The 136,184-nt window shown below is 45.1% G+C and overlaps 2 protein-coding genes across 2 annotated transcripts; both read left to right on the plus strand.

Moving 5' to 3' along the window:
* Positions 1–7,968: 7,968 nt before the first annotated feature.
* Positions 7,969–53,513, plus strand: LOC115480497 (ras-related protein Rab-11B-like). The gene is made up of 5 exons (XM_030219213.1): positions 7,969–8,106; positions 42,641–42,836; positions 49,922–50,115; positions 51,151–51,231; positions 52,965–53,513. Exons 1-5 carry the CDS (start codon positions 8,067–8,069, stop codon positions 53,108–53,110), a joined length of 657 nt encoding a protein of 218 aa, XP_030075073.1. The 5' UTR covers positions 7,969–8,066; the 3' UTR covers positions 53,111–53,513.
* A 21,578-nt stretch (positions 53,514–75,091) lies between these two features.
* LOC115480958 (E3 ubiquitin-protein ligase MARCH2-like) lies at positions 75,092–121,352 on the plus strand. Its single transcript, XM_030219942.1, has 3 exons — positions 75,092–75,146; positions 114,357–114,589; positions 121,067–121,352. The coding sequence occupies exons 2-3, from the start codon at positions 114,387–114,389 to the stop codon at positions 121,350–121,352; spliced, it is 489 nt and encodes a 162-aa protein (XP_030075802.1). The 5' UTR covers positions 75,092–75,146; positions 114,357–114,386.
* Positions 121,353–136,184: the final 14,832 nt, after the last annotated feature.

The following is a 136,184-nucleotide window of genomic DNA, read 5'->3' on the forward strand; positions in this document are numbered from 1 at the left end:
GCCAGCAGTGCTAAATCCCCATTTTAATTACTGATTTCCCATAGAAAATAATGGGGAAATCAATAATTAAAATAAAAACCCAACTAAACAACTTCCAATATACCCCAAAATTCCCATCCCCAATAACACTTTTATTCCCTAACTAGCAGTAATTTCAAAATTTAAATTTAACCCTTTCTAAACCATACCACACTATTTTCCCCCAAATCCCCTTTTAAAAATCCCCAAAAAATTCCAAAAAATATCCCAAAAATTCAAACTCCCCCCTCTAAACCTACCCCGTCGAATAAAAAAAATTAACCCTTTCAGAACCCCTTTTAACAGCACCCTATCAAAAACTCCCACTTAAAATATGCAAATTCAAAATCTAACCCGCCACAAAAATCCCCAAAAATTCCCCGACCCCGAAACTGAAAACCAAATTTAAAAAACTCAAAACCCCAATTTTTTAAAAATAAAAAACGCTATTTCCACATTTTAAAATTCAAAAAATTAAAATTTCGGATCAAACGACCCCTTACCTGAAAGAAGAATTTCCTCTTTCGCGAAGACCCCCGCTGGTTCCGGTCCCGGTGATCCCTCTTCCAAAACGGAGGAAAAACAAAAAAACCTCCGTGGCCGGGCCCAAAATTTAGCCCCCGGCTTCGGCCTACACGGAGTTTTTTCGCCGATGCGCGTCGCCGATTCGTGCATGAGGCGCGCTGCCGCATGCACGAACTCCTTGGCTCCTCCCGCCTCTCCTCTTCATTCCGGCCCTGTAAAACAGGCCTCGCCGGCTTCTTCGGCGCTACTGCGCCCACTGCCAACCCGACGTCATTTCTTCTGGTCCGGGGACATCCGCAATTGTCCCCGGACATGGAATGGCGTTCCAACAGAAGATACTCAGTGTAAGGAAGAGAGGAAGGAGGAGAATGCAGATATGGATACCTTGGGTCAGGCTGAAGAGTTGCAGGAGGAACTGTACGTAACAAATGTGGAACAGAACAAAATGAATCTTGACTTCCAAAAAATAAAAGAAGCAGGTCCCTCTGAAGTAACTGAGGAGAAATCTGGGTTGATGGCTGCTGTAAGTGAAGTATATTCTGGGGAAGTGAAAGAAGAGAAAGCAGATGTGCTCCAAATATCGAGTCCCAGTGAGAGAAAAGTATTGAAAGTGGAAAGAAGTGATATAAATTTTATGGCAGAAAATAAAATGTGTGAAGTCGAGTGTGAAAAAGCTGGTGAGGATGGAGCGGGGTCTGAAAAATTGGTAAAGTTAGTACAAGTGTTGAATACTAATGGAATAAGGAAGAAAATTCCTTGGAACAAAGGGAAGAAGCAGATCAGAAGCGACTACTACAGGTCAAAAACAAGGTCAGAAGTAATGTACGACCAGATAAGAGAAGTGAGAGTAAAGAATGCATTTTCTCTGAGGGGAACGTCTATAGGAAGGGTAATAAAATTGCTGAAAAGAGAATTGGATCGGTGTGGTTGGAATTTTAAGAAAAGAAAGAAGGAACCAGCAGATGGTACAGAAGCCAGTTACCCACAACATTTACCACAATTGGCTATGAGAGATGAAGCTCTCAACTGAAGAAAAAATAAAGAATTAAGACTGCTGTTTACCAAGGAAAAAAAAGGGTTTCATTCCAGATGGGAAGTGGGTCATCTGGAGGTGAGTTTGGTTCCCTTTGCTTTTCTTTGAGACAAATGTATTAAAAAAAAAAAATTTGAAATGGAAAATACGAGGAGAAAACAGCTCACAGGAGCCTGGTGAAAAAAATATAATCTGGAAGTGGGGGGACCTGAAATGACATCTACTCAGGGAAAGAATATTACAAAAAAATGTTGAATTATCGGTTCCTGAAAAGGAAACTGACAGTGTGTTCTCAATCAAGGGAATACTGTTTGAAAAAAAATGATGATTACTGTTTTGTTGTAAAGTTAAAAGTTGTTTATGAAGTGAAAAGTTTAGTTAAAATATATTTAAAGTGGCCCTGTTAGCTGGTTTGGGGGGTGATTGTATGAGAATAATAAAAAGGGTTTGTTTTTCTTTGGGAGAGTTGGAAGTTAAAGGGGTTGTGTAAGCTAAATGGGGGTTGTATGTTTTTTTTTAAGAAGTGGATGTGAATGATTGGGATGTGCATGAATAAAGGAGGGGAGTTGTTGTTTGGAATTCATGATTGTTGGAATGTTAGAGAGAATATTGGGGACAATATTCATTTTCAGCATGGGTGAATGTAACCTAAGGGTTAATGGAAAAAAATAAATAAATACTTACCTGGGTTTTCTGGGGTGTGTCTGGGCCCCAGAAGATGATGAACTGGCAGTGCTGGGTAGTTGTGGCTGATTCTGGCCATTCAGAAGGAGTCCTGCGGGTTAGGGAAGCAGGACAGGCTGGGGCAGGTATTAATAATAGGGATTTAGTAGGGCTGACCAACATTCCGTTGGTCAGCAGGAAGGTTTGGAATTCTGAAAAAGGCTTGGGATTGTCTGGGGAGTGCTCGGAATGGCAAGCCAAGACTGGGTTTCCTAGGAAACGGGTGTTAGTGGCAGTTTAGAGGAGTTTGCTGCTTTGATGGGGAAAGGTGATGTCTGATTGAGCTCTGAGTGCTGGTGAAAAACTGAGGATAAATTGAGGGTAAAAATAGGATTTTCAGAACTGAGGTGTGTGAATGAGTATGGTAAAGGTGTGGTAATAAGGGAAAGTGCAGGAGAATCTGTTTGAGGTAAAGTAAAGGGAGTTGATGGTTGACAGAGAATGAAAGCCAAATGGTGATTGGGTTTGAGTGAGCAGAAGGGGGGATTGAATGAGGTTGGATGTGAAAAGGGAGAAAACCATTTATTTAAAATTTGAAAAGGAGTAAAATGGTTTGAGGGTTTTTTGTATCCAATGTACCAAGAGAGCGGAATAGAATGTTCACTGCCTGAATGAAAATAGAACCTGGAGTAGAGTGAGTGGCAACCAAAGCAGTGCAGCGCCTCAGATTAGGGAGCTTCAGTACAGTAGAGGTGTTTAGAAGGGAATACTTAATTAAATTTATTTTAATTAGAAAAGCTGACCACAGTATTTGAGTCCTGATTAAAATTCCCATTGAGGTTGCTGAGAACTGATAGGAAGATAAGGTTTTGCTTCCAGTTATTTTTTTTTAAAGAGTGTGAGGTTTAGGAAGAAGAATACGGAAGGGAAGGAGAATATTACAGCGATCGTCTGGGCCCCCACGCAAGAAAGCAATTGCTCCATCTGAAGCTTGCCGTGCAGCTAAGTGACTGAAAAAGGAAGAGAACCCCCCCCCCCCCCACAAAGAATCATTTTCTTCCAGGGTGATTTTACATGTTATAGTTTGAAAAAGGGAAGGAAAGGGAGATTTGAATATTTTAAGTGTTTTAATGATATATGTACTTATCTGATAGGCGTCTAGCTGGTTGTAGGTGGGACACAGTTCTGTAATGAAGTAAAATCATACAAGTGTTCACATGGTTATGTATAGTTGAAATATTTTGCAAAGAAAAGAAATTGTATGCAGAGTGATAGTACTTAAATGGTTATTTTAATACATGCAAATAAATGCTGCATTTGTTAAACCAAAGATTTGAATTTGTGCTTACTAAAACAGGAAAAATCTAACTTTAGTTTATTTTCCCCACACACTCTTTGAGAGTAGGTGGCGAGGTTAGTGATTTGTAAGTCCCTCCGGTTTCAGTGGTGAGCCTGAATATTGGTCACGACTACTCACAACAGATATTCTGATGCATCACCTTTGCTGAAACTCAGGGGGGGTCTTTTACATTATGCATACAATTTGGCAACAATAGATCTCGGGAACTTTGCTGAGGGTGTAGGCCTGGAAGATACTTGGTGTGCTCTCTTAATTTCCAGTGAGAGAGAGAGAGCTGAAGATCAAGCAGTTCAGGAAGCCAGTCCATCAGAAAAACAATGGGGTCTGATCCCTCCGAGGACTCAGGTATCCCGAGGATCCTTATGTTACATCTCCAGTTTCTGTTGGACAAGTCCTCCAGGTCCTTTTGTAACATCTGAATGTCTTGTTCATGCTTTGTAATGCAAGCCAGCTTTTCAGTAAAGGACTGAGATTCTGTTTCCAAAGAATCTAGGCGATTGTGCACTTATGCAGATTGAGCATTAAAAGATTCAATTTCAGAGCGGACAGCTTTAGTTACTGCAACTTGCTCAGACATTAAATGAACGCATTTCCTTCAGCAGATCTAGTTGAGACTCCAAGGCAAGTGCACCCCTGGGCTCTGACAGCACCAGCATTGGTGGTGGGGGGGGGGGGGGGAGCAGATTGGGCTCCATTGCGAGCTCTCTTCTATGTACGAGGCAGCGGTAGCGATTCCCACACTCTGCCTGCCGCTAACCTGGAGTCCTCCTCTCTGCCACATCTCGCCCACCTCTTGTGCCTGAGTGGGATGCGGCAGAGGAAAATCTTCTGGGTTAGTGGCAGGCAGCGTGTGGGAATCGCTGACGCTGTCGTGGACCCATTGAAGAGAGGGCAGAGATGCTGCAGGTGATGGAGGAAGAAAGAGAGAGGGAGAGTTTTGTGTTGGGTGAGAGAGGGGCGAGAGATACTGCATGGCAGGGGGGGTGAGAGGGGCAAGAGATGCTGCATGGGGGAGAGGGGTCGAAAGATGTTGCATGAGGGGGAGAGGGGCAAGAGAGGGAGAAACCTTGTATATGGAGGTGGAGAGGAGGGAGAAATGCTGCATGGAAGGGGAGGGGTATAGGGACAAGAGATATGGGGGTGGATGGGTAAGAAGAAATACTGCATGGAGGGGGAGAGGCAAGAGAAAGAGAAATGTTGGACATAGAGGTGAAGGGGAGGGAGGGAGAGAGAGAGTGCATGGGGGTGGAGGGGAGGAAGGGAAAGATGCAGCAAAGTGTATATGGGGATGGAGGGGAGGGAGAGAAGGTGAAATGTTGGACCTGGGGCACAAGAGAGGGGAAGAGAGAGGGTGGAAGTGGGAGAAAGGCAGAAATGTTGGACATGGCAGAGTAAGAGAGAGAATGCTGCATGGAAGGGAGAGGGAAGAGAGATGTTGGATCTGGGGTACAAGGGATGGGAAGAGAGAGGTGGTGGACAATGGGAGAGAAGGGGAGATGTAGGATATGGGGTTGGATGAGAGGCAGGGAAAGATGCACAGGAGGTGGAGAGGGGAGAGAGGGAGATGTTGAATCCAGGAGCAAATGGGCTTGACGGAGAGAAGCTGGATAATGAGAGTGAAGGAAGAGAGAGGGAGAAATGCTGGACCATTGGAGACAGGGCAGGAGGGAAGAAAGAAATAAGGGACAGGGAGATGTCAGGCTACGAGGGAGAGGAGGGAAAAAAAGAGAAAGCAGATACTGGGCTAGAAGGGTGGAGGGATAAAGACGCTGGGAATGGTGGAACCATGTGGGAGAGGCCAGGAGGAGGGTGGCAAGGAAATGGATGAGAGGATAGTGATTACAGAGGATAGAAATATGGTAATGGGGAATAGATTAAAGATGAAACGGAATGGTTGGGGAAGGAGTGAGTTGGGGAATGAGATAGCTAGTGAGTGAGAGAAGAAGGTGGAAATTTGATAAACAGCTGTAAAGAAAAAAATGAGATGGGCGAGAAAGAGGGTGAAATTTGCGTGAACAGAGACACAGAAAAGAAAAAAAGAGAGGAAAGAGCTAAAAAGGAATGATCAATATGTCAGAGGTAGGTGTAGTGAGGGAATAGACAGCAGAGAGGAGAAAAGACAAACGGACAGCAGTTGCTTGAAGGAGAATTAGTAGACGACAGGTAGGAAATTGGAACCAATATAAGAGAAAAATAAAATGTCCAGGCAACAAAGTTAGAAAAAAGCATTTTATTTTGAATATTTTAAATGGAATATGTTAGCTTTGGGAAATGTGCATAGCATATTCTTTGCATTGTGTTCAGTAGAAAAGGAAATGTATTTCTATTTTTATTTCTCCAGTGTTGTAGTACATGTTAAATTTAACTTCTTGGGATTCTTAATTCAATTTTTGTGTAAATATTTTTATTTCTAATTTGTGATCCCTTGTTCTGTATTTGGTGAGGGACTGTCTGTGTGATAGTAATGGCAGGTGGGGAAATCGGAGAGGGTGCCCTCCTTTATTTTCTAACCTGGGCCTTATCATGTCTAACACTGGCCCTGACCCCTGCTATATAGCTGCTGGAGATCCCCAAGCATTCCCAGCTGAAGACCTCTTCCAAAGGCAGCCAGAACTCCCTTCTACCAAGCTCTGCAGTCGACAACAAAGCATGCAGGAGTGCTGGCATCAATCGCTTAGAGACGTTGCTGCTGCAGGCCAAACTTGGTAAAAGGGTGTTCTGGCCACCTTTGGAGGAAGTCTTCAGCTGACAGAGCTCGAGGATCCTCATTAGGTAAAGTATTTATATTTTGTGACCGAGCTTAAGGATCTTCATTAGGTAAAGTATTTATATTTTGAGGTGGAGATAGGGCGGGGCAGAGAAAATTTTGTGCCCACCTACTTTGGGCTCAGGTCCACCCAAAATTGGCAGTCTGGCTATGCCACAGCTCCGAGGTCTTTCATGCCATTTTTTTATGGTGTGCTAGGCTCTGGTTTAGGCCTCCTTCCACTTGGACAAGGTGAGACAGGCAGTTCCTGCCAGTGGCGTAGCCACAGGTGGGCCTGGGTGGGCCCTAGGGCTAACGCCCTGGCCCACCCGGTAGCATACGTTTAGTGGTAGCTGGTGGGTATCCCAAGCTCCACCAGTTGAAGCTGATGGTAATGAAAACACTACTCTCCATGATACTGGCACCTGCGCATGCTCAGTTTTCAGCGCATGCCTGCTGCATACTGCCAAGGTGGAAAGAAGTGTTTTCCTGCCAGCTGAGATATTTTTTTTTTGGTGGTGGTGGGGGAACACTTGGTGCCCACCCACTTCTTGCCTAGGCGGCCCACCCAAAATCTGTTGTCTGGCTACGCCCCTGGTTCCTGCTTCACGTTTTTGCTTGTAACCATGGAAATAGTGGAAAGAAGTTGATCAGGAAGGTGTAGCATCAAAAATCTGAAGATGGTAATGATTTCCTCATGAAATATTGGCTCTGATTAGAGAAGCACAAGCCCCATGTGCCTGCACTACAGAACGCTGGCCAAGCTCTGCCCCCTAGTGCACTTTCTTGTAATTGAGAGAGATTTGTCTAAGGCTTCCAACTGGATCCAGATTTGCAGGACAGGATTCAATCCTGGGTTTACCATATTGCATACAGGGACTTGTAGTTCTAATTTCCCTATTGCATTCCCTAAGAAAAGCAAGACTACAAGTCCCAGCATGCACTGGAGTAAACCCAGGACTGTATCAACTCTGGCCTGAGAATCTGGATCCAGTTGGCAGCCTTAATTATCCCTAGTGTAGTGATCTTCATTCCCAGCCCCTAGGGCTGCCAACAGGTCAGGTCAAGTTTTTCAAAAATGAATAGTTATATGTAACTAGTAGGTATGCAAATCTTTTAATTTGTATATTTATTAGCGATATCCTGAAAACCAACCCGATTCCTTGGAGGCCCTCAAAGCACTGGCAGCGAGGAGGATCATAGCTCTATAGCACTAGTTCTCAACCCAGTCCTCCGGACACACTTAACTAATCAAACGGTTTTCAGACTACCCACAATGAATAAGCCTGCGGTAGAAGGAATGAGTTGAGAACCACTGCCCCAATGATCAAGTCTGCAGGATATTCCTAATAATACTGAGATTTTCAAGCCAGCAACCTCCAACTCTCCAGACCCCTAAGCCACAGACAGGACTTGACTTGCTACTATACTCCCTCCGCCTCCCTCCCAGACCAGACCGTTACTCCGAGAGAGACCGCCTCATCTCCTCCTTTTTACAAACGTAATTGGTCCATAGCCCTATCAATCGCCCCCAACGCCCTTTTGCAATTCGCTCTCTTCACCTTCCTCATTCAACCGCCTCTGATTGGCCGCCGAACTCGCCCCAAAGCCTGAGTGCTCCGCCCACGACGGCCGAGACCAGTTTGCCGCCGACTTTGCTGCGGCCGTTGTTTCTGTTTTAGGCTCGTTGACGAGGCAGGGAGCGAAGCTGCGCCGCCACCATGGGCACACGGGACGACGAGTACGACTATCTATTTAAAGGTAAGGTCACATGAGTGAGGTGGCGTGTAGGGCCTGGCTGTTGCCTTACCCGATTGTACTCCCTAGGGCCTGGTCGATGAGCCTTGCCCTTTCCCTTCCTCTGCTTACCTGGTTTGTCGATGTGATGTCATAAGCGCCGCGATGACGTCACAGATAATGCTGGGCGTCCGTAGAAGAGGAAGCTCGTGTTATAGGTGTTTCCCAATGCTATCAAACAGTAGATCGATTATATCCTGAGATCAGAGCTGGTAGCAGTCTGATGATACTCTTTTATTATTCTCTAAACCATGGATAAAGTAGTATGGTAGTCTTGTTAGTCCATGTTACTACTACTACTACTTAACATTTCTAAAGCGCTGCTAGGGTTACGCAGCGCTGTACAGTTTAACATAAAAGGACAGGCCCTGCTCAAAGAGCTTACAATCTAAAGGATGTATTAAATTAAAAAGGAAAAATAAACAAATTCGGGTGTCAGCACTAATCGGTCATTTCTTAGCTAGTAACTGAAAAAACAGTTATTCAAATTTTTCTTGCATAATGCTGGCGTATTTAAAATAAAAAAAAACTTCGTATGATTTCAGGGCTAGGGTGCTTTAACTTTAGCTCATGCCTGTCTCCCAGTGGTTCAAGGTAACTTTCATGCAACTATAGTGGGTATTTTCCTGTCCCCAGTGGGCTTAAAGAAAACGTTTGTATTTAAAGCAATGGAAGGTGTGAAGGGTAGTTCTGTAGGTGCATGCATTTATGTGCCCTTGGGCACCAAGTTGTATTCTGTATAAGTGTGTAACTTACATAGTGCATAAATGCAAGAAAGCATATACATGGGCAGTTCAGGGGCAGAGCTCACAGTTACTTACATACAGAATACTGTACGCTATACATGACCCTGCCACATTTATGTACCTGCAGTTATGCCAGGTCTATGGGTGGAGTAACAGGTAGAGGTATATGTTAAGAACACCAGTATCTGGTTATGCTAGTGTTCATGTGCCCAGGTTTTGGTAGGCTCTTACAGCACATCCTCAGTGCCTTTAGTGAATTGCCAAAGATCATGGGGAGCGTTGGGATTTGGACCCTGGCCTTTCCTGGTTCTCAGATGTTACTACTCTATTGTTAATAAGGATAATTTTGTCTTGAACATTCTTGTATTTAGCCAGCATAGTAGCCAAATGTGTTAAAATCAATGACATTTCAAGCAGCAGACTTAACTACAGGCCACAGATCAGTCTTATAGTGGCTGTTTTGGGGGGAAACACTTTAGGTAGTTCCTTTTTGTACACGGGGGACATCAGTCATACATACACCACATGATTAATGTGTTAGTAGTGTTAATCATGAACTGTATTTACTACAGTTATGTTTGTCATTTTTTTTTTTACAGTATGCTCGCCACACAGGTAATTGCGAGATTGCCACGTTTAGGTACTAATAACTTTATGAATTGACATTTTTGAGTTGACATTTTATAGAAATAGTGCATTGCAAAAAAATCTTAATACCCTTGTATGTTTTTTCCCATTTTGTTGTCTAAAAATACAATTCAGATGCATTTAAGTAGGAATTTTGTTTCACTGATCTACACGATACACTTTCAAAAGAACAATTTAGTAGCCAAAAAGAATGGGAAATCGGAATCTTGATTGTATTGTATAAGTCATCATAACCTTGCTTCAGTACATTGTGGATTCCCTTTTTGTGGTGATAACATCCATGAGTTACTTATGATAAGCACTTGTCAACTTTGTATAGCAGGATGGTGTAGGTTTTGCCTATACTGAGCAAAATAGTTTGTGGATTGCAGTCAAGTTTTACGACAAGTTTTTCTATTGGCTTCAGGTCTGGGCTTTGACTGAACCACTTGTACAATCAGATTTTTCCTGCTGAACCATTCAATTGTTTTTTTTGCTTTCTGCTTACTAACCTTTTTTGCAGGAAAATGAGCCTTTTTTTTTCTTCCAGATCTGTGGTAGACTGGAATAGGGTGGTGTGTTTTTTTTTTTCCCAGGATCTGCCTGTACTTTACACCATCCATCTTTCTGTCAGTATGCAGCAGCTTGAACACTATCTCCACAACATAATTCTGCAACTACTGTGCTTTACTGTAGGAATAATATTGGCAAAGTGATGTGCTGTGTTTTACACCACACATGACATGGGGGTCATTCTCTATAGATTGCCTAAAGATAGATGCTGAGATGTTGTGCGCTAAGTGCAAATTCTGTAACGGCAGTTTGTGTGGACAACTGCCATTACAGAATATTCTAACTTAAGTGCTTACACTAGCTCACTGATTGGTATGAATGTTTGCACCTAATTGTAGGCAGTTTGGCGCATAAATTCTAGTATTCTGTAACCCGTGTGCATAACTGCTTGACACACCCCTGACCTGCTCATGTTCATCCTAGGTCCTCACCTCCTAGTGGAGTCATGCACTCTGGAATTTGAGCTAGAAACATGACTGCAGATAAAGGCCACATGGCCCATTGAGTCTGCCCATCCTCACCATCTACTATCTCTTCCTCTCCCTAAGAGATCCCAGATGCTTGTCCCACATGTTCTTGAATTCAGATAGTCTGTCTTCACCACCTCCACTGGGAGGCCATTCCACATTCTGTAAAATGGTGTAATTGCCAATTAGTGCCAGTTAACATCAATTATAGTTAATTGGCTGCAGTCAATTAGCTGATAATTAAGTTACATATGCAACTGACCTCTTATTTTGTAAGTTTCATGTGCAAATTTGCCCACTAATTGGAAGCTTAGGTGCTCAGCTTTCTAGATAGAATTAGGGGCCCTAGTAGCGCTCTAGAAATGTTAAGTAGTAGTAGTAGATCAGAAAGTTCAACTTTTGTCTTGTAACCTACAAAACCACCTCATGTGTGTGCAATGTCCCTTGATGAGTGTTTTTACAAAACTGAGGCACATCATGTGGCTTTTCTTCAGCAGTGGTTTCCTTTTTGCCAACTTCACATACAAGGTCACATTTTTGAAATAGTTTTAAGTCAGCACTTTTCCAGTCTCATTAAGACCTTAGAGGTTTCTGTAATTCACAGCTTCTGACTTTGGAGGGATGACCTGATCAAGGCAGTGTCTTGATGTCAAAGCTATTTCCACCTTAGAATGATGGACTTGGCAGTGTTTTTCAAGCAGGTCACCCTAAGCAGCAACATTTTCAGAATATCCACAATATTATTATTATTTGTTGCATTTGTATCCCACATTTTCCCACCTATTTGCAGGCTCAATGTGGCTCTGCCTCTCCTGCATGCAAATCTTTCCTGCATATTTGTTGTGGATATCCTGAAAACTAGACTAGCTAATGGATACTGAAGGACAGTTTCCCAAGTCAGTCCTGGAGTACTCCCTTGCCAGGCAGGTTTTCAGGATATCCACAACGAATATACATGAGATTAATTTGCATACACTGCCTCCATTGTATATAAATCTTTCATGCATATTCATTGTGGATATCCTTAAAACCTGACTGGGGGGGAACACCATGACTGACTTAGGAAACACTGCCCTAGGGGAGATTCAGACACATTGAAATTTTGGATGATTTTATCTATCCAGAATTCTTTGGACAGCTATATGGTCAGCACATTTAAACTTTGTTTTTGATTCACTCATACAGCAAGAACAGCTTAATTCTTCATTCAGCAGTACTCTAGTCATCTCAGCAATCGTGACTGGATACAGGGAGGCTTATTTGGATCTAAAAATTGAGGCTAATTACCTGTCATGTGGAAAGAAACTGAAATGTGTATGGTTTTTGCAGATTGTGGACAGCAGAAGGGTAGGTGGTAGTATGATTTGTTTGGAGTAGTTATTAGGAATGTCATGCTCGTTTGTGAGTTACAATTTGTACACAGTTTTATTTGAGTTTTTGTTGTTATGAATTTAGTTTCAGTATAATCTGCTTTGTACTTGCTCACTGGCCATGTGGACTATTAATTCTAAGTTAGATTTGAGCCTCGTTAAGACAGTTAGGAAACCTGATGTTAATTTGGGTTTGCTGTGACACTGAAAACATGCAATCAAAACTTTTTGGTTTCTTAATTACTTTTTAATATTTGTATAATTGTTCTTTCAAATTGAAAGTGTAAAGTATGTTTTATAGATAAGTGAAACAAGCTCTTCAGTGCATTTTGAATTCTTTTTTAGACAACAGATTGTGAAAATTAAACAAGGATATGAAGACTTTCGCAAGGCACTGTAGCTAATCATTACCTGTATTCTCCAAGGACAAGCAGGCTGCTTGTTCTCACATGTGAGTCGACGTCTGCGTCGGCCCAGGAATCGGCATTTTGCAAGCAAAATATTTTTTAAAAAAACGTTTTACCAGCACCTTCTGGCGCATGTGCAGCACACACCGCGCATGCGTGGACTGATTTCCCGCCCATCACATGAGCACCTTCCCTCATTTTTCTTTTTTCCGCGTTGAGGTGTGGTAGGTTTTGATCTCTGCTCCTTTCAGGCCCAGGAAGAGTCTTCTTAATTATTTATTTATTTTCTTTTACATTTGTCGGTTAAAAAAAAAAAGTTCCCTTAGAGGCATATTTTCAAAGCACATAGCCTTCCAAAGTTCCATAGGTTTCTTTGAAAATATGCTTCTTAGTGTCTTTTACATTTGTTCACCTTTTTAAGTTTCCTTTGTATTTTTGACGTGGCCAGGTTATCCTCTTCATTTTTTTTTTTTTTTTTTGTGCTTTTTTCGGTTAACAGGCACAATTGCATCTTTTGATTTCTCAGAAGCCGTTTTTCTTTCCATGTTATCAAAGACACCCAGGAGCTTCAAACGTTGTACTCGGTACAACCAGACCATCTCAGGTACTGATACCCACACCTGGTGTATCCAGTGCCTTGGGCCCGACCATAGCCCAGCCGCTTGTAGTCTGTGTCTTCGTATGAAGAAACGGACCCAAGCGTCTCGAGAAGCCAACGAGAAAAGCTTTTTGGGGCTCGGTCCTGTCCTTTGACATCGAGGGAAGCATCGATGTCTGGAGCGGAGGTAATGGCTGCTGAAAGACTAGTTCTCGCTGGGAGCAGTGAGGCATCGAGTGGGTCTCCACCTGCCTTGAGGCCTCTTGTTATGCAGGTCCCCCGGTACCGACCTTCGTCAGACCTGGCCCCGAGGAGGCGTGAATATTCCACGTCCTCGGTACCGAGGAGTCTTGACGGGCGTCGAGTGAAGGTGAAGAAGCACCATCATCGTTCTCCTTTGACACACGGTGCCGGGAGCTCCAAGGCATCGAGGAAATCGGAACCCGAGAAGCGTTGGCGCTGAGAGGATCGCTCCCCGTCTATTCAGGAGGTGCCAATGCGTCGATCTTCTGGCAGCCCGGTGCCTGCTCCCGAGCTTAGACAGATTCTGCCACCAGCAGCCTTGTCCAACGGCGGCTCTTGACAAGCGCATCAGGGCCCTGCTTCTGGAAGGATTGCTGCACCAGTCTGCTTCGGTGTCGAGGGTGCTTGTGCCTTCCGTACTGTCTGCTGCAGCGGCATCTGGCCCTTCACTTGTGGTGAGTCTCCGACTTCGGTGCCGCCTGCAGCATCGGTGTCAGCTGCCACCCAGGTCGACTCCCATTCGATGTCGGTGGAAGATGCTTCACCACAGTCCAGGCGGGCGTCGACTTCTCGGCTCTGCCATCGTGGACGTTGCTTCTCGGCGTCGAGGCAGGCTCAGTTTCGAACTGCTCTGAGAGATGTCTTGTCCGATACTGAAGATGAGCATTCGTGGGAGGAAGAGGAAGATCCCAGGTAGTTTTCTTCTGACGAGTCCTATGGGATGCCTTCTGAACCTTCCCCTCCACCAGAAAGGAGACTTTCTCCACCGGAGTGTCTGTCCTTTACCTCCTTTGTCCAGGAAATGGCTGTGGCTATTCCCTATGGAGGTTGAGGATGAGCCCAGGGCTGAGATGCTCGAGGTCCTGGATTATCCTTCTCTGCCTAGAGAGGCTACAACGACTCCTTTGCATAATGTACTGAAGGAAGTCCATGGTGGTGGACTCCTCCCTCAAAATAGCCAAGAGCACTAGGGACTATGCCTCAGCGCCCCCCAGGCAGAGAATCTAGAACCTTGGACTCTTTTGGGAGGAAGACACATCAGGCCGCTATGCTCGCTGCCAAGATCCAGACATACCAGCTCTTCATGAGCGTCCACTTGTGGAACTCGGTGAGGCAACTGTCCAGCTTGGTTGATGCACTCCCGGAGCAGGCCGAGCCTTTTTGCCAGGTGATAAGGCAGCAGAAGGCGTGCCGAAAATTTCTGGCCAGGGGTACGTTCGACACTTTTGATGTAGCATCCAGGATCGCTGCCGAACGTATAGTGATGCACAGACTCTCATGGCTGTGTCTCTGACCTGGATCATTCGGTCCAGCAGCAGATGGCGGATGTTCCTTGCCGGGGGGTAACCTTTTTGGTGAGAAAGTAGAGGAACTAGTTGACCAGATCAAGAAGCACATTGATGTCTTCTGCTACTACCTCCTCATCTAGGAGGTTTTTTGTAGAGAAGAGGAGTGCTCCCTATTCCTATGCTAGGCGTAGGTACACTCCTGCTTCTCGGCAGCCTGCCCAGGCTCAGTCCCAGAGTACTCTTCTCGTCAACAGCGTGCACCTAAGGCCATTGCGGCTCCCCAGCAAAAGCAAGGGACGGGCTTTTGACTGGCTCCAGTTCAGCATAGCCTCAGTAAACGTGTCCGTACCGGACGACTTGCCGGTTGGGGAGAGGTTAATGCTTTTTCACCAAAGGTGGCCTCTTAACAACCTCCGACCGGTGGGTTCTTCAAATTGTTCGTTTAGGATACACCCTCAGTCTGGAATCCAAGCCTCCAAATTGCCCACCGGGAGCTCAGTCCTACAGCTCCCAGCACAAGCAGGTACTTGCAGAGGAACTCTCCACCCTTCTACAGGCCCAAGCGGTCGAACCCGTTCCACCAGGGGAAGAGGGGCTGGGATTCTCTTCCAGGTACTTCCTTGTGCAAAAGAAAACGGGGCGATGGGTCCCTGAACAAATTTCTTATCCAAGAAAAGTTCAGGATGGTTTCCCTAGGCACCCTTCTTCCCATGATTCAGAAAAACGATTGGCTATGCTTTCTGGAATTAAAGGATGCTTACACATACATTTCGATACTCCCAGCTCACAGGAAGTATCTTCGATTTCGGCTGGGAACACAGTACTTTCAGTACCATGTACTGCCTTTTGGCCTGGCATCTGCGCCCAGAGTGTTTACAAAATGCTTAGCTGTAGTCGCAGCGTTGCTACGCAGACTGGGAGTGCCATGTGTTTCCTTATCTCGACAATTGGCTAATGAAGAGCACCTCGAAGGAAGGTGCTCTGGAGTCCATGCGAATGATTATTCAGGTGCTGGAGCTACTGGGGTTCGTCATAAATTATCCCAAATCCCATCTCACCCCAGTCCAAAAACTGGAATTCATTGGAGCTCTGCTGAACACTCAGACAACTCGAGCTTATCTCCCCGAGGCAAGGGCAGACAACCTTCTGTTCGTGGTGTCCATGGTTCAAGTGTCTCAGCAGGTCACGGCTTGGCAGATGTTGAGACTTCTGGGGCACATGGCCTCCACAGTTCATGTAACGCCCATGGCACATCTACATGAGATCAGCTCAATGGACCCTAGCTTCCCAGTGGTTTCAAGCTGCGGGGGATCTAGAGGATGTAATCCAACTGTCCACTGACTTTCAGAATTCTCTTCAGTGGTGGACGATTTGATCCAATTTGACCATGGGGCGACCATTCCAAGTTCCTTAGCCACAAAAAGTGCTGACGACGGATGCATCTCTCCTGGGGTGGGGAGCTCATGTAGATGGGCTCCACACTCAAGGAGCCTGGTCCTTTCAGGAAACAGGTCTGCAGATCAATCTCCTGGAATTAAGAGTGATCTGGAACTCTCTAAAGGCTTTCGGAGATCGGCTGACCAACCAAGTAATCTTAATTCAGACAGCCGATCAGGTTGCCATGTTTTACACCAACAAGCAGGGGGGCACCGGATTTTGCCCTCTGTGGCTTTGGGCTCACCGTCACAGCATGTTTCTCCAAGCCACTTACCTGGCAGGCGTAAACAACAGTCTTGCCGACAGGTTGAGCAGGATAATGCAACCTCACGAGTGGTCACTGAACGTGGGTGTAATTCGCAAGATCTTCCGAGCGTGGGGCACCCCCTCGGTGGATCTTTTTGCCACTCAGATCAATCACAAGGTCCCTCAGTTCTGTTCCAGGCTTCAGGCCCACAACAGACTAGCGTCAGATGCCTTTCTCCTACATTGGGGGACAGGCCTTCTGTATGTGTATCCTCCCATACCTCTAGTAGGGAAGACTTTGCTGAAACTCAAGCAAGACTGAGGAACCATGATCCTGATTTCACCCTTCTGGCTGCGTCAGATTTGGTTCCCTCTTCTTCTGGAGTTGTCCTCCGAAGAACCGTGGAGATTGGAGTGCTTTCCAACCTTCATCACTCAGAACAAGGGGTCGCTTCTACATCCCAACCTCCAGTCTCTGGCTCTCACGGCCTGGATGTTGAGAGCTTAGAATTCACCTCCTTGGGTCTTTCAGAGGGTGTCTCCCGAGTCTTGCTTGCTTCCAGAAAAGATTAAACGAAAGGTGTTATTCTTTCAAAAGGAGGAGGTTTGCCGTCTGGTGTGACAGCAAGGTCCTAGATCCTCTTTTCTTGTCCTACACAGACTCTGCTTGAATATCTTCTTCACTTGTCAGAGTCTGGTCTCAGGACCAACTCCATAAGAGTTCACCTTAGTGCGATTAGTGCTTATCATCAACGTGTAGAGGGTAAGCCTATCTCTGGACAGCCTTTAGTTGTTTGCTTCATGAGAGGTTTGCTTTTGTCAAAGCCCCCGGTCAAACTTCCACCAGTGTCATGGGATCTCAACGTCGTTCTCACCCAGCTGATGAAAGCTCCTTTTGAACCACTGAATTCCTGCCATCTGAAGTACTTGACTTGGAAGGTCGTTTTCTTGATGGCTGTTACTTCAGCTCGTAGAGTCAGTGAGCTTCAGGCCTTGGTAGTGCGTGTACCTTATATCAAGTTTCATCACAACAGAGTAGTCCTCCGCACGCACCCTAAGTTCCTGCCAAAGGTGGTGTCGGAGTTTTGTCTGAACCAGTCAATCGTCTTGCCAACATTTTTTCCACGTCCTCATACTCGACCTGGCGAAAGCAGTTTGCATACCTTGGACTGCAAGAGAGCATTGGCCTTTATATGGAGAGGACAAAGGCCTTCAGACAGTCCACCCAGTTGTTTGTTTGTTTCGATCCCAACAGGAGGGGAATTGGCGATGGAAGCATTTCTGTTGATCTGCCAAAAGTGTGGCTCGCCGGTAATGGATCTGATGGCAACCAAATCCAATGCCAAAGTTCCCAAGTTCTTCAGCAGAAGAAAGGAGGTCGGCTCTGCAGGCCTAGACGCTCTGTTACAGCCTTGACCGGAAGCACGTCGTCGTTATGTCTTCCCGCTATGGCCTTTAATCAGGTGTCTTCTACGTCGGATCAGATTTCATCGTGGTCCGGTGGTTTTGGTAGCCCCAAATTGGCCATGTCGTCTGTGGTATACGGACTTAGTTCATCTTCTGTTGGAGCCTCTGTTTCGGCTGTCAGTTCTTTTCGGACTTCTCCATCAAGGCCCAGTTCAGATGGAGGATCTCTCCCGCTTTGGTCTTACGGCTTGGCTCTTGAGAGGGCAAGATTGAGGAAGAAGGGTTATGCTGACTCACTCATTGCTACTTTACTTCGCGCTCGGAAGCATTCCACTACTACAGCTTATGCCAGAGTGTGGCGCATGTTTGACGCTTGGTATGCAGAGCGGGGTTGGTCTCCCCTTAAGTCTTCTATTTCTCAGATTTTGGCATTTTTACAGGAAGGGTTGCAGAAGGGTTTGGCTTATAATTCCCTTCGGATTCAAGTCGCAGCTCTTGCCTGTTTCCGTGGTCGAGTGTCCGGCTCTTCTCTGGCGGCTCACGCTGATGTTAATCGTTTTTTGAAAGGAGCTCTTCACCTTAGGCCTCCGATACGACATCCGTGTTCTGCCTAGAAGTGGAATCTTGTGCTCAGTGCATTGCAGGGCCTGCCGTTTGAACCCTTGCGTTTGGCCTATGATAAAGATATCACTCTAAAGACAGTGTATTTGGTGGCCAGTGCGTCGAATTTATGAACTGCAGGCACTGTCCTGTAGGGAACATTTTCTGCAATGTTTTTCTGAGGACTGTTCCATCTTTTTTGCCTTAAGTTGTGTCAGCTTTCTATTTGAATCAGCCACTTTTTCTTCCTTCTGGAGGTCAGAATTTCCGCAGAATTTTTCTCTTCTAAGACTGTTGGATGTTCGTCGTGTCCTCCTCCGGTATCTTCAGATGGCGAATGACTTTTGGTGTTCGGATCATCTTTTCGTCAGGCCTTAGACGAGGTTTTCCTGCTTCCAAACCGACCATTTAAATGGTCAGATTCCTCCGGACGCCTTGCGTGCCCATTCGACTCATGCTCAGGCTACTTCTTGGGCTGAAACGGGGGTCCTTTCTCCGGATGACATTTGTTGGGCGGCAACTTGGGCTTCTCACCATTCTTTATTAAGCACTGCAGATTTCACGTTGCAGCGCGGGAAGATGCGCTTTTTGGGGCTGCGGCTTCCCATCCTAATTATGGGATTTCTTTGTTACATCCCACCAGTTCCTGGATTCATCTGCTGCTAAGGAAGGTAAAATTAGGTCTTACCTGATCATTTTCTTTCCTTTAGTCACAGCAGATGAATACAGGATCCCTACCCTGTATTCAAGCCGCACATTTTTTTCTTCAGATAGGAAATCTGATTTTGGAGATTAAGATAACAACATAAAGGGGAAGAAAGAAAAAGAGTTACTGGAATTGTTATTTTTCTGTCGTTCAAGTTATGTGTTCGGCTGTTGCCACATAGTTGTGAGGAGTGTTCTTGTTTCAATACTTTATCCTTATCCTCTGCTCTGGGGATGCAACCTATACTGAGGTGATAAGGAGCTGGGCGTCCAGGGTCACTGCTGTCTCTTCAGTGTTCTCTATCTCCACCTGCTGGTAGGCGGATACAACCCACCAGTTCCTGGATTTTTTTTAAAGTAAGTTGTGCTGTTATGTTGTAAGTATCATATGCTGTATTTAATAATTTTAAGTTTTCACAATACTTAACAGTTGAACCTTTGAGTTTATTGAAATAAGGAGGGAGCAAAGCAGGCAATTTCTAGATACGTTCTTTGCTCTTGGAAAGAAGGCTTTTGTAGGAAAATAGTCTGGTGTCATAGCCAATTTTTGCTGGCTGTATCTCAATTAGAATAGGAATTACTGCTTATAAATGAGATATTGGGACTTGTTTGTTAGAGATGGAAATGGATGATAGTATCATAATACCAAATAGTATATGGGTGTGAATTTTATTCCTGTATCTAAAATGGAGTGAATAAATGTGCATATTCATTAGTATCCCTCTAGACGAGTGGTTCTTGTGTCACCAAAAAATTGGCTTAAACAGAAAGCTTGTGCCTTCATTAATCATCTATGCCTTCAAGTCAGGATCACAGAGAAGAAAAAATTATTTATTACATTTGTATCCCACGTTTTCCCGCATAGCAGTAGGCTCAATGTGGCTTACAGGTTCCGGAGAGGACAGTACCAACTCCGGGAATATATACAGAGTGGAAAATGAATCAGGAAACCACCAAAGTGGTCACTGTTTATGCTTCTCCACTACTCCCAATGATGACTACTACCACCAACCCCAGCAGGAAATATTGCAGGTCGGCAGTCCATTGGTTGCTACATAGTTTGAGAAGTACATTTGTAAGATTTCATGTTACTTCACAGTATCTGGCCATGAAGGGATTTTTTTTTTGGTTGCTGTTACTGAGATAACACCAGAATTTGAATATATATTGGTTTTATATGACAAGCTGTAGGGGTTTAACGTCCTAGCTCATTGCTCCTTATAAACTCAAAAATGAGTAAATGTTTGATGTTGACATGAAGGTTTAGTGTGATATTTGCCTACCATCCAACCTGAAATTGAAAGTGTTTTCTTAGCATCTGGGCTGTACCATCCTGAACAGCAGATGAAGGTAGAGAAACTGATCTTATCTAGTGGGACATCACAGTTATAAGGAGGGCTGGTGCTCATTGGGAAAACTCCAGTAATTTCTCTACTTTCAGCAGATAGTAGGGGTTGCACAGGCTGGTGCCAGGGGTCATGGAGGGTCCAGATTCCTAGTGGCTTATGGTTTGGCCCTTGAGAGGCAGCATGTACAAAGGAAAGGATTTACACCCACAGTGACTCCACCCTACTCAAAGCCTGCAAGTTTTCCACTTCCCAGGCAACCATCCCTAGCAAAGTTTAAGGTTGACCTTAAAACCTATCTGCTTTCTTCTGACATTTATTACATCCAGGGTATTCACTGATCTTACAGAGCATCCCCTCCTTTTGTGTCTCTATGATCTTGCCTATCATTATTGTAGTTCTACCCCAATATCTCTACCTCAACTCTGTCATTAGTCTAATGTCTATTCTGTTTTACTCTTTCTATGTATTGGATTTTAAACCGCTCTGAAGGCTGCCATAGGGTGGGGTAGAAAATTTTAAATAAACTTGGATGTCCAGGTTTGGAAGGTTTTCAAGAGCTGGTGTGGTCAGCTCTCCCTTTCGCCATAGAAAGCCCTTTCTTGTTTCTGGGGTAAAATCCTAGTTCTTTCCCTATGATGCTCATGGGGGCATCACCAGATTTTTGAAGGAGGGTCACTCATTTGCATCATCCTGCCTATCTGTCTGTCTTCCCTCTTTGGATCTGAATTTAGTACTGAATCTCCTGTTGAGTGCCCCTGAAGTTGGCCTTGATTAAGGACTTCACACTGAAAACGGTCTTCCTGTTGGCTATTTTGTCAGTCTAGAAGGTTTCAGAGCTGCAGGCCCTGTCTTGTTGGAATCCCTGTCTCCTCGGAGGATTCAGTGTTAATTCACATGGTTTTTCTTCCTGAGGTGGTTTCCTTTTTCTCCGAGGACAAGCAGGGTGCTTGTTCTCACTGATGGGTGATGTCCACGGCAGCCCCCTCCAATCGGAAACTTCACTAGCAAAGGCCTTTGCTAGCTCTCGCGCGCCCATGCGCACTGCGCATGCGCGGCCGTCTTCCCGCCCGAACTGGCTCGTGTTCGTCAGTCTTCTTTTGTCCGCGCTCGGGACGGTCGTGTTTTGCCGCTGTTTCGTGCCCCTCAAGTTGACCCTCACGCGTCTTCGCGATTTCGCAAAAAAAAAAAAAAGAGAGACCTTTGGTCTTTGTCCCTTCCCGTGTGTCCAGCTTTTCCCCCAGCGTAAGTTTCCTTTCGCTTTCGGGATAGGCCTTTTTGGCCTCGGTACGGGTTTTCTCTCCCTTATTTTTGTGCCTTTCGTCATCATCGCGAATTTTGATTTCGCCGGCGTGATTTTTCCGCCCATGTCATCGAAGTCTCCCAGCGGCTTCAAGAAGTGCGCCCGGGTAATCTCGCTCACTGATAGGCTCGCTTCGTGTCTTCAGTGTCTGGGGGCTGGGCACCGCCCTTAGGCCTGCAGTCTTTGTGCTCTTTTACAAAAGAGGACTCAGGTAGCGAGATTGGCCCAGTGGAAAGTGTTGTTCTCGGGCTGTTCGTCGACAACAGCACAGGACGCATCGACATCGACAGCATCACAGTCTTCGACCTCGGCATCGACGGCATCAAGGCTTCGACCCTCTGCATCGTCGGTACCGAGACATCGGAAGGCTGTGTCGACGTCGGTAGTACCGGGACCTCCGCAGTTGCTGATGTCGTCGGACGGTGGTGCTTCGACTGGAGTGCAGGTGAGGGCTGTCCATTCCCCTGCTGGTGGCGGTGAGCCTTCGGGTGGGTCTCCTCCTGCCCTGAGGGCTCCTGCGGTACAGCCCCTCCCCCCCCCCCCCCCCCCCCCCCCCCCCCCCGAGACCGACCTTCTTCGGCCTCGAGAAAGAGACGGTTGGATTCTACGTCCTCCTCGTCGGTACCGGGAAGCTCCGGTGACATGCTTCGTTTGAAGAAATCAAAGAAGCATCGACACCGGTCTCCTTCCCGCCTCGGTACCGAGAGCTCTGGGTCGCCGAGGGAGTCGGCACCCAGTAGGCATCGGCACCAGGAGGATCGCTCACCCTCTGTTCAGGAGGTGTCGATGCGCTCCACCTTGGACAGCCCGGAACCGCTTCCACGCCCGGAACAGACTCTGACCTTGATGCCTGCATCGGCTTCCCAGTCTTTCTCCACAGCCGCTCTGCACGAGAGTCTCCGGGCCGTTCTTCCAGAGATTCTGGGAGAGCTGTTGCGGCCTTCTCCTCCGGTACCGGGGGTGCTTGCGCCACCGGTACCGTCGAGCGAGGCGACAGCTAGCCCTTTGCCCGGGGTGAGGTCTCCGACATCCGGCTGCGGCCGCCTCCCAGGAAGACTCCCTGACGACGTCAGTGGAGGGAGCTTCGCCGGTGCTGGCGAGGGAGTCTACCTCTCAGCGCTCCCACCGTGGCCGTGTTTCCACGGAGTCGAGTCGGGCACGGCTTCAGACGCAGGTTCATGAACTTGTGTCTGATACCGATGGTGAGGCCTCGTGGGAGGAGGAGGAGGACATCAGATATTTCTCTGACGAGGAGCCTGATGGCCTTCCTTCTGATCCCACTCCCTCCCCTGAAAGGCAGCTTTCTCCTCCCGAGAGTCTGTCTTTCGCGGCCTTTGTCCGGGAGATGTCTACGGCCATCCCCTTCCTGGTGGTTGTGGAGGATGAGCCCAGGGCTGAGATGTTTGAGCTCTTGGACTATCCTTCTCCACCTAAGGAAGCGTCCACAGTACCCATGCATTATGTCCTAAAAAAGACATTGCTGGCGAACTGGACCAAGCCTCTAACTAATCCCCACATTCCCAAGAAGATCGAATCCCAGTACCGGATCCATGGGGACCCAGAGCTGATGCGCACTCAGTTGCCTCACGACTCTGGTGTGGTGGATCTGGCCCTAAAGAAGGCTAAGAGTTCTAGGGAGCATGCTTCGGCGCCCCCGGGCAAGGACTCTAGAACCAGACTCCTTTGGGAGGAAGGCCTACCATTCTTCTATGCTCGTGGCCAAGATTCAGTCTTACCAGCTCTACACGAGCATCCACATGCGGAACAATGTGCGGCAGTTGGCGGGCTTGGTGGACAAGCTCCCTTCTGAGCAAGCCAAGCCGTTTCAGGAGGTGGTCAGGCAGCTGAAGGCGTGCAGAAAATTCCTGGCCAGAGGGGTATATGATACCTTTGATGTTGCGTCCAGGGCCGCTGCTCAAGGTGTGGTGATGCGCAGACTCTCATGGCTGCGTGCCTCCGACCTGGAGAATAGAATCCAGCAGCGGATTGCGGACTTTTGAGAAGGGGCTGACAGTATTCGTAGACTTCTCATAGGCTAGCTTAATTTATTTAGCTGAAGGTCAGCCTTCAGGTTTTAGAAAAACAGATGGAGCCTGATGACTTCATTCCATTTCATGTTTACTCCACATACAATATCCCCCCCCCCCCCCCCACACACACACACACACATACTCGCTGCCCAAGATTCTAAAGCAGATGGCACCTCAGTAGGGATACTTTTTTTCTAATTAAAGTTTTATTTCTAAAAGATGAGGGAATAGTGGGAATAGTTTTGACAATTCAGTTTCATCTAACATAATGATATAACCTCTTGTGTTAAGGCAATAGCCATCTGTAGTTTCTTAAGTTGAGTAGAATTTTTTTTTTCAGACTCCTCAGGTAGGATGATTGCGGTGTATTTATTCAAGAGCTGTAATAGACTGGTGCCGTCTCTAGAAAGCATCCTGCCAATCTTTCCTCACAGCCAGATGCATGAATCCTTCCTACCAGTTTTTGCAGAGTTTGTTATGGAAGTACTGTGCAGCTGCAGCATTGGCTATCTTCTACCCCCCTCCCCCCACACTGCTTCTCCAGTAGTTTGCTACAGATGACAAACTGCATTCAGGAGGGGGGTTCCCATGAGTAGAATTTCCACTGGATCTGCTGTGTTGTGCCAGTCATTTTCCAGTGGCATGGTACATTGCCATTCTTGAGAGAGTTCACTGAGTTCAGGAGATTTCCTGCACAGCACAAAGAGCAAGACTTCAAGTGGAGGAAAAGTCCATAGTTTGCTATTGAGACGGACATGGGGAGGCAGCTGCTTGCCCCAGGATTGGTGGCATGGAATGTTGCTAATAAATGGGTTTCTGCCAGGTTGGCCACTGTTTGGAAATGGGATTCTGGGCTAGATGGACCATTGGTCTGAACCAGTATGGCTACTCTTATGTTTTTATGGGTGAATGGATGTACAGTGGGATGAAGGTTTGTTCATCGTGCTGAGATCACTTAAACGATAGGTTCTATCCACTTGTAGTTGAGTAATCACTAAGAGCTACTGTAAATTAGCAGGATTTGTTCCACTTTTCTATTCCATGTGCTGCCACTAGCACATGTGCTGGAGGTGGTGTGGTCCGAGTGATGTTGGACACTGCCATGGCGATGGCATACATAAACAAATAGGACTGTGCCAAGAGTCAGTGGCCCTGGATGCAGCGTGTCTGTCAGTGGACAGAGACTCATCCGCAGGCCCCATTTAGCAGTCCACATTGTGGACAAACACAGGGTACAGGTAGAAGTTCAGTCACTCTGTTCTGGATCTGTGAGGGTAGGAGCTAGGGGAGTAGGCCTTTTTTTAGCATTGGCTCCATTGTTCTGAACCAATGTGCGTTATCCCTTCCTGTCAGCAGGTGGAGGTAGCGATGATGAAGCAGATAAGTGGAGATTCCACAGTAAATTGTGTTACAGTGGTCAATTCAATTGTATATTAATGGAACGTATACAATGAATCTAATAGAAACCTTTTTTAATAACCTGAGACACTTGACATTCAAAAGACAATTTAGAATCGATGAGTATACTGAGGCAGCGGAATAAGTTGACAGGAGAAATTTGAATATCAAATGGAGGAAGCAGTAAGGAGAGGATGGAGAGTGAATCAGTGACCCAACAAGCCACAGTTTGGGATGGATTCAGGGCTATTTTATGAAAAATGAGCCCATTTCAAAAGGGATTGGAGACGAGCTTGTGGTGGTGCAAAGTGAGGGATGAGAGGTAAGAGTGGGTAGATCAATAAAATGTCATCTGCGTAAAAGAAGAATTTTATATTAGTCTTGAATGAGAAAGGCTAGTGGACTAAGAAAGATGTTGAACAAAAGGGAAGAAAATATGGAGCCCTGGGGGACATCACAAGTCAGATAGTGGACAAAGTTGTGGATGAAGTGAAGACTGAAAGATCTATCGGACAGAAAGGAACAGTTTTTAGAACAGATTCCGCCAGCCCCAATAGATTGGAGACGAGCAAGAGGAAGAGTGGTCAGCAAGATTGAATGCAGCAGAGAGATCAAGAGACGACAACAACAATACCACAATCAAGAAAAGAATGTAATTCACTAACAAGAGCAGTAATAGTTTCAGTACTGTGAGTGGCATAAAAACCACTTTGTTGGGGGGGGTGCAAAATATGTTGGTTATCGGCGAAGTGAAGAAGCTGGTCAGAGACTCTGCCTTATGTTCGGTGATCTTAGAGATGAAATGCAAAGGGGGGGGGGGCTAAATAACAGTGAGTAGGTTGACAGGTTATGGTAAGAGAAAAAGGTTGGTTAAGTAAAGATGACACTCTAGAGAAAGGTCGAATAAGGGGAACAGTAAGCACAGCTGTGATAGTGATCAGTCCAGGGGAGATACTGGTAGGGTGGCAGAACATGCCAGTCTGGACTGGTCTAGCAGTAATCAAGGAAAAGATATTAGCATGTAAGAACAACTTTCACTATACCGTTGGCAAAGTTTATCCATTTAATTCTCTGAGTTCCCCAACTCTATTCCTCTAATCTGTTGACCTTCAGATGCTGTAGTAAACGCTCTAAAAATGAAAGGAATAGGAGGGAGAAAGAGAGCAACCCTGCCTTGTGCTTCTAACAAAAATCTGTAGGTACCCCATTCTTTAGCATCCAGCTGCACTATTCTGAACAAGTGAGTTGTATGACTAAATTTCACCTTTACCATGTCTGCAGCCCTAGCATCCAGCTGCACTATTCTGAACAAGTGAGTTGTATGACTAAATTTCACCTTTACCATGTCTGCAGCCCTGGGGAGCAGCATATAATCCTCAGTGTTTGCGAAACAACCCCCTTCCTGACCTATTCATTCTATGCTTCTGATTAACCCAAATAAAAAGCATGAATCTGTGATCAAATGTCACAACTGATTGCTTGTGCATGGATATTACGCCATCCACAATATTATCCATCCACATAGATATTACTCTATCCTTTAAAAGCCTACTTGCTGTTTTGCTATAAATTTTGGGTAAAGTTTGCCAGTCTGTCAGTCAGCACTTTCACCAGTTTTCACATTTAGGCCCAAATCTGAATAGTTCAGGCATTTTATACAGATTGGTAGCTTTTATCACAGCTTGACTTAATCCACTGCAATGGGTACCTTTAATTACTTATAAATATTTCTGGGTCAGCCAAGGTAATGACATGATTTCTAAAAATTCTGTCCTCCAGCTTTGGAGATTGAGACGCTTAAAGGGTAATACAAAATTCAGACAATCTTCTTGCTATCTCTTCTGTTGACAACATAGTCCATAAGATTAGATCAAGAGGATATGAACTTGGGCAGCTAGGGTTGTGAGGTTAATTAGTCTCATTGTGTGTGTTAAAGGCATGAATAAATTTTTTTTCTTGGCTCTTAAACCTGTGGGCATTACATAAGTTTTTTCCAAATTGTTAAAGTATACCTTGGAAATTAAGAGGCTTCTATGTAAAGTAAAAATAGTTGGAAAAACACAAATCTTTTCTGCTTTATTTTTTTTTTTAATTTTATTTATAACAACTTAATTTTACAAGCACTAAAATAACTTGCCAGAAATACAGAGAAAATAACACACAAGAATTATTTCAATCAGGTAATTCTGACCACAAAATAGGGAGAGTGAAACAAGACAAGGAGATCAATTAAACAACAGTAAACAAAGAAAATGTGGTATTAACCTGATTATCCCCAGTTTATTATTTATCTGAGTCATTATTCCACATTGATCATCTGGTTGGCTTCTTCAAACCCAAAACGGTGTATAGTCGTCAATTTATTTCGTTGGAAACATACTTATTGTCCAATATTATTGGAAATAATATACCTGATTTCATTTTTTTTCTCTTTTAAAACCAGAAATTATTTAACAATACAAACACTTGAGTCTCTAATCCAATTCCCACTGATTAAGGCAATCCCAGTTTCACAGGCTTCACTCCTTTTGAATTAATTTACTAAGAGGAATCATTTCAGAGGAGAAAACTTTAGGAGTCATACCCGGAACTCTAGGAAAACAACAATCTTGATATTAATCCTCTGTAATAATATTCATTTTGTTCAAATTTTTCTGGTCTATTATCATTTTCAAAATCTTAACCGTTTCCTACTCCTGTAGAACTTCATTTGCTGTATCAATTTTTCATTCTCAAAGGATTCGATTAGATTATCCATGTGGCTCACTAATAAGATTATATCTGAAGCAAAATTATTTACTACCACCGTTAGGTCCTGGAGTGCCTTCCAGGTGATATTCAATGAAACCTCCACGGGAGCCAAAAACTCCAAGCTGATAGCTCTTATGGGTTTAGGAGTGGCACCGCCGACACGGGTTCAGCTGTAAACGACTTCCGTTTCAGCATACACTCCTAACTCACTCCTCCACACCTTTGGACATGGTGGTTAAATGATTCGGGAGCGATGAAATTGTTTCCAGGTCCAAGACACTCCTTTGCCGGCGCTAATCAAAGGACTCACCAACCCAGTCATCTGTGAGCAGCTCGTTGCACAGTGGTCCCACACTTGCTGCACGGGACAAAACGCTGGCCATCGGTGGCTGACCCCATTGTCCCCTTCCTCTTAGTTAAGGTAACTGCAAATGCAGAGAGGAAATGTCAAGTAAACAAAGACAGAACTTCAGAGGACAGCTGGGCTGTTGAGCGTACGAGCTTCAGGTTGCCATCTTTCCACTCTCCCTAGTTTGGGACACTCTTTGTCTGGTTTCTCCTCAGAGACCAGTCTGATATGGAAAACCCTTCAGCATAGCCCTCTTGAGTCATTGAAACACAGAAGCCCCTCCACCACTACAAGGTGGTGTCCCTTCGGAGGGGAATCTTTTCTGCTTTAAAGATACTCTTCCATATCATCATGCTGATCAATCCATAGACTGGTGGGTTGTGTCCATCTACCAGCAGGTGGAGATAGAGAGCAATCCTTTTGCCTCCCTATATGTGGTCATGTGCTGCCGGAAACTCCTCAGTATGTTCTCTATCTCAGCAGGTGGTGGTCACACACAGCAGCAGCTCTGGCTAGGCCTCCAAGCCTAATTTTTAGGTTTTGTTGAGTGCCTGGGGTTGAGGGCTCTTCTTGAGCAAGTGCAAACCTGGTGGTGCCAGGTCCCTCCTTTTCTCCCCCCTCCCGCTGGCTCCGTTTGAAAAAAAAAAAATAATAAATTTTGGACGTCCTTAAGGGCGTTTATTTCGACGTTTATTTAAACGTTTATTGCAGCTACTCACTGGGACACCAGGTCGTTACAGCTCGGAGCGGAAATCAGGTAATTTTACCTTTTTGTAGCGGGCAGGGGGTTCCCCGATTGATCTCCACGTGGCTGATGGCGTCGGAGGGCGAGGGCGCAAAGAATCGCTCCCCGGACCGCGTGTGCGCGTCTAGCGGGGATGCGGGGGTTTTAAAGTCTGATTCGCCCTTGTTGGGTGTCAGTTTGGAGGCCGGTCAGTGTCCCGGTTCTTCCTCCGGTGCGGCGGTTTTTCCCGCCATAAACGCCCATCCCCCGCTGCTCGCCTCCGCCATCTTGGCTGGCCACGCTGCTCGGACGGCTTCTTCTTGGGCCGCCCTTGAGGTGGGAGACGTTAATGCCATGGCCGCCCTTCTTTTGGGCGACGGCAGAAAAGCGGCTAAAGTTAAGCGCCGTTCTTCCCGCGCGGCTCCTTCGCGGAGTGTCGCGCCTGACGCCATCTTGGATGCGCAGCATGTTTCTCCCCCGCTCTTGCGAGCGCCGGTTGAGGGTGCGTCTAGGGCTGTGGCCCAGGCTGCTGAAGTGCACAGTCTGGGGGGTTTCTCCCCCGAGTTTATTTTGCTGCTGCATCAGGCCTTCCTTAAGCAAACTCTGCCCCTGCTCCCTTGTCCGATAAAGGGATTGAGGCCCCTGGAAGTAAACGCCCTCGGGTGGATTTCCAGGCCTTAGAGGACTCTGTCTCCTCTGATGTAGATGAGGGCAGCGTATCTGAGTTCTCCCAACGGTCCTTTGGGGATTCCTTGGAGGAGACGGATTCCCGCTCGGATGGAGCGGATGACCCCTCTGCAGCGCGGATCTTTCGCTCAGAGGACTTGCCCAACCTGTTAATGCAGGCCATGAGCATTTTGAAGATTTCCTCTCCAGAGGACGTCTCTCCCTCAGCCCCTGTTGGCTCCGCCATTATGCTGGGGACGAAGCGCCCGCCTAGAACCTTCCACGTGCATGATGCCATGCGCACCTTGATTTCGGCTCAATGGGATGTCCCGGAAGCGAGCCTCAAAGTGGCTAGGGCTATGTCCCGCCTCTATCCTTTGCCTGAAAGTGAACGGGAGACCTTTCTATGGCCTACCGTGGATTCTTTAATCACTGCGGTGACTAAGAAAACGGCGTTGCCGGTGGAAGGTGGCACGGCCCTAAAGGACGCCCAAGACAGAAGATTGGAGGCGGCCTTAAGGTCGTCCTTCGAGGCGGCTGCTTTAAGTTTGCAGGCCTCAGTTTGTGGCCAGGGCGTGCCAGTATGTGGCCAGGGCGTGCCTGACGATTGTGCAGCGGGCTTCCCCCTCGGATCCTTCCTTGAGGGCTGACTGGCCGGCCCTGGAAGCGGGCCTGGCTTATTTGGCAGACTTACTGTATGATGTCTTGAGAGCCTCGGCTAAAGGTATGGCTCAGACAGTCTCTGCGCGGCGGTGGCTTTGGCTGAAGCATTGGTCTGCTGACCACGCATCAAAGTCCCGCCTGGCTAAGTTGCCTTTTAAAGGCAAGCTGCTCTTTGGGGTCGAGCTGGACAAAATTGTGACCGATCTCGGCACGTCTAAGGGCAAGAGGTTACCAGAGGTCAGGGCTCGGGCCAGTGGTGCTCGCCCTGGTAACTCCAGAGGACGGTTTCAGGAAGCCCGTCGGTACCGCCCGGGCAAGTCGGGCTCCTCTGCCCCCTCTTCCTTCAAAAGGAACTTCTCCCCCAAGCAGCATTCCTTTCGCAGAGACCGCCTTCCCGGAGGTGCGCCCTCCGGTCCTCCCCCAGGGTCTCGTACCCAATGACGGGGCCCTGGTCCATGGCCCAGTGCAGATTGGAGGACGCCTGTCCTCGTTTCTGGGCGAGTGGACCAGGGTAACTTCAGACGCTTGGGTTCTGGAAGTCATCAGAGACGGCTACAAGCTAGAGTTCTGCCGACCCTTAAGAGACGGGTTTGTACTCTCTCCCTGCAAGTCTCCGGTCAAAGCTGTGGCAGTGCAGCAGACCTAGGACAACCTGATACGCCTGGGTGCGGTCGTTCCGGTGCCAGAAAATCAGCTTGGCAAGGGACGTTACTCCATTTACTTTGTGGTACCAAAGAAAGGAGGTTCTGTCCGGCCTATCCTCGACCTCAAGGGGTCAATCGGGCCTTGAAAGTGCGGCACTTTCGCATGGAGACTCTCCGCTCTGTTATAGCGGCAGTGAAGGCAGGGGAGTTCTTGGCTTCCTTGGACATCAAGGAAGCGTACCTGCATATTCCCATCTGGCCTCCTCATCAACGCTTTCTGCGTTTTGCAGTCCTGGGCCGACACTTCCAGTTCAGAGCCCTCCCTTTCGGGTTGGCTACGGCTCCGCGGTCCTTCTCCAAAGTAATGGTGGTCATCGTGGCCTTCCTGCGAAAGGAAGGAGTACAAGTCCATCCTTATCTGGACGACTGGTTGATCCGAGCCCCCTCTTATGCAGAGTGCGGCAAAGCTGTGGACCGGGTGATTGCTCTTTTGAGCTCCCTGGGGTGGATCATCAACTGGGAGAAGAGCCAGCTGCGCCCGACTCAGTCCCTGGACTATCTGGGAGTTCGATTCGACACCCAAGTGGGCAGAGTGTTCCTGCCAGACAATCGGATTGTCGAACTTCAGGCTCAGGTGGACCAGTTCCTAGTAGCCTCTCCTCTTCGGGCTTGGGACTATGTGCAGCTGTTGGGCTCTATGACGGCCACGATGGAAGTAGTGCCCTGGGCCAGGGCTCATATGAGACTACTACAACACTCTCTGCTGCAGCGCTGGACTCCGGTGTCGGAGGATTATGCTGTGCGCCTTCCCTTGGACCCAGCAGTGCGCAAGGCGCTGAGCTGGTGGCTGCAGACAGACAAGTTGTCTGCAGGAATGCCTCTGGTGACCCCGGAGTGGATTGTCGTCACGACGGACGCCTCTTTGTCGGGCTGGGGAGCCCACTGCTTGGGAAGGACAGCGCAGGGGCTCTGGTCTCCTGCAGAGGCAAAGTGGTCTATCAACCTCCTGGAACTCAGAGCCATTCGGTTGGCGCTTTTGGAGTTCATCCCGGTACTGATGTTGAAGCCAGTACGGGTCCTGTCGGACAATGCCACGGCTGTGGCCTATGTCAACCGCCAGGGAGGTACCAAGAGCGCCCCTCTAGCCAAGGAGGCCATGAATCTATGCCAGTGGGCGGAAGCGAACCTGGAACAGCTGTCAGCGGCCCACATTGCCGGAGTCATGAATGTCAAGGCGGACTTTCTCAGTCGCCATACCTTGGATACCGGAGAGTGGCAGCTATCTGCTCAGGCGTTCTTGGACATCACGAAGCGCTGGGGCCAGCCGAGCCTAGATCTGATGGCGTCATCGGCCAATTGCCAAGTGCCGCGCTTTTTCAGCAGAGGACGGGACCCTCGATCCCTGGGAGTAGATGCTCTTCTCCAACAGTGGCCGACACAGGAGCTTCTCTATGTGTTCCCGCCCTGGCCCATGTTGGGCAGGTTGCTAGACCGGGTGGCAAAGCATCCGGGCCGGATAATCCTGGTGGGTCCGGACTGGCCCAGACGTCCCTGGTATGCGGACTTGATCAGGCTCTCAGTGGACAATCTTCTGCGGCTGCCAGTGGAGCAGGGCCTGTTGCATCAGGGTCCCGTGGTGATGGAGGATCCCTCCCCCTTTGGTCTTACGGCCTGGCTATTGAGCGGCAGCGTCTGAGAAAGAAGGGCTTCTCAGACAAGGTCATCGCCACTATGCTGAGAGCGAGGAAGCGCTCTACTTCTACTGCTTACGCCAGGGTTTGGCGTACCTTTGCAGCGTGGTGTGAAGCAGGCTCACTTTCTCCCTTCACTGCTCCAATTTCTTCAGTGTTGGCGTTCCTGCAAGAAGGTCTGGAGAAAGGCCTGTCGCTCAGTTCCCTTAAAGTCCAGGTAGCGGCTCTGGCTTGCTTCAGGGGCCGCCTGAAGGGTGCTTCCCTGGCTTCGCAGCCAGATGTGGTGCGCTTTCTCAAGGGAGTTAATCACCTGCGCCCTCCTCTGCACTCAGTGGTGCCTGCGTGGAATCTCAACCTGGTGCTAAGAGCCTTGCAGAAGCCGCCTTTTGAACCCTTGTCGAGGGCATCTCTGAAAGACCTGATGTTGAAAGCAGTCTTTTTGGTGGCTATCACTTCAGCCAGAAGAGTTTCCGAGCTCCAGGCACTCTCATGTCGAGAGCCCTTTCTGCAGTTCACTGAGGCAGGAGTGTCTATTCGCACAGTGCCTTCCTTCCTGCCCAAGATTGTTTCTCGCTTCCATGTGAATCAGCAGCTCTGTCTCCCTTCCTTTCGTAGGGAGGACTACCCAGAGGAATACTCTGCTCTCAAATATCTGGATGTGAGACGAGTCATCATCAGATACTTGGAAGTGACCAATGATTTCCGGAAGTCGGATCATCTGTTTGTCCTGTTTGCAGGTCCTCGTAAGGGTCTGCAGGCTGCTAAGCCTACAGTGGCAAGATGGGTCAAGGAAGCCATTGCAGCGGCTTATGTGGCCGCGGGGAAGGTGCCGCCTATCCAGCTGAAGGCTCACTCCACTAGAGCTCAGGTGGCCTCGATGGCAGAGGCCGGGTCCGTCTCCTTGGAAGAGATTTGCAAGGCGGCAACTTGGGCATCGGCCCATACCGCTTGACTGTGGCTGCTCGGGCGGAGGCCCGGTTTGGAGCTTCAGTGTTGCGGTCAGGGATTTCTATGTCCCGCCCTGGGTGAGTACTGCTTCGGTACATCCCACCAGTCTATGGATTGATCAGCATGATGATATGGAAGGTAAAATTATGTATCATACCTGATAATTTTCTTTCCATTAATCATAGCTGATCAATCCATAGCCCCTCCCAGATATCTGTATTGTTTATATTCTGGTTGCATTTCAGGTTCAAGTTTAGTCTTCAGTTTCTGTTCAGGAGGACTTCGTGTTCAAGTTTTTCAATGGATTCTTCAAGAGTTGAGACGAATTTGTGTTACAGTGAGCTGCTGCATTCCTCTCCCCTCCGTTTTACGGGGCTGGATTGAGACTTAAATTCTGCCGGCGCTCCCTCCCGCTTCGTGCGGCAGTTGGGCAGCGTTGTACCCCTCCCGCTTCGGCGGTGTTAGGGTCAGTCAGCTCCTGTTGCGGTTGCAGGATAAGCCAGATCCCCCCGCATCGGCGGGTGTGGTGTCCCTCCCCCGCTCCGCGGGGATGAGCTGGACGGATTCCCCTCCCCCACTTGTGTGGGGATGAGCTGGGTTAATTCCCCTCCCCCGTTTCGGCGGTGGTGAGCTGGGCAGAGTGTCCCTTTGTGGGTGTAATTCTCTAAGTGCTGAGTCCTGCGGATGGAGCTTGGATATCGACATACTGAGGAGTTTCCGGCAGCACATGACCACATATAGGGAGGCAAAAGGATTGCTCTCTATCTCCACCTGCAGGTAGATGGACACAACCCACCAGTCTATGGATTGATCAGCTATGATTAATGGAAAGAAAATTATCAGGTATGATACATAATTTTACCTTCCGAGATACACTACAAAGTAATTTACAATAATATTTATAAACAGGAACAAGATAAATATAACAAATATAATTATACAATATCTAAACCACTAGACTTATTGTTTATAAATGTTTCTAACCCAGGCCTTGCCAAATTTTTATTAAATCTAAGAGCCAGCGATTGAGACCTCTTTTCTTTCCTCACCCCTCCAATATGTCCATGATGAATTTCAGTGGGGGGAGGGGAGAGAGAGTCTGGGAATCGCCTCCTAGATCAGCAGTAGCTCTTTCAGTAACTGATTTTCTCTTTTCCTATTTTGTGTCTGCAGGCAAAGAAACTGGTAAATTAATCCCTAAAAGTGCTTTTGCAAATTACTGGCAGAAGGTGGCAGTCTCCCTTCCCAAAGCATGCTGTCAGCTGTGTGACAGCATCACCTTGATAACATGACACAAAAATGCAGCCACTGCTTTGATTCACATATGCCTATGGACGGGTCATCTCCACCAGATTGTCTCTCTCACTCATACTGCCCCCCCCCCCCCTCGCACACACACCAGCGCTCATCCAGTCTTTCATACTTCCTCCCCCCCCCCCCCCCCCCCCACAGCCTTCACCCAGTCTGTGTCTCTCATATACAGTATCCTTTGATTAAACTTTGTTGTAGTATTTTTATCTTTACCTGGGATTGGTGGGGAATATGACTGGAGCCCTGGTGAGAGGAAGAGTCAAATGGCCACGTGAATAGGCTGCTGAGCTGAACCTGGAAATGTGGTGACCTATGAGTGAGCTTGTGAAGAGTAGTGTTTTAAGACTAGGTAGAGCTAGCTATGTCTTCATCAAAGGAGATCCTAGGCCTGAAGCCTGACTGAACCAGTGACGTGAGAGCAGGAGATGTACACACACGGAAAAAGACCTAAGCAGGGTTATGAGTGTGGGACTGGGAGTGAATAGTGGGAGCAGTTCTGGCCAGGTTTAGAGCAAGTGCATATGTGATCATTACCACTACTTATTTTTATAGCACTAACTAGACATAGGCAGTGTCGTACATAAAACACGTAAGGGACAGTCCCTCCTGACAGAGCTTACAATCTACTCAAGAAAGACAAAAAAGAACAAATTAGGGATTAGGAAGTTATTTATTATGGGATTACTGAATAGGTGGATAAGGGGTTGAATTAGCCCACCTTTTTTTAGGCTGCTTTTAGCCAAGATTTGAATAAGACCAGAGACAGGACATGGTGTACCAACTCAGGAAGTCCATTTCAGCCATACCACACAGCAAGATGAAAAGAATGGAGTCTGGCATTGGTGGTGGTGTGTTTGAACCCTCTTGGGTCAAGGGCAGTGCTGATGTCGGGATCAGTGTGTGCATGTTGGGAAAGTGACTCCAGGTTGTGCTTGAGTGTGTGAGTAAATGCTGAATAGTTTGGGCTGTCAGGACAAGGGCAAGTTCCCTGGAGGCAATGGGATATGACTGCACAGGTGGCCTGAGATGTCACAATGTTTGTTCAGGACACGTGTGCCTGGAAGGGAGATATTTAAAAAAAACAGCGGCTGATTCAGAAGACAAAATATTAGTGTGTGTGGTGGCAGAAACAAGTATATATGACTAGTGTGTGGACTAAAGAAATATAAAGTTTTATGTTGCAAAGAAAAAGCATGCAGCAGTGGAATGGATCAGTCACTGCAAGCTCCTAATTGGCTGCACTGACTTGAAACTGCAAGACTTCCTGAATTTCTGCAGTGCACAGCTTGAGCTTAAACTGAATTGGTGCTGTGAAGGAACTACATAAACATATATGAATGAGTGTGTGTATCTCTTACCTCCAGTGACACTTTCTGCTACTTGGAAAGCTGGAAGTCAAGTGCTATTCCCTTTGTTCCCCAGATTTCATCTGTCCTTTGTTTTTACCTTTTCATTTTATGCCAGCTTCAAACTGTTACATTTCTTCAGCAACAACTCCTTTCATTCTCTCACTTTCCCTTCTTATTTCTAGACTGGATTACTGCAATATTATTTACTCTGACTCTTCTCAATCAAACTTAAACTACAAACTCTACTGCCATGTGCCTCCTTTGTCATGCCTCTATTGAAACAGCATCACTGGCTTCTGGTGGAGTATAGGATTATGTATGAAATGTTGGTGTTCGCCTTCAAAGTATTTTGGATGGGAGTGTCGCCTTAGTTAACATCTCCTCACTATTCCATAAACCCTTGCCCATATCCTTTGTTCCCTGAATGATCAACTGGGCCTACCAGGGTCTCGGTCAGTCCAGCACAAATCTTCAGGCATTCTGCTTCCTTCACGGGGCTGGTGGTTGGGAGACGGGGATAATGCTGGGCAGACTTATACGGTCTGTGCCAGAGCCGGTGGTGGGAGGCGGGGCTGGTGGTTGGGAGGCGGGGATAGTGCTGGGCAGACTTATACGGTCTGCGCTGAAGAGGACAGGTACAAATCAAGGTAGCACATGTGAGCGTATCATGTTGGGCAGACTGGATGGACCGTGAAGGTCTTTTTCTGCCGTCATCTACTATGTTCACTGCACCCTTTACTTGGAATAACCTCCCATTAAATATTTGTAGGGAACTTTATTTATGTTAGTGCAGCGCTGCGTATGCCTTGTAGCGCTATAGAAATGCTAAATAGTAGTAGTAGTAGTTATTACATTTGTACCCCGCTCTTTCCCACATACAGCAGGTCCAGTGCGGCTTACATAGTAAAAGAAAGCATCTTACATGGTAAAGAATACAGTAAAAACAAGGAAATGTAGGAACAGTATTATAAATTTAAACAATTAAAAATAGCTATTAAAACTTGGCTTTTTCCAATGGGTTTATGATGAAGCAGGGACGTCTTCCCCACCTGACCCTGTGTAGAGTATGGCCTTTGTGTGCTTGTGCTTTCCTATTTTAATTTGTTGTAACTCCTTTCCTTTTTTTTTTTTTTATTACATTTGTACCCCGCGCTTTCCCACTCATGGCAGGCTCAATGCGGCTTACATATTATATACAGGTACTTATTTGTACCTGGGGCAATGGAGGGTTAAGTGACTTGCCCAGAGTCACAAGGAGCTGCCTGTGCCTGCAGTGGGAATAAAACCCAGTTCCCCAGGACCAGAGTCCACCACTCTAACCACTAGGCCACTCCTCCACTCCACTTTTCATTCTTTTAGTCTGTTCCCTGCATTGTTATTATTATTATTATTTATTGCATTTGTATCCCACATTTTCCCACCTTTTTGCGGGCTCAGTGTGGTTTACAATACATTATGAATAGTGGAAATACAATTTGTTACAATTCAGGTTATGGATTACATTGTGAAGAGTTGACGAGATGAAATCAAAATCATTAAGGAATCAATCAATTGAGAAGAACAATGAGACAGTGGAAGGAGAGAACAGGAAATTAGAGGCGCTATATGAAGTATGTGGTGTACATTTTTCTGTGAGTGGAGGTATGAGTGTGGTGGGATTAAGGGTTGAGAGTTCATAAATGGATGTATTAATGTATTAATGTATGAGTGTGAGCTTTGTGTTTTGGTTCTTTCCGTAAATTTTCTCAAAAAGATGTGTCTTCAATGACTTGCGGAAGTTGGTTTGTTCATAGATAGTTTTCAGGTTCCGCGGCAGTTTGTTCCAGTACTGCGTGCTCATGTATGAAAAGGTCGTTGCGTGTAACGTCTTGTATTTCAGGCCCTTGCAGTTAGGGAAGTGGAGGTTGAGGAACGTTCGGGATGATCTTTTAGCGTTTCTGGGTGGCAAGTCTTATTAATTCAGACATGTAGGCTGGGGCTTCGCCGTGAATGATTTTGTGGACTAATGTGCATACTTTGAAAGTAATGCGTTCTTTGAGTGGGAGCCAGTGTAGCTTCTTTCGCAAGGGTTTTGCACTTTCATATTTTGGTAGTCCGAAGATAAGTCTGGCTGCTGTATTCTGGGCTGTTTGAAGTTTCCTCAGGATTTGCTCTTTGCAGCCTGCGTATAGTGAGTTGCAGTAATCCAGATGGCTGAGTACTAGGGATTGTACTAGGCTGCGGAAGACGGATCTTGGGAAGAATTGTCTTATTCTTTTCAGTTTCCACATGCAGTAGAACATCTTTTTGGTTGTGTTTGCATGGGTTTCGAGTGTTAGGTGGCGGTCTATGGTAATTCCAAGGATTTTTAGCGTTTCTGAGATTGGAAGGTTTAGGTTAGGTGTATTTAAAGCGGTGAATTCATTCGTGTTGTATTGGGAGGTAAGTATCAGGCATTGAGTTTTCTCTGCGTTTAGTTTCAAACGGAATGTATCTGCCCAGATGTTCATGATACGTAGACTTTGGTTGATTTCATTGAAGATTTCTTTGGTGTCTTGTTTGAAAGGGATGTATATTGTTACATCGTCGGCGTAGATGTATGGGTTGAGGTTATGGTTTGATAGGAGTTTTGCCAAGGGGGTCATCATTAGGTTGAAGATGGTTGGTGAGAGAGGCGATCCTTGTGGTACTCCACATTCAGGTGTCCATGCAGCAGACGTGGCTGAGTTTGATGTGACTTGGTATGAACGTTGGGTTAAGAACCCCTTGAACCAGTTTAGGACATTTCCTCCCATGCCAAAATATTCAAGTATGTGTAATAGGATTCCGTGGTCTACCATGTCGAAGGCACTAGACATGTCAAATTGTAGGAGGAGTATATTGTTACCTGTTGCAATCATTTGTTTGAATTTAGACATGAGGGTGATTAATACTGTTTCTGTGCTGTGATTCGATCGGAATCCTGATTGGGCATCATGCATTATTGAGTATTTGTTTAAATAGTTAGTGAGTTGTTTAGTTACCACTCCTTCGGTTATTTTGGTTATTAGTGGTACAGTGGGGGAAATAAGTATTTGATCCCTTGCTGATTTTGTAAGTTTGCCCACTGACAAAGACATGAGCAGCCCATAATTGAAGGGTAGGTTATTGGTAACAGTGAGAGATAGCACATCACAAATTAAATCCGGAAAATCACATTGTGGAAAGTATATGAATTTATTTGCATTCTGCAGAGGGAAATAAGTATTTGATCCCCCACCAACCAGTAAGAGATCTGGCCCCTACAGACCAGGTAGATGCTCCAAATCAACTCGTTACCTGCATGACAGACAGCTGTCGGCAATGGTCACCTGTATGAAAGACACCTGTCCACAGACTCAGTGAATCAGTCAGACTCTAACCTCTACAAAATGGCCAAGAGCAAGGAGCTGTCTAAGGATGTCAGGGACAAGATCATACACCTGCACAAGGCTGGAATGGGCTACAAAACCATCAGTAAGACGCTGGGCGAGAAGGAGACAACTGTTGGTGCCATAGTAAGAAAATGGAAGAAGTACAAAATGACTGTCAATCGACAAAGATCTGGGGCTCCACGCAAAATCTCACCTCGTGGGGTATCCTTGATCATGAGGAAGGTTAGAAATCAGCCTACAACTACAAGGGGGGAACTTGTCAATGATCTCAAGGCAGCTGGGACCACTGTCACCACGAAAACCATTGGTAACACATTACGACATAACGGATTGCAATCCTGCAGTGCCCGCAAGGTCCCCCTGCTCCGGAAGGCACATGTGACGGCCCGTCTGAAGTTTGCCAGTGAACACCTGGATGATGCCGAGAGTGATTGGGAGAAGGTGCTGTGGTCAGATGAGACAAAAATTGAGCTCTTTGGTATGAACTCAACTCGCCGTGTTTGGAGGAAGAGAAATGCTGCCTATGACCCAAAGAACACCATCCCCACTGTCAAGCATGGAGGTGGAAATGTTATGTTTTGGGGGTGTTTCTCTGCTAAGGGCACAGGACTACTTCACCGCATCAATGGGAGAATGGATGGGGCCATGTACCGTACAATTCTGAGTGACAACCTCCTTCCCTCCGCCAGGGCCTTAAAAATGGGTCGTGGCTGGGTCTTCTAGCACGACAATGACCCAAAACATACAGCCAAGGCAACAAAGGAGTGGCTCAGGAAAAAGCACATTAGGGTCATGGAGTGGCCTAGCCAGTCACCAGACCTTAATCCCATTGAAAACTTATGGAGGGAGCTGAAGCTGCGAGTTGCCAAGCGACAGCCCAGAACTCTTAATGATTTAGAGATGATCTGCAAAGAGGAGTGGACCAAAATTCCTCCTGACATGTGTGCAAACCTCATCATCAACTACAGAAGACGTCTGACCGCTGTGCTTGCCAACAAGGGTTTTGCAACCAAGTATTAGGTCTTGTTTGCCAGAGGGATTAAATACTTATTTCCCTCTGCAGAATGCAAATAAATTCATATACTTTCCACAATGTGATTTTCCGGATTTAATTTGTGATGTGCTATCTCTCACTGTTACCAATAACCTACCCTTCAATTATGGGCTGCTCATGTCTTTGTCAGTGGGCAAACTTACAAAATCAGCAAGGGATCAAATACTTATTTCCCCCACTGTATGGATGCTACTGGTCTGTAGTTGGTTATTTCCCTTGCGCTTTTCTTTGTGTCTTTGGGTATAGGGGTGAGTAGAATTTTTCCTTTTTCTTTTGGGAAAAGTCCGTTTTGTAGCATGAAGTTTACGTGGTTTGTTAGGTCTATTATGAATTGTTGAGGAGCTGATTTCATGAGGTTACTTGGGCATGTGTCTAGTTTGCAGTGGGATTTGGCGTATCTTCTAAGTGTTTCAGAGATACGGTCTTCTGATAGTAGTTCGAATTCGGTCCATGTTCTGTCTGCTGGGTATATTCCGTCTTCTGGGTCTAGACAATCTAGGAGTGTAGCGTATTCAATAGGGCTGGCAGGTATTTGGAGTCTTAATTGTATAATTTTCTCCTTGAAGTATTTCGCAAGGTTGTCAACGTCAGGTATATCTTTGTTGTTGTTTGTGACTGGAGTGGTGTCTAGCAGTTTGTTCACGAGGTGGAAGAGTTTGTGTGTATCTTTGTAGTTTGGTCCTATTATTGTCTTGTAATGTAGTCTTCTGGTCTGTTTTATTGTATATTTGTATTTCCTCCGAAGTAATTTCCAGGCATTTAGTGTTTGTTCGTCTCTTTTTTTGTTCCATGCATGTTCCATGTTCTGTTTGTCAGCTAAATAGGTACAGTAAGCATCATGTAAACACTAAATCTAGAGGATAAACACACCTAATCTCAGATCCCAAACCCCCTTTATCTACTTATTTACTGATAAGAAATACAAACCATCAGGAGTGTAGAAGATAATGGTTTATTTACTGAGCAAAATAGATAAGTGCAAGCAGCAGCAAAGATTCTTATACTTCCTTTATAATGCGTAATAATAATAATAATACATGGCTAACAAACTAAGCATGGTGCCCTTGATTTAACACACATTTCAATTTTGGATAAAAAACAACTACTGGAAACTAAACCAAGGTATAAATGTGGTTACAGAATTTAAATACACAACCTGCAGATGGCAGTGCAGTCTTCTCTTGATGGTGACAGGATGAAGACAGGTCTATTCGCAAGAGATGAAACTGATTGGCCGAGTCCCTCCATGGCCTTGCATAAGAACATAAGAATAGCCATACTGGGTCAGACCAATGGTCCATCTAGCACAGTATAGTGCTTCCAGCAGTGGCCAATTCAGGTCACAAGTACCTGGCAGAAACCCAAACAGCAGCCTCGTATACAGTCTTGTTATCAGTCATGTCCTTCAAGTCATGATATCGTAGAAGATGGTAACTGGACAAGTGGGATCTGGGATCTGTTGATGATATTCACCCAATCATAGGGATGCTTTCCACATCATCTCCAGATGTCCAGAAATATAAAGTGCAACACCCCTTCCTCGAAGTTGTCTTAAATCATCCAGGCTGCATATTAGCAGAATCACTTGCGCAGTCTGTTTCTGGATCAGGGCCATGATATTTATCCTTGTCTGATGACATACAGTGAAAGTCTTTCTTAGAAAATCCACGTGATGACACAGGCCTTCCTTTCTAGCTTGGTCAGATTTAGGTCTGTGGTGCATGTTAAATTGTGATGGGCTATACCCTTTACAGTGTGAATGTGGGAGATGCACTGTTTGTGAGGCAGCTCTGCAAAATAACATTCAGGGGTATGAAATCATGGATGCCAGCATTGGCATCCAGGATTTGTTGAGCTCTACTCCAACCTTTCCTCCTTCACCCAGCTATTGTGGTATAGTAGCATACTTCCTTATAGTATGGAGTAGCCAAGAGAATCAAGGGCAGTTTTCAAGAGGCTGCTGCCATCTTGCAAGTGAATACATGGTATTCATTGTCTGTCTGTCTGTCTGTCTGATTCCTTAGGCTTTTCAAGTGGAAATTGGATTTAGGTTTTTCTTCATGCTTGTGATTGTAATAAGTATGCCAGTATTTTCTGATTGTGATTCTAATTGAACAGTAATCTGTGGGGGGGTTTTTCTTTTTTTTTTTTCCTTGTTTCTCAGTGGTGTTGATTGGTGATTCAGGTGTTGGGAAGAGTAATCTCTTGTCACGCTTTACACGCAATGAATTTAATCTGGAGAGTAAAAGCACCATTGGAGTCGAATTTGCCACCAGAAGCATTCAAGTGGATGGGAAGACTATTAAAGCCCAAATTTGGGACACAGCAGGGCAGGAGCGGTACCGAGCCATCACTTCTGCGTAAGTACTGCTGTGTGTATGTGCTTTAAATTACAAAATAAAATAAAGATACAGTGTGACCTTAGGACTGTTACAATAGTACCTCAAAAACTTCAGCTGTACACAAAAGTGTAGGCACCTCTAGTCAAACTGTATGCTGCAATGACTCTGTAAGTGTGCAAAAAGCTGACAGTCTTTGCATGTTTCTACATCTACAATTTATGCGTGTGAAAGCTAAAATGTACTTCCTTAGTGTCTGGGCTGTACCATCTTGAACAAGAGGGTGTTGTCCCTGCCAGCAGAGGGAAGTGGGAGAAACTCATCTTTTTCAGTGACATCTCTGGTATAACCTGCTGTGGTGCTCAGTGGAAAGTTCCAGTATTATTCAGAGGGTAAGTTGTTCAGATTCATGCTCCTGGTCCCTGGCCGAGCTCCCAGCAGTTAGGCCTTAGGATCACGCAAACGACCAGCTCCCAGGTTTCCAGATCCATGGATGGATATGCTCGAGCACGAAGCTGGTCTCCACCGCCCCCAGTCATCTCCTGCGGGAGACCCCTGGTGGAGGGGGGGGGGAGAAGATGCATAAAAACATAAGAATAGCCATACTGGGTAAGACCAACAGACCATCCAGCCCAATATCCTGCTCTCAGCAGTGGCCAATCCAGGTTACAAGTACCTGGCAGAAACCCAGTTAGTAGCACCATTCCATGCTACTATTCCCAAGGCAAACAGTGGTTTCCTCCATATCGTCTCAATAACAGACTATGGACTTTTCCTCTACTAGGAACTTGCCAAAACCTTTTTTTTTTAACCCAGATAGGCTAACCGCTGTTACCACATCCTCCGGCGTACAACTTACCGGGCCAGCAACGTGAGTTTTTGATTGATTCAAGCTGGTTTAGAGAGCAAATAAACCAGCGATGAAAGCATTAATGGGCTCTACAGGCTTTTTACTGTTTGTGGCAGCAGACACCGTGAATCGTAAGCTGATGTATGTAAATGAGCTGTTCAGTATTCAAATGTGATAGAAAATTAACGGGAGGTCTGGGGCAGCCATAGCATGACAGTAGCTTCTCGGCGGAGCAGTCTGCTGTGTTTGCACGTAGGTTTCCTCCACCTTTGAACTAGATTTCAATTTAACAAAAAAATATATCTATATTGTAGAACAGCAATAGGCAAGACTGAAAGGAGCTATATTAAAGGCAACTAACCTTTATGTTAGAAAATTACATAAAAGTAAGAGGAAAAGAAGGCCTCTCTGGTACTCGAATGTAGTAGCTGAAAAGATAAGAGTAAGGAGGCTAGCTTTTGCAAGTTATAAGACGACTCAGAAAGATGAAGACAGGAGAATACCTAAATAAGCGAAGAGAAGCTGGAAAAGCTATCAGGAAAGCAAAGCGGCAAATGGAGGAAAAGATAGCTAATACGGTAAAATTGGGGGAAAAGACCTTTTTCAGATATGTAAGTGACAAGAGGAAGTGCCATAAGAGTATTGTGAGGCTCAAAGCTGAGGGCGAGAAATATGTGGAAGATAAGGACAAAGCTGAACTGCTTAACAATTATTTTAGCTCTGTGTTCACGAATGAAAGACCAGGGGTAGGGCTGCAGAATACAAAGGCTAAAGGGGATGGATGTATGGTAGACCAAGACCCGTTTACGGAGGACTGTGTTCGTGAGGAGCTTGCCAAACTAAAAGACAGAACGATGGGGTCTGATGGGGTCCGAGGGTGAGGGTGCTTAAGGAACTCGGAGAAGTTCTGTCGGCTCCGCTGACAGACCTCTTCAATGCTTCCTTAGAAATTGGAGTGGTCCCGGTGGACAAGAGTGGAAGTAAGGAGGAGGTTGGGAATTACAGACCTGTCAGTCTGACCTCGGTGGTGAGTAAGCTAATGGAAACGCTTCTAAAGAGGAGGATTGTGAGATTTCTTGAACTACATGGAATGTGGGACCCTAGGCAGCATGGCTTCATTAGTGGCAGGTCATGTCAGACGAATCTGACTGTCTTCTTCGACTGGGTGACCAAACAGTTGGATGTGGGAGGGGCCCTTGATGTGGTATACTTGGATTTCAGCAAAGCCTTTGACACGGTTCCGCACAGGCGACTGATGAATAAATTGAGTGTCCTCGGTGTGGGACCTAGAGTAACTGAGTGGGTAAAAAATTGGTTGAATGGTAGGAGGCAGAGGGTAGTGGTAAATGGAGCTTGCTCTGAAGAAATGGATGTCGTCAGTGGAGTACCGCAGGGATCAGTCCTAGGGCCGGCTCTTTTTAACGTCGTGAGCGATATTGCTGAAGGGCTGTCTGGTAAGGTTTGTCTCTTTGCGGATGATACTAAACTCTGCAACAGGGTGGACACCCTGGAGGGTGTGAATGACATGAGGAAGGACCTAGCGAAGCTGGAGGAATGGACCAATATTTGGCAACTAAGGTTTAATCCCAAAAAATGCAGTGTCATGCACTTGGGGCGCAAAAATGTGAGGGAACGGCACAGCATAGGGGGTGAAGTGCTTCAGTGTACGAAGGAAGAGCGAGACTTGGGGGTGAATTGTGTCTGATGACCATAAAGCTTCCAAACAGGTAGAAAAAGTGACGGTCAAAGCCAGAAGGATGCTTGGGTACATAAAGAGAGGCATGACCAGCAGAAAAAAGGAGGTGATAGTGCCGTTGTATAAGTCTTTAGTGAGGCCCCATTTGGAGTACTGCATGCAGTTCTGGAGACTGCACCTACGGAAAGATATAAACAGGATGGAGTCGGTCCAGAGGGCGGCTACGAAATTAGTAAGCGGTCTTGAATGCAAAAATTATAGGGACAGGCTTATGAACCTCAACATGTATACGCTGGGAGAGAAGACATGATAGAAATGTTTAAATATCTCAAGGGCATTTATGTACAGGAAGAGAGCCTTTTTCAAATGAAGGAGAGCTCTGGAATGAGGTGGCATATGACAAAGATAAGAGGGAATAGGCTTAGGAGTAACCTAAGGAAGTATTATTTCACAGAAAGGGTGGTGGAGGTGTGGAATGGCCTCCCGGTGGAGGTGGTGGAGTCGAGGACTGTTCCAGAATTTAAAAAGGCATGGGATAAGCATGTGGGATCGCTTAGGAACAGGAAGAATTAGGGGTTACAGAGGATGGGCAGACTGGATGGGTCATATGGCCTTTATCTGCCATCATGTTTCTATGTTTCTATATTCACATGACCCTGGATACGGGACAGTAAGATTTGACTCCTCTGCCCAAGAGAGAGGGAGCCTTCTGTGCAGCTTTGACTCTTGCCCGTTTAGCCTCTGTCCTAAAAGTCCAGACCTGTGCTGCCAGGACCTGACCAATAATATCCCACTTGCAGCACAGAGAACTTTTCAGGAGCCAGGGGAGAGGTTAAAACCGGTACAAACAGTAGCTTTTTCTGAAGTACTACCTACTTTTGGAAAGGGAGAGAAAAGATTATTTCAGTAGCTGGCTCAAAGCCTGGTGTCACCAAGAAGGTTTTAGGTACATAGGAGGATGGGGCAATACATGGAAAAACAAAAGACTACATTGTAACAATGGGCTGTATCTCACTGTGGCAGGAAAAAAATCCTTGGGGAGAAATTTAGACAATATGTTTCTAGCCATTTAAACTAAAAGGCAGGGGTGGCATATGGAGGCAGCTCACTTCCTGTGGCCACCCCCCAGATAAAGCTAAAGACAAGATGTGACAGTAGAAGAGAAAGCAATGAAATCAACAATGTTAGCAAAGCACTTCTTACCAATACAGCAGGAAGTGAGACTAAACAGAATACGAAAATGCTACTGAAATGTAGATGGAAAGCGATGACCACAAATGCTCACAGTGTAAGCAACAGAGTTCATGATCTGCAAGCCCTGATGTTAGAGACAAACTTAGATATTGTTGCAATCACGGAGACATGGTTCAATGATTCCCATGAATGGGATGCAAACATACCCGGCTATAATCTATTTAGGAAGGCTAGAGGTGGTCGTAAAGGTGGAGGAGTAGCTTTGTATGTAAGGAACGATATCACAGCGACTGAAATGACAGAGACCTGGGGAAAGGAAGAAGTGATATGGATCACCTTAAAAAGAGATGATGGAACCTCTGACCACATGGGTGTTGTCTACAGACCTCCGACGTAATCACAGAAACTAAATAAAGATCTGGTTACAGATATCCAAAAGTTGGGAAAGAAAAAAGAGGTTCTTTTGCTGGGAGATTTGAACCTGCCGGATTCAGATTGGAAAGTTCCATCTGTGGAATCGGATGGAAATTGGAAAGAAGTAGAGAAATTGTGGATGCTTTTCAAAGTGCTCTGCTCAGACAAATGGTGAAGGAACCCATGAGAGAGGGAGTGATGCTGGATTTGGTGCTCACAAATGGGTAAAATGTATCTGTCAGAGTGGGTGCCCACCTGGGCAGCAGTGACCATTAAACAGTTTGGCTTTCATATAACAGCTTGAAGTGGAGGACAGCCACTCAAAATTCAAAGTCCTGGATTTCAAATATGTTGACTTTAGTAAAATGGGGGAATACCTGAAGAAAGAGCTGATGGGCTGGGAAGACATATGAAAAGTGGTAAGGCAGTGGTCCAGGCTGAAAGAAGCTATAAATATGGCTACAAACTTTTATGTAAGGAGAGTAAATAAAAGCAAGAGAAAAAGGAAACCAATATGGTTCTCCAAGCAGTGGCTGAGAAAATAAAGGCTAAGGAGTTGGTGTATATGAAATACAGAAAAGGCTAAAGAGTTGGCATTTATGAAATGCAGAAAAATTCAGGAAGAGGAACACAGAGGAATACCGGATGAAACTGAAAGAAGCTAAGAGAGAGATACGTATGGCGAAAGCGGAAGAACAAATGGCTAGAAATGTAATGAGGGGCGACAAAACTTTTTTCAGGTATATTACTGAAAGGAGGAAGACTAAAAATGGAATTGTGAGACTGAAAGATGCTGTGAACTGCTATGTGGAGAATGATGAAGAAAAAGCAAATGTGCTAAACAAATACGTCTGTTCTGTTTTCATGGAAGAAAATCCTAGAGAAGGAGCACGATTGGCAAAAGTACATATGAGAATGGAGCGGATATAGCACTGTTTATAGAAGAGAGTGTTTATGAACAACTTAAATGTAAAGGTGGACAAAACCATAGGACCAGACGGGATCCATCCCAGGATATTGAGGGAGTTCAGAGAGGTTCTGGCGGGTCCTCTTAAAAATTTGTTTAATACATCCTGGGAGAGGGGAGAGATTCCATGTGATTGGAGAAGAGCGGATGTGGTGTCTTTTCAGAAAAGTGGTGACAGAGAAGAAGCTGGAAACTATAGACCGGTAAGCTTCAGTTCGGTTACTGGAAAAGTAATGGAAGCGATGCTGAAGGAAAGGATAGTGAATTTCCTGGAATCCAATAAGTTGCAAGATCCAAGGCTATATGGTTTTATCAAAGGTAAATCATGCCAAACAAATCTCATAGAATTCTTTGACTGGGTGACCAGAGAATTGGATGAGGACGTGCGATAGATGTAATCTACTTAGATTTCAGCAAAGCCTTTGACACAGTTCATTGGAGGCTCTTGAATAAACTTGACAGGCTAAAGATAAGACCTGAAGTGGTGAACTGGACAAGGAACTGGTTGGCGGACAGACGCCAGAGAATGGTGGTAATGGGAAAGGTGAGTAGTGGAGTGTCTCAAGGATTGGTGCTGGGGCCGATTCTGTTCAATATTTGTGAGTGACATTGTTGAAGGGTTAGAAGGTAAAGTTTGCATTTTTGCAGATGATACCAAGATTTGTAACAGAATGGACACCCTGGAAAGGAGAAACAGGGGTGATATGATACAGACATTCAAATAGTTGAAAGGTATTAATCTGTAAACAAACCTTTTCCGGAGACAGGAAGGCGGTAGAACTAGAGGACACGAATTGAGGTTGAAGAGGGGTAGTCTCAGGAAAAAATGTCAGGAACTATTTCTTCATGGAGAGGGTGGTGGATACTTGGAATGCCCTCTCGCGGGAGGTGGTGGAGATGAAAACGGTAACAGAATTCAAAAATGCGTGGGATGAACACAAAGGAATTCTGTTCAGAAGGAATGGATCCACAGAAGCTTAGTGGAGATTGGGTGGCAACACCGGTAATTGGGAGGCAATGCTAGTGCTGGGCAGACTTTGGTCTGTGCCCTGAAAATGGCAAGGACAATTCAAGGTAAGGTATACATATAAAGTAGGACATACAATGAGTTTATCTTGTTGGGCAGACTAGATGGACCGTGCAGGTTGTTATCTGTCGTTATCTACTATGTTACTATAACCTTCAGCGGCAGTCTTTGCAGTCATTTTGATGGCAAGGGCAGGACCAGAACCAGAACTAACTGGGGATCGCTCCTGCCCTGACTAAGCTGGTAGGGCTGGGGAGAACCTAGGAGGAATGGTAGGGTAGTTATTTTCTTTTTTTCTTTTTTTTGGGGGGGGGGGGGGGGGGGGCAGACAGAACGGGCATCAACTTTTGCACTTGCATTTTCTGCTGAAACTAAAACCTGGCCAGATCTGAACTTTGGGCCGATTTTGGTGCAAAACCAGAATTTGTCAGCTTCTAGTTCAGGGGGCTGACTTAATCCTGAAGTCTCAGGAAAGAGAGGTAGTAGAGAAGATTCATGAGCAAGAACTGAACTCAGGCAAGGAGAGCATTCCTCTGTGATCTTCTTTAAGCTTATTAGACCCACTCAAGAGGATGGAATTGGGAGTGACTGTAATAGAATGATGTTTTGTAAGTTTTTCCTGGTCTCTTATCTATATTTCTGGGAATGGAGGTTTAGGTGATCATTGTGTTTTGACTTTTATGGCAGAATTCTATACCTGGTCTTTGCTGGTGGTCTCCTATCCAAGTATTAGGCTGATTCTGCTTTATTGCCATGTTCTAACACATTCAGGTTCCCTCACACCAGTGTTACTGGGGGTATTGGGTAAGTAATTCTCTAATGTTGGGTGCATTTATTGCAGGTGTTATTGCAGATGTTTTTATTCTTGGGCCTACCTCCCCCCCTCCCCAACACACACACACACACGCGCCAATTTTCCAAGCTTTTCTTATTTGGACACTTTTTAATTTGGTTGCAGGTATTATCGTGGTGCTGTGGGGGCCCTTCTGGTTTATGATATTGCCAAACACCTGACATACGAGAATGTGGAGCGCTGGCTGAAGGAGCTTCGCGATCATGCAGACAACAATATAGTAATAATGTTGGTTGGCAATAAGAGCGACCTGCGGCACCTGAGAGCTGTACCCACAGATGAGGCCCGGGCATTTGCAGGCGAGTGGCACAAGGAGTCTGTAAGCATGATCAATGCTGAATGGTGTCGATAATAGTTAGAGCAGTCTCTGCTGTTTGAAGGAACAGCAAAGCAACGCTGCTGGCTGCTTTCCACTACAGACATCAAACATTTATGTTCCCTTTGATAGCTGGAAGTGGTTCAACACGTTTTCCAAGACTGTTGTAACAAAATAGAATAATTTCAAAATAAATTATGTAACAGCAAGCATTCTGGTAAAAGTAAGTTGCTGGTGGGGGGGACAGAGACCTGACCATGTTCTAGGGGTTGCTGCTGGGTAGCTGTATTTTTCCATTAGTTCAGCTGTAGACCAGCAGTATGGCCCCCAATTGTGGAATGAATTCAACTTACAGAGTAGAAAAGCATCTTAACTATTTGTAATTTTAAAAGCTTTTGACATCGTAGCTGTGGAGAGGCAGTGATGACTGGTGGGTTGATTTTAAAATTGTAATTGTGTGTTTGTAACTTTTATTGTAAGCCTTTTTTCTGGTTTTCTGAAAAGCAGGGTATCGGGTTGTGATAACCTGTTCCTCAAACTGATAATCATATGAGCTGCAGACTAGACCTTCAGTTTGGTGCCATATCTTCTTGAAGACGTTTATTTTGGAGTTCCTTTTGATTTTATGATTATTTTACTTTCCAAACTGGTTAGACCTTTTGTAGACCAGGCAGTTTGTTAAATGTTGATAAACTGTAAAGTGTAATGCTAAACTCTGCCTGCTCCCACAGTTTTGTGAAATGTCTTGTGTGTGAGGACTTTACTCACAGGCTGGGTTGAAAGGAGACCAAAGTCCTCCATGTTTAGCCTTTTACATTTGCTTCTCTGAAACCCTCTAGTAGTGGTGGTTACAGGGGCAGGTAGAATAAATTTAGCAGGACTGTGTCCATTGGAGAAATTGCCTTCATGATGAAACAGTTGGTTCTGAAGGCACAGAAGGAAGCTAGTAGATTTTTTTAAAAAAAAGTGAAGCTTCTGTTACGTCCTGTCAACAGTGTTTATGCATCTTCTTTTGCAGAAAAGAACAACTTATCATTCATCGAAACATCTGCCTTGGATTCAACTAATGTAGAGGAAGCATTCAAAAATATTCTGACAGGTAAAGTTTCCTCATCTGAGAATTAAAGTTCTCGCCCCCAAGGTCACATATTAAGAGGTAAAATCCACCCACAGTCACATTCTGTCAGTGAAGGTCATGAAGGAAAATGTAATGTATAAGATGAGCCTTCTGCTTCATGGGCTTACTGCAAGCATCTCTCCAGTGGGATAGAAAGCCCTGAAGAGCTCCAGGAACGTGGATGGAGTCCCAGCATGGTTTTCTGTTTACCAAAGCATCTACCAGTGAACACGTAAGAGCATGTTAGGCTTATTTTCTCTGAGGCTTTGTGTGTGAGATGGGGGTGGGGGTTTGCTCTGTGCTGTGTTTAGTTAGCCTACTCCATGTTTGAAATGCTAGAACTCCCGATTAGGTCCTAAGTCTCTCAAATTTGGGTGCTAGAGGCCACTAGCACCCATGTTTACCAGCACACACATGATCAGAGGGATCTGGCATTGCAAACAGCGCCTGCGCCAGGAAATACCACAAGTCTCATTTAAATGAGCTCTGCAGTATTTCACCTATATGATCAGAGCACAGCACTCTGATCGTACAGGTGGAATAGCGCCTTAACCCTTCGGCAGCTCGTAGCTGGTGCTAGGTTAAAACTCCTCCCCCGCCCAAGCCAGCAGCTCGGGCTGTCAGGGTGTAAACCTCCTCCCCACTGAACAAGTTTCCCTGGTGGCCCAGTGACCTTCTGTTCTCCCCCCCCCCCCCCCCCCCGACACAAAAAATGTCCCTGGTGGCCCAGTGGCCAACTCTACCCCCACCCCGTACCCTTTGAAGTGAGGAGGGAGTAGCATCGCCCTACTCTGCCCAGTGCATCCTGGGATGCACTACATGCCCAGGCACAGTCTTCCCACAGAAGTCCCCTGATGATCAAAATTAATAGCGTGCATAAATTTGCATGCTATTAGTTTTGATCATGAGGTTCTTTAATTCCCCGTGCTGTTCCGGTGCTAATTATCCAGCACTGTTCAGAACAGCATGGGGGATTTCATCATCGGGGCCTTAGCCCTTCTGTCTTGCTTAGAGTTTGGGTGGGGAAGGGACCGGACTGGACAACTACATTATAAGTTCGGAAGCATAGTGCTCACTGCATACACATACAGGTCAGCCTAGGAAGAAATGTCAGGATCAGCAGTAAAGAGTTGCTCATGAAAAGGCAGCATGTTAGGAAGGCAGGTCTCTAGCCCATGTGGGGAGAGCCTGGGAGGAGATGATAAAGGGCAAAAGGAACTTGGAGCAGGATAAAGTTAAAAAGCGCAGATACTAAGCAGACTCCTTCCCACCCCCATTCCCTGTTAGCAGCTGCCTCCTTTTTAGCTCCCTTTGAGCTAATGCTTTTCACTTCTTCCCTCCAAGTATACATGAAGTGGTAGAGCACCAGTCTCGACATCCAGAGGTGGCCGGTTCAAATCCTGCTTCTGCTCCTTGTGATCTTGGCCAAGTCACTTAACCCTCCATTTCCTCAGGTACAAAATTAGATTGTGAGCCCTCCAGGGACAGAGAAATACCCAGTGTACCTGAACGTAACTCACCTTGAGTACTGAAAAAGGTGTGAGCAAAATCCAAATAATTTCCTCACTAGCATGTAGAATGCACTAACTGCTGCTCTGAGCATCCACTTTCATTCTATTGTGACCCATACTTCTGGCCAGCAGGAAATGTATTTTTAGAGTTGGGAGGGAGTAATTATAAAACCAGGGTTTTACCAATGTATTTTCTAATTTCAGAGATTTATCGAATAGTTTCACAAAAGCAGATTGCAGATCGCTTCGCCCATGATGAATCTCCTGGTAACAATGTGGTGGACATCAGTGTGCCTCCCACAACAGATGGACAGAAATCCAGTAAACTGCAGTGCTGCCAGAACCTGTGACTCTGTGGTATCCCATACCTTCTTTACTCTGCTTCTCATAATCTTCTCTGCCAGTGCTGGAATAACATTGCAGTGCTGCCAAAACCTGTGGTTGATTGGCATCAACATCCATCCCCCACCGAGTCTCATTACATCAGTCAGTTTGGGATTAATGCTGCAGTGTTTGCCTTCAAGTGCTTTGTCTAGATACTCAGACGAGCTTCTTTCCACTGTATATATTACTTACCAACTCGCTCACCACTATCACTGTAGGGATGACATGCCCTTCTGAAAAAAATCCCTCTGTGCCATGACCTGAGACTTGGTTGGGAGCATTTGGTTGATCTTGATGCAGTGGCTGGGTGGAATTTTCCAGCCTTGACTACAGGGTTTGTCCATTCCAATGGGCAAAATCACGAGAATTCAATCCAATTCAATTCTCTAACCCCCTCCCCTTTTCCTCATGTAGCCAGACTTAATTTAATCTTCAGTCGAATGTGTGTGATCATGGAGACTGCATTGGAAGCAGAAATGGAAAAGGACCAAATGTAACATTCTGTATCCTGGTGATCCATCTCTTTAGTCTGTTTCCTCATGCATAGTTGTGCAAGCTCATCGGGTTTCTAGCATCTTTCTGTTTGAACTCTTTGTCCTGGCTGAGAGATCTCTCTACTTTATCCTGCTTGGGGAGCACAAAGCAGTCAGCCGCTGCAGGAGGAATTGTGCATGCATGACTTGATTCCTTGTACTAACCAGATTCACTGATTCTAACTCTGTCCTCCAAGCGGCATTTAAAATGTTAATGGTGTACAGCAAGTGCTGGTGTCAATCCTTGGTAATGGATTAGTGTTAGTGCAGTTCATGTCTTTGCCCTATTTTTTTCTCCACATGTACAGAGGTGGATTGGACTAGTTGCAGCTCCTTTGATCCAGTGTAGCCTTGAGGCTGGAGTAGCACGTTTTTATATGTAGAACTTTACCCATGGTAGGGGAATACACATAGACATTGTGTATTTTATAAAGTTGATGCAAAACAAAAAAAAACTTTTGTAAACTCTTCCATTTGTTTTCAATGTGGAGTGTTGCTGGATTTGACTTTTTTTTTTTTTTAGTAAGCTGTAGATGTTTCTGGTGTAGGTACATAGGTCTATGGTTTATTTCATAGGACGTGTTGATGTATCAGGAAGTATCTGGCCTTTAATGTTGGCATTGTTAGTTTGTGAAGATCACTAAGATCCTTTCTTTATTGACTGTGCAATATCTCAAATGCTCCACATGAAAACAGACCTTGCATGTCTTTTTACTAGTTAATATAGGTCATCAGTAGCTTCTCAGTCATTGTTGTGTAACTTGGGAGAGGATAACAGCTTGTCTTGCATGCATGACATCTTGATTGGTTTTTATTGATTATGATAGCATTGATATTACAGATGCCACATAAAGCCTTTATCAGCTTGATGCCATTGTTAGTCTTGTAAACATGGCTGCCAGCCCTACCAGCGAGAGAGAGAAAGATGCAGGGAAACAGCTATATGGTTAATGAGGCCATGAGTGTGTTTCAAGGGGCTGCTAAGGTAGAAGGGGGGGTGGTAGTTGTTCAGTGTTAGTCTGGGCCAGTATTTATTGTAGCAGCCTCCTGATATGGAAGGGTTAGAAGTACATAAGTATAAGAGAATGAACAGAGGCTAGCTCACTAGTTGGTCTGTAGTGACAAGCAGGAGATCTGTTCTTTTATGACTGTTGTTTGTGCTAGCAGGGGCTTGGACTACTGCTCGGGGCAAGCACTGTTGTGGTTAGGGATGTGCACAAAGAAATCTCTTGTTTTTTTGTATTTGTTTTCTTTCCCTGGGTGGAAACAAATGTCATTAAGTGTGAACTATGTGCACATTCTTTTCTTAAAGATTGTATACTATTTGTACATAGTACACTCTTTCCCTGATGGTATGAGCATGTACAAACCAGTACACACATTTGAGTGCATGCTCATACTATGAGGGAATGAGTGTGCACTATATGTATATAGTACTCAGTTGCAAATGACATTCATTTGAAACAACTGCCCATCTCCAGTTTTGGCTAGTCAGAATGACATTTGTAGTTGAGTAAGGCACATCCTGCATGCTGAGCCACTGGATGATGATGTGCCTGGAAAATGATAGAAAACACCACAGGGATCCTGTAAATGATTGCTCCCTGGGAGAGCCATACAGAAAGAATGCAATTATTTCCCATTGGAACTTTTTTTTTTTTAAGTAGGTCAAGACTTAATAGGCAGAAAACCACATACCTATGAATGACTTGCATGCCTGTTAGGGCTGATGAATTAAAGGCTTCTTTGTCCACTGTAGACCAGTGGTCCAGGCCACACCTTGAGTTGCTGTTCTGGGATTCTACCTTTTGCTGTAGAGTTTATTGCTGTTTGGTGCTTGTATTTATTTTATAAATCATGGTGGGTAAGAGGTTGTCTCCACTGGCCTATTTTTAGGCTATATAATTTGAAGCATGGCTTGTTCTGAAGCAGAAGAACCCGATAAAGTTTCTTTCAAAGGTGTGCTTTTATTAACAGCAAAAGAACAACAACCTAATTGGATATCCCATAAATTAGCATAGATACATAAGATAATCAGCTGGTTCATGTCCTCTTGCCTAGGTAAACACTCCTGATGCCTACTCACCTCCATGTTTGCAAAGTAGTATCATAGATCCTGTTCGCCTCCTACTTGAGCAACTGTATTTAAAGAGTGTTGGAAAAATCAGGTCCAGAGCATAATGTGGATGAAGCTGTGGCATTTGGAAGCAGGATGTGATAAGGTTTTCCAGCTTCCTAATAGTTCTTACCCAAGAAGGTATTCGATTTCCATGAAATGTGAAACATTTATATTGCTCAAAAGGATGTGAAACTATCTGAGCTGTCTGATAAAGCAAGGTCCCATTCTCTAATTAAAAGTAGAATCTTAAGAACATAATCCTTTGCGCACACCCCCCCCTGTAACTGTGGTTCCAGAACTGCAGGGGCAAGCACGTCCTGCTTTTTTCCTACACTGCTACTTCTACCACAGCCTTTGCGCCTGTGGTTAGTACACTTGTGTTGCTGGTCATTAAGAATGCAAGAAGAGGAGCAGCAGCAGCAAACATGATAAATACTTCACTCTTGGGATCCAGCCATACAGAGCGTGCAGGGGTAGGGCAAAATGGATAAGCCCAGAATTCTCGATAAGGTCAAATTGTTCATATCAGCCTAAAAAGACAACTCTGCGCACTCTTCTATGCTTCTTTTACTAGATCCTTTGCTTGCATGAGATAGCCCCCTACTGATGTTTTTGGGAAGTAAACTTGAATTATTTCCCTACCACAGCAGGGGATCCCTTGGGAAATGGTGGAATGAATGATTACTGTAGCAAAAGAGGATCACTGTAACCTATAGCCTGGTTGACTGGGAGTAATAGAGACACATTTTTCTGAGCTGCACTAAGTAGCTTTGGGGAGTGGCTGTTCATCCTGCCAAAATCCTGAAAACTGGGGTAGAGGGGGAGAACTGAACTCAAGGATTCATCTTAATACTACTGCTGCTGCTGTACAGAAGTGAATATTTGTCATCTCAGTCAATGAACAGCATTGAATCCTTAGGCTTGGAGCCCCTGTACAGCACCTATCAGGTTAGCTGACAGCTTTGATCTGTGGTCTTGCACCTTGGCCTTAAATTTTTTTATCTGCTTTCTCCATGTTTGATACTCAGTTAATTGTGATTAGGTCTGTAGATACATAATATACACGCCTATGTATGCATGTATTTGATTTGTGCATGATTTTTATTCTGTAATATGGATATACAGTAAAACAGTATTCAACACTACTGACTGTATACTGGTGCTTTTCTACAAATTTCCTAAGCTATGTTTGAGTAAATACAAAATGTTGAAGAAGAATGTTTTCTATGATATGAAATATAAAGTAAAGCATGTGTAGAAATCAAATGCCCCAGACCCTGTCTGTCTTCCATTTCACAAAATTGCTCAGCTTAAGCTATACAGAAAAGTGGAAATAAAACTTCAAGAGGAAAATGAGAAAGCAGAGTTTGGTGACAGAAAAAGAAGGGGGGGGGGGGGGATAAAAACAGGAGCTGGAATAAAGCCATTTTAAAGATTGGGTAACACATGAACCCCTCCCCTTAAAAAAAAAAAATCAGGAGGCACTTGCCACACCAGTTCTACAATCAAAATGTAAAACCAGCCAAACTCATGTTTCCAGTAAGGAAATATTCCTTGTCTCCACTAACACTTCTTCAGGGGCTCTGACTCAGTAGCACAGAATGACACGGGGACAAAGATGTTCCTATCCCATCCCTGTGGGTTCTGTCTCCGTCTCTACCCCATCCCCGCAGGTTCTGTCTCTGGTCCCGTCCCTATCTGCAGAAGCCTCAAACAATTATGATTTTATATTTAAATCTTTTTATTAAAGTACAAAAGGAACAATATGCTTTGCAACTATTGTGTATAAATTACAAATAGAAAACAATAATAACAGCAAGCAGCTATAATAACCCTCCTCACCACCACCCTCTATCTACCCTTCCAACCCCAACAGTAGCTGATTTCTACTACCCCAAGGAATCCTAATCCACCCTGTTAAAATGTCCAGGAGTATAAAATACAACCTGTTCTAATTGCCTTAGAGGGGAAAAATATGCCCTATGAAGCACTGTTATGATTTTTTAATCTGTGGATGAAGAAGAAGTCATAAACAATCTTGGGATTCAGTCTAGCTCTCCTGTCTTCCACAGTCCTTCCTGCAATAGAAGATGCCTTCTTAGAAGAAGTGCTGGTAGGAGGATGTACAGGATCCCTCATGCAAATTTTGCTAGATGTGGCCAACACGTTTGCTTGTTTTTCCAAAAAATCAAAATATCGTCTGCATCACTCAAACATAACAGTCCAGTTCATTAACAGGCATCAAAGTAGAAAATGACATGGGGACAACGTTTGTCTCCATCTCCACCCTGTCCCCATGTCATTCTCTACTCAATAGTTAACATATATAGTTCATGAATATTTAAAATTCATGTATAGCATAGGACTAAGTTTTAAACATTTAATTTTTCAATAAGAACAAACATTTGAGAGATGTTGATATAGAAATAGAATATATATTAGAAATTCTAAGATTAACGACAACTCTAGCATATTCAAAAAGGGATCTAAATGAAAGCTGTGCAAGGAACCGTATGAACTGATGTTTGCTCCTTCCCATGTGCAGAATTCTGCAGAAGTGCAAATTCTATAGTTCTGCCGTTCCCCCCAGGAGTAAAATGAGCAGACTGGGGGACCAAATAGAAGCTATCAACAGATTAGACTGTATAATGCTGACTATATAATGCCAGATGGAAGACTTCACAAGCAAAAACAGTTGACAGATTGCTAGGTGGATGAATTATGACTACAACTGAAACGTAAAGAAAGCCCTTGGCAGACGAGGAAGCACCCTAATAAACCTAAAATACATAGAGGGGCATTTTTGCTATGACATCCAAATCTGATTTTGGACAGTTAGCAAAAAAACATGCAAACAGTGCCAATCATGGTAATTTCTGAACCAGAAAAAAATATATACTTTTTTAAAGATGGTTTTGTAATCAGTGCCATTTTTCTTCAAGGGCCATTTTCAAACAAAAAAAGGTCCAAAAGAAAAAATGCCCAAGAACTAGACTGGCCACACAGACATTCAAGTAGAGCAGTGGGGCAGCCTAGGGGGCACTGCAGTGAACATCGCATAAAAGGTCCTAGATACACATCACATCAGTAACCCCTTATATTGTATGGGGAGCCCTCTAGGAATAGCAAAACCCCCTCCCCCCCCCATCACTACACTAGCCCTTATGCCTGCAGGTGTCACCTATATGTGGGATCAGTATGTATTTTGTGGGTTTTGGAGTGCTAACACTTTCCACCACAAGTGTACTAGAGTATGGGCTGGTCCCCTTCTCTACAGTCCACTGCCCAGGGCCCTACTTACTGCTCCGAGGAATGACCATTATATCTGTAGCTGTCAGAGCCTGGTATGAACTGTCATTTTAATCTCTTTGTGGTGTATGAGGGGGTCAGTGACCACTGGGGGATTAAGAGAGAAGGGTCATGCTTTTATCCCTTCAGTGGTCATCTGGTCAGTTTGGGCACTTTTTTGGCACTTGGGATGTTTTTGGCAAGACCTGTTTCAATAATGACTTTTTTTTTGTCCTGGACATTTTTACAATGCTCCATTATTGCAGAAAAACATCCAAATCGTAAGCCCACCCAAAACATGCCTCCATGAGATTTAGATGAACTACATAGAAACCCCCCCCCCCCCCCCCTTTTATTATTAAAGATTTTTTTTCTTTTGTATGTATAATTTCATATTCTTTTAAATGTTATTAAGAACCACTTACAAACAAGAAACCAATGCAACAAGCATGAAATGTGGTACTTTTTCAAATCCCCCCCCCTACCTCCATTTGCCAAGAAAGAGAGATGCAGACCCAAGACACACCATGTTGCTTTTTTCACAGTGGTCTCAGATGCCACCAAGAAATCCCCCCCCTCCCCATGCTTGTAATGTAACAAATTTAACAGATCGCTCTATACAGAAGCCTGTCCCATATCGCCAGCTCTAGGAGAGCCCTGTTTCATATCAAGCCTTTCATTTTTCAGTCACAGAGGGTGAGTGCTGTTGTCTCCAGTTTAAGTATACATTTCCTTGCCAAACGTTTTCTTACTTATTCTTTAATTCTATTATGATAAAATCTTAATTTAAAAAAGTTTTGAAAATAGCAATTTGGAAGTTTTTGTGGAAGAAAAAAAATCCACTCATCTGCTGCTTTGCCGTTTTGGGATGTTTTTCTGTTTTGAAAATGAGACCCACTGGTTTTTGCTACTTTTACTATTATTTTTCTAATAGTAGTAGTAGACAATGTAGTGCCACTGCTGTAACCCCCTCTTTCCTGGACAAGTGAGACATGGTCCACTCTAAAAAAAAGCCCATGGTAATATTTTAATAGTCTAGCCCAGTGATGGCGAACCTTTCAGAGACCGAGTGCCCAAATATCAACCCAAAATCTAATTATTTATCGCAAAGTGCCAACAGGGCAATTTAACCTGAATAACAGAACTTTTAAAACATTTGGCATGCTTTTGAATAATTAATGTGATTTTTGCTGTTGTATGCATGCTGATAACTTGTCTAACCTTGGCTCATACTTTGTAAATTTGAGAGCAACACATGCAGCACTCAGGTCATCTGTTAGTCTGTTTCTGATGTCAGATTTTATATAATTCAAAGTTAAAAACAGCTGCTCACAAGAATATGATGACCCAAACAGAGTAAGTAAAGCAATCCCAAGTGCTTTCATTGACTTAAAATTATTTGGCAAAGAATTCCACACTTTAAGGATTTCATTTTCAGAACTAACTCTGCTGTCATTTGTCATCCCTTCTATTTTCTCAAGTGTTACACGCAGGTCACAGAATTTATTTTTCCAGATAGAGTTTTCTTGAAATTCCAATAGCTCCATTTCCAGATTCCTAAATCTAACCACTGTAAGCAGGAAAGATCAAGTTCTTCAAATTTGGCTCTCTCTGGTGAAGTTAGAAAACACAGGGTTGTCTCCATTTTATGGAACTGTAAAAATCTGTTACTAAAATTCAACTTTGCAGCTTGTACAACGCTAGAAAATTCTGTGTAGATTTCCTGATGGCTTATAGGACTGTCTGCAAATGTTTTAGAATTTTCTAAATGCATTTTTAGATTTGGAAAATATTTTAGCTGCCCACTTTCAAGGTCTCTTTCAAAGAGCTGAAGTTTTCTCTCAAATGTTTTGATATCACAAAACATCCCTTCTGCTGTTTTCCCTACAGCTACACCTTGTAGTTGTTTGTTCAGTACATTGAAGTGTAGTGTAAAATCTGTAAAAAAAAACATGAGGCTGGTAAGCCAGGCCATATCAGTGAGCTGTGGATATTCCTGCCTTTTTTCATTCATAAACAGCCTAATTTCATCCAAGCAAGCTACAAATCTCTCCAGGACTCGTCCTCTGCTCAGCCACCGGACATTATTGTACATAAGTAAACAATTATACTGTGCCTGAACCTCATCAAGAAGTGCTTGAAATTGTCGAAAATTCAGAGCATGAGCTATGATATAATTAACCATCTTTGTGATATCTTTGAGGACATCCTCAAATTTTTTGCTGCTTTCCCTGGCACAGAGAGCTTCTTGACGTATAAAACAATGGAACTGAATGACTTCATGTTTTATTTCTTTAACAAAGAACCTTATGAAACCAGATGATGTGTCCACCATAGAAGGTGCCCCATCACTAGTAATTGAAACCACTTTTTCTGGTCTTATGTCTTGTGACAAAAAAAGCCTCCATCACAGCATTGTAGATATTTATCCCTTGTGTTCTTTGAGGCAAAGACAACAGTTTCACCAGCTCTTCTCTCATGTCACCAACAGAATAACGCAAAATTACTGCTAGTCTTGCGTGATTATTTACATCTGTACTTTCATCCAAGCACATGGAGTAACAGGCTGCCTTTTGTAAGTCAGTGGTGAGCTACTGACTAACATCACTTGCCATGTGCTGGACTCGATCTTTAACAGTATTTCTGCTAAGTGGCATCTCAGAGATGCGTTGAATAATTTTATCCTTGTTTTGCAAATCATGAAAAAGAGAATTACTCGCAGACAACGTGGCTGCTTTGATAATCTCCCCATCAGAGAGGGGTTTACCATGTTTTGCTATGCACAGTGAAATTTGAAAACTGGCATTTGTCAGATGATTTGTTCTAGAAAGATAGTTGGAAAAACTAAGATACTGGGAATTAAATTTCCTCAATTCGCCTTCAATAAACTCTTTTCTTTCAGTTTCACTTAGTTTGGTAACATTTTTGTGGTTGGTGTCAAAGTGCCGTCTGACACTTGATGTGTGACACACAACACTTTCATTACACAGACTACATAACGCTTTTCCATTGCGTTCAATAACTCCAAATGACTCTGTCCAGACCTCTTGGAATGATCTTCCACTATCTGTTTTTGCTTTTTTTGCTGCACTCATTTTTGGGTGTTCAAGACTGAGTCTACAAAAAAATAAAAATAATATGAAACTCCCAGGTATTGCAGAGATCACCCCCACCAACATTAAATACAATTTTTTAAAAATATTTTAAGCTGGGCACTAAGCCCACCCCCCACCCAGAAAGAAACCCACCAGCATTACATAAAACTAAAAAGCCTGGGACTGAACTGAGAGGGCCCAACTTCTTCAGCTGACACTCCAACAGGCACCACAGGCAGCTGTGATCACGCTGCAACACATGTGCACCATCAATAAAATTAGTTCACAACAAAAGCCTTATAAAACTTCATCCCATCAATAAAATGCTTTAAACCAGCTACATTAAGAAAAATGCAATATTCATGAAGTGAGATAAATGGTCAGGAAAGACCATTATCGAGGGAGTTACGATTTAGAACAGGACGAATAGAGGGGAAAAAAACAGCCTTGAAATATGAGAATGAAAGGACAGTTATCCAGGGTAACCCCCAGGGTTCTGGTTGATGGGACATAGGGGAGCCGCCTGATATCCTGAAAGTGCAGGAGGAGCAGCTGTTTTATTGTGCTTGGTTGTGGCCACCCATTCCTCATGTTTTATTCTTTACCGTGTCTAGGAGTTTCTCTGGACCTCGTAAATATATATATATTTTTTTTTTTAAGGGAGAGAAATGAGCTAAGCTTGTGCTTGGTTTCTTACCTAGAAGGCACGTGGGTTAGGAAAAGGTTACATCACTCTTGTGTCAATGCAATAAAGATTGGCTCCCAGAATAGCTTATAATCCTTACTTAAATTTGGCCATGTATTACTATATAGAACAGTGTAGAAAAATGAGCACAAAATTCAGAGTTTACCCACCGCCACCCACAACTTCCACTGCCAATTAAACTCTATTGAACAGTGTAGAAAAATGAGCACAAAATTCAAAGTTTACCCACCCCCCCACCCTCAACTTCCACTGCCAATTAAACTTCAAAGTTTGGGGATATTAGCTGGGCTCTGTCTGCTCCTCCAACTGCAAGTCGATTCTTCTGCCGACGATACCGGTGGCTCGGTGGGGGTGGAGTGCAGCACTGCAGCTGAAGCAGAAGGTGGGAATCGCGGAGCGGCAGCTGCACTGAAGAACAGTGGGCGGGCACACACACTGACGTGCTCGCGCACAGGGTGCTGCAGGGAGAGGAAGACGCGATGCCGTGATGTTTAGTCCAGATGGGCTGGACTGGAGACGGAGCAAACTCGGGAGGAGCCTTACAGTGGAGAACGCAGCGAAAGTGGAAGTTGTGCACCGGCTGCAGAGCTGAACAGCAATGCGATGGCTGCCCGGGCTGCGGTGCCGCGATTGCTTGGGTTTTTTTTTTCCTTTTTGTAGCAGCCACGAAGGATGAAGGGAAAGTGGCTGGGCGCGCGTGCCAACAAATAGGGCTCTGAATGCCCTCCCTGGCACGCGTGCCATAGGTTCACCATCACTGGCCTAGCCCTTGTGTGCAGCTGATATTCAAGAGCGGGCAGGTAGGCTGATTACCACCAGTAATTTATTTGGCCCTGTGTAGACTGAGGCTATGAAATTCTGCTTCCCTCGATGAGATATGAACAAGCAGACATCCCTGAAACTAATCATAGAATGCATTTTTTTCCCCCTGGGCTGTGCCCAGTTATGCTATGGAATCTGTTACTGGAGGACGTGGTCAAGGTGACTAATAGAATGGGAGATGAATGAAAAAGAATGGAGTTCAAAATTGGCTTGGATAGGTTCCTGGAGGGAAAGTCTAGTTTTAAAAAAAAAGTGATCAGTGCTGTAGCCCGGGGAAGCCATTAGTCATCCCTAACAAATGAGCTCTAGGAAGTAGACCTTCAGCTGAATGTTTTGTGCCCTGGCTTGGCTACCTTCAGAGCTGAGATGCTGGGCTTTATGTACCTTATTTTATGCTCTAAATTCCACTCTCCACTCTTATGTTTGCCCTCTGCCTTTCTCCGAGTTGTCACCTATCAATTAACATTCCATGGTTAATTGTGTAGTTCTGATTTTTATTCTTTGAGGCCCCAACACAATCAGAACTACTACTATAGGCACTTTAAGGGAAAAACAAGAACCTGCTCATCTTAGTGAGATGACCTGAGGGCAAGTAACACTGCAGCCAGCATTCTCTGGCTTATGAAGGGTGATTCTACCAACAGCAAGAAAAACATTTTCCTCTCTTTGATACAGAAGTGCAATAATTTTAGTGCTGTTTGTTGTTGACAAGTGGTGAAGCTGATACTCCTCATTATTCACGTAGATGGGCTATTTTAAGGCTTCCCAATCTGCTTCCACATATATGCTGTTCCTACTCTTACAATGCAACTGTTACGTGCTGAAATATATTTTGCCTGTTGAACTGAAAAAAGCTGATGCAGGTTCTATTGACGTTCCCGGAAATAGCTGTTCAGTATTTCCACCTTGCTAAAAATAGTGAGCGATGCTCAAAAAAATAAATTGCATGCAAATGAGCTGCTCGCAAAAACAGCAAACAGCTGCTTAGGGAAAAAGCCAGCACATGTGCAGGACAGCCACTTGCTAAGCGTGACTACCATGCGTTTGCCCAAAGCAGAAGTGGTTATATCATCAGGAAGCTCAAAGGGGTGGGGTGTTGACAGACACATGGGACAGTAAGGAAATAGCAAATTCTACCATCCAGCAGAGCAGGATAGGAAAGCCACTGCTTCACATGGCTTTCATTCACAGGTTTATTGAGCTTGTATGAAACCTGTTTTCTAAACCACACGACACAGCAGGATTGAGGACAAAGCAGGAGTGCACAACATGTAGTCGGTGCTGGGACTAAGCTGGATCATTCTGCCTTTGCAGAGAGAGACCACGCCTTCCCGCCCTCTGGCCAGCTCCATAGCAAGCCAGGGTTGGAGGTGGGGGAGAGCAGACAATGGGGACGGCTGATGCAGCCAGCCTGTAGGGTTGCTTCAGAGTTCCTGGCAGAGGTCTCACAAATTGAGCTGCTGGCTGCGGAGGGTTTCCCTGCAGAATCAGGAGTCTTTGACGCTGCTGGCCTGTGGTGGTACTCCAATTTCCTGCATGGGTCATAAGTGGGCCCGATCTTCTGCCCTACCCCGCTGTCGCAGCCAACTGCTCCAGGAACACAGGAAAGATACTTACCTGTAGCTGGTGTTCTCAGAGGACAGCAGGCTGAATATTTTCAGATGTGGGTGATGTCATCCAGAGGGAGCCTGGTGCGGAAGCTGAATAGCTTACAATGTAGAACTTTATAGCAGTATCCGACTGTGAATGTGCTTCCCGCCCAGCACGGGAGCGCGGGTTCTCCAATGGGATGCAAAGCAAAAAGCCCAAATTAAATACAAGTTCTAGGACAGGTGGGAGGGTATGTACACTAGAGTTGGCATGGGGAAAGAAATCTTACCTGTCCCTACAAGAATTTAATGGTACCTAAAAATAAATTCCAGTTGGCTCTGTGTCTCTGGGTTCGAGGCGCAGCACTGCAGACAAGGAAGAAATGAAATTTTGAAGTTGGAACACGCTGGTGCACATGATAAGGCTCATCTCTGATTCGCTGGCACTATGTACTGAGAGGTCGCCACATACCTGCATCAATAGGTCAGGCGACCTCTGATGCTTATGCCTGTGGTTAGAGCTGATGGCTTTGACTCATGGGTGACAGGGGACCCTATAGCAGGGATAAGCGGTGGTGCTCTCATTCCAGGACTGCACTGGTATACTGTCATATTTATTATGTAAGAAATGACTACAGACTTAAAGATACTATCTTATAATGTTAAAGGTCTGAATATGCCACAGAAGAGACAGAAATTATTTAAGGAACTGCAGCAGTACAATCCCCATGTTGTCCTTGTGCAAGAAACACATTTGTGACGCAAGCATGAGAGGCTTCTTTCCCACCCTAGCTACCCAGTGGCCTACTTCGCTTCTCCTGAGGGCTCAAGGGCATGCGGAGTTGCGATACTGATGCATTCCTCATTGGCTGTGCAAGTACTACAGGTAAAAAAGGACCCGGGGGGGGGGCGCTTTCTATTTATGCATCTTACAATAGATCGGGTGGCGTTCACTATAGCATCAATATACGCCCCAAATGTAGGACAGGTAGACTTTTTTGTAAAAATTAAGAATGCCCTGTCTGCCTTCGTCCGGGGTACCGATTGTGTGTGTGTGTGGGGGGGGGGGGGGGGCACTTCAACGCAGTGGTGAATCCAAGTCTCGACTGATCGGGGCATAGCAATATAGAGAGTAATAGAGATTCTCCGAGGACAAGCAGGCTGCTTGTTCTCACTGATGGGTGACGTCCACGGCAGCCCCTCCAATCGGAAACTTCACTAGCAAAGGCCTTTGCTAGTCCTCGCGCACCGCGCATGCGCGGCCGTCTTCCCGCCCGAACCGGCTCGTGTTCGTCAGTCTTCTTTTGTCCGTGCTCGGGATGGTCGTGTTTTGCCGCCGTTTCGCGCCCCTCAAGTTGACCCTCGCACGTCTTCGCTAAAAAAAAGAAAGACCTCGGTCTTTGTCCCTTCCCGTTTGTCCAGTTTGTTTCCCCGACGTAAGTTTCCTTTCGCTTTCGGGGTAGGCCTTTTTTGTGGCCTCGGTACGGGTTTTTTCTCTCCCTTATTTTTGGTGCCCTTCGTCACCATCGTGAATTTTGATTTCGCCGGCGTGATTTTTCCGCCCATGTCATCGAAGTCTCCCAGCGGCTTCAAGAAGTGCACCCAGTGCGCCTGGGTAATCTCGCTCACTGATAGGCACGCGTCGTGTCTTCAGTGTCTGGGGGCTGGGCACCGCCCGCAAGCCTGCAGTCTTTGTGCTCTTTTACAGAAGAGGACTCAGGTAGCGAGATTGGCCCAGTGGAACGTGTTGTTCTCGGGCTCTTCGTCGACAACAGCACCGGAGGCATCGAGTGCATCGACGTTGACAGCATCAGAGTCTTCGACCTTGGCATCGACTGCATCGATGGCATCAAGGTTTTGACCCTCTGCATCGTCGGTACCGAGACATCGGAAGGCTGCGTCGGTGGTACCGGGACCTCCGCTGTTGCTGATGTCGGACGGTGGTGCTTCGACTGGAGTGCAGGTGAGGGCTGTCCATTCCCCTGCTGGTGGCGGTGAGCCTTCGGGTGGGTCTCCTCCTACCCTGAGGGCTCCTGCGGTACAGCCCCCCCAAGACCGACCTTCTTCGGCCTCGGCCCCGAGGAAGAGACGGCTGGATTCTACGTCCTCCTCGTCGGTACCGGGAAGCTCCAGTGACATGCTTCGTTTGAAGAAATCAAAGAAGCATCGACACCGGTCACCTTCCCGCATCGGTACCGAGAGCTCTGGGACGCCCTTTCCAAATTCCTCAGCCACAAAAAGTGCTGACTACGGATGCGTCTCTCCTGGGGTGGGGAGCTCATGTCGATGGGCTTCACACCCAGGGAAGCTGGTCCCTCCAGGAACGTGATCTGCAGATCAATCTCCTGGAGTTACGAGCGGTCTGGAACGCTCTGAAGGCTTTCAGAGATCGGCTGTCCCATCAAATTATCCAAATTCAGACAGACAACCAGGTTGCAGGTGGCTCTGGGCTCGCCGTTACGGCATGTGGCTCCAAGCCACATATCTGGCAGGCGTAAACAACAGTCTGGCCGACAGGTTGAGCAGGATTATGCAACCTCACGAGTGGTCGCTCAACTCCAGAGTAGTGCGCCAGATCTTCCAGGTGTGGGGCACCCCCTTGGTAGATCTCTTTGCATCTCGAGCCAACCACAAGGTCCCTCAGTTCTGTTCCAGACTTCAGGCCCACGGCAGACTGGCATCGGATGCCTTCCTACTGGATTGGGGGGAAGGCCTGCTATATGCTTATCCTCCCATACCTCTGGTGGGGAAGACTTTGTTGAAACTCAAGCAAGACCGAGGCACCATGATTCTGATTGCTCCGTTTTGGCCGCGTCAGATCTGGTTCCCTCTTCTTCTGGAGTTGTCCTCCGAAGAACCGTGGAGATTGGAGTGTTTTCCGACCCTCATCACACAGGACGAAGGGGCGCTTCTGCATCCCAACCTCCAGTCTCTGGCTCTCACGGCCTGGATGTTGAGAGGGTAGACTTTGCCTCTTTGGGTCTGTCAGAGGGTGTCTCCCGTATCTTGCTTGCTTCCAGAAAAGATTCCACTAAGAGGAGTTACTTCTTTTTATGGAGGAGGTTCGCCGTCTGGTGTGACAGCAAGGCCTTAGATCCTCGCTCTTGTCCTACACAGACCATGCTTGACTACCTTCTGCACTTGTCTGAGTCTGGTCTCAAGACCAACTCTGTAAGGGTTCACCTTAGTGCAATCAGTGCATACCATTACCGTGTGGAAGGTAAGCCGATCTCAGGACAGCCTTTAGTTGTTCGCTTCATGAGAGGTTTGCTTTTGTCAAAGCCCCCCCCCCCCCCCCCCCCCCCCGTCAAACCTCCTACAGTGTCATGGGATCTCAATGTTGTTCTCACCCAGCTGATGAAACCTCCTTTTGAGCCACTGAACTCCTGCCATCTGAAGTACTTGACCTGGAAGGTCATTTTCTTGGTGGCAGTTACTTCAGCTCGTAGAGTCAGTGAGCTTCAGGCCCCTTACACCAGATTTTATCATAATAGAGTAGTCCTCCGCACTCACCCTAAGTTCTTGCCGAAGGTAGTGTCGGAGTTCCATCTGAACCAGTCAATTGTCTTGCCAACATTTTTTCCCCGTCCTCATTCCTGCCCTGCTGAACGTCAGCTGCACACATTGGACTGCAAAAGAGCATTGGCCTTCTATCTGGAGCGGACACAGACCAACAGACAGTCCGCCCAATTGTTTGTTTCTTTTGATCCCAACAGGAGGGGAGTGGCTGTGGGGAAACGCACCATATCCAATTGGCTAGCAGATTGCATTTCCTTCACTTACGCCCAGGCTGGGCTGGCTCTTGAGGGTCATGTCACGGCTCACAATGTCAGAGCCATGGCTGCGTCAGTGGCCCACTTGAAGTCAGCCACTATTGAAGAGATCTGCAAAGCTGCGACGTGGTCATCTGTCCACACATTCACATCTCATTACTGCCTGCAACAGGATACCCGACGCGACAGTCGGTTCAGGCAGTCAGTGCTTCAGAATCTGTTCGGGGTTTAGAATCCAACTCCACCCCCCCTGGCCCATGTTTTATTCTGTTCCAGGCTACACTCTCTGTTAGTTGGATAAGTTTTTAGGTCAATCTCAGTTATGTCCTTGCCGTTGCAAGGCCCAATTGACCATGTTTGTTGTTTTGAGTGAGCCTGGGGGCTAGGGATACCCCAGCAGTGAGAACAAGTAGCCTGCTTGTCCTCGGAGAAAGCGAATGCTACATACCTGTAGAAGGTATTCTCCGAGGACAGCAGGCTGATTGTTCTCACAAACCCGCCCTTCTCCCCTTTGGAGTTGTGTCTTCCCTTGTCTTTGTTTTGCTACATACGGGACTGACGAACACGAGCCGGTTCGGGTGGGAAGAAGGCCGCGCGAGGACTAGCAAAGGCCTTTGCTAGTGAAGTTTCCGATTGGAGGGGCTGCTGTGGACGTCACCCATCAGTGAGAACAATCAGCCTGCTGTCCTCGGAGAATACCTTCTACAGGTATGTAGCATTCGCTGTCACGGGCGTTGGAATCCCTAGCTTATTCGCTGGGAACCCTGGACTTGTGGAGACTGACACAAACGAGGGATAGAGATTATACATACTATTCGTCAGCACACGACTTGTACTCGAGAATTGACTATATTTTCCTAGACACTGCACTGGTGAGTTGGGGCCTGAAGCTGAAATTGGCAGTACGACACTATCCGACCATGCTCCAGTCTGGGTGGTGTTACCAAAACTAAAGACAGAGTTCAAAGACAAGAGGTGGATGCTTAATACTAGTGTGCTGCAGGATGCGGTGGTAGCAGAAGGGTATAGAAAAGTACTAAAGGAATATTTAGAGTTCAATAAGGACTCTGGCCCCGACCTCAATGTGGTATGGGACGCAATGAAAGCGGTAACCAGGGGTTACTTTTTGAAAGTAGCTAGCAAACGCTCTCGTATGTGTAAAGCACAGATAAAACGGTGCTTAGACAGCATACAAAAGCTGGAGGCTCAACATAAGGCTAGTAGACCCCCGCAGATCCTACAAGAACTGAGAGAGCAGAGGCTGCTGCTTGATTCTATATATTCTGAGCAGCTCAGTCATTTACAGAACCGCCAAAGGGTGGGTTCTTATGAATTTGCAAATAAGGCGGGACGTCTCCTGGCTTTAAAGCTGAGGTGGCAGAAGGTTGACCGTACTACCACAGAGGTATGAGATGGTTATGGAAACCTGGAGCGAAATTCAGAACAAATACGGAGGTGTTTCAGGGATTTTTATCAGGGTTTATATGAGCAGGAGATCAGCCCTGCCGAGGAAACTATTGCTGAGTATTTAGCAGAAAGCGACCTGTCTCCGTTGACCCTTCAACAGCAGGCCCAACTGGATAAACCTGTCACTCCATTGGAGATACAGGAGGCTATTGGTAGCTTACCATCCTGTAAATCCCCGGGGTTGGATGGGCTGCCTAATGAATTTTATAAGAAGTTTGCTTCCGTGTTGGCGCCTCTTCTTGCAGACTTATTTAATCATGTGGGGAGAGCGGTAGTACTACCTCCCTCCATGAGAGAGGCCTGGATAGCAGTGTTGCCCAAACCGGATAAAGATCACAAGGAGTGTGGTTCCTATAGGCCCATCTCAGTACTGAATGCAGATGTTAAAATCTTGGCAAAGGTGCTGGCAGGTAGGTTAGCACCGGTACTTCTAGTACTAATACATCCGGAACAAGTGGGCTTTGTAGCACATCGTAAGGCCATGGATAACATAAGGAGGGTACTTGATTTAATGTACATAGCTAAGAGAGGACAAAGGCCAATATGTCTTTTAAGTTTGGACGCAGAAAAGGCCTTTGATAGGGTCCACTGGCCATTCATGTATAAGACTTTGAAAGTTTTGGGGTTTGGGTCTCGGTTCCGGGGATGGATACAGGCATTTTACGAATCACTCAGGGCTTGTGTGAGGGTCAATGGGGGCAACTCGGAGCTTTTTTACATTGCATAGAGGAACTCGGCAGGGCTGCCCACTATCTCCTTTGCCCTTTGCCATGGTGATGGAGCCTTTCGCCTCCAGGATAAGGACACACCCGGGTATCTCAGGATTAAACATAGTGGGCAGGGCACACAAACTGGCCCTTTTTGCGGATGATGTCCTGCTGTTCACTATTCGACCCCTGGTATCGCACAATTGAGGAATATTCAGCAGTGTGAGGGTTCAGAGTAAATATGACAAAATCAGAGGCTTTGAATGTCACGCTACCTGATTGGGAGGTGGACCAACTGAGGACATCCTTACCTTTTCGGTGGGCTTCCAAGTGCATACGGTACCTGGGGGGTCAATCTGACCTCTGATCACTTGGAGCTTTTTAATGCTAACTACAAGGGATTGGGACGGGCCATTGCGGCAGATTTGGAAAGATGGGGGGATATGGCGTTTTCTTGGTTTGGGCGAATAGCTATAATTAAAATGAATGTCTTACCACGGTTACTGTACCTTTTCCAAGTGCTGCCTTTGATGATGCCCAGGCGATTCCTGGCAGCGCTGCAGGATAAAATAACGTGTTTCGTCTGAGCAGGTAAACGTCCACGTCTATCGCGTACCCTACTATACCAAGATAGAAGGAAGTCCCGAACCTCATGTGGTACTATAGAGCGGCTCAAGGAAAGGTGGCAGTTGAATGGTATCAGGATTATCCAGATAGGCAATGGGTGCACTTGGAACAATGGTCACTAGGCCACACACCGCTGGGAGCAATTATGTGGCTCCCAAAGTCTTTTAGGACCCTGGGGGTGGGAGAATGCCCGACCATAAGCCTAACTCTCCATTACTGGGATAGTCTTTTTCCGAAGGGCCAATGTACACTTTCCAGGCTGTCGCCTATAGCATACAACCCACTCTTCTTGCCAGGACTCGAGACAGAGGCATTTACAGGATGGTATGCTAAGGGTTTGAGAAATTGGGGTCAAATGTTTGAGGCAGACCAGTTGTTGTCTTTTCAGAACTTGCAGACACTTTACCCTGTGGAGAGGGGGGGAGACATTTGCCTACTTCCAACTGGCTCACTTCCTCAAAATGGAAGCAGTGCGAGTGGGCATAAAGAGGGAAAAACTCAAACTTGAGGATATCTGTGAGAAGGTCACCTCCACTAGTGGATTAATTAGCCAATTATACAAATACTTCGGTGAGCAACTCTCATGTTATAGCATTCATAGGAAGAGCTGGAACAAGGAGCTGGGAGTGGCCCTGGGGGAGGCAGAATGGGGAAGAATCGAAAAAAGGGTGGGGGTGGGTTTATTCACATACCATTAAAAGAAAATGCGGTGAAAATTCTGTTCCACTGGTATCTCACACCGGACCGTTTACAAAGAATATACCCAACTGCCTCGGGCCTTTGTTGGAGGGGATGTGGCCAACGGGGCACAATGGGCCACATATGGTGGACGTGTGTTAAAGCCAAAGCATTCTGGAAGGCGGTCCATAGTAGGCTGCAGAGATGGGAGGGATGTACCTTCAGGTAGGCCCCAGAAGTCTTCTTGTTTTCCGTTCAGGCAGTAGGGTTAACACCCCCACAGCAGAGATTTGTGAGAATAGTGGCTGGAGTGGCCAGAGTGACAGTAGCTGCTCAGTGGAAACATGAGGGTGTACCTTCCATTAAAAAGTGGCTCTCTAAACTGGGGCATGGAAATGGAAAGGTTACTAGCAGAACGTAAACAGAGGTTGAGTACCTGGCAGTTGGTGTGGGGCACCTTTCAGGCACAGTGAGCAATGTGGTCCCTTGGAATCTGGATCTGTTTGATGTGTTTTACCCTGGGGGTGGGAGGTATGGAGGGGGGGGGGCTGAACAAGGAGGAGCGGGAAGGGTTTACTTTTCTAAGCCAAAACCTTACAAAAATTCTGAAATTTAATGGAGTTATAGTTAAGGATGTTGTAACTAATGCTGTTTTTGTTAATCTATGTACCCAGTCAATGGCATTATATTGTTGGATTGGTTTGAAAACATCTATGTCATGTTTTAAAGGTTCATAAAGACTTCAAGACAGATGGCGGTAAATTACAGTTATTGGTGATTAAAGAATAGGAATTTGGATAAGACAGATTAAGAACGTGCAAATGCCCTTGTATAAACATTACATAAGTATTGCCATACTGGGAAAGACCAAAGGTCCATCAAGCCCAGCATCCTGTTTCCAACAGTGGCCAATCCAGATCACAAATACCTGGCAAGATCCCAAAAAAGTACAAAATATTTTATGCTGCTTATCCCAGAAACAGTGGATTTTCCCCAAGTCCATTTAATAATGGTCTATGCACTTTTCCTTTAGGAAGCCGTCCAAACCTTTTTTTAAAACTCCACTAAGCTAACCGCCTTTACACATTCTCCGGCAACAAATTCTAGAGTTTACACGTTGAGTGAAGAAAAATTTTCTCTGATTCGTTTTAAATTTACTACATTGTAGCTTCATCGCATGCCGCTTAGTCCTAGTATTTTTGGAAAGCGTAAACAGATGCTTCACATCTACCCGTTCCACTCCACTCATTAGTTTATAGACCTCTATCATATCTCCCCTCAGCCGTCTTTTCTCCAAGCTGAAGAGCCCCAGTCACTTTAGCCTTTCCTCATAGGGAAATCATCCCATCCCCTTTATCAACTTTGTCGCTCTTCTCTGGACCTTTTCTAATTCCACTATATATTTGCTGAGATCATGGAATGTTTGGTAAGGAATGTTACCCTTCACTATCAATTAAAATGTTCTATGATGTATTGTGTTGACATTGTAAGTTGTATGCTATATTATTATTTAAATATTTTTTTACTGCTGTAATTGCCTATTGCTCATGTTTGATCTATTCTTACTGTACACCGCCTTGAGTGAATTCCTTCAAAAAGGTGATAAACAAGGAGTGACAAGGGCTACACGTACTGCAGTAGGACATGTTTATCCACTCCTACCCGAAATAATATTTAACCATCTCTCTCACCTCATGTGCAACTTTCTTTAAATTAGTCACATGACCTTCTAACTCTTCTTAATCTATAAGTTTCATCTTTGCTTTACCTGTCACTATCAATTAAAATGTTCTATTACGTATTGTGTTGACATTCTAAGTAGCGAGGTGTGGTAGCCGTGTTAGTCCACTCTTAAAGGTTATCAATAGAAATCAAACAAAATAAAACATGTCCCATGTTTTATTTTGTTTGATTTCTATTGATAACTGTGTTGACATTGAAATAGTAGACTATGCCATACGTTGTATTTGAATATTTTTGCTGCTGTTATTGCTCATGTTTGATCTATTCTTATTGTACACTGCACTGAGTTCAAAAAGGCGGCAAATAAAGCCAAACAAATAAGTAGGAAAGTCTTGCATTTACAGATTCAGAGGTAGTAAGTGTAAACACGTGGAGCACAAGCACACACGCGTGCGGAAAGATAGATAACTGCAAAAACCTGAGGTCAGGAAATGCTTAAATCAAAAGGCCTATCGTCAACCGCGCATTTCCTCCGGTCCGGTTTCTCTGATTTCACCACCCTCCCGCGGTTCGGAACCTCTGTACTCTTGCAAATCACACAACACACCCCGACCCGTTCAGCATCTCTTTATCACTCTCAAGCTCTCTTCCCTTCGTCTAGCCTGCAGCCGGATATCTATGTCTCATTCTCATCATCATCACCGCCACCACCCCATGTCCCCCCCCGGACCTACCTTCAAACATATATTTGAGGTCGCGCGACTCGCCAGCAGCGAGTCCGAGCTTCCCTCTCTGTTCCTCCCCGCCCCAGTGATGCAATTTCCTGTTTCCGGTGGGGCGGGATGCAGCAGAGGGAAAGCAGTCCAGGCCATCGCAGGCAACCTGTATGAATCGCAGCTGCCAACAAGTTTGAAAGTAAGGCAGTAGGGGGGGTTGAGAAAGAGGGAGTGATGGCGGATGGGGTGGGGGTTTGAGAATGAGGGAGCGATGCCTGACGGAGGGGAGGGGTGGGGTGAGAGCGAAGGAAAGATGCCGGACCGGGGAGGAGGGGCTGTCTTGTAGGGAGACAGATGGATGATGGACCGGGGTAGGGGGTGTCTTGTGTGAGAGAGATGCTGGACAAGGGAGGGGGGATGCTGGTTGGTTGAGAGAAAGAAATGCGGCGGCGAGGTTTAAAAAGAGATGCCGACCAAGTGAAGGGAGCACTGGTTCCTTGAATGCTTGTGAAGAAGGGACAGCCAAATGCGTGTGTCACAAGCCTAATAGGTATGATTTGGTCTTTTTATTTATTGGTCCCCAGTGCACCTGAACCTGTGCTTGCCAAGTCTCCCCACCCCAAAATCCACTTTCCTTACTCTGTTGCTGAACCCACTCTCCGTTTTCACCCCTTTTCCATTCCTGAGCCATCCGTTTCATCTTTCTCACTGTTCACCTATCTTTAAACCTCTTTTCAGCTTCTAAACCCAATTCTACCATCTGCCCTCTCCCAAATTCTCCATTTCTCCTTTATCAATATCACCTCTTCTCCTGTCTCTGAACCCACCGCTGCTCCTCACGTCTTATTAGTTTAATCGTTGGAGCAGCAGGCTAAGAACTAGGGCAGCCTGGTTCAAATTCCACTGCCGTTCCTTGTGATCTTGGGCAAGGCACTAGTGACCCATAGTTGAAAAGGGCCCTGTTGTCACACTGATTGTAGTGTGACAGCAGCACAGGCACATAAGTAAGCCAAACTTTCAATTGCTGTCTGTCCAGAAGAGGTGCTGCAAGAGGACTTCCAGAGCAGGACAGAACTTCCCTAGTAAGTTATTTGCTGGGAAATTGCTTTTAAATTTGGGGAAAGGTAGACTTAAAGTGTACAGCGCTGCATCCTATTTAGATTGTGAGCTCTTTGAGCAGGGACTGTCTTTTCATGTATGGTGTACAGCGCTGGTATGCCTTGTAGCGCTATCAAACATATAAATGGCGAGTGACCGACTCACTCGCAAATGCGCAGTAGAGACTTCCCTCTCTGTCCCGCCCCCGCGTCAATACGTGATGACGGGGGGGGGGGGCGGGACAGAGAGGGAAACTGCGCCGCCGAGGTTGCTGCCGCCACCCCTCCACCCGGCCCGGGCCCTATCTTCCCTTCTGAACTTACACATCCATTCGCCGAACGCAGCAATGCACATCAGCTGAGCTGCACTGAGCCCTTCCTTCTTTGCCTGTGGCCCCGCCCTCCTGTGACGTAACGTCAGCGAGGGCGGGACACACACAGGCAGAGAAGGAAGGGGCAGCTCAGCTGATGTGCGTTGCTGCGTTCGGCGAATGGATGTGTAAGTTCAAAAGTAAAGAGAGGGCCCGGGCCAGGTGGAGGGGTGGCGGCGGCGGCGACTTCGAGGGGGGGGAAGCGGTGGCGACTTCGAGGGGGGGAGGGGAGCGGTGGTGACCGCGGGGGTAGGAAAACCTCAATACCAGCCCGTTTTTACGGGCTCAACGGCTAGTAGAAGTATAAGTAGTAGTAGTAAATAGGTAATCTCAGTGTCTTTATTTTTAAGTTACTCTGCTTATTTAGCAAAGGTAGTTTAAGGAATAGGTTTTTTTTTTTTGTTTAGCATTTAAAGTCTCCATTACAGTTTCATATACTAGCAGTTAAGGAACTATTCTAGAGTTTACCGTAGCATCAGTGTAGAGCAGATTTGATAGTCACAGGAAACCTGTTCAGAGTTTAATTCCCTCTCACCCAATCCTTGGTTTATAGGCCCTTGAACCAATTAATTAGGGCATTTGTATCAGCCAGTAATTAGCTGTTAGAAATAATCTACTTAGGTTTAGAAAGAGGAACCTACAAATAATACAAATAAAAAGAAATTTTAAAACCCTAAATATTAGCATAGCCTATAATGTAATTAACAATTATAGGGAACTTTAATCTACAAATTTGTACTCCATTAGCAACTTAATTAAAAAAATAATCAATAATAAGATGCAGACAGCAGTCCAGCAGCAAGATGGGGGCTATCCAGACTTTTGCACTGTCACATGTCTGATTATCTCCCAGTTGTTGAGAGGTCATATGTGTGTACTATGTGCAAAGAGCTCGTAGCAGTCAGAGAATAGGTTCGATTCCTGGAGACTTGGAGGAGCTGAGGCAGAGAGATATTTAGAGGAGGCCTACAAGGACATATTAGAGAAATCCCACCATTAGTCTGGCAGCCTCTGTTCTGCCATGGAGGAAAAAGGTCACCTGAAGGGAAAGCATCGCCTTGGAGAGGAGGAAGTGATCTTGTAGCCAGGACCTGCCCCCCCCCCCCCCCCCCCAAGGGCTGTAACATCCTCTCACACTGAGGATATGTCTCCAGGGGCTTTTGCCTAGGAGGGAAGGATTGGGATGGCCGTATTGGAGATTCATTCATTAGGTGTGTAGATAACTCAGTGGCTGGTGCATATGAGGATCGCTTGGTTACTTGGCTGCCTGGTGCGAAGGTGGCGAACCTTATGTGTCACCTAGATAAGATTTTAGACAGTGCTACTACTACTTGACATTTCTAAAGCGCTACTAGGGTTACGCAGAGCTGTACAATTTAACATAGAAGGACAGTCCCTGCTCAAAGGAGCTTACAATCTAAAGTGCTGGAGAGGAACTAGCTGTCTTGGTACATGCGAGTACTGACGACGTAGGAAAATGTAGGAGGGAGGTTCTGGAAGCCAAATTTAGGTTCTTAAGTAGACAGCTAAGATCCAGAACCTCCAGGGTAGCATGTTCACAAGTGCTTCCCATTTGAGGCTCAGGACCCAAGAGGCAGGCAGAGCTCCGGAGTCTCAATGAGTCTCTCCTCAAGACCCTTCACTGGCTCCCTATCCGTTTTCGCATCCTGTTCAAACTTCTTCTACTAACCTATAAATGTACTCACTCTGCTGCTCCCCAGTATCTCTCCACACTCGTCCTTCCCTACACCCCTTCCCGTGCACTCCGCTCCATGGATAAATCCTTATCTATTCCCTTCTCCACTACTGCCAACTCCAGACTTTGCGCCTTCTGTCTCGCTGCACCCTACGCCTGGAATAAACTTCCTGAGCCCCTACGTCTTGTCCCATCCTTGGCCACCTTTAAGCTAGACTGAAAGCCCACCTCTTTAACATTGCTTTTGACTCGTAACCACTTGTAACCACTCGCCTCCACCTACCCTCCTCTCTTCCTTCCCGTTCACATTAATTGATTTGCTTACTTTATTTTGCTTCAGCCACACCCAAAGGAATAGAACTAAACGCCAAAGGTGTGGAGACGTTTTGGCAGGCGGGCTGAGTGAAATGCTGTCCTCTAGAACCGCAGACGCTCTCTGTCCTTGGAAAGCAGCAAAGATGCTTCCATTTTGTTCCCAAAAAGTAACTCTGTAGTGTAAAATCAACCTTTGACCTGGTGGGGGAGTAGTAGGTAAGGTTGCCCTTATTTTCCCTCTCCTTTTCGGCGTCGTGCAAAAGTTATGCAGAAAAACACAGGACACAAGCAAGGAGCAATCAGCCTTAGGTCATATACCATCCGCCATCTTTGATCCCCCTATGAAGGTTACTATTGTAATAGGACATTTAGGAGTGGAGGAATAGCCTAGTGGTTAGTGCAGTGGACTTTGACTTTGATCCTGGGGAGCTGGGTTCAATTACCACTGCAGCTCCTTGTGACTCTGGGCAAGTCACTTAACCCTCCACTGCCCCAGGTACAAATAAGTACCTGTATATACTATATAAAACCGCTTTTGAATGTAGTTGCAAAAACCACAGAAAGGCGGTATATTAAGTCCCATTCCCTTTCCTTTAGGAAATCCCAATAGAACAGAGCAAAGGTTGCAAATTATTCCTGTCAACTTCTAAGTAGCTTGTACATGCAAGGGAAAAAAAACACCTGAGTCTGTATACAAATACTAGAAGCCTAAAAAATAAGATACGAGAGTTAGCGTATATAGCACTAAATGAAGAGTTAGATATATTAGGTATCTCAGACCTGGTGGAAAGAGGGCAATCAATGTGACACAGTGTTACTACAGTATAAATTATTTTGCAATGACAGCAACATGGAATCCTTATGGATAGAAATTCCTTGTGTGAAGTGAAAGAATATACATGTAGAGCTATACTACCATCCGCCAGGCCAGAATAAGCAGACAGATGAAGATATGTTAACAGAAATTAGAGAAGCTAGCAAATTTGGCAGCAGTGGGTGATTTCAATTTCCTCAGTATTGACTGGTTAAATGCCACATCAGGGAGTGCTAGGGAGGTAAAATTCCTAGATATAATAAATGTCTGATTCATGGAGCAACTGGTCCAGGAACTGGCAAGAGGGGGAGCTCTTTTAGATCTAGTTCTTAGTGGAATGCAGGACTTAGTACAAGAAGTAACTGTGTTGGGTCTGCTGGGAAACAGTGATCATAACATGATCAAATGCAACTTAACTGGAGTGCAGTCACTAAGGAAATCTACTTTTGTGGCATTTAATTTTTGAAAGGGTTAGTATGATAAAGTGAGGAGAAAATTTTTTAAAAACTCAAAAGGCTCAGCAGCAGAGGTTAGGACTTTAAATCAGGCATGGACGTTGTTTAAAAATATCATTTTGGAAGCCCAGACCAGATGTATTCCACGTATTAATAAAGGTTGAAAGAAGAGCAAATGACAGCCAGCATGGTTAAGGAGAAAAAGTGTAAGAGGCAATTAGAGCCAAAAGAACATCTTTCAGAATATGAAAATAAGATCCAAATGAAGAAAACAAGAAGCAACATAAGCACTGGCAAGTTAGATGCACAGCATTGATTAAAGAAAGCCAAAAGAGAATACGAAGAGAAACTTGCCTCAGAGGCAAAAACTCATTGTAATAACTTTTTCAGGTATATCATTTAGTAATGTGCTTGGTTTTCTGTAGCAGAGCTGACAGGGTTGGGCTTCAGTCCTTTGGCTATGACGGAGAGTTCACTGCAGATTTTGAGGAAGGCGATTTAATGCTGTTCAGAGCTGAAAGTACTAACTTGACAGACCGAGAGGGAGGGGTGGTGGAAATTTCTGCCTCTTGTGGCTGTAGCATGTGCCAGATTATTTCAGGGAAAGCTACATTCAGGATTTTTGGCTGGTTTGATCTTTGTGGGAGAGGAGAAATGCTGCTGTGGAAAACACAGCAATAGGAATGAAGAAAACTTGATGGCAGTAAAGTTGATCCAGACCTGAAACTTGGCTTCCCCTCTTGTCACTGCATGGTATTTTTTTTTCTCCAGTTTGCAGGCTGCAGCAACTATGGCAGTGTGTGTTACATTCTTCAGTTTTCCCTCTCTTATACGGGTGCAATGTTTCATCAGATGTGATGGCAGAGTACTGGGTTCTGTGTTTAAGGCCTTTCTCCTTATTTGGATATACAATTGTTAGAGATATCCGACTCATTCTAGGTATAAGCTGTAGCTATGGCATCAACTTATAGACACTGGGTTTAGGTTAATATATGTCTGATTATAGGCCTGCCCTGTCAGATACTCTTGTGTAGCCTATGTTTAGAAAGACCACTGCTAGAAACTTTGAATGTTTGTTAATAAACAACATTTTTCAGCTTCAGATGCTCCTTATGACCTCCTTTCCCTGAGAAACCCCAATTCGGTCCTTGAGGATTGCAACCCATTTGGGTTTTCGGGTCTCTAAAATGAATGCGAATGGGATCTTTATTTTTTATTTTATGTATTTAAACATTTTCTATCGGCCATGTAGGCGGAATACAAAAGCACATATACAAAGTCAGTAAAACAGTTAAAATAATATAAACAATTATACATTTAAAACAAAATCATTCTATAAATCATCTTAAAATATTGTAGGTTATAACATCAACAAAAACAATAGTCACAAATCGCATATACCATAAAATAAGAAAGCTAAGATTAAACCACTAATGCAACACATACACAGTCAGATAGAAATAGATATATTCATTATTTGATATACCGCCTTTCGACCATCACAGCAATCTGAGCCTTACTCCAACAAACTCTGCCCTCTGTAAAGTAATAACACCAATTTGCTTGCTCTGTGTCCCCTGTATGTAAATGTACCTCATACATGTTTGTTGTAGAAATCTGAAAATTCCACTGGATTCAGGACCCTAGGGTTCCTTGCTTTACAGTAGTATGAATCTCAGGGATAAGGCTATTCTTTTGTAGGGCAGAGTGCTTATTTATTTAGCCTTCTGTACCATGTAGGAAGAAGGGAGCAGTGCGCTCTGAGACTCTCTCCTGTACATTATGGACAGTTGGGCATAGCTGAATGACTTTTCTGTAGTGTTATGAGAGATGGAGCAGAGTGCTGACTCGTGCTGTATGGTATAGTATGGAGAGGAATGGGGCAGAGCGCTGTCGCTCATCATTGTCTGTAATTTGGTTTGGAGATGGATGGTGTAGAATTCATTTTTCTTTACAAAGTCTCATATTAGTATTGATATTACACTCCTAGTAACCACTAGCCACTCTTAAAATCTATTCAAAATGCTTTATTAAACAATTCTTTTACCGCATAGGAAATATACATATCTTTATAAAACACTGTAGTCTCCTCACTGCACACAGTGCTGATATTTTGTATGTGGATGTTGAACTCAAATAATAGCGAAAATGAGGAAGAGGGCTGTTCTGTATACGTTATGTGACAGCACATTTTGGATTAGCAACCCGCAGAGTTACGAGTTGCAAGAAGTTTGATTGTGACGCAGTGGATAATGAATTGAATTTCTGAACACAATTCGGGAGCATGAATGAACAATTTATTTTGGTGATTCTGTGTAATAACTTATGAAGACAACAATACTGTCCCATGAGAACAAAGGGAATTATATTGCCCGATGAGATGAAGATGGGACTGTTATTGTGATACTGGACTTTTTTCTTCAGCTTAAAAGTTTAACCCTTATATTAACAAAGTGTAAATTGGGACAGATACTGAATTATAAAAGTTTGAATAGAAATATCCTGATTTGGAGCTCTGAAGAGATGCTTGAGTGTTTAGTTTGAGTTTGTGAGTGAGTGGTATGAATGAAGGCTGTGTGCAGTGAAGATACTACAGTGTTTGTTTTATAAAGATATGTATATTTTCTGTGCAGTAAAAGAATCTACTATAATAAAACTCACCCTCAACGTTCTGAGAACACTGACATCAGTGAAGCCAAGCCCTGACTTCCTTCAAAAAGGTTCGAAGATTCATGGTGGTGAAGCCACCAAACTCGCTCCGGGCCCTGCCCTCGAGGGCAGAGCAATGGCAGAACAACGAAGGGGTTGGCAGGGAGGTGGGGGGGGGGGGGGGAAATCGCTCCGGGCCCCGCCCTCACGTCAAACGTCATGACGTTGGGGGCGGAGCAATGGCAGAACAACAAAGGGGTTGGCCAGGGAGGGTGTTGGCGATGAAAACCTTGCTAGCGCCCGTTTCATTTGCTTTGAAACGGGCCACTTTTACTAGTTGTTTAATAAGGCATTTTGAATAGATTTTAAGAGTGGCTAGTGGTTACTAGGAGTGTAATATTACTTGAATGTCACTAGATTGAAATCAGGATACTTATTTTTGTTGTGATATTAATATTGATGGGATTTTAAGGAGAGTCTTTTTTTCAATTTAACATGCCCACCATATGTTTGGATGTTTCATATGTTGAGGCTTATACCTACTAAGTTTAGAAACAATTTTTGTATTCATTTACCAGAAAATCAGAATCGGGATTTTCTCTGCCTCTGTTGACGGTTGTGTAATGATATAGTAACACATATGAAAATATAGTAGATGACAGCAGTCGAAGACCTATACGATCTATCCAGTCTGCTTTGCCCAGTAATTTGGCCACAACATGGCTTAATCATTGTTATGCGAAGTCAGCATACAAAACAATGAGCCATTATATCCATCCCTATAATATGACGCTAATTTTCAAAGCAGATGGATGTCTCAAAAATGCCCCAAAGAAGGTCCGTCTGCTGAAAATGTCCAAATCGCAGTTTTTGAAAGGCAGAATTTGGAGGTTTTACACTGCAGTTTGTCCAAATAGCAAGGAGGCGTGTTGGAGGCATGTTTTGGGTGGGACTAGGGTGGGCCCAAAATTAGGACGGCTTTCAGCAATAATGGAATGGGAAGAAAGGTCCAAGGCAACAAAGAAGGATGTTTTTATCTAGACCTATTTCAATAACATTCAGGGTACAAAAGGGTACCCTGATTGAGCAGCTGACTACTGGAGGGATGAAGGCATGACAGCTCTTTAATCTCCCAGTGGTTAATGACCCCCTCCCACTCCCCTAAGAAGTAAAAGTGACAGTGAATACCAGGCTCTTTGACAGCTTCAGGTATTATGGCCATTCCTAACAAAGCAAAGCAAGTGTAAGGTATAGCCTAGTGGTCAGTGCAGTGGACTTAGTTCAACAGGACCCAGGTGTAACTCCCAATTTAACTCTCTGTACAAATATGTGAGCCTTCCTGGAACATAGAAATACCTACTGTACCTGAATTTATATGACACCTACATAAGTACATAAATATTTCCATACTGGGACAGACTGAAGGGCCATCAAGCCCAGGATCCTGTTTCCAACAGTGGCCAATCCAGGTCACAAGTACCTGGCAAGATCCCCAAAATAGTGCAATACGTTTTATGTTGCTTATTCTAGAAATAAGCAGTGGATTTTCCCCAAATCCATTTTAATAATGGTCTATGGACTTTTCCTTTAGAAAGCCATCCAAACCTTTTTAAAACCCCGCTAAGCTAGCTTTGACAACAAAGTCCAGAGTTTAATTACACGTTGAGTGAAGAAATATTTTGTCCGATTCGTTTTAAATTTACTACTTTCTAACTTCATTGTGTGCCCCCTAGTCCTAGCTTTTTTGGAAAGAGTAAACAAGCAATTCACGTCTGCCCATTCCACTCCATTCATTTTATAGACCTCTATCATATCTCCCCTCAGCCATCTTTTCTCCAAGCTGAAGAGCCCTAGCCGCTTCAGCCTTTTCTCATAGGGAAATCCCATCCCCTTTATCATTTTTGTCTCCCTTCTGTGCTCCTTTTCTAATTCCACTATATCGTGATGGCTGTTGTAGTGGTGGACCTTTAGGTACAGTAGGCTTTTAGCTGTTTCTGGAGGGCACACAATAACATATAAAGGAATTAAGGTGGGATTAGTACCTGGGTCCCTTAGTCCACTGCACTGACCACTAGGCTGCTCCTCTGCATGGTCATTTTTGTACAAATGATGCTGGACAGACATCTTTATGCCTGCTTTTTTTGGCATTCATATTTTGGAAAATTGCTGTTCATTTTGGATAGTTTCACTGCAAGAACGTTCTCACTTATTTTTGAGCAAGAAATCCTGATGTTTTTCCTGTTTGAAAATGACTGTGAGGTGGATAGGGGCTTTTTTGGACATTATAAGCAGGATGTTCTTTTGAAAATGCCCCTTCTAGCCTAATTATAGGGTAGGCCTTGGTCTTACAGTTAAAATACCTGAAAGCTTCTGACTTTTGGATTTTTTCCAGAATCTAAGCTAAAAGCCCACCTTTTTGATGCTGCTTTTAACTCCTAACCCTTATTCACTTGCTCAGAACCCTTATTTTATCATCCTCACTTTAATATTCCCTTATCTCTTGTTTGTCCTAATTAGATTGTAAGCTCTGTTCAGCAGGGACTGTCTCTTCATGTTCAAGTGTACAGCGCTGCGTACGTCTAGTAGCGCTTGAGAAATAAGTAGTGGTAGTAGTACAGAACTAGAGCTGTACTGAATAGCATATTTTACTATTCTGCTGAATACGAATAATGAGCATTGAGCTTTAACATTTATTTTTATTGTTACATTTGTACCCCGCACTTTCCCACTCAGGGCAGGCTCAATGCGGCTTACATGGGGCAATGGAGGGTTAAGTGACTTGCCCAGAGTCACAAGGAGCTGCCTGTGCCTGAAGTGGGAATCGAACTCGGTTCCTCAGTTCCCCAGGACCAAAGTCCACCACCCTAACCACTAGGCCACTCCTCCACATAGCAAATAATAAAAGAAGCAACGTGCAATCAGAAATCAAGTGTTTATTTCAGTAGGATTTAGCACAGTAGAGCCCTGAATTATTTGTATTAGAATTTAAATCGCTATTTGGCTGAATATGAATAATATATTCTGGGCCGAATCGGATACAAATATTTGGTGCAGCCCTAGCACAAACATTAGGAGTCTCTGATACCCTCTTTTTGAGACTGCCATTAAAGCAATAGTTCCACAGTTGAGCCACTTATCCAAGTTTTCAGCTGTCCATGCCCCCGTTCTGTCCAAGTTCAAGGTAATCACATGCTTTTTTCCTCCATGCTATGTCCTTGGTCCCCATCTCTGGGCTGTTTATTGCACCATAAAATTTGTTTACAACTTTAAGATTAGACTGTAGATAAACTGTAATTTTGCATCCCACATTTTCCTGTACAATTTCAAGTTCATTGTGGCTAACAAGCTAAAAAGAAGTCAATACAAAATATGAAACAAAATATATAATCCCACACATATCAATAAGGAAAGAATCGTAAATATATAAAGAATTCTACAATAAAGCATAATAGGGAGAATGGAAGGGGGGAGATTAGGTACCAGGATCAATTGACAGACATTTTTTGAAAAGGAAGGATTTCAAAAACTTACGAAAAACCAAATAATCATGTTGGGATCTTGTATTTTTCGGCAAGGAATTCTGCCATTTAGTATCTTGGTATGAAAAAGTAGCTGTATATATAGATTTATAAACTACTTTCTTATAGGTAGGAAAATGAAGATGCGGATAGGAAAATTAAGATACGGGTAGTCTCTTGCACCAAAGACTGAATTGGACATTTTTTTTTTTTTTTAAATGGACCAAAAATATAAACACACAGAGCACAAAAACATCGAGCAAATGTCTTTTCTTTTCTTTTTTTTTTTTTCAAAAGTGGCTGTTTTTCTGTTTTGAAAATTGCTATATTTCCCACTTTAATTTTGGACATTTTAGCAAAATGTCCAAAGTTGGACTTAGACATCATATCGAAAATGCCCCTTATAGTAAGCAATGGAACTTTCTAAGTTCATAAGTACATAAGTATTGCCACACTGGGAGAGACCAAAGGTCCATCAAGCCCACCATCCTGCTTCCAACAGTGGCCAATCCAGGTCACAAATACCTGGCAAGATCCCAAAAAAGCTCAATACATTTTATGCTGCTTATCCCAGAAAAAAAGCAGTGGATTTTCCCCATGTCAATTTAATAATGGTCTATGGACTTTTCCTTTAGGAAGTCATCCAGACCTTTTTTTAAACCCAGCTAAGCTAATCGCCTTTACCACATTCTCTGGCTTTGAAAATGATCCCCCTGGTGTCCATAAGAACCGGCCTTCAATAGTCTCATTCTTATTTATTTATTTATTTATTTATTTATTGATTGATTAATTAACCACATCATAAAGATTCACCTAAGGCAGTATACAATTTTGACATTAAATTTACAATGGTAGCCACACCCCTTATACCAGCCGTGGCGCATATAAACTATCATTGAAAATACTATACGAGTATAGGAGTAAAAAATAACTTGTGATCTTTTTTTTCATTTTAAATAATATCTATAAGCTGTTACAGCTCTAATATACCCAGTGCAAAATAAGACAGCAGATATAAATTCTCAAATTGGACATCTTCCAAACATTAAAATGAAAATAAAATGATCTTTTTCTACTTTTGTTGTCTGGTGACTTTGTTTTTCTGATTCTGCTGCTCTCTGTCTGTTCCCTTAACTCCATTTCCAGGGCTTCCTTTCCATTTATTTCTTTACTTTCCTTTCCTCCTTTCTTCTTCATTTTTTGCCCTACATCCATAGGTAAAAGCTGGGTCCTCTGCAGACTTGACTGGAGGAGGTATAGAGTGGTTCCAGCTTTTGCCTATTTTATTCATCCATGTGCAGTTTTTCTCCTCTTTTCCCTTTCCCTCATCTTGTCAGTATGCATCTCCTTCCTCTTTCTATCCACGTCCAGCATTTTTGCTCTTCCCTCCATCCATGTCCAGCATTTCTCCTCTCTTCTCCCCTGTATCCATGTTCATCTCACTTTCTCTCTGTTCCCTCCCCTCCATCCATGTCCAGCATTTCAACTCTCTCTTCTTCCCTCCATGTCCAGAATTTCTCCTCTCCCCCCTTCTTATCAATAGAAATCAAACAAAATAAAACATGGAAAAGAAAATAAGATGATACCTTTTTTATTGGACATAACTTAATACATTTCTTGATTAGCTTTCGAAGGTTGCCCTTCTTCGTCAGATCGGAAATAAGCAAATGTGCTAGCTGACAGTGTATATAAGTGAAAACATTCAAGCATTACTATGACAGTCTGACAGAGTGGGAGGATGGGGGTGGGTAGGAGGTATGCATGGGGACATCAAAGCATATCATTGATATTCTAACAGGATGGGTGTGGATAGGTGACGGGTGGGGTGATCAATAGAGAAATACAGCTTTATAGTTTATAATGGGCTAGGAACCCCAGATCCTTGTCCTTTCTGTTGGGTGTTAAAATATTCAATCATTCTGACTTCAAAGGTCTTACGTTCTTGTATGGTTTTAAAGTTACCTTTCAGGATTCTCACTGTGAAGTCACTGGTACAGTGTCCTGGGTCCTGTAAAATGCTGACCAACAGGGGTGGGAGCCCTACTGGCACCAGTATTGTTCATGTGATGTCTATGTAAATTGAATCTTGTCTTAAGCATCTGGCCTGTTTCTCCAATATAGCATCCTTCATTACATTTTTTACACTGAATGATATATACCACATTGGAAGATGAGCAAGTGAAAGATTCCTTTATGTTGAATATCTTTCCTTTGTGGATGACTGTGGGGTCCTGTGAAATATTTTGGCATAGTTTGCAACTGGATAAATTACAGGGAAGTGTGCCCTTCTGTTCCTTTTCAGTCTGTGATGGAAGTTTACTTCTGATTAGCTTGTGTTTTGAGTTGGGTGGCTGTCGGAAGGCCAGTACTGGTGGGGATGGGAAAATCTCTTTTAGTAATTCATTCTCCTGGAGTATAGGTTGTAGATCTCTTATGATTTTCCTCAGTTTTTCCAGCTCTGGATTGTATGTCAGTACAAGGGGGATTCTGTCTGTGGCTTTTTTCTCCTTGTACTGTAGCAGATTCTCCCTGGGTGTTTTGAGGGAGGAGGCAATATTCTTGGAGATTATTTTGGGGTTGTAGCCTTTCTGTTTGAAGGAAGCAGTCAGGCTTTTAAGGTGTCTGTCTCTGTCCCCTGGGTCAGAGCAGATATGGTGACCCAGGGGACAGAGACAGACACCTTAAAAGCCTGTCTTCCCTCCCCTCCATCCATGTCCAGCCCCACCTGCCTGCCCTTAGCTCCCTGACAGCCCTGCTTTCTGTTCTTGCCGCCTGCAACGTGTTTAAGTCTTTTATTTTATTTTTTTACCTGAACTTGCAGCACCGGCGTTAGTGAAAGGACCAGGCTTGCCTCCTCCAGCCTTCCCTTCGTTCCCTCTGTGTCCTGCCTTCCTCTGACGTAGCTTCCCATTTCCGCGAGGGCGGGACACTGAGAGAATGAAGGAAAGGCAGGAGGAGGCGACCTGGTTCTTTCACTAACACCGACACTGCGACTTCAGGGTTAAAAAAAAAAGATTTAAGCGCGTCATAGGGCGGCAGGAGCAGAAGCAGGGCTTGCTGTCTGTGAGCTAAGGGCGAACAGGTGAGCTGGCCTTAGGAAAAAAAAAAGTGCCGGTATGCCGTACCGGCGCATACCAGCACAAAAAAAGCACTGATAAAAAGCAGGGATTGGATTTTGCTCCCCTTTACATGCTGTGTCATATAAGCAAAGTTAAATTGAAGGGGAAAAAATAGTCATGAAGATTTCATTTTGAAATCCTTTATATCCCAAGCAAGGGCGCTGGAGACTCATGATCTGATAAGACATTCTTGCGTGCAAGCAAGCGTGGGAAAGGGCAATTATGAATAGACAGAAAAATGTGGTTTAACGACAGAGAAAAAGCAGATGGTATTGAAAGAAAACAGAATGATCTTTGAGGAAGATAATTTGTTAAACCTATATGAAAATAAAGGATATATAAACAGTTGAAGCTGTACATTATTTTGGAGAGACAGTGGCAGAGAACACTTATGTGTAGCGGTGGCTGTTCTCCCATGAGAAACTATTGATTATATCTGTACATTTATATATCTGTACTTTGGTAAGTAAATACAAAAATTGCTTTTCTCATACGTAGCCTTTCTAGTCTTTTATCACTTCAAAATTTTGTGGCTGGTACGTAATTGTTTTGGGGTGGTGGTAAAAAGACTGGATTATAACAGCATAGAGGGATGTAACTGGCATGAAGCGACAGGTACAACTCTAGCCACCTTACTGAGTAGATTTTGATGTATCAAACTGATCTTTATCTGCTGTCATTTACTATGTTAAGCATACTTCGCATCTGGATTATAGAAGATGCAAAGTGGGAACAAAAAGTCTTCTCATTTTCCTGTGGGGTGTTTTCTTTGAAAGTCTGCTCGTCAGCCCACTTGTGCCGAGTCTTTGCAGGCCTATACGCACCGCAAGCGGTTTCAGAATTCTCCTTATGATGATTTAAAACAGACTTGTCCAGTCTTCCTATCAGGGGCCACCTTTTATATTTTGTAACATTTGGAGGGCCAAAACACACGTGCGAGCATGCACTAATGTTTTTTCTGATAATCATACCATTCTGGAATTTTAATCCAAACTCTCTGGGTAACAATTCAGTAAACACATATCTACAGTCAATAAAATATGGATACCCAGAATTGTATGCACTGCATCTTGAATGAATAACCAGAAATCCTTAGAAAATGAATAATCCCACCACAAATGCAATGAGGTACCCAAAGCACCACATTGTTTCCAGTACAGGGTACAGCATTAAAAATTCCCCACTTAAAGATCAACTGATCATAATCTTCCATTGTCAAACACCTGATACCAGCATTAAAAATTCCCCACTTAAAGACTCAAATAGGGCTAAATCTGGAATACCTAGTTCCCCTTTATTTATGTTTAAAAAGTGAGCAAAGAATTAGTGCACCGTCAGCTGCAAGATACACTGTCTTGTACTGCTCACCTTTCGATGGAGAGAAGACTTTTTCTTATACCCGGTTTTTACAAGAAATGAAGTTACTGGTTGTTAGAAACTTCATCCAAACAGTTCAAACTCACCCCTATCAATCCTTCTACATCAGGTTTGTCGAGCCCACGAGCCAGAACTCAGCCTGCCAACCTCATTTCTTGGCCCGCAGAATGTCCTCCGATTAAGTACTCCCACAGGATCTGCTTCTCTGCTGCAACTGGTTTCGGTGCGCCATGAGGTTGACAACCACACGGCAACTTCCGATGCCACGTGGCTCCGAACCTCATGGTGCACCGAAACCTGTTGCGGCAGAGAAGTAGATCCTGTGGAAGTTCTTAATCGGAGAACATTCTGCGGGCCAAGAAAATGAGGTTGGCAGGCCGAGTTCTGGCCCTTGGGCTGCGGGTTGGACAAGCCTGATTTAGAAGAAGGATTTGGAGGGGTGAGTTTGAACTGTTTGGATGAAGTTTCTAACAACCATTGACTTGATTTCTTGTAAAAACCTGGTATAAGAAAAAATACCAAACATAAGGAATGAGTGGAAGCTTTAATACATTAATTTGGTTTTCTTAACCCCAGTGCACAAATAATACAATTTGGAGACACTTGTCTATTCAGAAAAGTGAATTTGCCCAAATTGGGGGAAAAGGGAGAAAGCTCTGATTAAACCAGCAAGAAAAAAAGAAAAGTTAAGAGTTTGAGAAGGCATCTTGCATAATGACTGCTTGTTGAGTGCTGGCTGGGAAGAAGCAAGGGAAAGGAAAATTTATAAAGATTCCATAGCTTCCAGTGCTGGCAGGGAGATGTCTTTTGGGTTTCCTTTTGTGGTTTTTCTCTCATGTGGAAGGCATGTTATGGGAGAGGCTGTATGTGAAGAATTCCAGCTGTAATCATTAAACAGCCCTACATTTCATGTTGATGTCTGCTGTATTTTACACATTTGATCGGAGTGTTTGTTTTGGGACTTATTTCCATCGTGCATTTTGTGTTTTTTCACCCTTTTTTAAGGCTTGTTTTCAGAAGTAAGCTGTGGAAACCGTAAGGCTGTTTATAGCTATTCTGCATACTGTTTAAGTTTTTTTTTTTTTTGGGTCTTTTACTAAAGGTTAGCTTGAGTTATCTGCAGGAGGGCCCATAGGAATAATATGGACCCTGATGCAGATAACTCGAGTTCATCTTTAGTAAAAGACCCCCTTAATTTGTAATTTTTCAATTTGTATTTATCTTTCATTACGTTTTATTCTTTAATTTTTATAGGGCTGCATTTCAACTAAAATGTGCAATCGCAGTTAATCATGCAATTAAAAGTATGTTATTTATTTTCCCACTGTAGCTCCTTGTGACTCTGGGCAAGTCAGTTAACCCTCCATTGCCTAGAATCACAAGGAGGGGGGGGGGGGAATAAATAACCTACCTTTTTTAATCATGATTTCAAATTTTAATTGAAATGCAGCACTATTTTTTTTTTTTTAATCAAGCATATTTTATAGTACATTCCTTGAATTAAAATTTTGTTAACTTCAGATATTAAAGGTCAAAAGTCTTAGACTGACAATTGTGCATTAACTATATGTGAAAATATAGTTATGATAGAGGAGGTAGCATTCAAGGCCATCCAACAAATTATGTTATACCTTTTATAATATAGGAACCTTTTTACTAAGCTGCGGTAAACACTAGCACGCATACTGAGGGACACCCTCAGGCGTCCAGCTATAAGTTCCAAACAGCATGTGTTAAAAAAATATTTTAAAAATTTTGTTGGAGGGGGCAGAGAGTGAGTATTCCTGTGCTATGTTGCTAGTTTATCGAGCTGCTAAATTTATGGCAAGAAATTTCAGTATTTAATCAATCTCCGTTCTTATCCTTTGTTTAGAAGGAATCTTAATACTTGGCTTTTTCAGAAATATGTTATTGGTAGAATTTTATAGGGATTTTATTTTGATTCTGTAATCATTTTGATTTTTGTGATTCCCGGAAGTATATCCCGGTCTTTCTTTGATTTGTAAACTGCTTAGAACTTTTTTTGTTATAGCAGTATATAAATAGTATTATGTTACTTTTACTGCACGCTAACTGGATAGCACAGGATTATTTTATTTGTTCACTCAAGGCAGTGTACAGTAAGAATAAATCAAACATAAGCAATAGACAATTACAGCAGTAAAAATTTTCAGTTAACAGTACAAAGTATGGCATAGTATACTACTTATAATGTCAACACATTACGTAATAGAACATTTTAATAGACAGCATAGAGTATAAGCAAAGATGGAACATATAGATAAGAGAGTAAGAGGCGTTAGACAATAAGGTGACTAATTTAAAGAAAGTTGCACGTGATGTCAGAGAGATGATAATCTCAGCTAGGGTAGGAGTGGATAAAAAAATGTCCTGCTGCAGTATGTGCAGCCTGTCACTCACTCTGTGTGTGTTTGTGAGACTAAGAAGTTAGTTACTTCCATTAAAGGCCTGGTTGAAGACCAAGCTTTCACGTGCTTGCTGAAGTAGAGATAGTCTTGTGTTAAGCGGATCCTTTCAGGGAGTTCATTCCAGAGTGTGGGTGCTATTAGGAAAGGGATGGAAAACAAACACGAGGACGTTATAATGCCGTTGTATCGCTCCATGGTGCAACCGCACCTCGAGTATTGTGTCCAATTCTGGTCGCCGCGTCTCAAAAAAGGTATAAAGGAATTAGAAAAGGTGCAGAGAAGGGTGACGAAAATGATAAAGGGAATGGAACGATCCCTATGAGGAAAGGCTGAGAAGGTTAGGGCTCTTCAGCTTGGAGAAAAGGCGGCTGAGGGGTGATATGATAGAAGTCTACAAGATATTGAGCGGAGTAGAGCGGACAGATGTGAAGCGATTCTTTACACTTTGGGGGGGGGGGGGGGGGGGTTGCCAGGTTTTTGAAGCCTGGAATGGCCGCTGTCGGAGACAGGATGCTGGGCTTGATGGACCACTGGTCTTTCCCAGTATGGCAGTGCTTATTCACTCCGGAGAAGGCTCGCTTGCGGGTATCACATCGTGTAATGTATTTTGGAGACGATGTGATTAGGGATACCCCTTGGGAGGACCTTTGTGTCCTTGGAGATGTGTAGAAGGTCATCCTGTTCAAGTACTTAGGGCCATTTTATGTTGCATTATCATGTACTATAGCATATCGTATTGTAATGTGATGTAGATATGTATGGTTATAAGTCACCTGGAGCACCCTTGCGCAGATGTCTGATAAATTTGGATTAAAAAAAGACTGCCTAAACCTGAAAATGTACTAGCAAAAGGCCTGTCACTGAGTAACAGAAAACTTCTGTCCGTTCGGTTCAGCCCTGACAGCACTGCTTCATGCTGGGCTCCCCCACAGCTCTAGTATAGGTTTCGGTTCCACTATACCAGGGGTAGGCAACTCCGGTCCTCGAGAGCCGCAGGCAGGTCAGGTTTTCAGGGTATTCACAATGAATATGCAGGAGATAGATTTGCAAGCTCTGCCTCCATGGTATGCAAATCTATCTCCTGCATATTGATTGTGAATATCCTGAAAACCTGACCTGCCTGCGGCTCTCGAGGACCGGAGTTGCCTACCCCTGCACTATACCTTTGTTAGTGCAACATGGTCTCCCTGTCCACCACACCGCTTCCTGCCAGGCTCTCTACAGCCACTTCAGAGATAGATGATCGTTACCGTTAGCATTGTTTAATTTTATGAACATGACCAACTGCCTTTTATAAAGAAGGAATTGGGGCCTCAAGACTGTCCTTCTGATTTAAGAAGAAAATAAAACAAACCCACATAGGGCAGTTAAAAAGATCAAGAAAACCAAAACAACTGACAAAGTAAGGGGCCCTTTTACTAAGTGCTGTTTTCATAACATAAGGAGGACATAAATTTAGAAAACAATATGAGGAAGCATTTTTTTGAAACAGCATATTTACAGAACTCTTTCCATATTTTATCTACTGGTGTTGAAATGAAAGTAGTACCTAGCAAATCCTGGTCTAAACTCTTACTCTTGCTAACAGTAATGATTTTATCACTAAAGTAATTCGCCAACTGCATAGCTGATGGTTTATTGACAACAGCCGAAGCTGTGCAAGATTCAATATTTGTAAGACTAGAAAGTATTTTAAAAAGCATCTTAGTATCCATGGTCTTAATACTAACTAGTTTGGAAAAATAGTCCTCTTTCTTTAATTTCTCCTTAGTTATTTTTGCCAACATCTTTCTAATATTCTACATTTTAATTTCAAATCACGTAACTCAGAATCAAACCATTTATCAGAAGACCTTACTATTTTTACTTTGGTTTTTAATATGGTATTAATGTATAGGAAGTGAGCCTCTTTCAAATAAAGGAAAACTCTGGAACAAGAAGGTATAGGATGAAGAGGATATTTTTATTTATTTATTTTATTGCATTTGTATCCCACATTTTCCCACCTTTTTGCGGGCTCAGTGTGGCTTACAATAAGTTGTGAGTGATAGAAATACAATTTGTTACTACTCGGTTATGGATTACATTGTGAGGAGTTAAGCGAGACAAACTCAGAGTATCAGTAAGGGATATAACAATGGAAAAGAGCATTGAAACATTGGGGGAACAACGGGAAACTAAAAGGGGCAGTACATAACAACAAGAAAGCATATGGTATACATTTTCTATGAGTAGAAGTATGAGTGTGGTGAGAATTCAGGGTGGCTGTATTGAGCATTATTGAACCCTGGGTGTGGGCTTTGTGTTTTGGTTCTTTCCGTAAGTATTCTCAAAAATATGGGTCTTCAATAGTTTGCGGAAGGTGGCTTGCTCGTAGGTCGTTTTCAGGTTGCGCGGCAGTGAATTCCAGAATTGCATGCTCATGTAAGAAAAGGTTGACGCGTGCAGCGCCTTGTATTTCAAGCCTTTGCAATTAGGGAAGTGGATGTTGAGGAACGTTCGGGATGATCTTTTAGCATTTCTGGGTGGTAGATCTATTAGATCAGACATGTAGGCTGGGGCTTCACCGTGAATGATTTTGTGGACTAATGTGCATGCTTTAAAAGTAATGCGTTCCTTAAGTGGGAGCCAATGTAGCTTCTCTCGTAAGGGTTTTGCACTTTCATATTTTGGTTTTCCGAAGATGAGTCTGGCTGCTGTGTTCTGGTCTGTTTGGAGTTTCCTCAGTATTTGCTCTTTGCAACCTGCGTATAGTGAGTTGCAGTAATCCAGATGGCTGAGTACGAGGGATTGCACTAGGCTGCGAAAGACGGATCTTGGGAAGAATGGTCTTATTCTTTTCAATTTCCACATGCAGTAGAACATCTTTTTGGTTGTGTTGTTTGCATGAGTTTCGAGTGTTAGGTGGCGGTCGATAGTGACTCCAAGGATTTTTAACGTTTCTGAGATTGGAAGGTTTAGTTTTGGTGTGTTTATAGCGGTGAATTCATTCGTGTTGTACTGGGAAGTGAGTATCAGGCATTGAGTTTTTTCTGCATTTAGTTTCAAGCGAAATGCATCTGCCCAGAAGTAATCTAAGGAAATACTTTTTCATGGAAAGAGTGGTGGACGCATGGAATTACCTTCAGTTGGAGGTGATGGAGACCAGGACTGTGTCTGAATTTAAGAAAGCGTGCGACAGGCATGTAGGATCTCTTAGGGAAAGGAGGAGTTAGTGGTTGCTGTGGATGGGCAGACTGGATGAGCCATTTGGCTCTTATCTGCAGTCATGTTTCTATTAACACGAAGTAAACTGTGCGGTAACTAACGCAGAGACATGTTAAGGAGCTTTGTAGTAATTTAGCAGTTACCAAGACATAAACCATGCGTTAAATGCTTTTTGTGTTGGGAGTGTGGCATGGGCAGAGAGTGGGTGTGGAAGCATTAGCCAGTTAACGTGTTACGCTTACCGCATGCTACCTGGAATGCGAGAGCCCTTACCACCTCCTAACAAGGAAGAGGTAAGTGCTAACACACTAACTGTGGCCAGGTATTGCATGCTAACTGGGACCAATGCAGAACCAGAATTAAGAAAACACTGGTTCGACCCCCCCCCCCCCCCCCCCATTGGTTGCCACGTAAAATTTGCAGCTACTTTGTGGTATAGTCACATTAAACTGTGGTGACTAAGGAAGTGACGTCACGTCAGCGAATGGCTGAGTAAAAACGGAGCTCCCGAGAGTCAGCCGATTAAAAGCAATAATTAGCTGCAAATAGCTGAAAAACTCGATACCCGAAACGGGAATCGGAGGGTATAGCGAGTGACCTACCAGATTATGGCAGCGAATCGGACAAAAGAGCCAAATCTGTCGGCGTTTTCTTATCAGCAGCGCCAGAGAGCTACAGAGATGCATGGGGAAGAAAATGGCGCCCGAGCAATAGTAGCGCACCAAAATCTTAATGACACCACTCAGAGGGAATTAATGGAAGGTGAGTGCGCGGCCACTCCAGAGATTTGGGATAAACTTTGCGGCTGGATAGAAGAAATTAAAACTGGCATAAAAGAAATGCGCCAGGACTTTGCACAGCTAGGATCAGAACTCAGGGCGGAAATAGCCGAATTAGGAGCACGTGTAGCAGAAACGGAGGTGGGAATGGAGGAATGTGCTGAATCTGTTTCTGTACTGGAGCAGCAAATGAAAGATCAAAAAGCAGAGTCAAGATATTTAATGGATAAAGTGGAAGATCTTGAGAATAGGAGTCGGCGTGCAAATATTAGAATCAGAGGAGTGCCAGAATTACCTGAGTATATTGATTGTGGGGTGGTCACGCAGGCGATAGCGGCCCAACTACTCTCTACCCCAGCTGAATCTTGTCTACCAGTATCCATTCGTTTGGAAAGAGCGCACAGGGCGCTGGGGATGAGAAAAACAAATCAGCCAAGGGATATAGTTGCCTGCTTCTCAGAATTTCAACAAAAAGAGGCGGTAATGAAGAAAGCCAGAGAGGCCGCCCCGATAACATGGGAGACATTCCCCATTGAAATATATCAGGACATATCTCCAGCAACATTGAAGAGAAGAAGTGAGCTGAGGCCACTAACAGCAAAGCTAAGAGAGGAAGGGGTGTCCTACAAGTGGCAGTATCCCTTTGCCCTTACATTTGTACAAGAAGGCAAACAGCGTCGTGTGACCTCGATAGCAGAAGCCCAAGAATATTTGAGTCAGCAGGGTGAAGAGGAGATGCCCCACCAGAAGGAGAATTTAATCAGACCGCCGCTCAACAAGACGAAATGGCAGAGAGTGTCGCAGGGGAGAGGCCGCTTGAGAAGACAGCAATCGGGGAAACAACTGGAGGAGAGAAATGGAAAATGAGGAAAGCGGCCAAACCCCGCATTGGATTTACAAATAAAAAGAGAACAGAACATTGAATACAGTGGGACACTTGATAACATAAGAGATGAAACAGAAGAAAAGGCTGAGGGAGAGATGGAGACGACACTTCCTCTGTAAGAGACATGCCTCATGGTGGTAATGGGGCTTGTCGACATAGGAGCAGGGATAAGGGGGGAGGGGGGTTAAGGTTGCAGGGGAAAGGGAAACAAGCATGGTATGGGCTGGCCAAACTGAAGCGAAATAATGAAATGTTGTATAAATGTTTAAATGTGTCACGTTAAATGTTAAGGGTTTAAATACCCCTGTAAAGCGTAAGAAACTGTTTAAAGATATGATAAGGTTGAAAGCAGACATAATTATGATCCAAGAGACTCATTTGAAAAAAGAGCATGAAAAATTAGTTAATCACAGGAGATACCCTCTACAATTTCATGCGGCTAGCATTAACTCACAGAAAAAGAGGGGGGTTTTAATGGCTTTTTCTGATATGATTCCGTGGAAAATAATGAAAAGTATAGCTGACAAGAATGGTCGTTACCTATTGGTTGTGGCATCCCTATATAATAAGCTATACACTTTTCTCACTATATATGCCCCAAATGAGGGACAGGAGAACTTTATAATTGAACTGGAAGGAGTGTTACAGAAACATGTACAAGGGATAGTGGTCATTGGGGGGGATTTCAACCTCACAGTGAATCCTGCACTAGATAACTCAGCGGGAGGAGCGGAATACGCAAAGAATGATAGGCAAGCATTAGTAAAATTCATGGCTAGATGGGGGCTGGTGGACCTATGGCGAGAAACACATGCACGAGAAAAAGATTACACCTATTACTCATCTCCACATAAATCATATTCTAGGATAGATATGTTCCTGGGGGATGGGATAGTAGCAGGGGCAATGCGTAACATTAATATTGAGCCCCGTACATGGTCAGATCATGCTCCAGTTGTAATGGAAATAGGGATTGATAGACACCCCTCTGGGTTTAAATACTGGCGCATGGACGAAACCATCCTATTAGAGCCACAAAACGCGCAAGAAGTTGAAAGATATATTAGGGAATATATAGAGTTCAATGATATAGAAGGAATACACCCAGTAAACTTATGGGAAGGACTGAAAGTGGTACTACGTGGCCAATTGATAGCATTGAGGGCTCATTTGGGAAAGAAACAGAGGGAACAGGAGGAATCAATAAGAGAGCGCATACAACAATTGGAAAAGTCTCATAAAGCTAACCCCTCTGATTCTGAGGTGGGGGAACAACTTTATAAGTGTAAATTAAATCTTAATGACTTACAATTGGCTGAAATAGCAAGTCAGTTAGAGCAAACGAAGCAGGAACATTATGAGTTTGGAGATAAAGCGAGTAGACTTTTAGCAAATAAACTTAAACAGCAAAGGAGTCGAACCTATATAGGAAGCCTTAAAAATCAGGCAGGTCAAAATGTTAGTCAGAATGACCAAATTCAGGAGCAATTCTATAACTACTATTCTAAACTATATGACTCAGAACAGAAAGCAACAGAGCTGGAAATAGAGGATTATATTAAGAGAATAGATATACCCCATTTGACACAGTCCGAGCAGGAGATGTTATCAGAGCCTATCACAATAGAAGAGGTTGAGCTTGCTATTAAGGAACTCCCCCTTGGGAAAGCACCGGGCCCGGATGGGTTTCCGGCTCGACTTTATAAGCAATATAGAGCGTATTTGGCTCCACTGTTATGGAGATTCTTTAAAGCACTAGAGCAAGAGCAGAAACTTCCTCATTCGTGGAGACTAGCAGCAATAACTCTGATTTTGAAACCGGCAAAAGATCCGCAGGAATGTGGTTCTTACAGGCCGATATCATTACTCAATGTTGACTATAAAATATTTACTAAAATACTAGCTACTCGCCTGCAAAGAGTATTGCCTAAGCTCATCCATAGCGATCAAACGGGATTTATTGCAGGGCGACAGGCATTTGATAATATAAGATCTTTGCTGCATGTAATTCAACAGGTAAGGGAGGATGACCAACCGGCCCTACTTCTCTCGATAGACGCAGAGAAAGCGTTTGATCGCGTGGAGTGGGATTTTCTATTTGCAGTGCTGCGAGAAGTGGGGATAGGGGGAAATTACATGAGATGGATTAGACTACTATACCAAACGCCATTAGCCACACTAAAAATTAATGGGACATACACTAAGCCTATTGAATTGCATAGAGGAACAAGACAGGGGTGTGCGGTCTCGCCTTTGTTATTTGCCCTTTTCATGGAGCCCCTGGCATGCGCAGTGAGGGGAGATTCCAATATTCGGGGGGTGACGAAAGGGTTGAGAGAACATAAGCTAATGCTATTTGCTGATGATGTGCTTCTCACCCTGACGAGACCCGAAATCTCAATAAGGAGGGTAACTGAGGTAATGGAATTCTTTGGGAAACTGTCAGGTTTTAAAATCAATATTACTAAATCCGAAATATTGAATCTGACAGTTTCACCACAGGAATCAGCAAGGATGAAGATAGATTTCCCCTTCATATGGGCATTGAAATCCATTAGATACCTAGGGGTGCAGGTGACGCCGAGGGTAGAAGACTTGTACCAGGTAAATTTCCCTAAGAAGGTGGCAGAATTGCTAGCAGAGCTAGATAGATGGGAAGGATTAAATGTATCTTGGATGGGAAGAATACAAGCAATAAAAATGATGTTGCTCCCCAAAATGTTATATTTATTTATGGCATTGCCCATCCCAATACCACGTAGCTTTTTTGAACGACTCCATCGCAAATTATTTCAATATATTTGGAGGAAACGCCCTCCGCGGGTGCGAAGGGCAACCATGTTCCAGCCGCAGAGTAGGGGGGGAATGGGAGTCCCAAATTTTTTGTTATATTATAAGGCAGCGCAATTAAGGATTTTAGCTGATTGGAATCCGTATGCGAGCAGGAAATGGTTGCACTGGGAGAGGGCATGGATGGGGACACAAGCATTAGGAGATACATTGTGGCTTCCTGGTAGAGAGCTCTTGACAGTGATACGAAGCCAACCAATGGGGATCAGACATATATTGACCACGTGGTACCAAATTAGGAAACAGTGGTTCCCAGAGAGAAAATATTATCTCCAGACGTCTATATCTAAAGCGCCGGGGTTTGAACTTGGAGGCACTGAAAAAGTTTATTGGGAATGGTCAAGGGCGGGGCTACATACTCTGGGCCAACTATGGGAGAAGGGAGAAATGGTTGGCTTTGACAGGCTCCAGGAGGAGTATGGGCTTCCCCCTAGAGATCAAGTCTATTATTGTAGCGTTAGACACTATATAATGTCGTGTGCTAGGGAGGAGCTTGAACTAGAAGAAACAAAGCTAGAAGGTGCAATAAGAAAAGGAGGGGGTAGAGGTAGTGTGACACGGATTTACCAGGCACTAATTCAGAGGGGGAATCCACAGAGATTTTATAATAGCAGGTGGGAGGAGTCATTACAAATTACATACACACAACAACAATGGGAGAAATGTTATAGACTATTATTTAAACCATCTTTAGCGCAATCCACGAGGGAGAATGGATTTAAGATATATTACTGGTGGTACTACACACCGGATAGGCTGCAACGTATTTATAGGGAAGTGTCAGCCGCCTGTTGGAGGGAATGTGGGGCAAAGGGAACATTCATACATATATTTTGGGAATGTCCTAAGGTACAGAAATTTTGGAAAGATGTGTTGGCGCAGGTCAACACGATACTGCAAGGGATATTTCCATGTACGATAGAGCACTGCTTGCTGCACTTTCCTCCCACAGGAATTAAAACGATTCATCATAAGTTGGCGATACAATATATGGTGGCGGCAAAGATAGCAATAGCGAGAGCATGGAAACAATCGACTCTACCAGCCACAACAATGGTATTTCGCAAAGTGGGCCACTTGTATCAGATGTCAAAACTTACGGCAATGAGAAGGGGTAAAATGGACTACTTTTTGAAAATGTGGCAACCATATGAACAATATATAAATGGAGGTCAGCCTAGCCAAAAAGGAGAAGGGTTGGGAGGGGGGAGGTAGTGGTAGTGATATAATGTACTAGAATAGATAATCTAGGTAGTTGAGAGTTCAGCAGCAATCAAGAATATGTAACGCTAAATGAAGCAAAGGAACAAAGTTAGCAATTCTTGTATGTAATCTGAGATTGTTTTTTCATACAATAAAAATGTTTATAAAAAAAAAAAAAAAAAAAACTGTGGTGACTACAATTTTTAATGTGGTTTAGGAAAAGGGCCTCTAATAAAATTACTATAACCAAAACTCAACTTCAAAATTCAAAAACAAATTAGATAATCCTAAACCATTTTAGAGAAATGAGAAATCATTAACAGGGATTCACTACGTGCTGCACACCTGTTAGTATTCAATGACGTATCAGTACATAAGTACATAAGTATTGCCATACTGGGAAAGACCAAAGGTCCATCAAGCCCAGCATCCTGTTTCCAACAGTGGCCAGTCCAGGTCACAAATACTTGGCAAGATCCCAAAAAAGTACAAAATATTTTATACTGGTTATCCCAGAAATAGTGGATTTTCCCCATCCATTTAATAATGGTCTATGGACTTTTTCTTTAGGAAGCCGCCCAAACCTTTTTAAAACTCCGCTAAGCTAACCACCTTTACCACATTCTCTGGCAACAAATTCCAGAGTTTAATTACATGTTGAGTGAAGAAAAAGTTTCTCCGATTCGTTTTAAATTTACTACATTGTAGCTTCATCGCATGCCCCTAGTCCTAGTATTTTTGGAAAGCGTAAACAGACGCTTCACATCTACCCGTTCAACTCCACTCATTATTTTATAGACCTCTATCATATCTCCCCTCAGCCGCCTTTTCTCCAAGCTGAAGAGCCCTAGCCTCTTTAGCCTTTCCTATAAGGGAAGTCGTCCCATCCCCTTTATCATTTTCGTCGCCCCTCTCTGCACCTTTTCTAATTCCACTATATCTTTTTTGAGATGCGGCGACGAGAATTGAACACAATATTCGAGGTGCGGTCGCACCATGGAGCAATACAAAGGCATTATAACATCCTCATTTTTGTTTTCCATTCAGCATAGTCTCCTCAGTCTTGAAGCTGAAGAGATTGGAGCAAATTAGAAGACGTGGTAATGTTTATGTGCAGTTGACTCATATCAGACAGATAGGCAGTAGCAAGCTCAAACAGGTGATGTGTCTGAATGGTACTCCATTGAGTGAATTGTTCCACAGGCTTCTGCCCTTCCTAGTATATACATGGTGCTGTTCTGCAGAAAGCCAAGGTCCTTAGACATCCCAATTCAGACTGCATATGTGAGAACATGGCTGTTGGTAACTCCACTGCTAATGGAGTCTTCTCCATAAATTCTACAAAGACAGAAGCAATGATAGTGTGTAGGAATAAGGGTAATTTACCTACCGACTTTACATCACTAGCATGATATTGTTGGGTTGTGCCCAGAAGTATCTTACCTCTGCTTTATATTAGACAATTAACTATTCATGCAGCTGCACATCAATAAGGTAGAAATCTCTTTTTATAAGTTGTAGCTTGTACCGCAGTGAGTAAAAATCTGCCTTTTTTTTTCTAAGAAATGGCTGTTTGATAAGTGAAACACTTACCGCCACCCATTGAGGTGGCCTTAAGGGTTCCTGCGCTAACCCAGCAATAACGGGGCAGCTTATGGCACTGCCCGATTACTGCCGGGTAAACACTGGCCCTACAAAAATAAAAAATACTTATGTAGTGTGAGAAATGGCGCCCGCTAGGGTAGGAACTACCACTGGGCTTCTGCGGTAGCCCGGTGGTAGTTCCGGATTAGTGAGTGGTAACCCCATGTTGGGCTTACCGCTGCTTAGTAAAAGACCCCCTAAGTCTGTCCCAATACTTTTCACAAAGACCACTGACCATTTTAGTAGCTGCTTTCGGGACTGATTCAATGCTGTTTATATCTATTTGAAGGTGCAGTCTCCAGATTTGTACACAGTATTCTAAATGAGGGCTTACCAGAGTCTTATACAGAGGCTTCATCACCTTCTTTTTCCTGCTGGCCATTCCTACCTCTATGCACCCAGGCATACTTCTAGCTTTCACCGTTGCCTTTTCTTTTCTTTTCTTTTTTTTTTTTTAATATTTAATTTTTGAATTTTTCATTACCAAAAAAAAAAGGAAACCATATGACAAAATATCCACTTAGGTGGCTTTTCCAACGCTATTGGAAATTGCACAATACGGCTACAAAAATATATATCACCGCCCTTCTCCCCCCCCCCCATTACCCCCTATACACAGGAAAAGCTTAAGTGTCTCTTCTATTGCATCAACTTACACAGATCGGGACCAGAGGACCACTGTACATACGGGTCCCATACACGATGGTATGGTACTATGTGCCCAGTGTGCATCGCCGTTAGCTTTGACATTAAGTGAATGTAGTCCATTTTCTGCAAACCCTGCCGAAAACCTGGTATAGTTGGTTGTTTCCAGGCACCAGCCAGCACCAACGTGCTAGCCACAAACATCGACGCAATCAGCTGATGCATGGAAGGTTTCGCCTTAAGATCGTCACTCCTCTTTTGTGCACAAGTTTTTCACCCCCTAAACTGTACCATTTCCCTTGGGGGCACTCAATAAAGCTACTAAGTAGTAAATATAAAACAAACTGGAGAAAATATTTCTTCACTCAACGTGTAATTAATCTCTGGAATTTGTTGCCAGAGAATGTGGTAAAAGCAGTTAGCTTATCAGGGATTTAAAAAAGTTTAGATAATTTCCTTAAAGTCTATAAGCCATTAATAAGATGGACTTGGGAAAATCCACTGAATATTTCTAGGATAAGCAACATAAAATCTAGTTTACTGTTCTGGGATCTTACCAGGTACTTATGACCTGGTTTGGCCACTGTTGGAAACAGGATACTGGGCTTGATGGACCTGTGGTCTGTCCCAGTATGGCAATTCTTATGTTCTTATGTTTTTGCAGCCCAGATACATGACCTTGCATTTTTATTTAGTATTAAATCTTAGCTGCCAGATTCTGGACCATTATTCAAGCTTTGATAGATCGTTCCTCATATTATCCATACTGTCAGGGATGTATATCCTATTGCAGACTTTCGGTGACATCTGCAAAGAGGCAAACTACTACTGCTTATCACTTCTATAGCGCTACAAGGCATACACAGTGCTGTACACCATACATGAAAAGACAGTCCCTGCTCAAAGAGCTCACAATTTAAATAGGACAGGCAAACAGAACAACTAAGAGGTAAGGGATTTAGAGAGGTGGGGATAAAAGGGTACAGGGCAAGTGAGTAGTGGTTAGGAGTCAAAAGCAGCAACCTTACCAAAGAACCCATCAGGAACATCACGTACAAAAATGTTAAAAAGAACCAACCCAAGAGCTGAGCCTTGCAGCACACCACTGGTAACACCCCTACTCTCCGTTGACTTCTACGCAACCAGTTCTAAACCCTGTCAGTTAGTTTAGGGCCCATATCGAGGGTACTCAGTTTATTTATTAATCATCTATGTGAAACTGTGTCAAAGGCTTTGCTTTAAATCTAAGTACAAGCACAAAAACAAAAGAAGACAACCAACCCTACAATAGTCCAACAGGAAAAACAGCAAACGTAGGGTAGTGCAATAGGCATTCCAGATAAAATTACAAAGAAAGGAATGAGTAGAGAGCCATCTTTATTAAGCATCAGTTCAGTCAAGGTCAGTCAAAGACAGACATACATAAAAATACAAAAATTCTAAAAATAGTTATTAACAAAAAACATGCAGAATAATTCTAAAAACAATTAGCAAAAGACAAGCAAATAATATCAATAAGACAAGCAAACCAGTTGTAAATATAAAATAACAAGATATAAACAATATGTATATATGTGAAAAGGTTATGAAAAAAAAAAAGCAAAAAGCATTCCAAATCATTTTTAAAAAGAAATGTATATAAGTATTGCCATACTGGGAGAGCCGAAGGTCCATCAAGCCCAGCATCCTGTTTCCAATAGTGGCCAATCCAGGTCACAAGTACCTGGCAAGATCCCAAAACAATACAATACATTTTATGCTGCTTATCCTAGAAATATGACAATCAAAACTTCACAAACAATGGCAACACTCCACTCTTATGTTTTGAAAAATACACAACAAACTGTGGATGGAGTAACAGTAGCCCAGTAGAGCAAATCACTTTTTTGATAAGGGGACGTCTCATAGTCACATGGGCACTTCGTGGCATACTCTTAGCCCCCGGGGGCTGTCAATGATTATAAACTGTCACAAATGAGAGGGGGGCTAAGAGTATGCCACGAAGTGCCCATGTGACTTTATGAGACGTCCCCTTATCAAAAAAATGATTTTGCTCTACTGGGCTACTGTTACTCCATCCACAGTTTGTTGTGTATCCTAGAAATAAGCAGTGGATTTTCCCAAAGTCATTTTAATAATGGATTATGGACTTTTCTTTTAGGAAGCTTTCCAAACCTTTTTTAAAATTACTACTTTGTAGCTTCATTGCGTGCCCCCTAGTCCTAGTATTTTTGGATAGAGTAAACAAGTGATTCTCGTCTACCCGTTCCATTCCACTGATTATTTTATAGACCTCTATCATATCTCCCCTCAGCCATCTCTTCTCCAAGCTGAAGAGCCCTAGCTTCTAGCCTCTCCTCATAGGGAGGTCATCCCATCCCCTTTATCATTTTCGTTGCCCTTCTCTGTACCTTTTCTAATTCTACTATATCTATTTTGAGATGCAGTGACCAGAATTGCACACAATATTCGAGGTGTGGTCGCACCATGGAGCGATACAAAGGTATTATAAAGTCCTCATTTTTGTTTTCCATTCCTTTCCTAATATTACCTACCATTCTATTTGCTTTCTTAGCCACCGCACACTGAGCAGAGATTTTCAACGTATCATCAACAATGACACCTAGATCCCTTTACTGGTTGGTGACTCCTAATGTGGAACCTTGTATTACATAGCTATAGTTTGGGTTTCTCTTTCCCACATGCATCACTTTGCACTTGCTTACATTAAACGTTATCTGCCATTTCGATGCCCAGTCTTCTAAAGTCCTCTTCTAATTTTTCACAATCCTCTTACGATTTAACAACTTTGAATAACTTTGTGTCGCCAGCAAATTAATTACCTCATTAGTTACTCCCATCTCTAGATCATTTATAAATATCTTAAAAGGCAACGGTCCCAGCACTGACCCCTGGGGAACCCCACTGTCTACCCTTCTCCTTTGAGAGTACTGACTCTCTGTTTTCTATCTTTTAACCAGTTTTTAATCCACAATAGGACATTACCTCCTATCCCATGACTCTCCAATTTCATCTAGAGTCTTTCATGAGTTACTTTGTCAAATACCTTTTGAAAATCCAGATACACAATATCGACCGGCTCACCTTTATCCACGTTTGTTCACTCCTTCAAAGAAATTTATAGATTGGTGAGGCAAAATTTCCCTTCACTAAATCCATGTTGGCTTTGTCTTATTAATCCATGCTTTTGAATATGCTCTATAATATTGTTCTTTATAATAGTGTCTACCATTTTGCCTGGCACTGACGTCAGGCTCACTGGTCTATAATTTCACAGATCACCTCTGGAACCTTTTTTAAAAATCGGCGTTACATTGGCCACCCTCCAATCTTCCAGTAACATGCTTGATTTTAAAGATAAATTCAGTTCTATCAGTACCCTGGGATGAATACCATCTGGTCCAGGCAATTTGCTACTCTTCAGTTTGTCAAATTGCGCCATTACATCTTCCAGGTTTATAGAGATTTCATTCTGTTTCTCTGACTCATCAACTTTGATTATCTTTTATGGCATCAGTATCTCTACCAAATCTTCCTCAGTGAAGACCGATGCAAAGAATTGATTTAATCTCTCTGCTATGGCTTTGTCTTCCCTGAGTGCCCCTTTTACCCCTCGGTCATCTAGCGGTCCAACTGATTCTTTTGCTGGCTTCTTGCTTTTAATATACCTAAAATAAAATTTACTATGTGTTTTTGCCTGCTTCCGGTTGCAGGAGTACAACTGAAAGTATATTTAAGCAAAAATGTCCACAGGGAGGATTGTCAAAGGAATGTGAAACTAGTAAAAGTACCAAAAATGATTTGCACTGCAATCCAGAAACACATTGGAGTAGAAACACCAGTAAGTGAACACAAAGATGCTAACATCTGCTATATACACTGAGCAAATTACGTAATGCACAAAATGATAGCGTAAAACTCAGGTAGACTATAAGGAAACTGTAGTAAAGCTCATCAGCAGAAAGAGTGACAGCACAAGTGTCTGAACATGGATCTTAACCCACACTATAAAGAAACAGTAACGGGCTCAGCAGCACAAAGTGCGAAAGTAAGAGTGCAGAGAATATTGCAAATCTTATCCCACAGTATAGAGAAACAGCAACGAAGGTTTGGCTGCACGAAGAACAAAAGCTGAGGAATAGAATAATAGAAAACACTTCTTACATTTCAAAATGAAAACTAATTACCTCAATCTCTCTCTCTATTCGAAACATTGGCGTCTGAATAAGTCAGTGCAGGCTGCATATTTTATTTACTACATATTGTCTATATCTTATTGCTATTTTATTTTTACTACTGGTTTGCTTGTCTTATTGATATTATTTACTTGTCTTTAATACATAAAAATACAAAAATAAAAAGTGATTAACCAAAGACAAGTAGAATAATTCTAAAAACAATTATTAGCAAGTCTGTCTTTAGATGCTTATTGCAATTTATTTTTATGAGCCCTTAACTGAATTGATGCTTAATAAAGATGGCCCTCTGTGGATTCCTTTCTTTGTGATTTTATTTGGAAGGCCTATTGCACTACCCTACTTTTGCTGTTTTTCCTAAAATCTAAGTACACCACATCTAGTGCTATCTTTCGATCCAGCTCTCTGGTCACTGTTCTGTTTCAAAAGTGTTTTCATGAATTTACTTACCACAGAAGTCAGACTTACTGGCCTGTAGTTCTCAACCTCTTCCTTACTTCTGCTTTTGTGGAGAGGGAATACATCTGTCCTTCTCCAGTCCTCCGAGACCACTCCTGACTCGAGAGCATTGAAAAGATCCAGCAGATCTACCAGAACTTCCCTAAGTTCTATCAGTACCCTCAGATTTATGCCATCTGGCCTCATCACTTTGTCCTCCTTTACTTAGCCAGCTCCTCACAAACACAGTCTTCTGAAAATTGTTCAGGGTCTACCACACTTCCATTCCTGTTTTTGTTTGTCTTCTGCGGTCCTGCCCAGCCCTTTCTACTGTGAGCACAGAACAGAAATATTTGTTAAGCAATTCTGCCTTATCTTTATCAGCTTTTACATATTTCTCCTCTTCACCTTTGAGTTTCAGAACCAAGAGTAACCATACTGGGTCAGACCAATGGTCCATCTAGCCCTGTATTCTGTTTTCCAAACAGTGGCCAAACCAGTTCACAAGTACCTGGCAGAAACCCAAATCGTGGCAACACTTCATACTACAAATCCCAGGGCAAGCAATTGCTTCCCATGTCTGCCTCAATAGCAGACTATGGACTTTTCCTCCAGGAATGTGTCCAAACCTTTTTTAATCCCAGATACGCTAACCGCTGTTACCACATCCTCTGGCAAAGAGTTCCAGAGCTTAACTATTCGTTGAGTGAAAAAATATTTCCTCCTCTTTGTTTTAAAAGTATTTCCATGTAACTTCCTCGAGTGTCCCCTAGGCTTTGTACTTTTGGAACGAGTGAAAAATCGATTTACTACTTGTTGTACACCACTCAGGATTTTGTAGACCTCAATCATATCTCCCCCTCAGCCGCCTCTTTTCGAAGCTGAAGAGCCCTAGTCTCTTTAGCCTTTCCTCATACGAGAGGAGTTCAGTCCCATTTATCATTTTAATCGCTCTTCTTTGAACCTTTTCTAATTCCGCTATATCTTTTTTGAGGTACGGCGACCAGAACTGAATGCAGTACTCAAGGTGCGGATGTACCATGGAGCAATACAAAGGCATTATAGTATTTTCGGTCTTATTCACCATCCCTTTCCTAATAATTCCTAGCATCCTATTTGCTTTAATAAAGAAGGATAAAAGAGAATATGAAGAGAAACTTGCCACCGAAGCTAAAACACACTGAGCAGAAGGTTTCAGTGTATTATCTACAGCGATAGCCAGATCTTTTTCTTGAGCGCTGACCCCCAAGGTGGACCCTAGCATCAGGTAACTGTGATAGAGATTATTCTTTCCAATGTGCATCACCTTTCATTTGTCCACATTAAATTTCATGTGCCATTTGGACGCCCAGTCTTCCAATTTGCTAAGGTTTTTCAATATTTCAGAGTCCACATGTGTTTTAACAACCTTGAATAGTTTTGTAACATCTGCAAATTTGATCAACGCATTCATCATTCCGATTTCCATATCATTTATAAATATGTTAAATAGTACCGGTCCCAGTACAGATCCTTGTGGCACTCCACTGTCCTCCATTGAGAGAAATGACCATTTAACACTACCCTCAGTTTTTTGTCCAGTAACCAATTCCTAATCCACATCAGTCCCATGACTCTTCAATTTTCTCAGGAGTCTCTCATGAGGAACTTTATCAAAAGCTTTCTGAAAATCTAGATACACTACATCAACCAGCTCACCTTTATCCTCATGTTTATTCATGAGTTCAAAGAAATAAAGCAAATTGTTGAGGCAAGACTTCCCTTGGCTGCACCCATGCTGACTCTGTCCCATTAAACCATGTTTGTCTACATGTTCTATAATTTTATTCTTTATAATGGTTTCCACTATTTTGCCTGGCACCGACGTCAGGCTTACCAGTCTGTAATTTCCCGGATCACCCCTAGAACCCTTTTTTAAAAATCGGCGTCACATTGGCCACCCTCCAATCTTCAGGAACTATGGACAATTTTAACAACAAGTTACATATTACTAACAGCTTCGGTTCAGGTGATTACTACTCTTTAAGTTGTCCATTTGGCTCAGTACATCTTCCAGATTCACTGAGATTTCTTTCAATTCCTCCGCATCATCACCCTTGAAAACCATTTCCGGTACAGGCAGATCTCTTACATCTTCTTCCGTAAAGATAGAAGCAAAGAATTCATTCAGTTCTCTGCTACGGTGCTGTCCTCCCTGTGCACCCCTTTGCTCCCACGGATTGCCTCACAGGCTTTCTGCTTCTGATGTACCTGAAAATGTTGTTACTGTGAGTTTTAGCTTCAGTGGCAAGTTTCTCTTCATATTCTCTTTTATCCTTCTTTATTAATGCTTCGCATCTGACTTGCCAGTGCTTATGTTGCTTCTTATTTTCTTCATTTGGGTCCTTTTTCCATTGTTTGAAGGGCAATCTTTTGTCTATAATGACCTCTTTTACTTCACCTTTTAACCATGCAGGCTGACATTTTCTCATATTTCCACCTTTGCAAATACGTGGAATGCATCTGGACTGGGCTTCCAAGATGGTATTTTTGAATAATATCCATGCCTGATTTAGTGTCGTCCTACCCTTTTCAACCGATCCTTTTAGTTTCTGTTTAACCATTTTCCTAATTTTATTATAGTGCCCCTTCGCCCCCATTTTACTGTATTAACTCTTTTTTTTTTTCTTCCATTTGCTTTCCTGACTACTTTACCAGCTTTTCTTAGCTTTTCCAGATATTTTTGAGTGAAGGAGTAGCCTAATGGTTAGTTCAGTGGGCTTTGAGGCCAGTGACCTGGGTTCAGTTCCCACTGCAGTTCCTTGTGACCTTAACTCTCCATTGCATCAGGTACAAAAACAGAGATTTGTGAGCCCTCTAGGGACAGAGAAAGTACCTGCATATAAATTGTACAGCGCTGTGTGCATCAAGTAGCGCTGTAGATCTCTTGTAGTTTATGAAGGCTAACCTCTTTTTCCTTACCTTTTCAGCTGCTACTTTTGAGAAGCAAAATGACCTTCTTTTTCTCTTACCTTTATTTACTTTCCTTACAAAAAGGTTTGTTGCCCTTGCAATAACTCCTTTCAGTTTTGCACAAAGCTTTCCTACTCTTTCCAGATGTTCCCTTCCAGCTAACAATTCCTTGAGGTAATCCCCCATCTCAAAGTTAAGTTGTTTTTTTTTAAAGTCTAGAACCTTCACTTTTGAATGAACCCTCTCCACACCGGTCTTAATATTAAATCACACCATCTGATGCATCTGATTATCACTGGGTGCCAGATGATCACCCACTATAACATCAGAAACACTCCCTCCATTTGTTAAATGAAGGGTGTTGCTTTGGCTTGGGAGCGTAGACCATCGGTAGAGGTCTTAGCTTCATATTTTGTGACTAAGGTGGGGAAGTTGCAACCTACAGTGAGTGATGTTAACTCGAGGAAAACCTGACTGGAAAATTTGGTTGATTGTGAGCTGGATCAGCAGAGGCAGTTAGCTGGAGTACATTTTCCATGGTGTCAGTGGATAGTTTAAAGAAATTGATTGGGCAGACTTGTAAGGTTAACCTGGTACTGGATTTGGTTCAACCAAGTTGGTTAGCTTGTATGCTTTTAGGATTACTTCCACTCTTGTAATCTATGTTTAACCAAAGTTTAACTGAGAGTGTGGCGCCACGTGACTGGAAACATGCTGTTGTATACCCTGTGTTTAAAGAATAAATTTTTAGACCCTTTACAAGTTGAGCTCTTTAAACTGATTACTACCTTGCTTGTACTGATGAAACTAAAAGGTGGTTGTTCAGCAGTTGGTAGATTTTGTCGAGGATCACGGGTTGTTCCATCCTAGACGAGCCTCATTTCGTAAGGGTTATAGTACTGAGACAACTGTAGTTGCTTTGCTCAGTAAACTGAGAAGTCTGGATGCTGGAGATACTGTCTTGGTTATATCCTTAGACCTTGCTTCAGTATTTGATGTTATTGACCTGTCTTTGATGTTGTCCCGATTAAGGGCTATAGGGTTGACAGGGATAGTATGGAACTGGTTTTGGAGCTTTTTGCAAGATTGATCTTTTTTCAGTAATACGGGACTTAGACACCTCCTCCCCACGTGGTTTTGACTGTGGAGTACCCTAGGGGGTCATCTTTATTCCCAATTCTTTTTAATATCTTTCTCAGACCTTTGTTAGATTTGGTTGATCAGTTTAGAATTAGTCCTTGCGTTTATGCGGATGATATTTTACTGGTTGTGTGGGTTTCGTCCAAAACTGTTAATCTGGCTCCTATCCAATGTTGTTTGCAGGAAATTTGCCGTTGGTTAGAGAGAAACCGAATGGTGTTGAATATGAAAAAGACCATGGCTTGCTGGAGTACAGATAAATTAGAAAAGCCTGGTAAATCCATCAGTTGTGTGGTGTTGCAGTTCCAGTGATTGATGAATTAATTATTTAGGGGTCTGGGTAGATTATCGGTTGGATTTTACAGGTCTTATAAATAGACTTGTGGCCAGGGATTTGTGATTTTGCGTAAATTGCGCGCAGTACAAGGGTATGTGGATGAGAAGGCTTTCAGTGTCTGCGGTATGTTTTGTTTATGAGCCAGTTAAACTATTCAAATGCAATTTTGATTGGATTGCTTCAGTATAGCTTGAGAAAACTTAAAACCTTGCAAAATGTAGCGATTCATATTTTGAGTAGATCTAGTAATCAGGCACATGTGACTCCACTTTATGTTTAGTACCGCTGGTTGCCAGTGCAAGCTAGACGTCAATTTAAAATTTTGGTTTTGACGCACAAGGCATATCATGAGCAGTTACTGCTTCCTCTTGTGTCATTGCTAAAAATGTATATGGCCAATAGGGATTTATGCTCTTCAGAGTTCCATCATTTGATCATACCAGGAACTAAGGAGGCATGGCTGAGTGTCGTACATAAACTGGCTTTTTATGTGGTAGCCCCAGATCTTTGGAATAAAATACCTATAATGTTGCGGATAGAATGTTGCTTGCAGCTTTTTTTAAATGGATGTTCAAATTGTATTGTTCTCACCGGCTTCCCTAATATTAGTTAAGGACCTTATGATTCTTGTCTTTTAGGGTGCTTTTTGAATGCTTGTTCTGAGTGTTGTAGCCTTTCCTGTACCATTGTATTTCCTTTCTTTTAACTTTTTATTATAATGATTTTATTGTAAATCGTTTTGATATTTTATGTAGGGTGGTGTATAAAATGTAATAAACTATAAAACTAAGCTACAAACTGTAAGTCCGGTATGACTCCATGAGAAGTGCTGCCATGTAAGGCTCCTTTTAGCTTTTATGAATTCCCCTCCCCAAAATCAGATTAACGTTTTTCCCCAAAGCTTTGTTGACAAGTGCCCTTCCGGTGCAATCTAGATCATACTCCACATAGCCTGGTATAGGAGTAAGGTTCATTACTGTCATGATATGTGTAAAAATAACCCATTTGGAAACACTGCCACCGAAAAAGTCCTATAACATTGATGTTTGCTCTTCATTTTGTTCCTGTAATATGATACAGTGTACAACTGCATTCTTTATCACAGCAGTACACTGTCTTAACAGGCTGTTCTAACTGGGACCTATTAGATGAAGCTGCTGCTTCTACTGGTTGCCATTGACATTGTCAGGCTGTCCTGTTAGTAAGAGATGTCTTGCAATGGTTCTTCCTCACAGTTTTCTCCTTTTTCTGTTTTTTCTTTTAAATTACAGACCCATCATCATGACTCCGGGAGCTGGTGCATGAAGGGAAAGGCATTCCTGGTCGCCATGACAACAGGCGACTGCTGCCACCTTCCTGGTTCTCTATGCGACTGTACCGGGAACGCTACTCTCTTTAAGTCATTGGAGGAGTCAGACATCGGGCGGCCACAGTATGTCACACAAGTCACCGCCAAAGACGGCCGGCTCCTATCCACAGTAATCAAAGCCCTGGGGACACAGAGGTACAGAGTGATGGCACGGTACCAGCTGAATTGGGAGGATAAGCTTCTGGAGCCTTATGGTTATTTAATAGTAATTCTTTTTCTCTTTTCAGACCGAGGATTTTTCTGAAGCCACATAGTAAAGATTTATGACAATCCATAAAAGCCATATGGCCCCATCTTGTTTGTGCATTTTTCTGTTGCACTACAGCAGAGTATACTTGATATGAGACTTCAGCTTTGTTTTTGCCAAAGCTAAAGTCCCTCTGGTAGTCCTACTTGCTTCCATCCCCAATACACTGGGAGGCTATTTCATGTCTTGGCACCTCTCAAATTGCTGCTCAGTGTAATCTATTCAAATCTTCTATCATTCACTCTTGTTTGCGTCACCATAAAGTGCTTGCCTTTTTGCAAGGCCTGAATGTTTTCATTGCATTTGCCTACCTGCCCATGGGTATACCTGTTCGAGTGCATTGCTATGTCAGCTTGAGGTTTTCAGATTGGGAAAATGTTTTCTTTCAGACTAACCTTTGCAGGCCAATGTGTGTTTGGGGAGGAGGGGAGTTGTAGCATTTTATGTCCATTGTTTTTGGCATGATCCCTAAAGATTAACCCCTGTGAATGTTTTAGATCATGTAACTTTCTGCCAATCGCTTGCTGATTCTTCTTCCTATCAATTTAATGAGTTAATGCAAGTTTTCCAGACACCCAGTTGATAAATGGTTTTGTACAAAACTAGTGCAGATGGAGAAATTTTTCAGTACTTTGAGGAATCCTCTAAAATGATTATTGGCCTTCTGCTGTGGACCTCTTGGTCTTTTAAAAGAAAGTATAAAGAAAATCACTTAGAAAGGGGGTGATGGTGAATACGTTTTTCCTGTTACCCACATATCTTCATATCCAGAACAGAGTCTGTGACTGCAGGACTGTAGGTAGTTTTATGTTGAGTTCTGTTGAAAACCATCAGTGTGGAGCCACAGATTTTGATGCGAGTACTCACTAGAAAGAGAGTAGATTTCCTTGCCTCATTACTGCCCCATTTGGCACTACCAAGGCGCCCCTCAGCATGCTGACGCCAAAGTAGCCATATCATCATGGTGTGCTTGTTTGGCAGTGCTTAGATTTCCTCATTACTCTTCATGTTAAGAGTTCTTTATTCCAGTAGTGTAATCTCAGGTGTGCCTGGGTGGGCAAGGACCCATCCACTTTGGGTTCAGGCCCACCCAGTGGCAGCACACATCCTCAGTGTAGCTGACAGGGATCCCCAAGCTCTACCAGCTGAAGATGTCCCCTGCTAGAATCCCCCAGGTCTTGTCAGCACCAGGGAAGTTGGTGGCATGATTCCATCTTTTGACACCTGCACCCCCCACACATGATCAATTTATGTGTATGAACTGAGCATACATTTGGGGGTGCAGGCGTTGGCAGATAGCTCACCAGTATTCACATGGCCCGGGGGATTCCAATGGAAGACATCTTCAGCTAGCAGGGCTTGGGGATCCCTGCCAGCCAAGGTGTATTTAACTCTTGGGATGGGGGGGGGGGGGAATGCATGGGCTCACCCAATCTGCCCCTGGGCCCACCCAGAAGTTCACCTCTGGCTAAACTACTGCTGTATTCACAGTGAAGAGGAAATCAACTGCTTAACAGTTTTCACCAGTTTCTGAGAGAGAGAATAAATAGTAACAAAACAAAGAAGATAATATGAAGCCTTTTTTTATTGGTCTAACTTTTTAATACAGTTTTTTTTTAATGAGCTTTCGAAGGTTACCCTTCTTCAGATCAGAAATTTCAGAATTTCTTATCTGAAAAAGGGTTGTCTTCAAAAGCTCATCAAAAAATGCATTGTTAGTCCAATAAAAAAAGGTTTCATGTTGTTTTCTTTTCTTTTTACCTTTAAAAGTGGACTAACACGACTACCCTACCACTTTACCCATGAGAGAGAGAAAAATGACAGAGATGGTGATGGAAGGAAAATAGGTGGAGGGGAGTTTCCTATATATAAATAAAAAAAAAAAAGAAAGACTTGGCTTGTTGAAGCATTTGTTAGGGTGGCTGGTCTCCTGTCCCCTGTTAGGCGTCTATGTTGTTAGTTAATCATTGAAGCTAAAGTGTGCTTTGGCCTCCATACCATGAAAGTTTGCCAGTCATTAACTTGGTCATGTCCATTTTTCTGTGTTATCCTTGTTTTTAGCAAACATCACAAAGAGCCCTTGATGTGTTCTTTTCAGTTTTTGTTCTCTGTCTCTGTTTTAATCTTCTGGCTAGTTGATTTTGTATTTTCCCCCCCACAAACTACCAGTACTGCTAAAAAAATTTTAATTCATTGTAAAAAAAAAAAAAAAAGTGGAACTTTTATTGATTGCATTATTTTGAAATATATTCTCCCCTGAAGTCTTTCTTCAGGTGTTTGTGCTGTATTCCTCCTTTGAGTGTATCAGGGAGTCATCTCCCTGAGGTCTCCTTTCAGCTCTTCATGCTGTATTCCTGCTTTGGATGTCTCATGATATGACTTTTTCCTCTTCTGAGTTCCCCTTCAGTTGTTCATGCTGCATCCATACTTTGTGTCTTGGAGTGCTACAGTCAACTCTAGAAACCATACTACAGCTGTATACCTCACCAAGTGGCAAATTCCTGAGGACTCATTGGTTGTTTGACTGACCGAATGATGTAACATTGAGGGGATCCCACTGGGCCTATAGCAGCTCACAATTTTGAATGAGAATTCTCTTCCTACCTCGTTCTGGCTGGATAGGGCAGCTAGAGCATTAAATTTACCACTGGATCCTGTTCAGTTAGGAAGGAAACCTCTTACTAATGTAGTTACCTTTGTGACCTCTAATAGTTTAAATCTCAGAAGTACATAAGTATTGCCACACTGGGACAGAAAAAAGGTCCATCGAGCCTAGCATCCTGTTTCCAACTGTGTCTTTTCTCTGTGAGAGAGTTAGAAACACAGAAACATGATGGCAAATAAGAGCCAAATGGCCCATCCAGTCAACCCATCCACAGCAATCACTATTTTCTCCTCTCCCTAAAAGATCCCACGTGCCTGTCCCACACTTTTTTAAATTCAGACACAGTCCTCGTCTCCACCACGCCCACCGGGAGGCAATTCCATGCATCCACCACCTTTTCTGTCAAAAAGTATTTCCTTAGATTACTCCTTGAGCCTATAATCTCTTAACATTTTCCTTCATTTGAAAGAGGTTCACCTCCTGTACATTAATGCGACAGAGGTATTTAAACATCTCTATCATATCCTCTTTCTCCGTCCTTTCTTCCAGTGTATATATTGAGAGTCTTAAGTCTGTCCCCATACGGTTTGTGACAGAGACCACTGATCAGTTTTGTAGCCACCCTCTGGACCCACTCCATTCAGTTTATATCTTTTTGTAGGTGTGTTCTCTAGATTTGCACACAGTATTCTAAATGGGTCCTCACCGGAGAGTTATGCAGGGACACTATAACCTCTTTTTTTCTGCTGGCCATTCCTCTCCCTATGCACCCAAACATTCTTCTGGCTTTGATAGTCTCCTTTTCTACCTGTTTGGCCACCTTGAGATCATCAGACACAATTACCCCAAGTTTCTCTTCTTTTGTACACAAAAGTACTTCACCTCCTATACTATACATTTCCCTTGGAGTTTTTTGCAACCTAACAGGCAGATGATCAAACCCTGGCGCTATTTTAGATAGCGCTCTGGAAATACCGCTCTTCCAACGCTGTAGTAGCACGGTGTTGCACTATGGCATGATCAGAAGTTAATGTATGCAGATATATGCAGCAGTGTAGCAGTGCTTCAGCATAGTTAATTGAAGCTAAGTAGCCAGGACGCATGCACACTAATCAGACGCGCCAGGCTACAGTTGAGGACGTCCAAAATGTGGATGTTTGTGAGAAGGACATCCATGCCTGCCATGCCTCCAACACCTGCTTTATTTATTTATTTGGATTTTGGATCACAAGTAGCAGCAGTGGGATTTGAACCGGCCACCTGTGGATTGCAAGACCAGTGCTCTAACCACTAGACCACTCTGCCACTCCTACACTCTACTCCACTCCCTTGAAATTTGGCCATCCCTGTGGGGGGCAGTTGAGGACGTCCAAAATGTTTGAAAGAAGGACATCCATGCCTTCATTATGCCTCTGCTGACACACACATACCTCCCCCCCCCCCCCCAGGGGCCTGCAAACTGCCCCCCCCCCCACCACCACAGGGATGGCCAAATTTCAAGGGAGTGGAGGAGTGGCAGAGTGACCTAGTGGTTAGAGCACTGGTCTTGCAATCCAGAGGTGGCCGGTTCAAATCCCACTGCTGCTACTTGTGATCCAAAATCCAAATAAATAAAACGAGTGTAGGAAGCATAGCAAAGGCATGGATGTCCTTCTCAAAGGGACATCCATATTTTGGACGTCCTCAACTGCCGTCGCAGGGATGGAGGCATAGCGAAGAATATACTCTTTAAAAAAAAAAAAAAAAGACTGAAGTTTTTTTTTTTTTTTGGGGGGGGGGGGGGGTGGGACCTGCACTACAAGAACGCCAGCTAGGACCTGGTGTTATTCTGCGGCGCTGTTTTCCAGCATAGCGGTGTTCAACACCTCTGTTCATGAGGCGCTAGCTTTCGATCATCTAGGAGGAACGCAAAATGACCTTATTTACATGAGATTGACTACATTTAAATGTCATGTGCACAAGTGCCTGGCATGCTTGCAGTTTATGGCAGTAACCACGTTGATCATCCCACATTGTTAAAAGTGTGCACAAAAACGGCGCTAATGGACTTGCGCGCACGCGTTGACTTTTGATCATCCCCCTGTGAGTGTATGACCCGCATTTTTTAGCATTGAATCTGAGTTGCCAATTGCTGGACCATTTCTTCGCCTCCAGGATTTCCACACTATTACAGAGTTTGGTATCATGTGCAAAAAGACAAAACTTACCAGACAGTCCTTCCACAATATCACTCACAAAGATGTTAAAAAGAGCCAGCCCAAGGACCGATCTGTGTGGTACACCACTGATAACATCCTTTTCCTCAGCGCAAACTCCATTTACCACTACCCTCTGTCTCCTTCCACTTAACCAGTTTTTAACGCAGTCAGTGACTTTGGGACCCAAACCGAGGGCACTCAGTTTATTTATCAGTTGCCTGGGTGGAACCGTGTCAAAGGCTTTGCTAAAATCCAAGTACACCACATATAGCGCTCCTCCTATAGCCAACTATTTGGTCACCCAGTCAAAGAAATCAGTCAAATTTGTCTGGCAAGACCTGCCTCTAGTGAAGCCATGCTGCCTCGGGTCCTGCAGTCCATTTGATTCTAGAAGCCTCACAATCCTCCGCTTTAAAAATGTTTCCATTAGTTTACTCACCACCGAGGTCAGACTAACAGATCTGTAATTCCCAACCTCCTCCTTACTTCTGCTCTTGTGCAGAGGGACCATATTCACTCTTCTCCAGTCCTCCGAGACCACTCCAGACTCTAAGGAAGCAAGTTGTTCATAAGAGCCAAGGGGTTATTTGAGACAGAGAGTAAAACTGGAATGGAAAAGTAGTGTAGTGAGCTGAGAGCCAGGGGAGCCAATAATCATATTCCTTTTCTTCCACTGATACTCTTTGTGACCTTCAGCAAGTCACTTACCCCCACCCTGTTACCCCAGGTACAAAACTTAGATTGAAAAACCTGTTAAGCAGGGAACTACTTGCTGTATCTGTATGTCCTAATCCAGTGCCTAGTGATCTGTATTTCCTAAACTCTAATCTTCTAACTGCCCTATCCAGCCACAGGTGATTCATTCAAAATTGTGAGCTGCTATAGGCCTAGTGGGATCCCCTCAATGTTACATCACTTGGCTAGCCAAACAACCAATAAGTTCTCAGGAATTTGCCACTTGCTGTAGTATGGTTTCTAGAGTTGACTAGCACTCCAAAACACAAAGTATGCATACAGCATGAACAACTGAAGGGGGAACTTAGAAGAGGAAAAGTCATACCCTGAGACATCCAAAGCAGGAATACAGCATGAAGAGCTGAAAGGAGACATCAGGGAGATGACAGCAGTACCCTGGGGCTGAAAACTGCCCTCTGCTCAACAACTAAGTATTGCTGCCAAGTTTCATAAGCTAGTTTTAGACTTGGGAGAAGTGGACATTCCCAGGGGAAGTTTTTTTGGGGGGATGTACCCACTAGGATTTGACTTTCACATGCTCATGAATATTTTCTTATATAGAGCCTGCCTGTGCTTGATAGAGGTGCAAAGTCTACAGGTACAAAAGGTCTCTTGAAATTTGTAGAAGTGAATTTTGAAAGAGAAATTATGCAAGACCAAAACCAAACTTGAACTTCAAATTATCTTGTCTTAGAGACTATGAATGTCTTTCTGTGAGATTAGAGGCCCTTGTGATATCTTGGTTCTAGCTTTATGGAAGTATGCTTGAAACAGAGTGCATGTTCACCTCTCCCTTAAATAAGGTGCATTATTTTCTGCTTGTCTAGTGATGGTCCCATCTGTCGGATCTGCCATGAGGGTGGTGGCGGTGAAGGACTGCTATCTCCATGTGACTGTACTGGGACACTGGGGACCGTGCACAAAAGTTGCCTTGAGAAGTGGCTGTCATCCTCCAACACAAGCTACTGTGAGCTCTGCCATACGGAGTTCATTGTGGAGCGGAAGCCAAGGCCTTTGACAGAGGTAGCTTCTGTTTCTAGTTCTGAATATGCTCTGAGACTTTGCTTGCAGAAAGCTTTTCCCTCCCTTTTTATGCTCTGCTGGCTTGCCTAAGATCCAGCCTGCGTTTCATCAAAGGAACTGAATCTTAATAGGAGACTTGATGGTATCCATCGTATGGGCTGGCAGTATAACACTAAGGTGGAGGGAATGGCCACATAAGAGGATAGAAGCAGAAGGCATGATAGTGGGAATAGCAGTGTAGGGGATGAGTGGGATTGCAGTATAGTATAAGAGCTGGGCTAGCCACTTAGAAGAGGGAGTACATTGATAGAGGTTGAAAGGAGAAGGTGTGATGATGGTAATAGGCTGAAGATGGTGATAGGCTGAAGAACATGGAAGTGCCATAGCAGTAGAGTAGAAGTAGAGGACATAATGGTAGGTGAGGAGGCTGATGGTGGCATTCTGGGAGGTGTGGATACAGTTATTGGTTATAGGGGATATTAACCTGGAAGTCTTTTGCTTACACAGAATAGTCCATTAGATAGAGATTCTTCTCTTCACTCTTTTCTCCGAAGACAAGCAGGCTGCTTGTTCTCACGACTGGGTGATGTCCGCGGACAGCCCCCACCAACCGGAAGAAGCTCCGCCGGCGGTCCGCACGCAGGGCACGCCCACACGCGCATGCGCGGGCCGTCTTCCCGCCGTGCACGACCGTTCCCGCCAGTCTTTCTTTTCCGCGCTGGAGAGAGTCGTGCGTCGCCGCTCTCTCTTAGCCCCGGAAAACCGTCGTGTTGTCCGCGAATTCGCTAATTTTCTGTTTTTTGTTGCCCGCGCGCTTCAAACCTTTTTTCCTTTTCTCAAAAGAAAAAAAAAAAAGGAAGAGAACGCGCTGATTTTTCCCTCGTTTTCCTAGCGAGGGCGTCGCGTTGCGGCCTTGTAGCCGCGCGGTCGCTTTATTTTTCGAGGTGTGATTTACCGCCACCATCGACGACTTTGACTTCGCCGACGCGATTTTTCCGTCGATGTCCTCGAAGGTCCCGAGTGGATTTAAGAAGTGTGGTCGGTGCGGCGGCCTATCTCGCAGACCGACACCCACGCTTGGTGCCTCGGGCCGGAGCAGCAATATCAAGTCGTGTTCTTTGTGTCCTTGGTCTCCGGAAACGGACTCAGGTTGCGAGGCAAGTTCTTCGGGACCGTCTTTTTGGAACTTGCGCCGGCCCCGTCAACGTCGACCTCAACGGCATCGGTATCGACGGCCGGTTCTTCGGTACCGGTATAGGTGCCCGCGAAATCGCACCAATGGCATCGACCCCAGGAGTACAGGTCCCGTCGGCCCGCCGGTCCTCCGGTGACGGTAGGGGTGAGAGGCCGCGTGGCAATCAGCCCCGGTCACTCCCTCTGCTCATGGCCCTCGGGACCGAACCCTGTCCGACCCGGCCCCTCGAGACCGAGGGGATCGACCTCCTCCTCCTCCGTTCCACCTGGTGCCGATGACGGGCACCGCAAAAAACAGAAGAAGCACCATCATTCGGTCCCCATCGGTGGCGCCCGGCCCTCGGTGCCGGAGAGGAGTCGACGCCGAAGCGTCCGCGTCGAGAGGAAAGGTCCCCCCTCGTGGTGGAGGTACCGACACGTCAGGTCCCGCACTGCGGTTCAGTCTCCTGGACCCGAACAGCTTCCGGCACCGACACCTCTACCGCCCCCCCGTCTTTTCCGACAGCGGGCCTGGACGAGTTGCCTCCTAGCCATCCTTCCGGGATCCTGGAAGGGCTGATGCGCCAGGCTGTGCCGGCCCCGGCGCCGTTGACTGTGGCGCCGGCGAGCTCTAGCCCGGTGCCGAGGCCTTCGACACCGCCACCCCGCTTTCGGCGCCGTCTCGAACCGCCACGCAGGTGGATCCCCTCGACGTCGATGGAGGGAGCTTCCGTCCCGCCGGCGCGGGAGTCCACCGCTCGACGACAACCGAGGCCTCGGTGCCATCGACGTCGAGCCCGGGCCCGGTTGAGGACTCAGCTGCATGAGCTTATGTCCGATACCGAGGAAGAGGCCTCGTGGGGGGAAGAGGAGGACCCCAGATATTTCTCCTCAGAGGAGTCTGTGGGCCTTCCCGCTGACCCCACGCCTTCACCAGAGAGAAAGCTCTCGCCTCCTGAGAGCCTCTCCTTTGCCTCCTTTGTGTAGGGACATGTCTATATGCATTCCCTTCCCCGTGGTCTCTGTGGATGAGCCGAGGGCTGAGATGCTCGAGATCCTCGACTATCCATCACCACCTAGAGAGTCCTCCACGGTAACCGTTGCACAATGTCCTTAAGGAGACACTGCTTCGGAACTGGATGTGACCATTATCTAATCCCACCATCCCCAAGAAAGCAGAGTCCCAGTATAGAATCCACTCGGACCCAGAGTTAATGCGGCCCCAATTGCCTCATGACTCGGCGGTCGTGGATTCTGCTCTCAAGAGGGCACGGAGTTCGAGGGATACCGCCATCGGCGCCCCCGGGGCGGGAGTCTCGCACTCTGGACTCGTTTGGGAGGAAGGCCTACCAATCTTCCATGCTCATGACCCGCATCCAGTCTTACCAGCTCTACACGAGCATCCACATGCGGAACAATGTGAAGCAACTGGCGGACCTGGTCGACAGCTCCCGCCGGAGAAGTCCAGGGCCTTATCAGGAGGTGGTCAGGCAGCTGAAGGCGTGCAGAAAAGTTCCTGTCCAGGGGTATCTATGACACCTGTGACGTGGCATCTCGTGCTGCGGTCCCAAGGTATAGTGATTGCGCAGGCTCTTCATGGCTGCGTGCCTCTGACCTGGACACCGCACCAGCAGAGACTGGCCGACGTCCTCGTGCCGGGGGGATGATATTTTTGGTGAGAAGGTCGAGCAGCTGGTGGACCAACTGCATCAGCGGGGAAAACCGCCGTCGACAAACTCTCCCACCGGGCGCCTTCAGCACCCACCTCAGCAGGTGGACGTTTTTTCCCCGGGCCCGGCAGGCTGCGCCCTATTCTTTTGCCAAGCGTAGGTACACCCCAGCCGGCCCGAAGGCCTCGTCAGGCACAGGGACAGCCCAGCGCGCTCGTTCTCGTCAACAGCGTGCACCTAAGCAGCCCCCTGCGCCTCCACAGCAAAAGCCGGGGACGGGCTTTTGACTGGATCCACGGGAACATAGCCGCCCTCAAAGTGTCCGTACCGGACGATCTGCCGGTCGGAGGGAGGTTAAAATTTTTTCACCAAATGTGGCCTCTCATAACCTCCGACCAGTGGGTTCTCCAAATAGTGCGGTGCGGATACGCCCTGAATTTGGCCTCCATGCCACCAAATTGTCCTCCGGGAGCTCGATCCTTCAGCTCCCATCACAAGCAGGTACTTGCAGAGGAACTCTCCGCCCTTCTCAGCGCCAATGCGGTCCGAGCCCGTACCACCCGGGCAGGAAGGGCAGGGATTCTATTCCAGGTACTTCCTTGTGGAAAAGAAAACAGGGGGGATGCGTCCCATCCTAGACCTGAGAGGCCTGAACAAATTCCTGGTCAAAGAAAAGTTCAGGATGCTTTCCTTGGGCACCCTTCTGCCAATGATTCAGAAAAACGATTGGCTATGTTCCCTGGATTTGAAGGACGCACACATTCACATCCCGATACTGCCAGCTCACAGACAGTATCTCAGATTCCGCCTGGGCGCACGCACTTTCAGTATTGTTGTGCTGCCCTTTGGGCTCGCCTCGCCCCACGAGTGTTTACAAAGTGCCTCGTGGTGGTAGCGGCGTATCTACGCAACCTGGGAGTGCACGTGTTCCCATAATCGCGACGATTGGCTGGTCAAGAACACCTCGGAGGCGGGAGCCCTCCGGTCTATGCAGTGCACTATTCAACTCCTGGAGCTGCTGGGGTTGTCATAAATTACCCAAAGTCCCATCTCCAGCCAACACAGTCTGTGAATTCATAGGAGCTCTGCTGAATACCCAGACGGCTCGGGCCTTCCTTCCCGAAGCGAGGGCCAACAACCTCCTGTCCCTGGCTTCGCAGACCAGAGCGCCTCAGCAGGTCACAGCTCGGCAGATGTTGAGACTTCTGGGTCATATGGCCTCCACAGTCCATGTGACTCCCATGGCTCGTCTTCACATGAGATCTGCTCAATGGACCCTAGCTTCCCAGTGGTTTCAAGCCACCGGGAATCTAGAAGATGTCATCCGCCTCTCCACCAGTTGCCGCACTTCACTGCTCTGGTGGACCATTCGGACCAATTTGACCCTGGGACGTCCATTCCAAATTCCTCAGCCCACGAAGGTGCTGACGACGGATGCATCTCGCCTGGGGTGGGGAGCTCATGTCGATGGGCTTCACACCCAGGGTCTGTGGTCCCTCCAGGAAAAGGATTTGCAGATCAACCTCCTGGAGCTCCAAGCGATCTGGAACGCACTGAAGGCTTTCAGAGATCGGCTGTCCTACCAAATTGTTCAAATTCGGACAGACAATCAGGTTGCAATGTATTACACCAACAAGCAGGGGGGCACCGGATCTCGCCCCTTGTGTCAGGAAGCCGTCGGGATGTGGCGTTAGGCTTGCCAGTTCGGCATGCTCCTCCAAGCCACATACCTGGCAGGTGTAAACAACAGTCTGGCCGACAGACTGAGCAGAGTCATGCAACCGCACGAGTGGTCGCTTCATTCCAGAGTGGTACGCAAGATCTTCCGAGAGTGGGGCACCCCCTCGGTGGACCTTTTCGCCTCTCAGACCAACCACAAGCTGCCTCTGTTCTGTTCCAGACTTCAGGCACACGGCAGGCTAGCGTCGGATGCCTTTCTCCTCCCATTGGGGGACCGGCCTCCTGTACGCTTATCCTCCCATACCTTTGTGGGGAAGACCTTACTGAAGCTCAAGCAAGACCACGGCACCATGATTCTGATAGCGCCCTTTTGGCCCCGTCAGATCTGGTTCCCTCTTCTTCTGGAGTTGTCCTCAGAAGAACCGTGGAGATTGGAGTGTCTCCCGACTCTCATTTCGCAGAACGACGGAGCGTTTGCTGCACCCCAAACTTCAGTCTCTGGCTCTCACGGCCTGGATGTTGAGGGCGTAGACTTCGCTGCGTTGGTCTGTCTGAGGGTGTCTCCCGTGTCTTGCTTGCCTCTAGGAAGGATTCCACTAAAAAGAGTTACTTTTTCAAGTGGAAGAGGTTTGTCGTTGGTGTGAGAGCAGGGCCCTAGAACCTCGTTCTTGCCCTGCACAGAACCTGCTTGAATACCTTCTGCACTTATCAGAGTCTGGCCTCAAGACCAACTCAGTAAGGAATCACCTTAGTGAGATTAGTGCTTACCATTATCGTGTGGAAGGTAAAGCCATCTTTGGAGAGCCCTTTAGTCGTTCGATTCATGAGAGGCTTTGCTTTTGTCAAAGCCCCCTATCAAGCCTCCTGCAGTGCCTGGGATCTCAACGTCGTCCTCACCCAGCGATGAAACCTCCTTTTGAGCCACTGAATACCTGCCATCTGAAGTACTTGACCTGGAAGGTCATTTTCCTTGGTGGCAGTTACTTCAGCTCGTAGGGTCAGTGAGCTTCAAGCCCTAGTAGCTCATGCTCCATATACCAATTTCATCACAACAGAGTAGTGCTCCGCACCCACCCAAAGTTCCTGCCGAAGGTGGTGTCGGAGTTCCATCTTAACCAGTCCATTGTCTTGCCAACATTCTTCCCAGGCCTCATACCTGCCGCTTGATGAACGTCAGTTGCACACATTGGACTGCAAGAGAGCATTGGCCTTCTACTTGGAGCGGACACAGCCCCACAGACAGTCCGCCAATTGTTGTTTCTTTCGACCCTAACAGGCTAGGGTCGCTGTCGGGAAACGCACCATCTCCAATTGGCTAGCCGATTGCTTTCCTTCACTTATGCCCAGGCTGGCTGACTCTGAGGGTCATGTCACGGCTCATAGTGTCAGAGCCATGGCAAGCGTCGGTGGCTCACTTGAAGTCAGCCACTATTGAGAGATTTGCAAGGCTGCGACGTGGTCATCTGTCCACACATTCACATCACATTACTGCCTCCAGCAGGATACCCGACGCGACAGTCGGTTCGGGCAGTCGGTGCTGCAGAATCTGTTTGGGGTGTAAATCCAACTCCATCCTCCAGGACCCGAATTTATTCTGGTCAGGCTGCACTCTCAGTTAGTTGTTCTTCGTAGGTCAATTTCTGTTATACCCTCGCCGTTGCGAGGTTCCATTGACCTGGGTTCTTGTTTTGAGTGAGCCTGAGAGCTAGGGATACCCCAGTCGTGAGAACAAGCAGCCTGCTTGTCCTCGGAGAAAGTGAATGATACATACCTGTAGCAGGTGTTCTCCGAGGACAGCAGGCTGATTGTTCTCACCTACCCTCCCTCCTCCCCTTTGGAGTTGCGTTTTCATCTTTTTTGCTTGTCATTCAACTGGCGGGAACGGTCGTGCACGGGCGGGAAGACGGCCGCGCATGCGCGGTGGGCGTGCTCTGCGTGCGGACCGCCCGCGAAGCTTCTTCCGGTTGGTGGGGGCTGCCGCGGACGTCACCCAGTCGTGAGAACAATCAGCCTGCTGTCCTCGGAGAACACCTGCTACAGGTATATATCATTCACTATCAGTGAGAATAGTTCTTTGTCTGAGGACAAGTAGGATCTTAATATTGTTACCAATAGGTGATGTTATCCGATGGAGCCCAACATGACGAGCACTTCCCAGCATTCTTCCGGAAGTCTTTGTAAGCAGTCTACCATGCATGAGTGCTTCTTCCTGCTCGGCATTGTTATACAGGACCATCTCAGTCCTGTTTTTCTGTGGAGCAGTGTGGTCATGTTTTTTATTCATTCCCACAGCTGGCAAAACAGGTTTCCATCACATATTCTTTTAACTTGTCAGATTGTGTAAGTTGCTTGCATGGGCCAAGTGTTTACACTTCCCTCTCTTTAAATCTCTTATTCTCCGAGGACAAGCAGGCTGCTTGTTCTCACTGATGGGTGACGTCCATGGCAGCCCCTCCAATCGGAAACTTCACTAGCAAAGGCTTTTGCTAGCTCTCGCGCGCCCATGCGCACCGCGCATGCGCGGCCGTCTTCCCGCCCGAACTGGCTCGTGTTCGTCAGTCTTCTTTTGTCCGCGCTCGGGACGGTCGTGTTTTGCCGCCGTTTCGTGCCCCTCAAGTTGACCCTCGCGCGATTTCGCTAAGAAAGGAAAAAAAAAAAGGAGACACCTTTCGGTCTTGTCCCTTCCCATGTGTCCAGCTTTTCCCCCAGCGTAAGTTTCCTTTCACTTTTGGGATCGGCCTTTTGGCCTCTGTACGGGTTTTCTCTCCCTTATTTTTGGTGCCTTTCGTCGTCATCGCAAATTTTGATTTCGCCGGCGTGATTTTTCCGCCCATGTCATCGAAGTCTCCAAGCGGCTTCAAGAAGTGCACCCAGTGCTGCCCGGGTAATCTCGCTCACTGATAGGCACGCTTCGTGTCTTCAGTGTCTGGGGGCCTGGGCACCGCCCGCAGGCGTGCAGTCTTTGTGCTCTTTTACAAAAGAGGAATCAGGTAGCGAGATTGGCCCAGTGGAACGTTTTGTTCTCGGGCACTTCGTCGACAACAGCACAGGACGTATCGAGTGCATCGACGTCGACAGCATCGAAGTCTTCGACCTCGGCATCGACGGCATCGAGGCTTCGACCCTCTGCATCGTCGGTACCGAGACATCGGAAGGCTGCGTCGACATCGGTGGTACCGGGACCTCCGCTGTTGCTGATGTCGTCGGACGGTGGTGCTTTGACTGGAGTGCAGGTGAGGGCTGTCCATTCCCCTGCTGGTGGCGGTGAGCCTTCGGGTGGGTCTCCTCCTGCCCTGAGGGCTCCTGCGGTACAGCGCCCCCCCCCCCCCCCCCCCAAGACTGACCTTCTTCAGCCTCGGCCCCGAGGAAGAGACGGTTGGATTCTACGGTCCTCCTCGTCGGTACCGGGAAGCTCCGGTGACATGCTTCGTTTGAAGAAATCAAAGAAGCATCGACACCGGTCTCCTTCCCGCCTCGGTACCGAGAGCTCTGGGGTCGCCGAGGGAGTCGGCACCCAGTAGGCATCGGCACTGGGAGGATCGCTCACCCTCTGTTCAGGAGGTGTCGATGCGCTTCACCTTGGACAGCCTGGAACCACCTCCACGCCCGGAACAGACCTCTGACCTCGACGCCTGCATTGGCTTCCCAGTCTTTCTCTACAGCCCGCTCTGCACGAGAGTCTCCGGGCCGTTCTTCCAGATATTCTGGGAGAGCTGTTGCGCCCTTCTCCTCCGGTACCGGGGGTGCTTGCGCCTCCGGTACCGTCGAGCGAGGGCGACGGCTGGCCCTTTGCCCGGGGTGAGGTCTCTGACATTGGTACCGCTTGCGGCCGCCTCCCAGGAAGACTCCCCGACGACGTCGGTGGAGGGAGCTTCGCCGGTGCTGGCGAGGGAGTCTACCTCTCGGCGCTCCCCACCGTGGCCGTGTTTCCACGGAGTCGAGTCGGGCACGGCTTCAGACACAGGTTCATGAACTGTGTCTGATACTGATGGTGAGACCTTGTGGGAGGAGGAGGAGGACATCAGATATTTCTCTGACGAGGAGTCTGATGGCCTTCCTTCTGATCCCACTCCCTCCCCTGAAAGGCAGCTTTCTCCTCCCGAGAGTCTGTCTTTCGCGGCCTTTGTCCGGGAGATGTCTACAGCCATTCCCTTCCTGGTGGTTGTGGAGGATGAGCCCAGGGCTGAAATGTTTGAGCTCTTGGACTATTCTTCTCCACCTAAGGAAGCGTCCACAGTACCCATGCATCATGTCCTAAAAAAGACATTGCTGGCGAACTGGACCAAGCCTCTAACTAATCCCCACATTCCCAAGAAGATCGAATCCCAGTACCGGATCCAGGGGGACCCAGAGCTGATGCGCACTCAGTTGCCTCACGACTCTGGTGTGGTGGATCTGGCCCTAAAGAAGGCTAAGAGTTCTAGGGAGCATGCTTCGGCGCCCCTGAGCAAGGACTCTAGAACCTTAGACTCCTTTGGGAGGAAGGCCTACCATTCTTCTATGCTCGTGGCCAAGATTCAGTCCTACCAGCTCTACACGAGCATCCACATGCGGAACAATGTGCGGCAGTTGGTGGGCTTGGTGGACAAGCTCCCTTCTGAGCAAGCCAAGCCGTTTCAGGAGGTGGTCAGGCAGCTGAAGGCGTGCAGAAAATTCCTGGCCAGAGGGGTATATGATACCTTTGATGTTGCGTCCGGGGCCGCTGCTCAAGGTGTGGTGATGCGCAGACTCTCATGGCTGCGTGCCTCCGACCTGGAGAATAGACTCCAGCAGCGGATTGCGGACTCCCCTTGCCGGCGGGACAACATTTTGGAGAAAAAGTCGAACAGGTGGTAGAACAGCTCCACCAGCGGGATAACGCTTTCGACAAATTCTCCCGCCGGCAGCCTTCAGCATCTACCTCTTCAGGTAGACGTTTTTATGGGGGAAGGAGGGCTGTTCCCTACTCTTCTGGTAAGCGTAGGTACAATCCTCCCTCTTGACAGCCTGCGGCCCAGGCTAAGCCCCAGCGCTGCGCGCTCTGGTCAGCAGCGTGCGCCTCAGCAAGGCCCCACAGCTCCCCAGCAAAAGCAGGGGGCGAGCTTTTGACTGGCTCCAGCAGAGCATAGCCGATGTCAAAGTGTCCGTGCCGGACGATCTGCCGGTCCGGGGGAGGTTGAAAGTTTTTCACCAAAGGTGGGCTCTCATAACCTCCGACCAGTGGGTTCTCCAAATAGTCCGGCAAGGATACAACCTCAATTTGACCGCCATGCCTCCATTGTCCACCGGGAGCTCAATCCTTCAGCTTCCAGCACAAGCAGGTACTTGCAGAGGAACTCTCCGCCCTTCTCAGCGCCAATGCGGTCGAGCCCGTGCCACCGGGGCAAGAAGGGCTGGGATTCTATTCCAGGTACTTCCTTGTGGAAAAGAAAACAGGGGGGATGCGTCCCATCCTAGACCTAAGGGCCCTGAACAAATATCTGGTCAAGGAAAAGTTCAGGATGCTTTCCCTGGGCACCCTTCTTCCCATGATTCAGCAAAACGATTGGCTATGCTCTCTGGACTTAAAGGACGCTTATACACACATCCCGATTCTGCCAGCTCACAGACAGTATCTTCGATTTCGTCTGGGATCACGTCACTTCCAGTACTGTGTGCTACCCTTTGGGCTCGACTCTGCGCCCAGAGTGTTCACGAAGTGCCTAGCTGTGGGTAGCAGCAGCGCTTCGCAGGCTCGGAGTGCACGTGTTCCCTTATCTCGACGATTGGCTGGTGAAGAACACTTCCGAGGCAGGAGCTCTACAGTCCATGCAGAGCTACTAGGGTTTGTGATAAATTACCCAAAGTCCCCATCTTCTCCCAGTACAGAGACTCAAATTCATAGGAGCTCTGCTGGATTCTCGGACGGCTCGTGCCTATCTCCCGGAGACGAGGGCCAACAATCTGCTGTCCCTCGTCTCCCGGGTACGAGCGTCCCAGCAGATCACAGTTCGGCAGATGTTGAGATTGCTTGGCCACATGGCCTCCACAGTCCATGTGACTTCCATGGCTCGTCTTCACATGCGATCTGCTCAATGGACCCTAGCTTCCCAGTGGTTTCAGGCTGCTGGGGATCTAGAGGACGTGATCCACCTGTCCACGAGCTTTCTCAAATCCCTTTGCTGTGGACGATTTGGGCCAATTTGACTCTGGGACGCCCCTTCCAAATTCCTCAGCCACAAAAGGTGATGACTACGGATGCGTCTCTCCTGGGGTGGAGCTCATGTCGATAGACTTCACACCCAAGGAAGCTGGTCCCTCCAGGAACGCGATCTGCAGATCAATCTCCTGGAATTACGAGCGGTCTGGAACGCTCTGAAGGCTTTCAGAGATCGGCTGTCCCATCAAATTATCCAAATTCAGACAGACAACCAGGTTGCCATGTAGTTACATCAACAAGCAGGGGGGCACCGGATCTCGCCCCCTGTGTCAGGAAGCCGTCAGCATGTGGCTCTGGGCTCGCCGTTACGGCATGTGGCTCCAAGCCACATATCTGGCAGGCGTAAACAACAGTCTGGCCGACAGGTTGAGCAGGATTATGCAACCTCACGAGTGGTCGCTCAGTTCCGGAGTAGTGCGGCCAGATCTTCCAAGTGTGGGGCACCCCCTTGGTAGATCTCTTCGCATCTCGAGCCAACCACAAGGTCCCTCAGTTCTGTTCCAGACTTCAGGCCCACGGTCGACTGGCATCGGATGCCTTCCTCCTGGATTGGGGGGAAGGTCTGCTGTATGCTTATCCTCCCATACCTCCCAAACTCAAACAAGACCGGGGCACCATGATTCTGATTGCTCCCTTTTGGCCGCGTCAGATCTGGTTCCCTCTTCTTCTGGAGTTGTCCTCCAAAGAACCGTGGAGATTGGAGTGTTTTCCGACCCTCATCACACAGGACGAAGGGGCGCTTCTGCATCCCAATTTCCAGTCTCTGGCTCTCACGGCCTGGATGTTGAGAGCGTAGACTTTGCCTCTTTGGGTCTGTCGGAGGGTGTCTCCCGCATCTTGCTTGCTTCCAGGAAAGATTCCACTAAGAGGAGTTACTTCTTTTTATGGAGGAGGTTTGCAGTCTGGTGTGACAGCAAGGCCTTAGATCCTCGCTCCTGTCCTACACAGACCCTGCTTGAATACCTTCTGCACTTGTCTGAGTCTGGTCTCAAAACCAACTCTGTAAGGGTCCACCTTAGCGCAATCAGTGCATACCATTACCGTGTGGAAGGTAAGCCGATCTCAGGACAGCCTTTAGTTGTTCGCTTCATGAAAAGTTTGCTTTTGTCAAAGCCTCCCGTCAAACCTCCTACAGTGTCATGGGATCTCAATGTCGTTCTCACCCAGCTGATGAAACCTCCTTTTGAGCCACTGAACTCCTGCCATCTGAAGTACTTGACCTGGAAGGTCATTTTCTTGGTGGCAGTTACTTCAGCTCGTAGAGTCAGTGAGCTTCAGGCCCTGGTAGCCCAGGCCCCTTACACCAGATTTCATCATAATAGAGTAGTCCTCCGCACTCACCCTAAGTTCTTGCCGAAGGTAGTGTCGGAGTTCCATCTGAACCAGTCAATTGTCTTGCCAACATTTTTTCCCCGTCCTCATTCCTGCCCTGCTGAACGTCAGCTGCACACATTGGACTGCAAAAGAGCATTGGCCTTCTATCTGGAGCGGACACAGCCCAACAGACAGTCCGCCCAATTGTTTGTTTCTTTTGATCCAACAGGAGGGGAGTGGCTGTGGGAAAACGCACCATATCCAATTGGCTAGTAGATTGCATTTCCTTCACTTACGCCCAGGCTGGGCTGGCCATTGAGGGTCATGTCACGGCTCACAATGTCAGAGCCATGGCTGCGTCAGGGGCCACTTGAAGTCAGCCACTATTGAAGAGATCTGCAAAGCTGCGACATGGTCATCTGTCCACACATTCACATCTCATTACTGCCTGCAGCAGGATACCCGACGCGACAGTCGGTTCGGGCAGTCAGTGCTTCAGAATCCGTTCGGGGTTTAGAATCCAACTCCACCCCCCTAGGCCCATGTTTTATTCTGTTCCAGGCTACACTCTCTGTTAGTTGGATAAGTTTTTAGGTCAATCTCAGTTATGTCCTCACCGTTGCGAGGCCCAATTGACCATGTTTGTTGTTTTGAGTGAGCCTGGGGGCTAGGGATACCCCATCAGTGAGAACAAGCAGCCTGCTTGTCCTCGGAGAAAGCGAATGCTACATACCTGTTGAAGGTATTCTCCGAGGACAGCAGGCTGATTGTTCTCACAAACCCGCCCGCCTCCCCTTTGGAGTTGTGTCTTCCCTTGTCTTTGTCTTGCTACTTACGGGACTGATGAACACAAGCCGGTTCGGGCGGGAAGACGGCCGCGCATGGGCGCGTGAGAGCTAGCAAAGGCCTTTGCTAGTGAAGTTTCTGATTGGAGGGGCTGCCGTGGACGTCACCCATCAGTGAGAACAATCAGCCTGCTGTCCTCGGAGAATACCTTCTAAGGTATGTAGCATTTGCTGTTAGGTATTTTGGCACTTAAAATTTTTCTTTACTTTTCTGTGGCCCCCTAGGCCCCCTTATACCTTGGGCACCCATTCTGGGAACTTAAGCCGTTTGGTTATTTTTCCTGCCATGTCCCAGAAAACTCCAGTGGTTTTAAGAAGTGCTCCAGGTACAACAGGACTGTGTCCCTTAAGGACACCCATAATTGGTGCCTGCAGTGCTTGAGGCCCAATCATAATCCCTCTTCTTGTAAACTCTGTTTGGAGATGTCAAGAAAGGATATTAAGGGTTGAGAGAAGCAGCAAGAAAAGATTTTCAGCACCAAGAAGTCCGGTCTGTCAACTTCAGTGTCAGAGGTATCAGTTTCTGTGGCTCCAGGAACTGCATTTGAAACAGGGGATGCATTGACAGTGAGAGGGCCTCCATCTTCTTCGATATAGTGTTGATAGTGGCCACCAGGATGGAGCATCCTCCAGTCTCCTCCCAAGGGCAAGGAAGGATTTGTCATTGTTCTCATCAATGCCGAGGGGTTCCAGTGCCATATGCTGGGCAGAGACTAAGAGGTATCAGCATCGATCTCCCTCGAGGCACAACATTGAAAGCACCGAGGCATCAAGGTCACTGATGTGCTTGAAGCACCACCAGAATGAGGGCTACTGTCCCTCCTGGAGCCAAACGGGGCACACCAGCCTCCATTGAGCTGAGACTAGGTCACTGATACTGCCTCAATACCTTTGAAGGATGTGACCAACTTGGCTGAGCCCCAGTCTTTCATCAATGGCAGCCCCCGAGGAGCAGCTTCAGGCCAACTTCTTGACTTATCTTTGTGACACTGCTTTCTGCTATGGAGGCCCATTACTATGGAACACACTGCCTTTGACCTAAGAATGGCATCTCCATGTTCAAAATTCAAGGAACAACTCAAGACTATTTGAACTTACCGGAGGGTGACTCTTTGTTTCTGCTTGCTTCCAGGAGAGATTCCACTAGAAGCTCCTAATGCTTCAAGTGGAAGAGGTTTACTGTCTGGTGTGAGGATTAGTCCCTAGATCCCTTCATGCCCCATACAAAAGTATCTGAATAGCTTCTATACCTGTCAATCAGGTCTCAAGACCAACTCAGTAAGGATTGCCTCAATGCCATTGGAACTTATCCTCATCATATAGAGGGGAAGCCCATCTCTACTCAGCCTTTAGTTCACTTCATGAGTTGCTTGCTTTTAATAAAACCTCCCATCAAGCCCCCTTACAGTGTCATTGGATCTCAGCATTGTCCTTACCAAGCTGATGAAAGTTCCTTTTGAGCCACTGGATACCTATCATCTGAAGTACCTGACATGGAAAGTCTTATTTTTGGTGGCAGTCACTCGTGCATGCAGGGTCAGTGAGCTTCAGGTGATCATCTTACACTGTTTTTTCATAACAGAGTGGTTTTATTTGTTTATTTAAAAAATAGGTATATCCTGCACCATCTCCAAAACTGGGTGGGTTACATGTCCTTTGAGTAGTTTTCTGAAAGCCAAATAAGATGACGTATTGTGAATTGTATCCAGTAGAGCATTCCATAAGTTGGTCCAGCAGCTCTAAAGAGAGAGTCTTCGTCTTGATAGATGTTAAGCGTAATAAATGAGTGAAGGTACTTCTAGCGATCCTTTAGTAGTAGATCATAATAGACGCAATGGGTTGTAAATTTTCAGAGGAGAAGAAATACAAGATAGAGCATTGTCATTCAAAGCTTTAAATATCAAAGTAAGAATCTTAAACTGAATAGGTAACCAAAGAAGTTGAAATAAAATAGGGGTGATATGTACAAAATGAGGAGCATTGCATATCAAGTGTACGGTAGCATTCTGTACTACTTAAATAAAATGCAGAGATTTCTGAGGCAAACCCAAGAAAAATCATT

The sequence above is a fragment of the Microcaecilia unicolor genome, chromosome 11 (genome assembly GCF_901765095.1).
Source record: "Microcaecilia unicolor chromosome 11, aMicUni1.1, whole genome shotgun sequence".
Taxonomy (NCBI): Eukaryota; Metazoa; Chordata; class Amphibia; order Gymnophiona; family Siphonopidae; genus Microcaecilia; species Microcaecilia unicolor.

Coding starts and splice junctions, on each gene's coding strand:
- LOC115480497 (XM_030219213.1), top strand. CDS start 8,067: ATGGGCACACGGGACGACGAGTACGACTATCTATTTAAAG. Junction 42,837..49,921: donor TACCGAGCCATCACTTCTGC/GTAAGTACTGCT, acceptor ATTTGGTTGCAG/GTATTATCGTGGTGCTGTGG. Junction 50,116..51,150: donor TGAGGCCCGGGCATTTGCAG/GCGAGTGGCACA, acceptor CTTCTTTTGCAG/AAAAGAACAACTTATCATTC.
- LOC115480958 (XM_030219942.1), top strand. CDS start 114,387: ATGAAGGGAAAGGCATTCCTGGTCGCCATGACAACAGGCGACTGCTGC. Junction 114,590..121,066: donor AAAGCCCTGGGGACACAGAG/GTACAGAGTGAT, acceptor CTGCTTGTCTAG/TGATGGTCCCATCTGTCGGA.